The 104,075-nt window shown below is 40.6% G+C and overlaps 2 protein-coding genes across 11 annotated transcripts; one reads left to right on the top strand and one right to left on the bottom strand.

Moving 5' to 3' along the window:
- The first annotated feature begins 29,602 nt into the window (after positions 1–29,602).
- Positions 29,603–70,430, top strand: GNPDA1 (glucosamine-6-phosphate deaminase 1). 5 transcript variants are annotated; one of them, XM_021005154.2, is made up of 8 exons: positions 56,081–56,149; positions 57,416–57,504; positions 58,287–58,416; positions 60,761–60,862; positions 63,635–63,817; positions 65,485–65,669; positions 68,118–68,292; positions 69,253–70,430. In XM_021005154.2, the coding sequence occupies exons 3-8, from the start codon at positions 58,293–58,295 to the stop codon at positions 69,345–69,347; spliced, it is 864 nt and encodes a 287-aa protein (XP_020860813.1). In that variant the 5' UTR covers positions 56,081–56,149; positions 57,416–57,504; positions 58,287–58,292; the 3' UTR covers positions 69,348–70,430. The 5 variants fall into 5 exon arrangements, with proteins under 5 accessions (XP_020860812.1, XP_020860814.1, XP_020860811.1 ...); XM_021005153.2 differs by lacking the exons at positions 56,081–56,149; positions 57,416–57,504 and adding an exon at positions 29,603–29,687; XM_021005155.2 differs by lacking the exons at positions 56,081–56,149; positions 57,416–57,504 and adding an exon at positions 48,043–48,061.
- A 2,493-nt stretch (positions 70,431–72,923) lies between these two features.
- On the bottom strand, positions 72,924–98,433 carry RNF14 (ring finger protein 14). Of its 6 annotated transcripts, none has more exons than XM_021005057.2 (8): positions 98,306–98,433; positions 89,630–89,791; positions 88,459–88,610; positions 84,541–85,068; positions 83,795–84,023; positions 77,924–78,096; positions 76,816–76,946; positions 72,924–75,626 (listed from the first exon to the last, which is right to left on the bottom strand). In XM_021005057.2, the coding sequence occupies exons 2-8, from the start codon at positions 89,781–89,783 to the stop codon at positions 75,569–75,571; spliced, it is 1,425 nt and encodes a 474-aa protein (XP_020860716.1). In that variant the 5' UTR covers positions 89,784–89,791; positions 98,306–98,433; the 3' UTR covers positions 72,924–75,568. The 6 variants fall into 6 exon arrangements, with proteins under 6 accessions (XP_020860716.1, XP_020860714.1, XP_020860715.1 ...); XM_021005055.2 differs by lacking the exon at positions 98,306–98,433 and adding an exon at positions 96,084–96,199; XM_021005056.2 differs by lacking the exon at positions 98,306–98,433 and adding an exon at positions 95,468–95,773.
- Positions 98,434–104,075: the final 5,642 nt, after the last annotated feature.

Below are 104,075 nucleotides of genomic sequence, written 5' to 3'. Positions count from 1 at the left end.
TATGGGCCACCACACCCAATAAGAGAAGGTCTCCGAAGGTCTCTTCAAGGGTACAGCTATCACTAAGTTTTTGACACAGGTTATCATCTTTGTATCCTTAATATATAGGGTAGCAAGGTGTCACAGTGGATAGAGTGCTGGGCCTGGAGTCAGAAAGACTTGAGTTCAAATTCAGCTTCACCTGCTTACTAGCTGTGTGACTCTAAGCAAGTCACTTAACCCTGTTTGCCTCAGTTTACTCATCTGTAAAATGAGCTGGAAAAGGAAATGGCAAACAACTCCAATATCTTTGCCAAGAAAACCCCAAATGACATCAGAAAGAGCTAAACATGACTGAACAACAAAATTCCTAACATGTAGCCCAGTGCCTAGAACGTAGGAGGTGCTTAATAAATGACTATTGACTCATTATCCAACCCTTTTGTATGTTCTGTGACCCAGACCTCAAGGAGCTTGTAGCAATGCCCAGTGTATGAGACTTTCCCAGAGACACACACAACACAGAGTCATCGTGAAAAGCCACACTGCTCTGCCGCAGAATTACGTAGTCCTCTTGTTCTATTTCCTTCTAACATGATCAGTTCTACAGCCACACTATAAAGACAAGTTTAGGAATTCTAATCCTGAATCTTGAGCTATCCTTATTATATATGTTGCCTACAGGCAACCTCAGAGTGGGAGAGATGCTGATGTTTTTGTTAGCACTCCTGACATCATCCGCTTCCATGAACAACTTCCTGCCTCTCTGATTATGGTAATTAACAGGACTGGCTCTTTAAAAAAATTGCCCCACTCCCCTATAGATAGCCCGCTGTCAATATGATTCTCAACTATAATAAACTACCTTATAACAAGCCTTCTGCTCAATTTAACACCAGGTAAAGTAATTTAGCTGTTTAGGGTTATAAGTTTATTTTGGGGGTAGAAGGGTGAGCTGAACAAACATTTCAAATCCCCAAAGTACTAAGTGCTTAAAACACAATGAGTCAGAGTAAAATCCAGTAAAAACCTGCCCCTGCTCCCTTACTTCACAGAAACAAACAAACAAAAATTTGCAAAAACACATTGAATACCTAATATGAGAAGATGCTACAAGGCGGGGGTTCTGCTGGAGCCAGAATAGACCCCACCCCTTCTCCTCGTTCCTAAGGGAAGGCAGCCATGTTCCTATTATGGAGACTAATGAGCCCAAACCAGCTGCTAGCAGGAGCCCTGAAAGCCCGGAGAGCCTTTTTCGGGTGGAAGCCTTCATCTCTTGTCCCTGAGTACAGCTCTTTCCTGTAAATTGGAAACATCATGGCTGCCTCTGCAAGAGGCCAGAGCTGTCATGTGCAGAGTTGATTTCCATGCAGCCTGTGTCCCTTCTGCGTTCGGTAGGGATTCAGACAGTCCAGGTTGTCATGGTAACAGAGAAAGAGCCTGAAATACAAATAGGGCTGCCTGCAGTCTCCCAGCTCTTATCCTTGGCTGGCCGGGGACAACACAGAAATTTTGCTGTTCTATAGGTGAACTTGAATCATCACTAAACTATATCTGAAACACAAATATCTTAAGGTCTCACCCCCTCCCCGCCTCCAGTCTTCATCTTCCTTTTGGGCAAGGGGAGGGAAATAGTTCTCTTATCCCTATACCCCATTTAGAAGAGCAGGTTAAGAGAACAAAGGAGAATGATTCACTGAGGAGAAGCTAGGTAAATAGAAAACCACAGAGGCTACTCTAAAACAGCTTGTAGAAATATCACCTTAGTCTCATAGATTTAGAGGCTGGAAGGGACCCTAGAGGTCATCTAGTCTTATGTCCTCATTGTACAGTTGAAAGGACCTGACCAAGATCACACAATTGGGATAGAGCAGTCAGGATTCAAATCCAGGTCTTCTAACTGCCAATTAAGTATTTCCACTGTACTACAGTATCATAAGAAGAACAAGGAACTGAGAGTCAGGAAACCTCAGTTCTATTTCTGGCTCTGACATTTTACCTTCTTGGGGCTGCATTAGGTAACTTGTAGTGTCACTTTTAGATTTAAAGATTCTGATTCCAGGAAGATCTAGTCTTGTTTATTAGTCGCATGGTAGGGTCATTGGAACCTACAGTTATCTCCATTTTTGGACCCTTCGTAGTCACCCAAAGAAAAAACAACCTGGTTTTTACACAGTGGTATGCAAGGCTTATTTCCCTGAACTATCTCCAGGGTATAATGACAAGCTGGGCCTGGCAAATGACTCCTCATTCTAACCTCTATCCCCAAATACACTGTAGTACAAAGCTCTTCCCTTTCTATATAGTCTTTTTGCCTGCTTCCTCTCATCCTCACTGGACCCCGAGGCTGCAGGGGGGTTGTTAGCTTCGCTCTCTGAAAGGAACAAAGAGTTCATTTTCAAACCCTTCTTTTAGAAACCTTGACTCCTGTCCATATAATGAGGCCGCTTGGATTGGCTGTTACCAAGCCAACCAGCCACCTAATGGAGCCCGAATAATGTCAGCATTGAACTACAGTGCCCTGGTGAATCAGCCCTGACTTGACAGCTGGGGACCAGTCTCTCTGACCTCTGGGTGGTTCTTAAAACTTAATAGTTTCTAATTACAGCCTCCTTTTCTATGACACAGCCTGTCTAAATTCTTATAAGCTGCCTTAAACCACTCCTTATACATCCCTCTGGTTGATTATCCCCTCGGGCTGCCTGGCTCATTATGAACTGTTTAGGAAACACTGACTGAGTGCCCAGAATCATAGAGTGTATATGCAGAGAACTGGTCATACTTCTATGGGACAGAGATCACAGGCTTAGATATCAACCATGACCAGGAGAGGCAGGTCTTCCTGTTGCATAACCAGATAACAGAGGACATAGCAGCCTGATTTCAATAAGACGTAAATTTGCTTAAGTTAATTTTTTTCAATTAACAACAGTCTAGGGGCAGCTAGGTGTTGCAGTGGATAGAGCATTGGCCCTGGATTCAAGAAGACCTGAGTTCAAATCTGGCCTCTGACACATAACACTTACCAGCTGTGTGACCCTGGGTAAGTCACTTAACCCCATTGCCTGGCAAAAAACAAAACAACAAAAATCTTTGTAACAAATATGAATAGCCAAGCAAAACTAATTTCCATACGACCATATCCAGAAAAATATATGTCTCATACTGCACTTTGAATTTTCTCTATTGGGAGGTGGGTAGTATGTTTCACATCATGATGTACATGAAATGCCAGCCGGTCAGAGCACCCGATTCCCAATGATAACCACCACAGGTTATATTTCATTCAATTGCAAGTGAGTTGAAATAATGACTCACGGAACAATGACACTCCAGGGTGTAGGTAGCAGCAGGACACAGCAGATCAGATGAGTCTAGAACCAGGAGGTCAGCTGAAGTCCTGTAAGTATTATGGGTCAGGAAGGCAGAAGAGGTGCACCAGCTTGGTTAAGTTAAGCAGTCATGAAGCTCAGTTTGGGGAGTCAGCTATGGCAGGGAAGGTTGAGTATGTCTCAAAGATCTTGCCTAGTGGAACCCAGATCTGGGAAGTCAGAGAAGCAGAGACTAAGGTATTGGTACTGAAAACAGACTTGAACTCTGATTCTAGGGCAAGCACTATTTGTATTGTTTGGTAGAGGAAATAGCATTGAATTTAGTCAGCAGATCAGTGTTCAAACCCTGGCTGTATTATTCCTTACCTATTTTTCTTGGCCTTAGTGTCATAGGATCACAGATGTTATAAAGTTAAAAGGGACTTTAGAGGTTATCTAGCCCAATCCTCTAATTTTTCAATTAAGGAAACTGAGGCCTAGAGAGTTTGAGTGACTTACTTTAGGTCACACAGGTAGTAAGCGGCAAAGCTAGGATTCAAAGCCAAGTCACAGAACCATAGAATCTTAAGAGTCAGAATTGAAAGCGACCTTAGAGTTCACAGGTGAGGAAACCAAGGCTGAGAGAGATCCTTTGACTCCTAAACCCTGAATTCTTTCCACTACACCACACATCTGTGAAATGAAAGAGCTGAACTAGAGGATTTTGTGTTGCCCTTCATCTCCAAATTCTCTGATCTATGTCCTCTGCCCTCTTTTATATGGATTGTTGAATATAGACTTGTCAGGAGTCACAGATGCGTATTTGTAGATATAAGGGAACTCTGATCTCAAGCGAGAGGCAAAGAGGGAGGTAGGTCTTTTGGGAGGTTCTTATACAATATATTCTCCTAATTTTTCAAGTTCTTCACTTCCTTCCTTAGGGTTAGATTGGTGTTAAATGTTCTGATCCCAACAGAACTCCTCGGACTGACAGGTTGAGGGTGGCACATTTCTCATCTTCCCCGAGGATGACATGATGAAAAAAGATGAAACATACCCATATTGTAAAGAGGCCACTGACTCCAAAAGGTTGAAAAGTGACAGAAGGTCCTGCTAGATAGAACATAGGAAACAACTCTCACCCTTTCATATTTGAAGGCTGGGAAAGTTCAGGCCCATGTTTGTGTATCCTTGGCCTATCCTTTCCAGCTTCAAATTTTAGTAACCAGAAAACACTGAGATTCTGTAACTTGGGACTCAAGCCTATAATTTGCATAAGTAGAGGGAACCAATTCCATCCCTCATATGCTCACAATATTCTCTCTACCAATGAAGAGAGTCCCATTCCATGTAGGGAAAGGCTATATGCTTGGCAAATGCCAATTTTGAGCCTCTGGTTGCAATTGCAAAACAGCTTCCTGGAAGACTTCCCATCTAATATTTAGACCCAAAAGAAGCCAGGTGTTTGGGATACTTTTTCCATGCCAGTTTCTAGCTTCTGTCAATAAACAGGGCCTTCTTTGTTGTCCTGAAACTCTTATCCAGTTTGTTAACCCCAGTCCTGAGGGAAGTTCCAGGATCACAGAATCTCAAGGTTGAAAGGGATCCCAGAGGCCATCCAGTCCAGTCTCTATCAAAAGCAGTCCCAGTTACTTTGAAAATCTTGCCTCAATGATCCCAGAAGGGCCCAAAGGAACAATTGGGGGTAGAATGAGAATTTAGTGTTTTTTCTGAGGCTCTAGATTCCTGAGAAGTTCTGAGGCAGGCATTAGCTGCCTAGGTGTTGGGAGACAGAGGACATCAGACTTTGTGAAATTCATCATGTCCCAAAATGGCAGTAAGGATAGATGTAAAGGGCACCCCAATTCCATGAAATAAGAGATCAGCAGATCTATAACACAAGGGGAAAATAAATCCATAGGAGGCTTCTTGTTTGGCAATCCATTAGAGCTAGATGCAAGGGGACCAACTGTCTCCCACCAAGATAAGGGATCTCTCGAATATTCTGATGATGAGGAGAGTAGAACCTGGGTGAGACACTGTCAGCCAAGGGTTATGTCGGCCATGAAATGAAGAATTCAGAGAGAGTAATGGAAGGGGTGAATTGGGAATGCAGCAATTCTCGCATCAACTGAGTGAGGGGGAGAACAATATGCCAAGCATAGATGGCCAAAGGAAAAATGAAGCAGAATAACAATGACAAACACCCAGAATCCCCTCTGCTGGGTGTGCAAAGCTTGTTTCAGGTAAAGGGGAAATCTATTTACTGTGGAGTCAGACTGAAGGTAGTATAACACCTGCAGGGAGCTCTAGCTGCTCCCTGAGGGCTCACAAAAGGCTTCATGCGGAAGGTGGCACTTGAGCTGAGTCATGAAAACCAAGGATTCTGAAAGTGGAGGTAAGGGAGGAGTGCATTCCAGGGAAGGGACTGGCAAGGGCAAGGGCACAGAGATTGGAAAATGGTACGATTCATTTGAGGAATACTGAAAGTGAATAAGAATTACTACTACTACTAATAACACTTTAAGGTTTGTCAAGTGTTTTACTTATATATTAACCTCTTGATTCTCACATCCACCATGTGTGGTTGTATATTACTATTCCTATTTAATTCATGAGAAAAAGGAAGTTGAGAATTTAAGTGACTTGTCCAAGGTCACAAAGGTAGTGAATCACTAAGGCAAGTTTGAAACTCAGGTCTTCCTTACTCCAAGTCTGGCACTATGAAACCTAGTTGGGGCAGCTAGGTGGTGCAGTGGATAGAGCACCAGCCCTGAAGTCAGGAGGACCTGAATTCAAATCCGGCCTCAGACCAAACACCACTTGACACTTACTAGCTGTGTGACCCTGGTCAAGTCACTTAACCCCAATTGCCTTAAATAAATAAAATAAATAAAATAAAATGAAACCTAGTTGCTTAGATGAAGGGGAGTAACGTGTGATAAGTCTGGATTGGTAGTTTGGGGCCAGGTTCAAAAGGCTTTAAATGCATAACAGCAATTTATATTTGCTTCTAGAGATAAAAGGGAACCACTGGAGATTGTTAATTAGGAAAGTGTTTTAGGAAAGTCATTTTGGCAGCTATTCTAAGGATGGATAGGGCAGAATTACTGGACCTTAGGATTTGTGAAGGGGAATAATGTCCATAAATGATAGGCCTCTGGGGAAGGATTGCCTTCCAGGAGGCATAGTTACATTTCAAGCTCTGTCTTGAGCCCTAATGGTTTTCTTTGACTTGTAAATAAACTTGGTCATTCTTTGAGTCCAGTGAACTGTATGCTTACCAGGGGAGTTTTGACAACATACCAGATAATGTCAGATAACATGGTTCCAAGATTTTCTGGATGAGAACAATAAGGTAGAGAAGTACAAAATCCCCCCAAAGTGAATCTGGCCCTTCACGTGAGTGAGAGACTGCCCTGACTTCTAAGAGTGCATTAGGAGGCCACACGTTGGCATAAACAACCCAAGACAGGGAATCAGGAGGCCCAGGTTCTGTTTCTGGTTCTTCCATATAGGGGCCTTGTGAGCTAGGGGAAAGTCATTTCCCCTTTATGCACCTCGATGTCCTCATGTATAAAATGAGGGAGCTGGGCTGAATGATGCCTCCTTAGAGGCCTTTTATGTTCCCTAAATTTTATGATCACACTATGATGTTTTAATAACTACAAAAAGTAAAACCAGCTCTAGGGGAGAAAATGTTTCCTGAGCTGAGAACCAGCATGAACCTTGGTGTGAAATGTTTGTGTTTTGACAGCTTTCTCAATCCCATCATCAAACAGTTTACACTTGCCGTTTTCATGACTTGGCCTTCGCTCCTCCTTCCTGAACCTGAGGGATCCGCAGTGCTCAGTTGATTGCTTCCCTCTCCCACAGGCAGAGCAGATTTCAATTGAGAGGCACATCACTTAACAGAGGCTTTGGGGTCAAAGGCGGACATGGTCTTGTGGTACTTCCCCCATGGGGTCAACAGGGCCAGCTGAGAATGGGCAAAACCCCAACCACAGGTCACTAAGGGTTTTGGGTCTCATTCTAAACAAACAAATGCTTCCGAATGATTGGGCCAAATTTTTTGTTGTGATTGGTTGCCTCATCTGTTTCTCATCATCCTCATTGAGTCCCTTCCTAATGGTATTGGCTTGACAGGACTTACAAAGGCCCCAAATGCTTTATGGGTCACTTTCTTGTGTTTTATTTCCCTTGGAATAATATGGTTAGGGAGAAAGTTAAGTCTAGATGAGGAGCCTCCTTCCCTGGGGAAGAGGAGATGATGTAATAATCCTAGGACTGAATTATGGAATGGTCAAGGATGAGTATATGGACTTGGAACCAGGTTAGGTCCAAGTAACACCTCCTTGGAGGAGAAATTCACACACACACACACACACACACACACACACACACACACACGCGTTCTTAAGATGTGGGCCTGAATGGTCTAGAGAAAAGAAAGATAAGGAGAAAAGAAACATAAGCCCCTCCTGGAAAGGTTATTTGTTGTTTTTTTTTTTACATGTCCTGAAGGAAAAAATGATACCTTGTCAACTGAAAGCTACCCTGAGCTTTATAGCATTTGCTCATTAAGAAGAGAGGCCATCCACAGGCACACTGAAGTAAACACCCAGTGTTTACACTACCTGTACATAGCCCATAAGAGATGGTATATTTAGAGGTGGAGAATGCTACTATACTGTAATTTGTATTACAGCTTTTAAAACTGCTGATCTGCTTTTTGTGGTCTAGAATGGGGATGAGAGAATTGTTGTAGTTGTAACAGAAGGAAGAAGTGAGGTCCATTAGAGGTAGAATCTGTCTATGCCACAAGCCCTGGAGTCAGGAAGACAAGTCTTCTTGATTGTAAATCTGGCCTCACAAACTTACTGCCTGTGTGACCCTTGGCAAGTCACTTAACTCTATATGTTTCAGTTTCCTCCTCTGTAAAATGAGCTGGAGAAAGAAATGGCAAACCACTCCCATATCTTTGCCAAGAAAACCCAAATAGGGTCACAAAGAGTTGGACATGACGGAAATGATTGAACAATAACATGCCACTCAAATCCAACTAGTTGAAAACAGAAAAGTTCATATGCCCACAGGGCTATAAAACTGCATACTCTTTGATCCAGCAATACCACTACTAGGTCTGTCCCAAAGAGATCATAAAAAAGGGAAAAGGACCTACATGTACAAAAATATTTATAGCAGCTCTTTTTGTGGTGACAAAGAATTAGAAATTGAGGGGAATGGAATGGCTGAACAAGTTGTGGTATATGAATGTAATGGAATGTTATTGTGCTATAGGAAATGATGAGCAGGTGGATTTCAGAAAAACCTGGAAAGACTTCTATGGACTGATGCTGAGTGAAGAGAGCAGAACCAGGAGAACACTGTACACAGTAACAGCAACAGTGTGCGATGATCAACTATGATTGACTTAGCTCTTCCCAACGACACAATGATCCAAGACAGTTCCAAAAGACTCATGATGAAAAATGCTATCCACATCCAGACAAAGAACTATGGAGCCTGAATGCCTATAGAAACATACTATTTTCACTTTTTTTTTGTTAGTTTCTTGTGGCTTTTCTCTTTTGTTCTGTTTCTTCTTTCATAACATGTCTGATGTGGAAATGTGTTTAATATGATTGTAGATGTGTTACGTAACCTATATCAGATTGCTTGCTGTCCTGGAGAAGGGGGACAGGGAGAGAGGGAGAAAAAAAATTTAGAATTCTGGGCAGCTAGGTGGCTCAGCGAATAAAACACTGGCTCTGTAGTCAGGAAGACCTGAGTTCAAATCCGGCCTTAGACATTTAATCTTTACCAGCTGGGCATTCTTACTTACTCTGGGCAAGTCACTTAACCCCAACTGTCTCTTGAAAAAAGAATATTTAGAATTCAAAATCTTATAAAAGTGAATGTTGAAAACTATCTTTTCATGTAATTGGGAAAAAAAAATATAAAATACTATTAAGAGGGGAAAAAAAGAAAAGAGAAAAGTTAAATTGAACCACAGTCTTTTGCGGGAGGAGGGCTTCCCAGATGTCAAAGAAATGTGAGGACTGATTCTCACTTTGTAAATTCCCACAGTATTTTCTTTGTCTATATTTTGTATTTGTTATACTAAGTGGTATTTCTTCCTAATAGAATGTAAACTCCTTGAGGCCAAGGACTGCTTATTTTTTTTCTTTTTATCTCCAGTCTCTTGCACATAATAGGCACTTAATAAATGCATGTGGAATGAATGGATGAATCTGTTATTTTGGTGCTCAGTAGGAATAGCCAGAGAATGATAATAAAAAGCAAGAAAAATAAAAACCACTAAGCTCTGTCAACATACTGGCAGTTACCCCCAAACCCTCTTTGGCTCCATTTTGCCCATATCAATGGTCTCCAAACTTTTGATCATGAACCATCATCACTACAAAATTTTTGAGCTTGTACCTCTCAATATATGTGTATGTTTATTTACTTATTTATGAATTATATAAACATACTACTGTATTAGGAAGATTGATTTAGAGCTGGAAAGGATCTCTGAGGTCAGGTCCAAGCCCTTCATTTTACAGATGAGGAAACCGAGGTCCAGAGAAATTAAGCGGCTTACCCAGGGTCACACACCTATTAGAGTCAAAGGTGGAGTTTGAATCCAGGACTTTCTGACTTCATGTTCCATGCTCTGTCACTATACCATATTGCCTCACTATAATCATGTATATTATAAAACTTAAATAAAATAGAAATCTTAAAGATGTGATAAAGATGAAAAAATAATTTGCCACAGAGTCCCTAGAGAATCTAGAGTCCCATTTATTGTGAATGGAATTGACATGTTCAGATCTATGCTTTAGGAAAATCACTTTAACAGCTAAGTAGGGGATGGGTTCAAAAGGGAATGTTCTTAAGGTGGACGCAATGGATAGAGTACCAGGCTTGGAGCCAAGAGGACTCATCTTCCCAAGTTCAAATCTGGCTTCAGACTAGCTATATGACTCTGGGCAAGTCACTTAACCCAATTTGCCTCAGTTTCCTCATCTGGAAAATGAGCTGGAGAAGGAAATGGGAAGGAAATCCCAAATGGGGTCATGAAGAGTCAGGCACTACTGAATCTTAAGCCTTTAGGCCAATTAGTAGGCTATTATAATGGTCGGTGATTGTCCTTCATTCTCAAAGAGGATCCAAATGACATCATTATGCTAGTGTCAAGTTTTAGTGTGTCTGACTACAGCTGATCAGACCAATACAAGCTCGGACTGTTCTACCACAGGTCGGGCACAAATAGTCTACGTGAACATTTGGGGTGGATTCTCTAAATTTGTGCGTCTTGTGTTTCTTTTGAGCTATTTCAATTCTGCTTTGCTTATACAGCGCAGGCCCTTCTTATTCCAGGAGAGAAATTACAAGGGCCTGAGCTATGTGAGCAAAGAGACAGAGACAGGCGCAGGAAGTGCTGTGGAGTGAAAAATGACAAGATTTAGCAAGTGATTGGGTGAGGGAGAGTGAGGAATTGAAGATGACATCAGGGTGGTGAACCTGGGTAGCTGAATGGATGGTGGTCCCCTTGACAGTAATAGGGAAATGTGGAGGGGAGGAGATAACCTAAAAAAGTCCGTGATTCAGTTCAAGTCATCCACACCTGCTCAGTCTGTGTGACTCACTCTGTGCCACCCTAAAGAAAATGGGGGAGGGCTTGGCCTTTATTCACCAGAACCACAGCCTTCTCTTTGAGGGGCATCTGCTGCAGCCACAAATGACTGGTGTCCAGGCAGTAGACAAATATAGATGTAGGGCTTGGGAAACAGGGTGTTTTTCCCAGTATCACTTGTGCAACAGTTGCAGAAGTAGCTATTAGAAGTACCCTAGGGGCAGCTATGTGCCATGGCAGATAGAGCTCTGGCCTTGAAGTCAGGAGGACCTGAGTTCAAATCCAGCCTCAGACACTTGACACTTACTACCTGTGTGACCCTGGGCAGGTCATTTAACTCTGATTGCCTCACCAAAAAAAAAGGGGGGGGAGGGTGTGGAATGGAATATTAGGGGGATAAGGTCAAGTGCGGTTATGTTGAAGACAAGGCCTACGACTAACTATTGCTGCAAGGGTGAAATGAGACCCATCTTCCCACTCTCTGACTATTTGATCACATAACCCTTTGGGCCAAGCCACAGTGACCTTTCAATCAGGACGTGGGCTCCCAGGGGGCTACAGGCCCCACTTGGGAGACCATTGGCCTAGATAATATAGGTAAAAACAAACTGTTTTATAGCTTTGTAAACATATCCATGGGAAGACAGAGCATCGCTTGTCTTGGGAGCTTTCCAGAAGCTGACACCAAATAATAGATCATGTTAAAAATGGATAAAAATGGGTTAAAATAATTAACTGATTATGAATAATTCACAAGCCACCCCTGTTACCCATAACATTTTGTTCAACATAATTGCTTCCTGGAATTCTGTTCCCAGTGCAGGGAATTGGGACTGTTCATGAAATTGGATATTTCTGCTGTTGACACATGAATTTAAACAAACTTGTAAATTAGTATGAGACTCTCATTGCCTGTCTCTTTCAAGTTGTTAAGATGAATAGTTGTCCCCAACAGAATGGCTAAAGGAACAAGAAGTATCTAGCTCCTTCAACAGAGGAATCATTCTGAGAGCCAAATTATACTGGGTAGCATCCCAGAAATATCTTTGGGAAATGCCTTTGGAAGACTGGGGACTCAGGGGTTAGTGGGACTTCTGGGATTGGATCACAACTCTGTGAGCTAAGTGCTATTATTATCCTCGTATTACAGATAAGGAAACCAAGGCTGAAAGATTTTAAACAACTTATCCAGGGTCATGCAGATAGCAAAAGTTTGAGGCAAGATTCTAACGTGGCTCTTTTGGACTCAAAGACTGTAACTAAATCCACCATGCCACCTAGTTGCTAACATCGGGCAAGTCAACTAACCTTTCTCAGTTTCATTATGCTCTTCTGTAAAATGAAGATAATAATATATGCAACACTTACCTCATAAGATTGTTGTGAGGCTTAATGAGGGAGGAGATGTAAAGTGCTTGGCAAGCCTTAAAAATGTGAAGGTCAGAGTGAGGAATACACCAGTTGTCCCTTGGGTCCTGGTGTCACATCATTAACTTTGACCCAGGACACCTGTTAGAAACAGGAAAGGACTCTCACACTGAGTCAGGTGTGAAGCGTAGTGGACAAGGGGCTGACCTAGAAGTCCAAAAACAAGAGCTGGGATTCAGGCCCTGCTACTTTCTGTCTTTCTACCTGTGGGTATGGTCACAACTTTTCTGGTCCTCATTTTCTTCATCCATAAAATGAAGAGGTTTAACAAATGATCTTGAAGTTTCCAGCTCTAAATCCTATGACCTATGGCCTATGTACAGCTTTCTATAAACTTGAGACACAGACTTATCATGGAATCACCCATTGTAAATTGTACCCAGATTCTAGTGCAACGTAACAAATACAGTCTCAGGCCTAGGAGGCGTGCAGAGGGACATACACATAATTCATTTTTTTGGATGCCTCTTAAATCAACCCACAAAATGACATAAAAATGACTCAGAAGAAGGTAAATACTCAGGAACTCCAGACTACCATAGAGATACCACTCTACTAAGCACTGAAGTCTTATTTGGTTCCATCTCTCATTTATTCCTTGCATGTAATCGTTAAAATACATTGAGTTCTTGATGCAAAGTATAGTGGGCAGAATCAGGAAAACATTGTACACAGTAAAAGCAACATTGTACAATGGTCAGCTATGAATGACTTAGCTATTCTCAGCAATATAATAATCCAAGACAATTCCAAAGGACTTATAATGAAAAATACTATCCATATCCAGAGAAAGAATTGATGGAGTCTGAATGCCCATCGAAGCATATTATGTTCATTGTTTTGTGTGTGTTTTTTTCTTTTGATCTATTTATTCTTTCACAACATGACTAATATGGAAATAGGTTTTACATGATTGTACATGCATAACCTATATCAAATTGCTTACCGTCTTGGGGTCAAGGGAGGGTCACTAAGGAGGGAGAAAATTTGGAACTCAAATTTTTAAAAAAATGAATGTTAAAATTTGTCTTTACGTGTAATTGGGAAAAAAATAAAATAACTATTTAAAGAAAAAGAAAAAACAGTTGGTTTCTATGGGTTTGTATCAATGCTCACAGAATCAACATCATCTCTGTGGATTGCTTGATTAATTCAAGTGTGGTACAAGGTCTGGGACTAATCTTCTAACCCTCATTCACACTGACAAGTTGAGTCCTCAGAAGGAGGCTACTAATCTCCCCTCAGGGTTCTAGGAGTAGCCTTGAGAAGTTGGAGGGTATTTTACTAAGGCTCCTGAGCTCCCACCAGTGTGCTTTTTCTCCTGTTGATTATCAGTCACATCAATTTGTCAGCCAGACAATCAACTTTTAGAAAGAGGTGTTTATTTACAAAGGTAGTATGATAAAAAACAGTTGATATAAAACATCCTCCCCAAAATCTGTCACATACTGTTCCACCAGTACATAGAGTCTTGGGGAAAATGGGCTTAAGCTTAGAGCTTATAGAACAAATAGGTCACTCACAGCTCCTGGGAATTTATTTGCTAGAATCCTCAAGATACTCCCCTTAGGTCTGCTATAGTTCTTCTGCTGGGCTTCCACAGAGCCTTCAATCTATCTTCCCTCCGTGTCCAGTTTATTCTTGACTCCAAAAATAGATAATGCCACCAGCTACTGCTGTCCTGAGGACACTGGCAGGAAGCCCACGAAAATTTTCAAATCCTTCAACTCCGCTCAGAAGTTTATGGGTCCTCCTCTGGCTGAGCAGATTAGGGGAGGGAGAGACCAAGGCCATGGGGCTCTCCTCTCCCTCAAGCTGTTCTTTCTCATGGGCTTGGCCAGAGGCTTCTGTCTCTAAGCTGCTAGATGTAAACTTCCCAATTCCAATGAACTTCCTTATTTCATACAAGTCTCAGAGGACATGACTGAGACTAAAAGATTTCTTGTCCTTCCTATCATACCTAGTTAAAATATCTTGATATATCATGATATTTGATGTCCAGGCCTTGTCTATCCCTCTGACTGAATGATTCAATTGAGATATATTCTTACCCCAGCTTAATAGTTTTGTTTTGTTTTGTTTTGTTTTCTTCAGTTACCCAAGGTGAGAGTATTCCTCACTTTTTCACAGCCCTAAGTGAGGTGGGGGTGATTTCACTGATGGACTCAATCAACCTCCACTGTCACCCCACAAACATTTATTCAGTGCTTCCTATGAGCAAGGCCTCTACTAAAGTTCTACTCTGATGAATCATCTTGGTATGGAGATGACTCCTGAATTCTTGGAGGCTATTTCAGCAAACAATCACTGGAAGGTCCTACCAAGATAAAAAGATGTGGGCAGCTAGATGGCGCAGTGGATAGAGCACTGGCCCTGAAGTCAGGAAGACCTGAGTTCAAATCTGGCCTCAGACCAAACACTTGACACTTACTAGCTGTGTGACCCTGGGCAAGTCACTTAACCCCAATTGCCTAAAAAAACAAAAACCAAACAAAGAAAAAACCAAGATAAAAAGATGTTAGCTTGGAGCAGAAGTGGCAAAGGTGAGTGGTGAGGGTATGTCTGAAATTGTTGTTGTTCAATAATGTCTGACTCTTTGGACCATGCCATCCATGGGGTTTTCTTGGCAAAATATTGGAGTGGTTTGCCATTTCCTTCTCCCATGGATTAAGACAAACAAGGCTAAGTGACTCGCCCAAGTTCACACAGCTAATAAGTGTCTGAGGCCAGATTTGAACTCAGGTCCTCCTGACTCTTGGTCCAGCACGCTACCCAATGAGCTGCTTAGTTGCCTCCATGTTTGAAATTTAGCAGGGAATAAGTGGTAGAAGAAAAAGGGAGAAAGGGATTTAAAGGTGGATGATGGTATATAGCTCAGCTTGATGGTATATAGTTAAACTGGTTAAGTACAGGGGTAAAACTTGGATGGGAGGAGAGCAAAGCCAGAACATGGGTGAGGGACAGAAAGGTTTGGAAAGTCCAGAGATCACAATGAAGGAGAAGAATAGGTTTAAGAGGTGTTTGTCAGATGGGGAGATGAGAGGTTGGGAGAATATGGTCAGAGAAGGGAATTTCAGAGTTCAAAAGCATGGCAGTTGAATGGTTTTAAGAACTTCCCTGGTTCTTTCCAATGCTTTAGGGGCATTAATTTCCCTCTTATGCTTTCCTATGATTCAACTTACTTGATTATAAAACTTGTAGAAGCTTCCTCCTCACATAAAGGGCCCTGACAAACTTTAGGGACCTCTTACTTTTCTGATGTGCATCATGTCCCTGAGGAGGAACTTAGGAACTTCAGAGTCTAATCTTCCCCAAAGGGTAGCCACTGGCTGCCTATATAAGCCTTTAGGCTCACAAAGCTCAAAGCACAGCACAGTCTTATTTTCAAATTAAAGGATACAGAAAGGACTTGAATTCAAGGCCAAGGAGAGAAAACAGACCCTTTTGGAAGTCATTCTCTACCAAAACCTTTATAGTCCCTGTTATTTACATTATGACCCTGGATGAGATGATTGATAAGAGGTGGGGGAGGCCAATTATGTTCCTTCCTGTTGTTACTCTGTGCCTTATTACTCTTCCACTCACAATCCTCACTGTTCCCCATCAGTGGTCCCCAAATAGACTGCCACTGTGCTCTGCTCCCAACAGGTGCTACAGATTCTTTTTCTACTGTTACTGCTCAATAGCTTTCCTATTTCCAGATATTGGGTTCTCCTTCATACAGGTGGTACAGTGGGTAGAGAGTCGGGCTTGGAGTCAGGAAAACCTGAATTCAGATCCAGACTCAGAAACTTCCTAGCTGTGTGATCTTGGGCAAATCACTTAACCTCTGTTTGCCGAGAAGAAAATGGCAAACCACATCTTTGTAAAGAAAACCCCATGGACAGTATGGCCCATGGAGTCACAAAGAGTCCAAAACAACTGAATAACAACAATATGATGGTGCTAATTAGCTCTCCTTCAGAGATTGTGTTGAGCAGCTGGCCTATTTAGTCATTACACCTGACATGTTATAGCTATTTCACCCCTCCAGAGCACTTCTAGCCTCTTTAAAACTGTTGAAACAACTCTTCCACACCAAGGGCATCCTCAGGGGTGTGTGGCTGTGAGGATAACTCCTTTCTCTGATCAGTCTAGACCTTGTAGGTCCTTGGGTGCAGCCTTTTGACTGAGCCCAATTTTTACAGAACAAATCCTTTTATTAAGGAAATTCAATCAAAGGGCTGCACTTGAGGACCTAGAGGGCCACATGTGGCCTCGAGGGCTGCAGGCTCTCCTCCCCTGCTCTAGACTATCTATAGCTATTTACCTAGAAGCTGAGAATCCTTAACTTTTTTTTTTAATGTTATGAATCCTGTTGGCCGTCTGGTGAAGCCTGTGAATGCCTTCTTAGAAAAAAAAGTTTTGTTAAATATGTAAAATGCCTAAGATTACAAAGGAAATGAGTCATATTGAAATGCACTTATTGGGGGTGGGAGGGAAGGTTTAAGAAGCCCCAGTTCAGAATCCTTGCTCTAATCTCAGCCACTTCATGAGCACTTTGCCCCTCACTTACCTCAGCACCTCTTACGGTCTTTTTACGATCTGGACAGGCATTTGCTCCATCCATTTCCCTTGTCTTGTTTTATTCCATCTGGGCTGACTTACACATATTACCCTGGGCTACTTATTTCTCAAATTCCTCAAGAAGAGGGGAGCAAAGTTAGGGTCTCTCAATGCCTGTTCCAAGCCCAGGTGCTTGTGAATCAGAGAGAAAAAGACAACTATTTGCCATTCAGTTGTTTCAGTTGTATCTGATTCTTTGTGATGCCATTTGGGGTTTTCTTGGCAAAGACACTGGAGTGGTTTGCCATTTCTTTCTCCAGCTCATTTTACAGATGAGGAAACTGAGGCAAACAGAGTTAAGTGACTTGTCCCTGGTCACACTGCTAGTAAGTGTCTGAGGTCGAATTTGAACTCAGGTCTTCTTGATTCCAGGCACAATGCTATCCACTATGTTAAATAAAGGCTCCTTCCTCTAAGGCTGGGAAAAGGGGGAATGGTCTGTGATGAGAGTAGAACAGGATGTATCTGTTATTATTTTTATTCAGAATATATCAACTTACCAATTACGCAATTTCCCTAACCACAAACTTTTGTTGTCTGTGCTACGCACCCCCTATCTTGGCATGTACACCTTTACAATTTAGAAGTAGCAATTATTTCCTTCATTAAAATTAGCATTGATTATGATAGAATCTGGGCAGCTAGGTGGCACAATGGATAGAGCACCTGCCCTGGAGTCAGGAAGACTCCTCTTCCAGAGTTCGAATGTGGCCTCAGATACTTCCTAGCTGCATGACTCTGGGCAAGTCACTTACCGTTTGCCTCAGTTTCATCTTCTGTAACAAGGAGCTGGAAAAGGAAATGACAAACCACTCCAGTATCTTTGCCGAGAAAACCCCAAATGGGGTCACAAAGAGTTAGACATGACTGAAATGACTAAGCAACAGAAAACTGATGCCCAAGCAGTAAGAATTTGAAGAACTGCATTTATAAGTCAAAACTGAGGCAAGAGCAACCCAAAAGAGAACAGCCACTGAAACAAAGCAAAACAAAAAAACCTTTTTACAAGTAGAATGTCTAAAAATGGCTCCTTTTGCCAAGATTTTGAAAGCCCATCACAAGCCAATGTCAGTGCCTGAATGCAATGGGGTTTCTGATCGCTTAATTTTTGTTAGCAGGTTTCACCAGCTGCCCAGACTTTCAAATGGCAGCCAGAACTTGGAAGTACAGAGTAACTCAGCAGAAACAGGGGCTTAGGACAGAAAAGAGAAGAGATGGTGAAGGCAGGAGTCAGGGAGGTCCCAACAGCCACCCTGCAGCAACACCTTCCAAAGGTAAAGACCCTAGAGAAAATACCAGGACACAAAATCCTGACTAACCTGGTAGAATTCTTCTGGAAGGATGGCTTTAGCCTAGCCATGAAATCCAGGCAGATATTTCTTTCTATGGAGCAGCTAAATGGCTCAGTGGATAGAGTGCAGGTCCTGGAGTCAGGAAGACCTGAGTTCAAATGTGGCCTAGATGGGGTGCTGTGGTGCCTGTGCCTGGACCCCAATTTCTCCCTAGCCCATGGACACAGCCTAGCAATTACTTGTGAGTGGGCCCCAGCAAGATACTTATCTGTCTCCCAGGTGCAGTTACATAAAGCTGGGTGAGACAGTGATGGGCTGCTCAGGCCCCAGCCCTAAGATCTTGTCTCTGAAAGCCTCCCAGTTTCTTAGTAGGCTCCTGTCCTGTGAGAAAATTTTCTCTTGCTACAGAGCATTCTCTAATCAGGACAGACAGAGGGGTGCCTGGCCCAAGGATTTTTGTCCTTAGCTGACCCAAGGACTCTTCCTCCCACCAGATTCCCAACATTCATGCCTCTGACAACTCCCTCAATATCTGGTATACTCCCTACACTTTCCCATGCATAGCTCTCAAAGATACCTGGACCTTTACATTACCTAATTAGTATCCCTGGCATTCCTTTTCCATGCCCCTTTTCCATATAAGCCCCAGCACCATCCTCAGTCTCTTGAAGGTTCCTTGAGAATTCTGGCCTGCCAAAAAGAGTAACAATAAATCTTTGCCAACTTGACTTAAAGAATGCTTGAGTCCATGAATTCATTCCAGATGACCCCTTCCTGTACTCCGGTCTTTGAGGGGTCACAACCTCTTAGACTGCACCAGCCTCAGACATTTAGTAGCCCTGTGACCCTGGGCAAGTCACTTAAGCTTGTTTGCTTCAGTTTCCTCATCTGCGAAATGAGCTGGAGAAGGCAATGGCAAACTACTCCAGTATCTTTACCAAAAAAACCCCCAGAAAAACCCCAACCCAAATGAGGTCACGAAAAGTCACAAACAACTGAAAGGACTGAACAATAAATGTATTTCTATCTGGGAGTGCCCAGACCTCTAACCCCTCTTCCTTCAAACCCCACCTCCCCCCAGGCTTCAGCTTGCTTTGTGTTGCAAATTAGTCTAGGAGTTAATTGATTCCTCTGTACATCAGTCGAGTCTGGGTGTCATTGCTTATCTAACGTCCATTTACGTTTGAAATTTGTTTCAAGGCAAGACGAGAATTTGAAGAGGTTATGGGCAGGAACTGCATCATGAGCACAGAATGTTTCAGCAGCCGATGAACTGTACAATCCCTTCTTGCTGATGATGTAAGGTGGGAAAGGAGAAAATGATGAGGTTTGGGGGTTTTTTGTTTTGAGTTGGGGGACTAATTTGTGTTACGTTGTTAATATATCACTCCCCCAAGGTAAAATATTAGCACTTTTAAAAGGAGCTTCCTAGAAAAATAAGACTGATACAGATGCTGGGCATTTTAAAGTGTGAGAAGAGACTAATGGGAATATGTTTTTGAGCCCTTTAAGTCATGGCACTTCCGGGCAGCCCACTCCACCAATGAATGGGACCATCTTGCTGTAGGCCATCCTACACTGTATCTGTACCTTTAAGGCTATGGAGAAGCTCTTTGAATTACAGCAAACCCAGACACCCGACAGAGTGTGTAGCCTCATCACCCTCAGCTCCGTTACTCTAATCAATGTGCAATTCTATCTTTTCTAAATGAGTGGTGCAGACTCCTCTTCTAAAAGGGTGAAAAATCTTTGAGTGATTGAATAGTATTCTATTTTACTCTTAGGGGGATTTGAAATCTGGTATTTTTTTTCCTTCAGAGGCTCTTTTTAAATTCCTCAAATATAGTGAAACGGGAAATAACAGCAAGATAAAATGAGCTGAATCATCTAAACCAAGTTGCCACTCTAGATAAAAATAAGGAAGTACAGCTCAGGATGGCTGCCTCGTCTCTAAGGCTCTGTCTTTGCCAAGACCAATCCACTAGTTGATTGAGTTAGCTCCTTGGGGAAATCACTCAGACCAGGCCTGAGGCTTTGTGGCAGCAGAAACAATAGGCTGACTGAATAGATGTCTGACTTCTTGACCAACACTTTTCGAGCCACACAGCCTGCATTAGAGAAGGCTTCTTACTGAAATCAATTCTAGACACATAATTCACAAAGCTACACAGATCAAAGAAAGGGTTGCTTATTACCTTGATGCCAGTACCTATTTGGCACCATCATTGCACAGCAAGAATCGATCGGTGGGGTTTGGTGCAGTATGAGAGAAAAGAGAAAAATGAGACAGAAGAAGGAAGCAGAGAGGGAAGGAGAGAGGCAGCTGGAGAGAGGGAGAGACAGAAGGCAGTTGGGAAAAAGAGAAGAGAAAGAGGGAGGGACACCAAGAGGTGGGGAGAGATGAAGAAAGTAGGGGAGAGAGAGTGAGGAAAAGAGATGAAAGAAAAGAAGAAAAGAGAGAGAGTGGAGAGATGAGATAGGAGGAGAAGAAAGAGGAGAGGAGAAGGAGATGGAGAAGGGAATAGGAGAAAGAACAGGAAGGAGGGAGAGGAGAAGAAAAAGAATTAGAATGGAGCAACACAAGCAGAAGAAAGAGAGAAAAAGAGATTTGGAAATAGAAAAAAGACAAATATTTGAGTGTTTATGTTAGGGTCTGACAAGGAGCTGATCAGGAGAATTCTGATCAATTGGTTTCATCCCAACTCTGTTGATGAAATTACAGAACATAAGGGGCAGATTATATAGATAACAAGGTATTTATGTGTTTTCCCCTCCATTAGAGTGTTAGTTCCTTGACAGCAGTAATTACCTCAATTTTTCTGTTTGTATCCCTGGAACTTAGCACAGTTCTCGGCACATAGAAAACACTTATCCAACACTTTTTTCTATTTATTCATTCTACAGAGTCTTAGGGTCTGAAATGAAGTATAAATAAATGTTTATTATTTTTACCTCTTTGATTAGGTTCAAGAAGTACATCCACCAAATTTGATGGAATGTAGAGGGCAGGTGGACATTGACTGGCCAAAGCGTTGGGCACACTGCAGTGTGCCCAAATAGAAAGCAAAGCCTTTGAAAAGCAAGACGTATTCTTTAGGTGGTCAGTAAAGGAAGAGGGAGGCTCAGAAGAGTGTGATCTCTGACAGTAGACAAGAGAACCACTTATGGAAGAATCCAGAGCTGTTTGCCCATTAGGAAATACCATACCATTTGCAACTATGCCTCCCAAATAGTCAACTGCTCATATTCGTTGATCCAGCTATACTACTACTAAGCCTACGTCCCAAAGATTTCAAAGGGAAAAAGGACCTATACGTACAAAAATATTTATAGCATTTCTTTCTGTGGTAGGCCAAAATTGGAAACTAAGGGGGTATCTTCCTATTAGAGAATGGCTAAACAAATTGTGGTATGTGAATGTAATGGAATATTATTGTGTCATAAGAAATAATGGGACAGACAGTGTCCCAGACCCCTGTGAACTGATATAGAGTGAAGTGAGCAGAACTAAGGGGACAATTGATACAATGATAACTTTACAGAGAAAAACAACTTAAAAGACTTTAGAACTTAGATCAACACAATAATAAACCATGAGTCCAAAAAAATAGAGATGAAGCATGGCATTTACTTCCTGATAAAGAGGCAATGAACTTAAGATGCAGGAAAAAACATATATTTTTGGACATGGCCAGTGTTGTAATTTGTTTTGCTGGACAACGCAGCTATATATCAAGAGGTTTATTTTTCAGATTAAAAAAAATTGCTAAAGAGTGATGGGGGTAGAGGAGATAGTGGAAGGGTCAGGTTAATTTTCAAAAGGATATTTATATTATGATATACCAGTTTAATACCAATATAACTCATTGTTCTGGTGGTGTTGCTTTGAATTAAAAATTTAAGCATTGAATCATATTACCAAACAGGAATGGTGAAAATATACTGCATCATCTTAAAATTAAAACAAAAAGGATTTCAACGTGCTGCATTGATGGAGTAGGACTACTGTTGCTATTATTGTTATTAAGAATGAATTGGGAGTATTAATTGAAAAAATGTGTTAAGGGCGCAGGAATTAAAGTAGATGTTGTTCTTATTTTTAAATCATTTGATTTCTAAGACACATGTGCTATGTAATAAAAAAACTAATACAAACAAACAAACAAAAAAGGAAACACTATTCGCAGGAGTGAATAGGCTAGTGAGTCAAGCCTTGATATAGGAAGAACTTTGTGAGTTACTGCTGGTTGTCACGAGTTGAGTCATGGGGAGGAATAAACCCGTGGAGTCAAGTGGAATAATCTACCCAGCAGAAATACTGTGCTGAGAAGGGGAAGGAAGAATGCAGCATGAAGAAACTGAAAGAGAAAGAACAGAAAAGGTCTGGCAGCGTCAGAAGTGTGAGCTGCTGTGATCACAGGTGGTCACTAAATGTGTGTGTCTCCACTAGTGAACATTATGTGCGAGTCCACTTCCACTGACTCTGCTGGTATTTGTGGGATACTGTGTTCCTGACTTGGGAGGATTGGGGTGGGGCAAAGTATTGTTACTATTTCTGTTACTATTGCTACTGTGCCGTGACAATAAATGCCTATGCTTTGAACTATTTGTATTGACTGGCTGACTATCAAATGTAAATGCACTGGTGGGGGCTTATGAGTTCTAGGAGTGTACCTTGAACATGGGGCAGTTATTTGTCTAAGGCTCAAACTGTGAGGGTGAGTTACGGAGGAGAGGATAACTCATACATATACTAAATATGTACAAAGTATGTTCCAGATGTCTACAGGGAGATTCAAAAGTCCTCTTCTTAAGGTGCTTATAGTCTTCTTCCCTTAGCTCAGGAGAACTTGGCTGGATCATTAAGTAAATGAGTCAGAAGCTAATCTGTGGAACAGAAAAGACTAAGTAAGCCTCATGCTCTTCCTTCTGAAGTTTCCAATCCACTCGTCCCCATGCTGTATGTGGCTGTTCAATTCAGTTGGTTATCACTATACGCAGTGGAGGCCATATCCTCATACTTTTATGTTACCCTGTTCCATGAAGTACTTACAGAGATTCCCAAAGTAGGTGATACTGCCCCCTGGGGGGTGCTGGAACAACCCAGGGGGCAGGTAATAACTTTAGGTGCAATGGTGGGGGGGGCATTGAATAAAAATAAGGGAATGGTGGAAACATAAGAAAAGAGAAAAGAAGAAAATTTTGAAAAATTGTTCCTACATGTTTCATCTGTCATGTACCAAAGTTAAAGTCATAGTGATTACATTATTTTCCAAATAAACACACAAAATTCAAGTTATAAACAGTAAGTGGTCAAATCCACCAACAGATCTTAACAAGCAAGTGCTGGCAGGTGAGCCTGTCATGCATTGTCAAGAAGTCCAGCACATATCAGCCGGAATATGTGCGTGTAAGGAATTGTTTACAATATGATACTATATGGTTACATGATGCAATATAGCATCATCAAAATTTCCATGCAGGAAAAAAAACACAAATTTACAATAAATTATTAAATTTAAGAGGTATCATTTAAAAATACATATTTTATATTTTTTTGGAAATGATGCAAATTTTTAAAAAACCATTAAAGGGTTAAAGAAAGTAGTTTCCAGTGTGGTGCTGAGTAATTTTTTTTTAAAAGGAGTGGTAGGCCAAATAAGTTTGGGAACCTCTGTACTAATATCACCCATCTTGCAAATGCAAGTGGGACTGGCCACAAGCATGCAGATGGTAAGCAGGGGTGGGGAACTGAAACTTCACAGAACAAATCCTTTTATTAAGGGGATTTGTTTTGTGAAGTTTGGATTCAAAGGGCCACACTTGAGGATCTAGAGGGCCACATGTGGCCTCAAGGCCACAGGTTTCCTACCTTTGTAAAGTATAATCAATATAAGAGAAGCATTTTTAGTGGCTGCTTTGTATATACTGATATTGGGCACACAAAGACAAAGGCAAAACAGCCCCTGCCTTCAAGGAACTTCCTTTCTAATGATTCAAATCTATTGCTGTTATGTAAAAAGACTGTTTAAAGTCTATGCCTTACTGATGGTGGGACTGTAGCAATGATTGGGATCAGTAGTGGACAGAAGTGTTTGGAGAGCAAGAGCTCTCCAGATTCTCTTCCAGTCGCTCCTTTTTTTGGGGGGGGGAGATAGGCAATGGGGTTAACTGACTTGCCCAGGGTCACACAGCTAGTAAGTGTCAAGTGTCTGAGGCCGGATTTGAACTCAGGTCCTCCTGACTCCAGGGCCAGTGCTCTATCCATTTGGTCACCTAGCTGCCTCTCTCCCAGTCACTCCTTAACCCTATCGTTACTGGCAGCTATTCTATCCCAGAGAGCGGAGAAAAAACCAAAACACCAACAAATGTGGCTTAAATGTTTTTTACATAAAAGTTTTAACTGTATTAGTAGAGAGTTAAAATAAAAAGGAAAAAGATGAATATGGAGAAAGGGAAGTAATTGTCAAGGAAGAGAGACCCCCTCGTAGAACTGAGGACATTGTCAACATAGTTGCTACCAAGAGATATTGCAAAGCCACTAAAACACTTCAGCTTTCACGCCCTTGAAGGACTCTTAGCTGTCTTTTGTACTTTCTGATTTAATACGCGTGAAGATAGTCGACAAACCTATTCTTTTAATTTTGTTTTGTTATACTCCCAATTTATCTATTTTTTGGCCACATTGCAGCACGTTATTGTCAAATCTTTCCCCGGTAGAAGGTACATTCATACTAGGATATCTGTTAAGCACCAAGATCTCAGGGCTTGAGATGGGTGGGAAAAGAAGTTGTCAAGAACCAAGATTCACACTGGGAAGTCTACATGAGATCAGGAAGGAAACTTCAAGGAATGCTAGAAAGTTGGCTCTTTTTCTCACTTAACTTCTCTCCCCTAAATGATTTGTCCTTTTCTGTACATTACCATTGTTTACCCCAACACACAGCATGGTCAACATGATCGGGGCAGGGGCAATCGGCCCCCTCCCGATGCCCCAACACCCCTCAGAACCTGGGCTCATACACCTTCCACATACAGGCCAGGAAAAAGCACGATAGAACCAAATGATTCTTAATTAGTCTTGACAAAGTTAGCCCCCTGTGTCTGCGTGTTAACATCAGCACCCATACTCAGGCTTTGTTTGTTTACACATTGTCTCCCCCATAAGATTGTAAACTCTTTGAGGGCAGGGACTATTTTTTTTTGCCTATTTTTGTGTCACTTAGCACAGTGCCTGGCACAAAGCAAGTATTTAATAAATGTTTACTAATTGATTGATTGAAACCTATGAATAAACTTGGAAAACCCAGCCCTGGAGGTGGCCTTTAATTACATATTGTTCAATCTAGAGGGAAAGGCTGCATCAGCGATTTTCTGCTTCCCCAGGCAGTCAGCACCTGGTCAAAAGCTGTCCATGTAATAAAAGCAACCAGGAAGCACAGAAATATCAGTTGATTGTTTGCTAGGAAAGCCAAGACTTTTATTTTAAAATTCATTTTGTGAAGTGATTTCCTCATTCAATTTATTGATACATTTTGTTTTGACATAATAGATACTTCTCAGCAAACAAACACTATAAAGTACAAAATGAAGACCTTTGCAAAAAATAAAAAATAAAAATAAGCAGCTTCAGTTTTCCCCCCAAAAAAATTCTACCATATTTTTGTTCCATATGTTCACCTTCCTTCTCTACTTAGTACAGCTACGAGAGCATTGCTCGCTCTCTCTCTCCTCCTACTCCTCTCTCACTCCCTCCTTCTCTCTCTCTCTCTCCCTCTCTTTCCCTCTTTCTTCCTCCCTCTTTGTTCTTTCCTCTCACACTGTTTTATTACTGTCTTCAGGTTTTATACTGTAACAGGGCTATTGGTCTGTGAGGACTCAGTCTGGGGAACTGACTATGGAGGGGTGGGGTGGGGGGGTAGTTGGTGAGCCTGCTTCTGGAGGGCGTGATAATGTGGAGCAGGTCTAATTCTGTTACTGTACCCAACACAAACCTTTTAATTGCCTGCTAAGCCAGAACTAAGTGGGCATACAAAAGTCACTAATACATTATTACATGGAGCTTCCCTGGAGGCAAAAATTGCAGATTCCCAGGTCAGGGAAGGGACTTGGCCCCTTTCTCACTGGGTCATGAGGAAGTTCAGAATGACCTTGAGAGCTTGGAAAGGTTATAAGAGCCACCAGAAGTCCAGTGATGGGTCTGTACCAGAGTTTTCAGGTAGCTGAGCTCAGTGGGAACCTAGCCACCCAAGGAGTGACCTGTGGGATCCATTCCAGCACTGAATTGAGCAAGCAGCTGAGACACTGTGCCCTGCAAACAAAAGTGTTTCATCCATCAGCTACACCACACCTGGAAGTCACTGGGGGAAATGTTTGTAATAATCACTTTAAGTTTGAATCCATTCTTCCCAGGGACCAAGATGGTAGAGGGGAGAGGGGTTGAGAGATGTGTCTATACTTCTGATGCGTATTGCAGTGCACATGTGTATACATATGCATCTATGCATTGTGTATGTGTATAGGTTATACATGTGAGTATTGTACGTGTATTATGTGTGCATATATGTATGTGTGTATTGGTTATGTATGTATGCATGTATATGTATTGTATATGTATATACATATTCACATGTGTTGTGTATATGTATGTGTTTATTACCTTGTGCGTGCATGCATGTGTACGTGTGTGTTTTGTATGTGTGTGCTTATTTATCCATGTGTATGTATGTGCACATGTGTCTGTATGTGTATGCACATATGCATGTCCATGTATACATACATATCCTGTAATATATATATATGAATATATCTTTGGTAAAAACTAATCAATGTTAAGTGATTAATTGATAGTGAGGAGAGAGTAAACGGTCAGCTTGATATTGTGGAGATACTAATTGGCACTGGTGATTGATACTGGGGGAAAAACCCAGAATGGGGGCTTGAGCCCATAGCATTAGAAAAACCCCATTTATCCTCAGAGATACCCTAGAACCCTGAGGAGATGACATAGCCTGTTGAGCTTTGGGGACCCAACCTGTAAACATGCCTGGAGGTTGAGAGTGTAAGTCCTTTGTCTCTGTACAATATCCAGTCATTTCCCAGCATACACACCTCACCATCGACTCTCTCTTGTGAAAAATAGACAGTTAAGCAAAAGCAATCAGCACTGCCACTTCACCTGACAGCGTTTGTAATATTCTACATCCATAGTCCATCACCTCTTCACTGATAGAAGGTAGGTGTATTTCCTCATCTTTTCTAGGAATGTTCTTTCACAAAGAGCTTAACTTAGTTTGTCAGTAGGCTCTCCAGACAAAATCAAAACAAACCTCGCAAGTGCTTGTGATGTCTCTGAGAATGTTGCCCTTGCAGCTCCCACCACAGCAGACATTCAGCAAATGTGGCTAACTGAATTCTTGTCTGTCTGCCAGCTGTCTGATGTATTAATCAGTTAAATGCAACATATTTTTCTGGAGCACCTACTATGTGCCAGTCATTTGGCTAGCTACTGTCCTGGTCTAGGCTGACTGACTAGGTGATTGAGAATGTAGAGCACTTTAAGGTTTACAAAAGAGCTGTCCTCACAACACCTGTGAAATGGAGAACATCTCATCATCCACCCTACCCTTCAGAGAACTAAACTCTGACATAATCTCCAAATGAGGAAAGAAAAAAAAATCCTGGATCTCCCCAACATTTGGTTATTTAATCATCTTTTCTCTCATCACCATGTTACAAGTGAGGAAACTGAGGCTTGCTGAGAGTGACATGCCTATCTGTGCTAAATAGCTAATACAGCATTAGAGCCAGGATTCACAAAATTTAGACTAAGAGTAGCTGTTGTTCAGCTGTGTTGACTCTTTGTGACTCTTCGTGGTTTGCCATTTCCTTCTCCACCTCATTACAGATGAGGAACTGAGGCAAACAGGGTTAAGTGATGTCAACCAGACTGGAGCCAGCCTCTAACCTGTGGGTGGCCAGTGTCACACAGAGCAGGCAAGAGGCAGGAGAGTCAGGACGCAAGCAGAAGTTTAATTTCAAAGTGAGGAAACGCTTGCAAGCAGAAGTCCCCAGAGGAGGAGAGCTTGACATGCTGGGACAGGGCAGTGCTTTATATACATAAAAAACCTCAAGTGGGCTGGACCATGACATAATCATTCTTAGGTCTTGAGTAGCTGTTCCCACAGCAGTCTCATGCATGGACAATGCAGGTGTTCCTGGGTCTTGTGGGAACATTCTCCAAGCTGATTGTCTCACAATGGGGTACAGAACCAGAGTTAGTGTGGCAGGAATAGGAGTGCAGTACCTAGTTTAGTTCACTTAGCTGTTATAAGAAACAGGGATTGGGAGCATATCAAAAGATGTAATGGATGGCTTTCAGATCCCTGGGAAATAGTGGGCAGTGAACACTTGGTGTTGGTCAAAGTAATACATTTTGCCAGAGAGTGAGATCATCCAGAACACAAAGGATTGTTGTTATGCCAAGCTCAGGGCCCAGCCTGCTTGCTGGGCCTTAGCTCTGGGAAACAGGGTATCCCTGACATTTCCAAATATCTTGACATTTCCAAATATCTTGACATTTCCCTCTTTTGCCCAAAGGGAAAGGGAGTCTGAAAGAACCCCTACCCTTATGGGCAGTAAAGGACAGGCAGGTATAAACCAACATGCCACAGGATATTACCCAGGGGTTTAGTTCCTTAAGGGAACCTATGGGGAAAATATGGCCCAGGCATCATTGCTAGCCATTGTTTGCTTGCAAACAGAAAAAGGGTGGGGGAGCAAGAATGTAGAGGGAGAAAATGTCAATATATGCTTGAATCAGGGCCTTGGTCGTTGGGCACAGAACAAAGGGGAAGAGGAAAAAAAGGCATACTCAACCCTCATCTAGAATCTTGGGACAACTGTCTTATCTGAATGTCGACTGTTTCTGGGTCTGTACTAAACAAACCTTGAAGTCCCTGGAATGTTCTGCTTTCCACTCAGGAGCAGGGGCTTTCTTCAGATCATCTGGGAATACACACCCACAAGTTTGGCAGCTGTGGGAATAGTCAGAAGGACCTGGTAAGGACCCTCAGACAAAATGATTGATTGATCAGTATGGGGCCAGTTTTCAGATAAGAAAACTCCTGGCATCTGGTCCTTAAACAACACGTAGAGATGGTCCAGTTTCCCAGTCACAAAGAGCTAGGTTCAAACAATGCAATAAAGTTATTCACACAATTCCCATATAAGATATAATTACATTAAGTCAGGTACAAATCAAACTACTTAGAGGGCTCACAATGGACTAGTTCTGAGAAGGGAGATTTACATGTTGCCAAGGTAACCAAGAGACCTTAAATATAAACATCAAGTTCCATCTAACAGGCACACAGCTAAGCAAACACTCTCTAAGCCTGAGGAGGGCATTGAGGCTGAATAGAGCAGGTAAGAACGCCCTGGACTGCAAAGGCCGTAGCCAAACAGAACAGGCAGGAACAGTTGGTTTGGGGAACAGAGCACGCAGAAAGGATAGTCCCATGTGTTTCATGTAGTTATCTGGTCCCTAGACATCTATTCTTGCACAGTATGCTTTATCGCAGGACAGCTCTAAAAGGGGCTTTGCTTCTCTGGTTCCAAATCTAGAAGTTCCTAGATAATTCTGCTAGTAATATCATTTAAATTTGGTTCTTCAATTTTGAAACTTCAGAGAATTTCAGTTTATATACCATTTGTTTACCTAAATCCTGTAGCTGATATAAGAATCTTTTAAAAATTTATGAGAGTTCAACTGTAAGTTGAACTCTTCTGCCTTTTAAAGTGATCAGACACTTTAAAAAGGAAAATAATTTCACTTTCTTTACTATTATATCACTATCTTTACCATTATACCAATCTGTGTGTAACTTCCTTAATGAATAAACCCTTAATCCAATTTTGAGAACTTATTGCCAAAACTTATTACTAAAACTTAAAACTAAACTGAAAGCCTGAATTTCCATGATAGATAAATTTGAAAGCCAATCCATGTATATAGTTTTTAGAGAAAACAGTCTAATACTGTTGCTTTTTCAAAAGTTACTATTCTGTTTATTTAGAAAACTTTTACATTCCATCTTTATCATATTACTTTATCTAATCATTTTCCCCTTAGGAGGGTATCATCCTTATATTATAATTTGACCACAAATATAGGTTAAAATTGTAATAAGTTCATACTTGAATCCTATTATAGTAGCTCAGAGATGTTCAAGCATTATTTATTTATTTAATCTATTTTTATTTAATAGATTTATTTAATCTATTATATAATAGATTTGGTATTGTACTTACAAAACTTCTTGATTATTGAAATTTATTATAAAAGGAAAAAGAGGGACATAGTTTATAACAATGTCATATATTTGTTAACAGGAGGAAAAACTCCCTTAGCTCTGTTTGATTTTAGGCATGAGTCATATCTGACAGCCAATCATGTAGTCAGAGGGTGTCAAAAGAAAGGCTCAGGATTAACCAGGTGGGAAAATTTCCTTTTTAGAAAGGAAGTAGCACAATGGGGAAATAGAGTCAGCAGAATCCTATTTAGGTTATGTCCAAGGTCACATCCAAAACTTTTCTCAGGCATAGACATCCACTTTTAGGGGCTCCCAGCCTGCCGCATGTGCCATTTTCTTTTTTTTTTTTTTTAATTTATTTTAGTTTATCAACAATCACTTCCATAAGTTTTTGAGTTTTAAATTTTTCTCCCTTTCTCTTCCCCCCTCACTCCCCAAGATGGCACACAATCTGATGTAGGCTATACATATACATTCCTATTAAACATATTTTCACATTAGTCATATGGTAAGGAAGAATTAGAACCAATAGGAGGAACCACAAGAAAGAGGAAACAAAACAAATAGTAGCTTCGGTTTGCATTCAAACTCCATAGTTCTTTCTTTGGATGTGAATCGCATTTTCCATCACGATACCTTTAAGGATGTCTTAGATCCTTGCGTTGCTGAGAAGGGCTAAATCTATCAAAGTCAGTCATCGCACAGCGTAGCTGTTACTATGTACAATGTTCTCCTGGTTCTGCTCTCTTCACTCAGCATCAGTCCATACAAGTCTTTCCAGGTTTTTCTGAAGTTTGCCTGCTCATCATTTCTTATAGTACAATAGTATTCCATTACATTCATATACCATAACTTGTTCAGCCATTCCCCAATTGATGGGCATCCCCTCAGTTTCCAATTCTTTGCCATTATAAAAAGGGCTGCTGTAAATATTTTTGTACATGTGGGTCCTTTTCCATTTTTATGATCTCTTTGGGATACAGCCCTAGAAGTGCTATTGCTGGGTCAAAGAGTATGCACATTTTTATAGCCCTTTGGGCATAGTTCCAAATTGCTCTCCAAAATGGTTGGATCAGGTCACAACTCTACCAACAATGCATCAGTGTTCCAATTTTCCCACATCTTCTCCAACATTTATCATTTTCTTGTTTTGTCATGTTAGCCAATCTGATAGGTGTGATGTGGTACTTCAGAGTTGTTTTGATTTGCATTTCTCTAATCAATAGTGATTTAGAGCGTTTTTTCATATGACTATAGATGGCTTTAATTTCTTCATCTGAGAGCTGCCTGTTCATATCCTTTGACCATTTATCAATTGGGGAATGACTTGTATTCTTCACATGCCATTTTCTACTATTGGCTTCATGACAAGTCAGACAGCTATCCCTGTAATCAAAGCTCAAAACAAATTAAAGTCCCAAGAATTTTTACCTTAAATAGCAAAATTTCACTAACCACAACTTAAGGCTTGAATATCTTTCTTGATGTTTACCTAACAGTTAACATTTCATTAATCCTTTACTTATAAATTAAAACTACCTACATTCTGGGGCTTCAGACACACAGCAAATACCTGATAGTTGACTCATCATTAATATGTTAAGCTACATCTTTAAACCACCATATACACTTTCATAATATCCAAGATTTTCAAATGAAAATTTGCTATTATAGTAAATGTTATTTTTATTATTATTATCTGTTTTATAACAAAATATACCTCATTAAATACTTAACAGTTTTCAAATATCCAATTTTAAAAGCCCAATTCATAATCTAATAGCATCCAGATTAAAAGGGAAATTTTATCTAACAGCATTTCTGGTTTGTAATAGTCTTTCAAATTTCACAATATAGATTTAGAAATACAATACAATTTAGAAATACAATAATAACACAAAAAAATAAACTTCAGATGATATCAATTGCATTTCCAAATCATAACATATAAAAATCATTGATCCTATTACCTTTGACATTTTACAACCACTTTAGGGTTATCAGCATTCTCTTTTCTTAATATGATCTGAGATGAGAAGGGTTAACAGAGAGACATGGGTTGTAATGGTCTTGTTTGCAATCCCCACATGAGATACACTCATGACTCCTGGAGAGGGGTGTGGAGAAATCAAAGGGGTTTACTATGAATACCCCTCCTTGGGTCACCCTTCCCGTTGCCATCCTTCCCCACAGCCACGCCATGCTCAGTGAACAGGATTGTGGGGAGAGTCCTTCAGTATTTTCTGGGTGCTTTCCTTTTTTTTTTTTTCAGCATCTACCCTAGCCTTCATTCTACACTGTGACAAGGTTTCTTACAGTAAAAACAAACTCCTAACTTTTGTCTCCTGTTGATTAAAGGGATCATACTTTCCTTTCCTAATGGTGCAGAAGGGATGTGAAGAGGGACAGGTTTCGGTAGTTGCAAGGAAAATTTTTTTTAGCATCTGTAAGTTAATTTGTCTATAGACAGGCGGGTGAAGATTATTAACAAAATAGGATAAAAACTGAAAAGTCAAGGAAGGATTAACAAGGGGTTGCCATAAGATACAAACTATTTACCTATTTTTTTTTCTTTCTCCACTCTGGAATTGCTACCAACTAGATTTTCTTCATTGCCCTAGAACAATGAAGCTATTAATCTTGCCAATTGCTTTTAAAAAACTTTTTTAAACTTTTACAAGATTTAATCCTTATTTTTCCTTAAGACAAATTCTACAGAGTAGTACCCCAAAACTTAACCTAGATGTTTCAAAGGGAGTGAGTTTCTAAACTTACTCCAAAGTATCAGGAGTTCTCTCCTGCAATCTTAAAATGACTAATTGCTAAACTCCTTAATGATTAATCTCCAAACCTCCAGAGTCTACTAAGATAGCAGTTCTACAGCTTTGATTATTTGGCTTTATTTCTGTAATTCCAATTTGGCCAATGTCAAAATGACAGAAAAAAATGTCTTACAGGTTTCTCTCTTTTCTTATAACCTAATCTCCCACAGAAAACCTAAAGTGGGAGTTAGTCCTATGTGCCCTGAGTCAACCAGGTAAAATCAGACTTGCATGCTTTGTTGTTTGTATTTGTCTTGTCATTTTGTCTGTGTCTGTATCTTTGCAAGATGCAGAATGTCTGTGTTGTGCTTGTTTTGTGAGGCACGCACAGACCAGAGGTTCACAGAGGGGCCAAATTAAAGAGGTGTGCTGTTCAAGGAGCTAACTGAACATTCTCTTAGCCTTCAAGGGGCAAAAGCCTGAACAGAGGCAGGTAAAAGTTTCCTGGCCTGAAAGACCAGAACCAAACAGAGCAGGCAAGAGGCAGGAGAGCCAGAACACAAACAGAAGTTTAATTTCAAAGTGAGGAAACACTTGCAAGCAGAAGTCCTCCAGAGGAGGAGAGCTTAACATGCTGGGACAGGGCAGTGCTTTATATACATAAAAAACCACAAGTGGGCTGGACCATGACATAATCATTCTTAGGTCTTGAGTAGCTGTTCCCACAGCAGTCTCATGCATGGACAATGCAGGTGTTCCTGGGTCTTGTGGGAACATTCTCCAAGCTGATTGTCTCACAATGGGGTACAGAACCAGAGTTAGTGTGGCAGGAATAGGAGTGCAGTACCTAGTTTAGTTCACTTAGCTGTTATAAGAAACAGGGATTGGGAGCATATCAAAAGATGTAATGGATGGCTTTCAGATCCCTGGGAAATAGTGGGCAGTGAACACTTGGTGTTGGTCAAAGTAATACATTTTGCCAGAGAGTGAGATCATCCAGAACACAAAGGATTGTTGTTATGCCAAGCTCAGGGCTCAGCCTGCTTGCTGGGCCTTAGCTCTGGGAAACAGAGTGTTTCCAAATATCTTGACAGTGCCTTGCCCAGGGGTCACACAGCTAGCCCATGTCTGAGGTCACATTTAAATTCTGGTCTGCCTGACTCCAGGCCCAGAACTCTATCCACTGCCCCACTTTGTTGCCCTCTTAGACTAAGAGACAGAAGGGATTTTTCCACTGAGAAGACTGAGTCACTCAAGGCTTAAATGACCTGCCTAGAGTAGCCCCAATAATAACTAGGATAGGCAGGATTCATATTCAGGCCTCTTGACTCAAAGTCCAGCTCCCTTAGCAAGCTGCCTTTGACTGAGTGCCTGCCTGCCCCTAGAGTAGGCCTGAGGAGCTGACCAGCTGACCAACCAGAAGGAGATTTGGAAGCACACATCCTGTAGACATACACACAGCTCACTGAAGGAGCTGAAGATTCTGAGGCTTCATAGATTCATCTTTTTCATTGGGTCCAAGTGATAGATCATAAAAAGATAAAGCGAATTGTTTTCTCTCAGCAGATTCTGTTCATCTACCAGTATCTGAATTTTTTCTTCTCCTTCTTCTGATAAAAAGAGCTTATTTCTCTTCCATTAGGTCAGGGGCTTCTCAAAGTATGGTCTGGGGATTGCTGGGGATCCCCAAGAGCCTTTCAGTGAGTCTGCAAGTCTCAGTCTCATAATAATAAGATATTTTTATTTTGAATATGATAAATATTGATAGATAAAGCCCATATAAATGAAAGCTTATTAGGATACCCAATAATTTTTAAAATTAGAAAGAGGTCCTAAGACCAAAAATAGTTTGAGAATCACTGCATCAAATATTCTGGACCTAAATTTGCAATCATCGGTAATATAAGTTACCCTGAAGTAATGACAATAATCCATTAATAATAATTGACATTTAGATAGCACTTGAAAGTTGCCAATTACTTTTAATTTATTTCATTTGAGTTTCATGACAACCCTGAGATAGGTACTACAAGTATTATTACTTCCATCCTACAGAAGAAGAAACTGAGACTTGGAGAATTTAAATGACTTGCCCACAGTCACAACGTAAGTGACAAAGGAAGGATTTGAACCCATATCTTCCTGATAGCAGATTGAACATTCTGTCTTCTATACTATACTCATTTATATGATGGCTTTAATGTTTACAAAGTGTTTTCCTCATAAATAATGCCTTCCTGAAGGAGGCATTGGAAGTACTTTTACTGTCAATTTATTGTATGCCTTATTATCACTGAAACTGCAATATTAACTTAATCTCTGCTTCATCAACAAACCACTCTCCAACCCAAACAATAATAGCTAACATTCATACAATACTTTAAGGTTTACAAAACACTTTACATGTTATTTCGTCCTTACCACAGCCCTATGGAGGTAGGTGCTATCAGTAACCCCATTTTATGGATGAGACAACTGAGGCTGGGAGAAGTTAAGGATATTGCCCGAGGTCATATAGCTAATAAATATCTAAGCAAGATTTGAACTTAGGTCTTCTTGATTCTAAATTCAGTGTATGTTCTCTGCTGTACATCTAGCTGCCTCTGTAAACATAGTCAAGGCAACAGCATTTATTATCCTCTTATTATGTATTAAGTATTTCAGTAAGTGCTAAAGACATAAGAAAAGGCAAAAACAGTCTTTTAAAGAGTTCACATTTTACTGGAAGAGAATCAATCAATCAGGCGTGCATTAAGCACCTACTACGGGCCAGACACTCTGATAGGCACTGAAAAATGAAAGTCCCCGGCCTCGAAGAGCTTACATCCTACTGGGGGAGACAACTTGTACCTATAGAAGAATATACATGATTTATACAATATAAATAAAAAGAAATGTGGAGGTGTGGGAAACAGGAAAGGCTTCAAATTGGAGGTGACATCTGAGCTGACATCTGAGGGAAACTAGGGATTTTAAGAAGTAAAAGAGGGGGAGCAGTACATTCCAGGTATAGGGTACAGCCTGGACAAAGACAAAGAGGCTGGAGACGGAATATCATGGGCATAGAGTACATGAAGGGGGGTAATTGGAACCGTTTACATCTTAATTGGTAGAGGACCATCACACAGATCCAAAAGGAGATGTGAGATAAATGAACATACATGTCTATGTATTTTTTCTGTTTGTTGGTTAATTTGTTTGATTGGCTAACGTCTGCGATAGAATATTGTTCTTTTTTTCTCCTTATCCGATTAAGATGTAAATAGTTCCAATAAGCCTCCCCCATCCCCTTCATACATTGGGCTGTCAAGCAAGAGCATCTTGTCTCCCTGGAAGAAGTTTATCTACAGGAGAGTTACATGTTTGGGCTGTTAGCTTGAAGTGTTTGTAAAAAGCAGGCTTGGTGGGTGCCCATCAGCTGGGGGAAGGTCAAACAAGTTATGGTATGTAAATGTGATAGAATACCGTTGTACTGTAAGAAACAATGAAGGTAATGCTTTCCGAGAAACCTGGGAAGACTTGTATGAACAGATGCAAAGTGAAGTGAACAGAACCAGAACAATTCATACAATGACAACAGTATTATTAAGATAAACAACTTTGAAAGACTTAGATACTCTCATTAGCATAATGACTGACCACAATTCCAGAGAATTAATGATGAAACATGCTATCTACCTCCTGATAGATAAAGATTCAGAAAACAGAATGAAATGTGTATATGCATGCATGTACATGTATATATCATATATGTATTTATATATGTATTTGACTTTGGTCAATGGGGAATTTGTTTTGCCTGACTATATATGTTTATTACAGGGATTTTGTTTTTCTTTCATCCTCAGTTGAGAGAGATGGGATGAAGTGAAAGCAAAATTTTCCATATTGAAAAAAAGAAATTTAACGTTTAAAAAGAACACTCCTCAGTTCAGTTAGCAGATGGTCACTCTCTGGAAGTCCAGACAAAAGACAGATACTCAAACTACAGGAGACTACCATGCAGGAAAATGGGAGAGCAGTCTGCTTCTGGTGAGGGGACAGGCAGAGAAGAAAGAACAGAGAACAAGAAAGAGGAAAGAGTGGACACCAGGAGCCAGTTTTAGCCATGCCACACTACCACCCTCAGGGAGTCAGAACATATTGGCCTACAGGAACAATCCTTGACCTATTGTGACCAGTGGGTTGCAAACGATGAGTTGAAAACTTCATGCTTTCCTATGACGCTGTATATAACCTCCCTTTTTATGCTAGAGGTCATTCTTTTATATCAAGGTCTGCCCCTCACTCCACCCACCATGCACCCCCTGCTTTCTCTCTATCGGTTTCTTCCTTCCCGCAGCTGACTCTCTTTCCACTCCATTCCTCATCCCTCTGTGTATTCCTGGAATGGCTGATAGCAGCCTTCTGCTTAAGTAGCGAATGACCTTACACTGGTGTGGAAAGTAATGGAGCCAATTCCTTCCTTCCCCGTGGTAAGTGCTCTTGAAAGATGAAAATAGACTCTAATGGGGCTAGAGGATCTTCTTTACATCATTGTCCAGGAGGACACAAATCCTCAAGGGTTAGACCTTATACCTCAGAGACTTGAACCTAATGAAAGCAACATTCATCATACCTTAGGATCTGTTGCCAAATCCCTCAATGCAAGGAAGTAGAGCTGATAAGGCACTTTGGATTGCTATTCAGCTCAGAGAATAGAGGGTGGTGAGAATGGAGAGTTTCCTGGGTAAAGGTGAGGAATTTCTCCAGGAGATATCCTGCCTGAGTTTCATTCTCTCTTTGAGAGGATTTTCATAGAGTTTTTGAGTGAGGCTAGAAGGATGAATGAGAGTGTCACTTGAAGGGTCACAGTGTCCAAAAGAAGGACACTAGTAAATAGCCGACTGTATTCTGCCCTGCTGAGACCATTCCCCTTAAACTATGTTCAGTTCTGGGTACCATATTTTAGGAAGAACGTTGACTGGCAAGCTGGACCACAACTAGAAGAAGGTGACTGGTAACCATTCCATACTCAATTCAATCCAATCCAACCTAATAAGCATTTATTAAGGGCCTACTATGTGTAAAGCAATATACTAGGTGCTAGGGATACAAAGAAAAATAGGAAACAGCTGCTGCCTTCAAGGAGCTTACATGCTAATGGGGGAGGAGGCCCATACAATATGCCCAAAGATAAATATATAAGATAACTTGAGCAGAGACTTCCTAATAGCCAGTGGGACCTGGAAAGGCTTCATGAAAAAGCAGCACCTTAGCTGGGTCTTTAAGGAAGCTAGGAAGGATTCTGTGAAGCAGAGATGAGGAGGGAGTACACTCTAGGCATGCAAGATGGCTAGCATAGACACATGGAGATGTGGGAATATCAAATATAAGGCAAAGTTTTTGATTGGGTTATAGAGTTCATGAAAAAGACTATAATGAACTGTCTAGAAAGGCTGGCTGGACCCAGACTAGACAGGGCTTTAAATGTCAGGTTGATGAGTTTGTATTTTATTCTAGAAGGAATAGGGAGCTACTGAAGATTTTTTAGGAGACTACTGGCATGGTCAGACTTGAGTCTTGGGAATTTTAGTTTGGCAACTGTGCAGAGGATGGATTGTAGAGGCTGGAAGCAAGGCAATTAATTAAAACCTACTGCAAAAATATAGAAGTGAGGCAATGGGGGCCTGGACTAGGGTAGTGGCCATATAAATAGAGAAAAGAGGGAAAGATGCAAGAGATGCTGTGGAGGTAGAATGGAAGGCACTAGGCAACTTGTTGGATGGAGGTGCATTAAGAGAGAAAGAAGAGTTAAGAGTGACTGAATTTGCAAACCGGACTGATAGAAAGTATCATGGTACCTTTGAACATTGTTGCTCCATAGTGTAGTGGAAAGACCATTGGGTTTGTAGTCAAGGGACTCAGGTTCAAGTCCTGACTTTGCTGGTAATTATAAGATCGTTCCAAAGTCACTTGACATCTTTAGAATTTAGATTCTGTCCAATCCCTTCCTGCTCTAAATTTTATGACCAAATCAAGGAACTGGGAATGGTTAGCTAAGAGAAAAAATCATCTGAGGGGAGGGACAGCGTAATAGCTCTCCTCTTGTTTGGAAGAACTGTCATGTGGGAGAGAGATTAGACTTGATTTGCTTGGCTCCAGCGGGCAGAACCAGAACAGGGAATGGAAATTGGAGAGGGAAAGAGTTTTGTTCAATATGAAGCAAAACTTCCCAATAATTAGATCTCCCCAAGAGCAGAATAGGCTGCCTTGAGAGGTAGGGAGATCCTCATCCATGGAAGTCTTCAAGAGAAAGCTGGGTAATCATTTTTTTCCTGGGAAGTGGTAGAAAGGATTGCCATTTAGGTACAAAAGGGACAGGATGAGGCAGGTAGGTGACGTAGTGGACAAAATGATGGGTTCAGACTCCAGAAGACCTGAGTTCAAATCCTGCCTTGGACATTTACTAGCTATGTGACCTTGGAAAAGTTACTTGGCCATTGTCAGACTCAGTTTTCCTCATCTGTAAAATAGCACCTACCTCATAGGGTCATTGTGAAGATCAGATGAGATAACATATGTAAAGTGTCTTGCAAAACCTTAAAGCACTACATAAATGCTAGCTGTTATGATTATTATGACCTCTATTTTCATTTCCAACTTGCAGTAACTTTGGAATGACTTGACATTGTCACTGGTATCTGGAATTCCAGCCCTTCCCAGGGGCACAGGCCTTGCACCTTGAGTCATCTATAGAGGAATTTTCTGGGTGTAGAGAGCTTACCTCAGAAGCATAGTGTAGGCAAAGTTGGTTTTAGTACAGTTTAGAAGCAAGAAAGGTCATTTCCAAAATCATATACTATACTAGATCATTATGAATTCATTACTCCTATCAAACTGTAACTTAGGAGAGTGAGCACAGTGCCTAGGTAGTGAGCTGAAGAGCCAGATCTAGAGAGAGAAGTGAAGGCAGCATGTCATAGGGGATAAAGTATTTGACTTGAAGCCAGGAAGATCTGGGTTCATGTCCTGCCTCTGATACTTACTAGTTGCATGACTTTGGAAAAGTCACTTAACCTCTCAAAGTCTCTTTCTTCATCTGTAAAATGAGTGGGGGTGGACTAGAAAGATGAAACATCTAAGTGCCTACTATAGGCATTGTGCTAAGAGGTAGGGAAACAGATGACACTGTTACTCTCAAGGATCTTACATTTTAGTGGGGGCAGACAGCACATAAAGGGGAGTGAAAAAGGGGTAGAGAATAGCTCGTGGTGGCATAGTATGAGGATATGTAAGAAGTGGTGGGGAGGCCTGTTTCTGGACCAAAGAAGGTAAAAATTCACCTATCAAGGCCCAGCATTGTAGAGATGGCGTCCAAAGTTATGGATGGGGATGATGGCCAAAATTCAGGCAGCATAATGTAGAGACTAGATAATCTCTGAGGTCCCTTCTAGCCTAAATCTATGATCCTATAATTATTTCTCTCTCAGAACCACTGGTGAAAAGCTGCAAGGGCTAAAGCAGCTTCTGAAGACAAGGTATCATTAGGGCTACCCATTGGCCTTTTGCCCAATATCTCATACCCAAAATAGAAGTCATTATATTTTCCCTTAAATCAGCTATCCACTAGGAAACCAAAACCTACCTGGGCATCTTACCGTATATGCATCTCCACCCTGCAACTTGCACTTCTTGCTCTGGGAACAGTAACCAACCCAATGCTATTAAAAAGGACACGACCACGGGCAATCCTATGGTTCCATTCACAATTCCTGGGTCTGCCTAGACCAAAACTCTCTTTCTTGGCCACATGTAGCTTCCCCATGTATGTTACATAACTCCCTCACGTTAGAATGTAAGCTCCTTGAGGAGAGAGACTGTCTTACTTTTATATTTGGATTCCTAGTACGTGAGGGAGGAGTGAGATCTGGAATGAAATCTTTTTTCCCAATTGACTGCCCTCTCTCCATCAGTCCCTCCCTCTGTACTCTAAGCAATCTCTCCCTTTGGAGGTTTTACTTATGTGTCTTTGCTTGTGGTTATCAGGTTGATGGAACAGAAGCCACGTTTTTTATCATGAATTTGCAGGAGTCTAGCATGAGCCATTCCCCAACCCTGCACCCCAATCCCTAACTAACTTGATTCCCACAGAGATAGAACAGCAGTTGAACTCAAGGACTGCAAAGCTGCAAAATTAAATTTGAGTTCTGGTGTTTGGGGGAGAAAACATGGTCTTCACCTGAAACAGGAAAAGGTGGCCACAACAGATTTGTGCTTTACTTTTTCAAGAACTCCTTGAAGGTCACTGTGCTTTCAGAGACTCAAAAAATTTTGGAAGTTGTAGGGGAACCACCACGAGCCCCTTCTACAGTGTCCCTGATGGGAAGTTACCAATCTTCTTCCAAAAGAAGACCACCAATGACCAGAGGCCATGACCTCTTCTGCATCATGTTCCTTCTCCTTTTTGCACAGTCCTAACTGATAGGAGGGCCACTAGGTGGCAAAGTGGATAGGACACCAGGCCTGTAGTCAAGAAGACTCATCTTCCTGAGCTTAAATCTGGCCCCAGATACTTACTAGCTGTGTGACCCTGGGCAAGTCACTTAACCCTGTTTGCCTCAGTTTGATGGAAATATCATACTAAGAAAAGAAGCAATGGAACATTCTCTCCATAAATTGGGGACATAATCTTCCACAATATGTATAAAGCACTGGTGGAAAGAATGGATGTGAATGGGGGCACACACTCAGGGTGGGGCAGCTCATGCCTCTGTCATGAGACTACTAGTGTCTTCTGGTGAACTTGTGACAATGTATAGCTATCACATCTATATTGCTCCCCAATAGGTATTACATCTATGGGGCTCCACCACAGGGGTCTCAGCTGAGGTGCTACCTCTTTCCCATTAGAGAAAGAGTTGCCTCTGTCATTTTTTAAAAGTTTATAGTCTTACTCTAATAAGTTTCAGCTCCTTAGTGAAGAAGGAAGGTCTTTATATACTCAGAGAATGAAATATATGTATATGTGTATATATATATATATATATATATATTACATACATACATATACATATACATACATACATACATATATAGTCTAGAAGAAGCTAAGTTTTACTCTTCAGTGAAGGAAGGTCTTCCTGTATCCAGAGAAGGAAATATATGCACACATACATGTGTATGTGTATATGTGTGTGTAGATACACACTCACACACATTTATAGTGCAAAGGCTAAGTAAGCTCTACTCTTTAGTGAAGGAAGGTCTCATGTACGCAGCTGCTTTCTCTCCATAAGAGTCTTAGCCTCAGGAGCTAAATTCTTTTGAACCATAAATCACTAGAGCAGTTAATTAGAGCCCATACGCAAGTAGTCTGTCTTTTGAATTTACTTCCTTCATATGGTAGGATTGAAGTACAGGTCTCAAGCCTCCATCTGACTTGGGGTGAAGAAGTTCCTTCAGAATTCTAGTCAATTCCTAATTTTTAACCCGCATTCCCATCCTTTCAACCATTTCAGGTGCCACAATCCAATGAACTGCAAAGGTCTGTGTAGATCGGAAGCCTCTGAGATGCTTTTTGGGTCTGTCATACTAGAATTTAAGAGGGATCACAGTTTTAGAGCCACCAGGGACCTTAGAAGCCACTTAGTACAATCCCTTCATTTTACAGATGAGGAAGCTGAGGCAGTTAAGTGACTTGCCCAGGGTCACATAGCTAGTAATTTTCTACATTATGATTTGAACACAGGTCTTCCTGACTCTAAGTCCTGTGCCCTATCAATTAGGCCACGTGACCTCACTATTAGGTAAGAAAAGGCTAGGTGGAGCCACAGTGAAATCTTCCACCTCAAACCCTTCATTTTAAGTTTCTGCCTTTCATAGACAAACAAATCTGTCAGGCTTTGAGCCAGTCTCTTTACGTATCATCCTAAGAGATCTGCCCATTCCAGTGTCTCTTCTCCTTTCTAAGTTCCATTCTTTCCATAGCTGCCAAAAACTTCTGAATGAATGGGCCTAATTAAGTCATTCCCCCTATGTAAAAGCTTTGGGTTCTTCTCTACCACAGCATGAAGGCACCATATTGTTATGGAAAGAAGATTTCTTCCCGGTTTCTAATCCTGGCTGTATTTGTTGTCTTAGAAAACGGGTTTATCCTCTTGGGGAACCCAAGTGTGAAATTTAAGGAATTCAACCATCTGGCTCAACCCCATCATTCTGGCCTTTCTGTGACATTTCTCCTTTTATGCTCTCTACCTTTTCACTAAATTGGACTGTTTGTAGGTTCCCTATCTTATCCTGCCCATGCCTCTATCCCCCTGTCTGATCTAGCACCCATCTCTCCTTCACATTAACCCTAAGGAGGCTGTTGTTGTTTTTCAGTCGTGACCCCATTTGAGGTTTTCTTGGCAGAGATACTGGAGGGGTTTGCCATTTCCTTCTCCAGCTCATTTGACAGATGAGGAAACTGAGGCAAACAGAGTTAAGTGACTTGCCCAGGGTCACACAGCTAAGTAAGTGCCTGAGGCTACATTCAAACTCAGTAAGATGAATCTTCCTGACTCCAGGCCTAGTACTCTATCCTCTCTGTGCCATGTAGCTGCCCAAGTCCTTTGTGGGGGAAATTTGGACTATTTTTTGTTTTGTTTTTCCTCAGGACTGGCTCTTCATTGAGTTGGCTTCACAAACCAGGAGCCTACTCCCACTTCAGTCCCTATGGAGAATGGACTCAAACATAAAGTGGTTGCTACAATCATTCCCCCTATTTAAAAATAAGTTCAAGCACCAGTCAAGATATACTATATATAGTGTGGCTACCAAGTGACTGGGGGGTGAGAAGGACCCAGGGCTCTTCCAGTTAAGACACACTATATGTGTATATACATGTGTACATGTATATATGCATGTATATTTATGTATATTACACACACAAATACACATACATGTATACACGTGTGTGTCTATAAGTATACGCAATACATATACATGTTCATGCACACACATGTGCATTATTGTATCTAAAATTAATGCTGGATCACTATCTGACTTGCACTGTTCCTTCATGAGTGTTCTTTAAGGCTCTACTCTGGGCCCTCTTCTTTCAAAAGGGGTCTTAACCTGGGAACCTTGAACTTGTTTTTAAAATAGTTTGATGATAGGGGCAGCTAGGTGGCACAGTGGATAGAGCACTGGCCCTGAGTCTGGAGGACCTGAGTTCAAATCTGGCCTGAGACATTTACTACCTGTGTGACCCTGGGCAAGTCACTTAACTCCAATTGCCTCGTATTAAAAAGAAATAGCAACTAAAATAGTTTGATGAAGACACCTACTTGGTCTAAGGAAAGCAGTGAAGTAAATTCCAGCTTTGTAAAGTCTTTCAATAGTTATATGATTTCCTCATCTCAGAAAAATCAATGTAATTTGGGAACAGGAATTCCTGTGACACCAGAGAGAAGAGGAACTTTTATGAGGGTCACTCCTTTTGAGCAGTTAAAGAGTAAAGTTCGAAGAGGTCATCTAAGCCAGCCCATTTTTGGACAAGAATTCCTTCTCCAACATTTCCAACAAGTTAGCCTCTAGGATCAGTTGTCTGGACTTTGAAACTCAAGGCAGACCACTTACCTCCTACATACCTACTCCAACAACCCCTGAAGTCTTCTCTATGTTGAAATCATGACAAACTAAAAGTCAGTGATTTCTTCCACCTGAGAACTGAAGAAAAAATAATAATCCAGGCAATAGAAAATAGGGGCCTGGAAATAAAACTAGAGTCTACATCTACCTCCCAGTCTAACCAAGGGGTTCATGTAGATGGTAGCCTGCAAAAGTACTTTTTTCCATTGCAAAATCCCTAGGGTGGAGAGCTTGGAAGTGCTAGAGTGCTGAGGTAGTAGGGACACACAGACATCATACCAGTACAGCCCAGGCCCAGGGACTCTGAGCTTCCTGACAACTGTCTTGAGATACCAGCCAGCCCTGAGGACTCAGCTGTAAACCTCAAAGATCCAAAGAGGGCTGGCTGTGGAAGTCAGTGCAAGAACCCAGAAAATGAAGGATAAGACCCTGCCTGGCCAGTCAACCCACCCATAAGCTTATCAGCAGACATAGCGTGGCCCTAGCACAAGGCCTCAATTCAGAAACTAAACCTGGGAAGATAAATACATTAAAGATGAAAACAGGGGCAGCTAGGTGGCGCAGTGGATTGAGCACCAGCCCTGGATTGAGAAGGACCTGAGTTCAAATCCAGCCTCAGACATATAACACGTACTAGCTGTGTGACCCTGGGCAAGTCACTTAACCCCATTGCCTAACACCCCCCCCAATTTATATATATATATGTGAAAACATCAACCAGTGTCCAATCTAGAGACCCTCTGAAAGAAGAAAGCAACTCCATAATAACTCTAAACATAGATTCAAAGGAAAAATGGATTTTCTGTAAGGACTTCATGAATTCCCAGGAGAAATGGAGGAAGAGGTAAAAACTGAAATGAAAGACGTGGAGGAAAGAATTGGAAGTAGAATAGATAACTTAGAAGAGAAAATGGGAGACCTTATGCAAGAAGTGAAGTCCTTGAAAACAAGAATAGATCAAACAGAAATCAATGACTCCATAAGACAGCAAGAAATATTAGAACAAAATGAAAAGATTGAAAAACTCGAAGAAGAAAATGTAAGATATCTGGTAACAAAAACAACTGACTTGGAAAACTGGTCAAGAAGAGATAATATAAAATTATTGGGCTCTATGAAAACATTAATATAGTAAAAAGCTTGGATACTACATTTCAAGAAATCATAAAAGAGAATTGCCCAGATTTATTAGAATCAGGAGTCAGAATAAATATAGAAAGAATCCATAGGTTACCTCCTCTAATAAATCCCCAAATAAAAACTTCCAGGTATGTCATGGTCAAAATTCAGAACCCCCATGTCGAAGAGAAAATATTACAGGACTCCAGAATGAAGCAGTTCAAGTACCAAGGAATTACAGTCAGGATCACACAAAACTTGGCAGCTTCAACGATAAATGAGAGGAAATCTTGGAATTCAATATTTAGAAAGGCAAAAGAGAAAAACGAAAGCAAAAATAAGCTGCCCTGCAAAACTTGGTATAATCCTATATGGAAAAAAATGGATATTTAACACAATAGGAGATTAAGAAGAATTTTTGATGGAAAGATCTGAACTGAGTCGGAAGCTTGGAATACAAACACGTGAGTTCAGAGAAATCTAGAAAGAAAATGATGAGAGGTGATTTCATGGAATCCTAGGTAGTATGACATGATGTAAAGTGAAATAAGCGGAATCAGAAAAATGTGAAGTGGTACAACAACAGTGCCAGGACAAACAACTTTGAAACTTGAACAACCAAGTGTCCAGAAAGACCTGAAAATACTCTAGAAATGTTACCGTCCTTCAGACATAAGGGATACACACAAGATGGAAAAAGAAGTATGTATTTTTAGACTTGGCCACTTTGTGGATTTGATTGTTACAACTCTCTACACTATTCTCTCCACTCCCCAACCCTGCCCCCTCCGTTTTGTGTTTTTAATTGGGAGAAAGAGCAGTTAATGAAAGGTAGAGTTAGTAATAATGTAATAGTAATAGTAAAAATGTCTTAAAGAGCCATTGTAATATTTTGTGTAAATTCACACAAAGGAAGTTCAACTACTAACATGACAAGCAGAACTGTTTTGAAATGAAAATATAGAATTATATACTTAAAACAAATGGTATGAAGTAGAATTCGTAGTTTCATATACAGATCTATAATTTTTGCATGTTTTTATTTATGAATGGAAATTCTCTTTATGGCATTTAAACTTAGTAATAAATAAAAAGTTATAATTTTAAAAAATAGAAGTTTGATGACTATAGTTTAATATAATTTATTTCCTTTGTAATCCTGTGTATTTTAAAAAACATGATTCTGAGAAGGGGTTCATAGATTGCCAGAGGAGTCCATGACACAAAAATGGTTAAAAACCCTTGCTCATACACTTGCTGTCTTTGGTGATATCACATGCTGCCATTGATTCAATGATCATAACAATTCGAATGATTCTCACATTCTCAAATACTCAGTCCTGACCTCCTTTGTGAACCCTAGCATTCTCTTGCCAACAGCCTACTGAATATCTCCACTTTGATGACCCATCAACATCAATATGCCCCAAATAGAACTCATTGCCTCCCCCAAATCCACCCTTTGTCCAAACTTTCTTATGTTTGTTGAGAGCACTACCATCCGTCCAGTGAGTTACCTTGGTTCTCCGTCTGAGAGATCTCTCCCCTGGTACATCTAATTAGTTGCCGACTCTGACCCATCCTCTCTCCACATCTGTCCCCTCTGCCCCCTTCTCTTCTCTCTTCACTCTTGCCACTTCTAAACTGTTGAAGCAGCCTCTTAACCACAGTGCTCATGAGATCCTTACAAGGATCTACCACAGTAGATCCTTAATAAATGCTTTTTGATGATTGGGCTTCCTGCTTCCAGCCTTCCTTCGCTCCAAACCATCCTCCATACTAATATGAGAGGCACTGTGGGATATAACTGTCCTCAGAGTCAGGAAGACCTGGGTTCCAGTTCTGGTCCTGACATATACTGGCTGAGTAACCTCCTGGTTGCCCCAGGCAACTTCATTATCATCATAATAGCTAGCATTTGTAAGGTGTTTAACTATTTAGCAAAGTGCCTTACAAATGTTATTTCAGTTTATTCTCACCACTGCACCAGGAGGTAGGTACTATTTTTATTATCTTCATTTTACAGATAAGAAAACTGGGGCAAACAGAGGTCAAGTGATTTACTGCTAATAAGTGCCTGAGACTGAATTTTAAATCTGATCCTCATGATTCTGAATCCAGCTCTCTATCTACTGTGCCACCTTAGTTGTTATCCAGTTGTGTCTGACTCTCCATAACCCCATTTGGGGTTTTCTTGGCAAAGATACTTGAGTGGTTCGCCATGTCCTTCTTGAGCTCATTTTTAAAATTTTCTTTTTCTTATTGTTTTATTTTACTTTAATTTATGGAATAAAATAAGCATTTCCATAATATAGTATGACAAAAAAGTGATTGTACATGAAACCACAAATCTACCAGGCACAACTTGCTATTCACTTCAAACATGCAACAAAATTATCATGTAAATTTCTTTTTTTTCCTTCCTTCAGTGCCCCCGCCATGGTTACCATTAGACACAAATAGAATTTATATATGTAAAATTATTCTATACATCTATTTAACAGTTCTTTCTCTAGATGCAGACAGTGTCTTTCTTCGCATATCCTTTATAGTTAATTTGGGTATTTATAATAGACAAAATAAACTAAAGTTGTTCTTAAAACAATCTTGCTGTTACTGTATATAATATTCTCTTGGTTCTGCTCATTTTGCGCATCTTTTGTGCAAGTCTTTCTATGTTTTTTGTGCAAGTCTTTCTACGTTTTTCTAAAATCATTGAGCTCATCATTTCTTACACCACATCACGATCATAAACCACAACTCGTAACTCATTTTACAGATGAGGAACTGAGGCAAACAGTGACTTGCCGAGGGTTAAACAGCTAGTATGTATCTGAGGCCAGATTTGAACTTAGATCCTCAGCCCTCCAGAGCTGGCACTCTATCACTACACCACCCAGCTGCCCCTCCATATTTACTTTCAAAAAGTCTTTTCTTGTTCCAGAGTCTCCTGTTACAACCTGTGTCACAGGACTTTAAAGGCTTTCTGTGTTAGATGAGAGAAATGTCATTCACAAGTACTATCTAATTAGGACAGAATAGACATTGCTCAATACCCTCTCCGGCTGCCTTCCCACCCTGGCATTGCCTCCCCATTGTTGAGTCCTACTCAGTCAAGGCCCTAGCCTGGACCACCATTTATTTCATGAGGAGCCCCATCTATGCTTACTCTCACTCTCTGAACTTGTCTACCTCCTTGCCAAGTAACCTAGTTTCCAGTATCTTTACAACTCCTCCCTCCCCCGCCCTGCCCCTTCCATCTTTCCTATTGTTCCCGCCATTAGAATGTATGCTTTTTGAGTGTAGGGACTGTCTTGTTTACTTTTATATGTGTGTGTGTGTGTGTTAGGCAATTGGGGTTAAGTGACTTGCCTAGAGTCACACAGTTAGTGTTATGTGTCTGAAGCCGGATTTGAACTCAGGTCCTCCTGACTCTAGGGCTGGTGCTCTATCCACTGTGCCACCAAACTGGCCCTGTTTACTTTTATTTGTATCACTAGTACTTACCATGGTATCAGGCACAAAGTAAGCACTTCAATCTTCTCTCTGTTTCTGTGTGTGTGTGTGTGTGTGTGTGTGTATACACACACACATATATACACATATATACATATTTTATATATACACATGTATCTTCATCATCGTCCTCTTCTCTGATAGTGACCCACAGTGTAACCAAGCACTTCAATCTTCTCTCTCTCTTTCTCTCTCTCTCTCTCTCTCTCTCTCTCTCTCTCTCTCTCTCACACTCTCGGCCCCCCCATATGTGTGTGTATGTCTCTCCCTCTCTCTCTCTCTCTCTCTCTCTCTCTCTCTCTCTATATATATATATATATATATATATATATATATATATATATATATATATATATATATATATATATACACACACACACACATATATACATTTTATATATATATATATATATATATATATATATATATATATATATGTGTGTACATACACATACATGTATCTTCATCATCATCCTCTTCTCTGATAGTGACCCACAGCGTAACCAAGTTTGCAAAGCTGTGCTTCATAGAAGGGTTACTGCCCTGCCCTTTATGGAATCATAGATTTCTCGCTGGGAGGGAAGTTAGAGGTCACCTAGTCCAACCTCCCCATTATATAGGTAAGAAAACTGAGGCCTGGGGAGGTTGTGATTTGCCCAAGGTCACACAAGTAGTAAGATGTGAACCCAGCTTCTTTGACTCCAGAGTCAATGTGCTTTTTGTGCTGGGCTTTTCATCAATCAATCAATAAACATTTATTAAGCATTTACCACGTGCCAGTCACAGAGCTTAAGGGTCCAGGATACAAAAAGAGGCAAAAGATAGTCCCTGTCTTTGAGAAGCTTACAGTCCAATGGGGGAGATAATACACAAATGAAAATATATCCTGTGACACAGGATTAATAGGAAATAACAGAGGGAAGGCACTAGAATGAAGAGTTGATGAAGGCTTCCAGTAAAAGTGGGATTTTATTTGGGACTTCAAGGAAGTCAGGGAGTCAGGAGTCAGAGCAGGGTAGGAAGAGAATGTTCCAGGCATGGGGGACAGTCAGAGAAAATGCCTGGCCCTGAGAGATGGAGCGTCTTGTTTGTGAAACAGCTAAGAGTACAGATGAGAGAGTCAGGTGTAAGAAGATCGCAAAGCAGCTAGGTTATGAAGATCTCTGAACGCTAAACAGAGCACTTTGTATTTGCTCAGCCGTCTTAGTCCCAAGTAGAGAGGACTCATAAAATTCTGAGAATTCATCGTATTTCCCTTAATTCCACAAGGGGTCATTTGAGAGATGCCTGCCTTCACTCTCCCTGCACACAATCCCCCAGCCTCTATTATATTCTTTAAGAAGTCTGCCTTCTTTTTTGGTGAGGGTTATAATACTTCACTCCTCCAAATGGAACAAAGACTTGTCTGAAACAAGCAAGAAATAGGACTGTGGGGATGATGAAAATCTTACTGTGTAATCTGCTACTGCTCTGCAGGTGACAGTCTCTGCTTAATGATTTAGAAGAGCCAAATCAGAGAATAGCTCCCAAATGCGGCTAAGTGGTGGCCCATGTCACAGAGCTGTCTGGCACCACAGCACAAGTGACGAAACGCCTCAGCAAATTACAGCTGCGCTCTCCCCCACCTCACCAATTAAATCCTCTCAATCCATTCTCTCTGCCTAGAAACCAATTGGATCTTCTTGCTAGAGAAAGAGCTGCAAGGTTAGATTTTTAAGATTCCCCATCTCCAAGACTATTTTTATTTTGGATGACATACCAGTGGGTTTTCAGATGTGCTAGACACAGTTCGGGGGACCTACAGCCTCCGGATGGCTTACCAGGAAAACAGGGCCCTAATCTAGCTCCTCTGGACATGGGGAGCATTTGTAATTATCGGTACATGAGGCCATCTTCTGGCTGGTAGCTGTGAACCAAGTGAAGAGTGAAGCAGAATAATTCAGTTTTCTAGCTCAAAGCAGACCACTCCCTTCTAATTTCCCTGAATTGCAAAGAATGAGGGGGCTCATTAAAGATAGCACCGTGTTTTATTCCCAGCTCAGGTGTTAAAGAAAGGTCTATTTAACTGAACTGGGACTTTGTTTAGGCTTTGATTACAGAATGCAGGAAGCTCCCCAGATCAGTGTGAAGTGGTTTCAGGTTGGGTCCATCTTCTTGAGAGGGGAATGGGGCATATAGATGACAGCTAATTTTTTTGGACAAAGAGACCCAGAAAATTCTGTAAGGCTACTTACTTGTCCCCAGGTCCAGGTCCTCAGACACAAATTCCAATGAGTGCTTTTAACAAAGCAGTACTTTGTACAGAGGATAGGTAGTACCGTTGGCTAGGCAATGACAAAAGCCCTCGAGGAGCTAGGAGTTTACATTCTTTCCTCTTATCTGCAAAGTAAGATTACCCTGATGGGGTAGGGGGCCGAGAGAGACTCAGTATAGATAGCAGTTGCAAAGGAGAAAAGACAAAAAGCCCAGTAAGGTACCTGTAGGCCCAGTAGTTTAAAAAAAAAAAAAAGAAAGGAACTCACCAAACAAGAAAAACCAAGGACACTAATTCTGGCCACTGAGACCCTTCTGACCCAAGGGGAACAGGTCCTTCAGGGAATCCGATCCCTGCCTATTCCTTAGGCCAAACAAGTCCTTGGGGATCTCTAAAGTCCTTTCGGGAACCTGTTTGGAAAAACAATTTTTGAATAAAGGCATCAGAACCAAATGAGAGGTGCAGAATGACTCATACACACACACACACACACACACACACACACATTTAGTCAGACTAGACCAATTGTGGTATTTTCTTCTATTTAAATATACTTCTTTGACAAAGGGGAGTCTTGGGTCATTGGGAAGGAACCTCAGTGCTTAAAAAAGCATCAATAAAACATTTTTTGTGTGGAGACGACTTTCCTCTGAAAGAGTGGTCAAAACCTTCCTACATTGCTTGTGCAGAACAATCTATCAAATATGAATTTATTAAGCACTGTGCACTGGGCCAGACAATTTATGTGCCAGTGATACAAAGACAAAAATAAAATGAGTCCCTGCCCTCAGTGAGGTTACATTCTACTACTAGAGGAGACAACACGTACTTTTGTTGTTATTCAGTTGGGTCCAACTCTTTGTGACCCCATTTGGAGTTTTCTTGGCAAAGATACTAGAGTAGTTTGCCATTTCTTTTCCTAGCTCACTTTACAGACAAGGAAACTGAGGCAAACAGAGTTAAGTGACTACTTGCCCCCGGGGTCACACGGCTAGGAAGTATCTGAGGTCATATTTGAACTCAAGTCTTCCTGACTCCAAGCCCAATGCTTTATCCACTTCACCACCTAGCTTGCCCTACACAAAATGAATACGAAGTAATTTTTAGGCTGAAAAGCACCAGCTGCTGGGAGATCACTTAGGGCCTCAGAAACAGGGGTTCTAAAGGATCTACAAACCTGCTGATCTCTCATTATGTTTTGTTTCTCTCCTCACTCCCGCCTTCTCCCAACAAAAACAAAACCAACAGCTATGTCCATGCTGTGGGCATGGTCCAGTAAAGTAGAAGGATAAGCATGGATGTGCGGCCTTCTCCCCACCTTTCATCCCTCACTAAAGTTGCTGGGCTTAGCACAAACTTTGGATGGATCTCGGTTTTACTTATCCCTCCCATTTTTGGATGTTCATATCCTGCACTTAACCCGTGGGAGGCTTTTTTGGATGTTACTTACAACCCTCCGGCCTCAATTTCCTCCTCTATAAAGTAGAGCCCAACATAACTTGACAATCCATGGGCACTGTCTTGACCGAGCATGACGGAGAGAAGAATGTGTGGGAAACTATCAGCTTAGGTAGATGTGTGTGTTACTTAGTTTTTCTGAATTGCTTCTCCCCCCACCCTTTATATATATATATACATATATATATATATATGTATATATATATGTATATATATATATATATACATATATATATGTATATATATATATATGTATATATATATATATGCTTGACGATTCACAGATTTTGGCTCAAGATAAAGAAAAAGTGGAGTGTGAGGTTGGAGGTTTTTATTTTATTTTATTTTATTTTAATCTTATCTTTATTTTTTTAATTTTTAATATAAATTTATTTTTAGTTTTCAACATTCCCTTCCACAAGTTTTTGAGTCCCCCCTCCCCCCACCCCAAGATGTCATGCATTCTGAATATCCCTTCCCCTGTCCTCTCTTCTATCTCTCTCCCCTTCTCTTATCCCCTTCCCCTTGAGGTTGGAGGTTTTTACGGGCAGGTCAGGGACATTATGGAGGAGATTCTGGTGTGCGTCAGCAGGTAGATCCTATGAAACATCTGCCCATTACTGAGATGTGGAGTGGAGGAAGGAGATGCTGTCCTTCCCAAAAGGTTTTCCCAACAGCAGCCCCAACCCTAAACAAATCAAAAGGATCCAGGCTTAAAACACTGAGGGATATTTCAGGGGAAGGGGTGGCTTCCTCCATCAGAGGCTTCACTAGGGCTCTTACTAACACAGAGGTCAAGAAGGACCCTAATGGCTAGGAATTTCATTGAAGGAGCAAATAGTCTTGGGAGTATTCTGCGTGTCCCCTCCATAGAGTGTTTATGGGTCAGCCAACCCTTTGTTCACACATAGGGCCCATTGGAGGGCAGCCCCGTCAAGTTCCCACTGGGACATGTTAAGGTCTGCTTCCTAAGAACCATGTGAATGGCACTATACTCAGGCTGAAGGTCTGCCTCCTCCACAAAAAATATATATATATACATACCCTGGAAATATATATACATATATGTATTTTGTATATATATATGTATATATATATATATATGTATTTTGGTGGGGCTATTAGGGTTGAGTGACCTGCCCAGAATCACACAGCTAGTAAGTGTTATGTGTCTGAGGAGAGATTTGAACTCAGGTCCTCCTGTCTCCAGGGCCAGTACTCTATCCATTGTACCACCTAGCTGACCCTGTCCCCACCCTTTTTAAATCTTTTGTTGTAAGGGATGGTCCTCTGGCAACGGGAGAGAGCAGGGATACATTGAGAAATGAAGGTGATATAAAAACAAAAGATGCAAATAAATCAAGTGCTTGGCATATTTGTTGTCCCCTCGTGTCCGGCGGTTTGTGATTGGCTCTTTTGTGACCTAGATGACCACAATGTCCATGGGGTTTTCTTGGCAAAGATACTAGAGTGGTTTGCCATTTCATTCTCCAGTGGATTAAGGCAAACAGAGGTTAAGTGATTTGCCTAGGGTCACACAGCACAATTAAGAATCTGAATCCAAAGGGGCAGCTAGCTGGCAATGGATAGAGCACTGGCCCTGGATTCAGGAGGACCTGAGTTCAAATCTGGCCTCAGACACATAACACTTACTAGCTGTGTGACCCTGGGCAAGTCACTTAACCCCATTGCCTAAAATAACAAAAAAAAAAGTGAAAAAAAAAAGAATCTGAATCCAAATTTGAACTCAAGTCTTCCTCACTCCAGGCTCAGTGTTGTATCTCACATTAATAAGTGTTTGCTCCCTCTCCTCTCTCAGACACTGCTGTCAAATATTGGATATAGGATTGGAACTCAGGCCTTCTTGACTTCCTGTGCAGACACCCACTATGCCATGTAGGTGCCTCATTTAAAGTTGAAAGGGTCCTCATCCATCATCTAGTCCATCGTCATTTTACAGAGAAGGAAATTTTGTCTCAGAGAGGCTAGGTAACTTGCTCTGGGTCAACACGACCTGCAGCGGGGATTGTGAGGAAAGCATCTGGTAGACAGAAGCACTAGGGAAATTTAAGTTATTAGGCATGTGGTGGGGCATGAAGAAGGGAGCCGGGCGCTACCACTGGAGCAGGGAAGAAATTGGGGGTGCTGTGTGAAGTACACCACAGTGGGGGCAGCCTGATAGAATACAAAGACAGGGTTAGAAATCACAAAAGGGCAGCTAGGTGGCGCAGTGGATAGAGCACCGGCCCTGAAGTCAGGAGGACCTGAGTTCAAATGCGGCCTCAGACCAAACACTTAACACTTACTAGCTGTATGACCCTGGGCAAGTCACTTAACCCCAATTGCCTAAAAAAAAAAATGAAATCACAAGGCCTTGGAGTGTGTGACCTTGAGCAAGCTAGGGCACTCCCCTCTCAGGCTTCTCAAGTATAAGATGAGGGGCTCGGACTAACACAGTTCTGAACTTTAGGTCCATTGAGTTTATTTTTTTGAATGTTGTCAATTATGCCAATATAAACGGTTTCCTTTGCAACCTTGTGTGTTTTATTCTGTGCATTTAGAAAGGGTATTCAGAAAAGGTTGACTGGGTCCAAAAGGTTAAAAATCCTCCTGGACCGGAGGATCCCTGAAGGAGGCAGCTGCCCCCAAGGCTTTTTGAATCGGATGCCCGGTCCTCAGACCAGGGCTGGGAGCTTGGGCGTGGCCGGGGCAGGGGACCAGGGTCGGGTGGGAGGGGAGGATGCTGAGTCAGCATCCATCGCAACGTGACCTGGCAGTCATATGACTTTAGCCCTAAAGGAGGAGTTGCACTTGCGGTCTCCGGCGTTGCAGGAGCCCGGGAGCTAGGGACGAGTAAGTGCGGCGAATGGGATGCGGGGGAGGCGGGGGCGTGCGCGCGGCCGTGAGCCCTGGGCGCTGCTGCTGCCGCTGCCTCTGCTGCCGCTGCGGGGCCGCGCGGGTGTGCAGCCCCAGCGGGGGGTGTGCAGCCCCCCACCGGGAGCGCTGGGAAGCTGCCGGCTGGAGCCGGCTGCCGCGGGGGTGGAGCTGCTGTCCTCCTTCAGCCCCCGGGGACGGGAGCTCCCCAGGAGCTGACTCGGGCCCCGGGAAGCCGAGACCCAAGGAGAACAGGGTGCTAGGCTTTTGCTTTCTGTCTCCAGAGTGAAAGAGAAACCGGAGGGGCGATGGGGACCCGAGAAGGAAGCATCCCTTTTCTCCTTTTTATGTACCTTCAGCAGCCTTTTCAGAGTCAAGTCTGCATGCACTTATTAAGCGCCTACTGTGTGCCTGGTGAGGCAGTTAGGTGGGATAGTGGGTAGTGTCAGGCCTGGAGTCAGGAAGACCTGAGTTCAAATGCAGGCCTCAGATGCTTACCTAGCCTTGTGACCTTAAGCAAGGCACATAAGTCCATTTGCCTCAGTTTTCCTCTTCTGTAAAATGAGCTGGAGAAGAAAATGGCAAATTACTCTAATATCTTTGCCAAGAAAGCCCCCAGTTGGGTCACGGACAGTCGGACACCACTGAACAGCAACAAATGGGCCAGCCACTGATCGTGGGAGATAGAGAAAAAAGGCCTTGCCCATTGTAATAACATTTTCCATTTGTTTAACCTATTTAGTTGAATTTAATTCCTGTTCTCACGGGAATTGCTTCATATGACTGCATACCTGTGAAGTTAGAAAGGACAAATGTTATAACCTTCTAGGCCTTGAGTCACATAATCAAAGATTTAAGCTGTCAAAGACCTGGGTTTGAATGTTAGGGGTCATAACGGGTGAGGCCCAGAGAGAACATTTACATGAGGTCACAAAGGTTGCAAAGAGTAATGTTTGTTGTTCGGTCATGTTCAACTCTCTGTGACCCCATTTGGGGGTTTCTCAGCAGACACTGGAGTGGTTTGCCATTTCCTTTTCCAGCTCATTTTACAAATGAAGAAACTGAGGCAAACAGGGTTAAGTGACTTCCCCAGGGTCACACAGCTAGGAAGTGTCTGAGGCCACATTTGAACTCAGGAAGATGAGTCTTCCTGACTCCAAGCCTGTCACTATCTGTTGCTTACCTCCTAGCTATCTGTAAAGAGCAGAGCCAGGATTTTAAAGTGCTTTGTTCTTCTAACTCCAGATTCCACAAAAACTCCATACTGTCGCCTCCTGTAAAGTTAGAACTTGGTACTGCCAGCCCAGTTCCTTCGGAAATCACCTATAAGTGAGGTTAGAATGGGGCGCTGGATTTAGAATCAGGAGTGGAGGATGTTAGAATACTACATACTACAGGAAATGTGAAATGATCCCTTTTTCCTAGACCGGGACATTTGAGAGTTACAGAATCTTGGAACTTGTAAAAGGTTCCAGATGCATGCATGTCTTTCCTAACAGACTGGGCAAGGGGTCATCAATAGATAAGGTCCTTGAGGCAGGGGCTACTTCATTTTTGTCTTTGTACCCGCAACGCCTGAGTACAGCGTCTGGCTTAATAATGCTTGTTGGGTAATTGATCTAGCCTCTGCTTAGATATCTTACGTCTGGGAGCTCACTCCTTACAGGGACAGCTTGTTTCATTGTAGGACAACTGTTAATTGTTGGGAAGGTCTTCCAGTTCAACCCCAATCTGTCTCCCATGTAAGCATATGATGCCTCATTCGTTCAAAGGCTCTGATTTTCTCTGGTCCTTAGATCAAATGAAATGAGACGTGGGAATGCTATTTACATGCAAGCCATTATTTTATAGGCTGTCCCACCTTCTGCCAATTGTCTCCAGGATCCTTTGTCCCCAACACTGGGTGGCAGGTGATGGGGACAGCCAGGAGGGGCCTGTTAGATGTGTGGGTGAACATTTTGGGGGGTGGGGGTGGAAACTCTCCTGGCAGCAGGGTGAGAAGGTTGTAGTTGATTATATATGGACAGCTCAGAACTCCCTGGGGCTTATATGCTGGCTGTCCTAAAGGGAAGCATTTGCTTCAGCTCTCTCTTTTTCCTTGTAAATCCCCATATAGGACACAATGAAACTCATCATCTTAGAAGATGCCCTTCAGGCCAGTGAATGGGCTGCCAAGTACATCAGAAACCGAATCGTCCAGTTTCAACCAGGCCCCACCAGATACTTCACCCTGGGGCTTCCTACAGGTAGGTCCTTTTGAGGGGCGTGGCTGAGGTGGTAGAAGTGGGGAGGATGAGGTATCTGGAAGTGAGAAGCACAGGCAGCTTTGTTCGGGCAGCACAAGGAAGGCTTGGGCTTCCTTGTGTAGCATTTCTTACCCTGCAAAGGTTCTCAAAGCACTAATGGTTATGGGGAGGAAGGACTGCAAGGAACTTCAGAGCTCATCAATCCACCTGTGCCTCCAGACATGACACCCTTTAAATCATTCCAGAAAAACAACTGTCTACATTTGTTGCTCTTTGGTTTGGCATAGGTTTCTGGGGTTAGGAGTTACTTGTGATTGAGCTTACATAGCTAAACTAAACTAACTTATAACCAAAAAGTTGTAAGAAATGGGGTAGCTTTCTTTAGGAATATAAGAGCCCATATTCAACACAGATCCCTCTCTCCTCCCAGCCATGTGGTGCTCCTTTGCTCCTCACACACTTTTGCTCAAATTATTGATTTTGATTAAAATAGCTGAGATGCTAAAGTTACTGGCAAAGCTATAAAACCATCATATTGGGCCTCCCCAGACCTCGTCTTTGCTGTGCTCTTTTGGGGTCATGGAGTTTGGTAGAAGAAACTTGGAATTTACATAAGCATTAAGCTCTTTATTTAAAAATACAAAAAACTAAGCATTTGACTTTTGGCAGCCACTTTCTCAAGCACTAGAGGGAAACAGGACAGGTCCTTGAAATGGCAATTCAGTTGGATTCATTGGATATAAACAGGAAGGGAGGCGGTGAGCCATCCCCCAGTAGGCCACAGATGGGTTGATCAGCAGGGACCAGGTGGGAGTAGTCAGGAGATAACTGGAGGCACTTTGAGCAGACACTACCATTACCAGGACAAAGAGTAGTTTATTTATTGGAACTCAGAATGGTCTGGTGCAGGACTGAGGTTTTATAGCTGCAGCATCTCATAATTTTTAATTAATTCTTTCTCCCTTCTAACCTAGAATACTTCTCCACTTTTAGTCCATTCTCTCCTACCCTGTTTTCTGTGCAAATGGGGAGCAGTTGTTTACTGCTTTGTCTGGGATCCTGCTAAATAGAAAAGCAAGCATGACCCACTCAGGCTAGTCAAGAGGCTAAGAGTATTGTTTTTGTCTTGGTGTAGTAGATCGAGTTCTAGACTCAGAGTCAGGAAGACCTGGGTTCTAATCCTACTTTAGATATGTGCTAGCTGAGTGACTCTGGATAAGTCACTTAATCTCTGAGCCTCACTTTTCTCATCTGAAAAATGGACATAATAGCTATTTCAAGGGTTGTCGTGAGGATGAAACAAGGTGGGCAAAGTGCTTGGCAAACCTTAAAGCACTATATAAATGTGAACTGTAATTATTTCTCGAAAGAGGATTCTGTAAAATTACTTACTTATCAGACAACAAGGCTTGTGCACCAAATTATTTTTCTTACAGTGAGGATGGATTTTATATTGAGCCATTTCTCCTCTCGTACCTGGTTTCTCTTGTATTTGTGGGACAGAAGCTGTCCACGGCGGCATCCAGTCCTTGATCTCATTGGCTTCCCAGTAGCTTGGTGTTCTAACCATGGAGGGACACAGCTACAGGCTTGTTCATCATATCATCACATGGCAGTCATCAGATGTCTTCTGTGGGTACCAGCTGTGTAGGACGTGGCTGCTCAAAGGCCTAGTTCTTTTTTTTTCAGTCTTCTAGGGTGATGAGTGTTAACTTCTTTCTCAGAAGTCTCAGAGTCGTTAGAGCTGATGGCCAAGGTCTGTAGAATTTGGGCAGTGACTCTCTTAAGGAACAAAGGCAGTGGGGATGGTCTGAGTCTCACTGGGGTTCCCCGGAGCCCAAAAAAACTATGCAAAGCAATCCCTCCTTATGCCTGGTATGTGGCCGTGCAGCCCTGTGCTGTGGAGAATACATGAGTAACAAGACACTACCTACCTACAGAGGGCTTATAGTCTAGGGGGGAAAGAGCCTTGTGTGTGGGGGTGTGCTATATAAGAATGTGTTAAATTGTGACACACAGTCACACAATAAATATATATGAAATAAACTCAAGGAGTTAGAGAAAGAAGGGTCCAGGTGGGCTAGGGTTGGGTGAATTCCAACTTCAATTAGAGATTGCCTAGTAGTGAAGACAAAGCGGGTGAGAATCCCCATAATCAGACTTTTTGGAAAGATAAAGCGGTAGTTAGTTGGAAAGAGGAGAGTAGGGTTTCTGATCTGACCTGGGATCGATAGGCCTGGTCCTAAGAAAAAGGTGTCTTCAGGTCACTGTTTGGGCTTCTGGGCAATGCTAACAAACTCCTAGACCTCTCAAAGGGACACTCACTGACTTCCCTTTCTTCTAGGAAGCACTCCTCTTCCTTTCTACAAGAAGCTGATTGAGTATTATAAGAATGGGGACCTCTCCTTCAAGTACGTGAAGACATTTAACATGGATGAGTATGTGGGTGAGTGCTTTCTTAAGGGCCTATGGTGGGAAGATGTTATCGGAGGCAGTGGCAGCTTTCTGACCCTGGCTTGGGGCTCCCAGGAGGAATAGGGCCTTTGAGTCATGTGAATGATTAGCAGGGCAGGGGTGATAATGGGGGCTCAAGGCCTGGGCCTGCCAAGTAGCTTAGAGCATGGTGTCTGCCACTGACCTTTGCGCCTTCTGTGGAAAGAATGATTGCAGAGAAATTCGTGGCAGGATATGTCACCTGGAATCAGTATTTAGACCATCCCTTTTCTTAGTCTCTCCTTCTCCTCTTAACACTTCTTCCAGTCTGCTGGGGATATTAAACAGGAGACTGGGAGAAGTCTGGGACCTGTTTTGTTCACTCTGCCGTGTAAAATATTCTGCCCAACCCCCTTTCTGTTTTTGATGGGTTTACTTTGAAATTTCTTTGGTTCTTTGAATATTTGTTGTGTCTTTGCTGACCAAAGAAATCCCATCTTGGAAGCCTGATTGCTGTTTTTAGCCAATAAAGGTGTAATGAGTTGTGGGGTGCATAGGTCGAGTGAGGTAGGACACACAGGAAGGACAAAGATTTAGCTTCACACTAGAAATATTCCCAATTCAATCTGCAATTTTGCCAGCGAGTCTCTTGTGGAATAATTCAAAATCATTTTTAAAGCTGTTAGAAGGTAGTGATATCTTTTGTTTTCCTTCATGTCCTTCCTTCTCCCACAGCACACCGAGCCCCGTGGGGAAGATGGAGAGGAGGGAAGGAGATACAGGAAAACTTGGAAGAGAGGAAGACAGACAGAGAGGGGAGACAGGAGCAAAGAGAAAAAGGAGGGGGGAGACACACACACACACACACACACACACACACACACACACAGAGATTACATGGAATTTGCAGGTGGGAACCACCATACAACCTATCTCCTGCGGCTGGGGGATAACTTTCCCTTATGTTTGGTTAATTTTTCCAGGTTGGCCATAGGGTGTCAGGTAAACAAGTGGTGACTAAAACTTTCTGCTTCAGGCTGTTATCCCCCAGGAATATGTAGCACAGGGATCTTTAACCTTGGGTCCCTGAACTTGATTTTTAAAAATATTACAAAAACTGTATTTCAATATAATTGGTTTATTTTGTAATCCTATGTATTTAGCATAGGTATTTAAAAACAATATTCTGAAAAAGAGTCCATGAGCTTCACCAAACTTCCAGGGGGTCCATGACACAAAAATGGTTAAGAACCTTTGGTGTCAAGACTGGATGTGGCCTGACTGGGGCAGAGGCTAGGGAGATTATCACCTCCCTAATCTTGGACATGATGCTTATCTTAAGTAGCCTAAGATTTTATTAGCTGTTTTGGCTGCCATTGATCTAGCAGGTCACTAGAACCCTCAGATCTTTTTCGAGAAACAAAAAACCCAACATTGTTTGAGCATACTTTCCCCATCACTTCTGGAGTATAGTGTTTAATTCTGGATCCCATATTTTAGGAATGCTTTGATTCCCGTGATCTTCACCTTTACCCTATCTCAGCTCTAGACTTCACTCATCATCACCCTCAAGTGTTCTGCCTCCACAATCCCAAACTCTGAAGTTCCTTTATCTAATCATAACCTCTTGTCTTTCCATTCTTCCCTGTACCTTACCCCTCTCCTAAATCTATTTTCTATTCTCTTTACAGGTATAGTCATTTCAGCGCTTTTTCTAGGCTTGACTTTACTCTCAATCTTGACCCTTTAGTTAACTGGTCACCTTTGCAAAGTCTTCCATCCTTGAATCCCTTGCATCATTCATTGTCCAGCACTCTACCAATCTGGCATTCCATTTCCTTCGAGAGCTGGCATGGGGAGCAGCTAGGTGGTGCAGTGGGTAGAGCACCAGCCCTGGAGTCAGGAGGACCTGAATTCACATGTGGCCTCAGACACTTGACATTTACTAGCTGTGTGACCCTTATAAAATGCTTCATTGATCAATGGACATTGATGAACTGGAAGGTAAACGGGAGGGTGAAAATACATGAGTTATGCCACGTGAGGACGGGTTGAAGGAATTTGGTTTAGTCTGTAGAAGAGAAGGCTTGGGGAGGCACATGATACCTGTCTTCAGATATCTGAAAGTTGTAATGTGACAAGGGGATTAAATTTCATCTTCTTGGCCCCAGAGGGCAGAACCAGAAACAATGGGTAGAAGCTGAAAAGAGGCAGAGTTAGGCTCAACAAGAAACATTGGTAACCATGGAGAGCTTTCCAAAAATGGAATGGGCTGCCACAAGAAGTGCTGGGCTTCTCTTCCCTGGAGCTTTTCCTGCACAAGCCGGACAACCACTTGTCAGGGAAGCTGTAGAAGGGATTCTTTGTCAGCTATAGGTAGAGTCAGGTGAGGTGCCTTCCAACTCTCAGGTGCTACTGCCTTCCTCACCGTACATTCACCTTGTACTTATTTTGTGTGGTGTTTCAGAATATAGGCTGCTTCTTTTTTTTTTTTTTTTGGCTAGGCAGTCGTGTTAAGTAACTTGCCCAGGGTCACATAGTTAGTAAATGTTATGTGTCTGCGGCCAGATTTGAGCTCAGGTCCTCCTGAATCCAGGGCTGGTGCTCTATCCACCGCAACACCTAGCTGCCCCCAGAATATAGGGTTCTTAAGGGTAGCTCTATACCTAACCCCCAGTAAGGCCTGAATAAGTACCTGCTGATTGATTGATTTGTTTCTCTGAGGTGTCCTGTCAACTACTTTTGGGGGAGGACAGAAAGGTAACAGTGATGCTGTGTTCCTTAGGCATCCCACGTGACCACCCTGAGAGCTTCCACACCTACATGTGGAACAACTTCTTCAAACACATTGACATTTCCCCTACAAACGCCTATATCCTGGATGGGAATGCATCTGATCTGCAGACAGAATGTGATACTTTCGAAAAGAAGATCAGGGAAGCTGGAGGGATTGAGCTTTGTGTTGGAGGTGAGGTCAAACTTGACGGGCTGGTCTGTCAGTAAGTATTCAAGAGGAGGAGAAAGCATAGGTCTGTCCTACAGTCTGGTTAGAAAAAAGGCTGTTTAGCTTACTATTTCCTGGGCTGGGCCCTAAATCATTTCTTCCTCTCTCACTCCACCCTGCTGACATTAAAATTTGCCCATCCTTTTATTGTCTTGCTTCCTACTAGAAACAATGAACAGTACATTATGGTGGAAGGCACATGGCATGGAAACTCTGCCTTGTAATACTGGGCAAATCACTTCTCTATAGGCCCGAGTTTCCCCATCCATAAATTAAGGGAGCTAGATTCGGTGATCTTGAGGTCTCTCTTACATGAAATATTTATTGAATTAATCCAGTGAAATCATTAGCTACATTATTTTATGTTCAGATTGTTCTCTCTTTGAGGGCAAAATGATCCAGTATAAAAAGCAATGGATTTGGAGTCAGAAGATGTGGGTTCAAATCCTGACAGTGCCTCCATTATTGCTACATTGGGCAAGTCACTTGCCCTCTGGGCTTCAGTTTCCTTATCTATAAAATGAGGAATTTGGATTAGATTACCTCAGATAAAACCCCATGTAGCTCTAAATTTATATAAATTCCATGAGTTTATTCCCAGCTATTTACAGTAAGAGCAGAAAGTATTAGTTTATTTGTTGAATCAGGAGAGGTCTGAGGGTAATGATGTCAAGAAGGACAAGGGTACTCCACCTCAATTCTTGGACCCTCCATTCCCACCAGACAGACTCCTGAGCTTAATTAGTGTGGCAGTTCTGGTGTGCTTAAAGGTATCAGAATAATTTCTCCACCAGATGGGTTTGGGGGCAGGGGAAGAGACTAATTTTTCAACTCCTAAGTTATGAAGGGATTAGGGAGGAAGTGTTTGCCTTTTGGAAAGAACTGTAAGCCTGTTGAGGGTAGGCATGATTTGTCTCCCGGATGCTTTATAATTACCTGACAACGAACACATCACACAAATGGTCACAACATGTTCATTAGCTAGGAGCAAAGGGTGGCTCAGCTGAATTATTTTGTAACACAATAGTCAACCTCATGTGTGCGTGCATGTGTCATCATGTTTTATGTACTTTTAATAACCAGCACACGTTTTTTCCTCCAGTGTTGTGCACTCTGAGACTCACTTGATAAACTTTATGACCTACTGAAAGAAAGTAAGCTTTTTAATATAATCCACAGTGGGACAGCCCTGAGCTCATTATGTCTGAAAGTTTGCTGTGTTAGGCTGAGCTGTCAGTTACGTATCCAGGATATATTGTCTTGAGTAATAAACTGAAAGGGTCACCTATTTGTATGATTTTAACTTTTTTCAAAAGTGCTTAATCTATATGATCTCATCTGTATCTTCAAACTAGGTCTGTGAGGTGGCCAGAAAAGGTATTCTTTCCACTTTAATAGATGAAGAAACTGAAGCAGAGAGAGACTATAGCTTTTCTGAGGTCACCCATAATATAGTTAATTAGCAGCAGAACTTGGAACTTGTTTTCCATTGTACCATGTTCTTTTGGTGGTTCTTTGGTCAATGTGTCCTGGTGTCTGTGATCTTGACAGTTCACGGCAATCTCCGCTATTGATGAGGGAGTATTGACTTCCATGTCTGGTCTTCCTGGTACCACCTATTTCCTGTGCAGGTATTGGCACTGAAGGACACATCGCCTTCAATGAGCCTGGTTCCAGTCTGGCGTCTAGGACCCGAGTGAAGACTCTGGCCGTGGATACCATCCTATACAATTCTCGATACTTCGATGGAGAACTCTCAAAAGTCCCCACGATGGTTCTCACTGTGGGTGTGGGTACAGTCATGGATGCCAGAGAGGTGAGATGATGATAGAAGGGCCCTTCATCTTCCTTGATGTTTCCTCTGGGAGGCTTGTCCATCCGACAAGGCTTCTCTTAAGACAGGAGTGTGATTCCCTCTCCTTCCTGATCCAGAACAGTATAGGGCATATCTCTGGGAAGAGTGGCAGACTCATGGGACGCTACCTTCAGTGTAAGTAGTGTTCTGATGTTTCTTTCTCAGAGTCAAGGGTATGTAGTTAAACCACATGGGATTTAATGTTGGCATGTGAGATAGAACGTGCCCAGGGCCCATGACACTTGTTTTCCTTTTTACTGCATTTCAAGTCTGTATTGGGGGAAGTTTATTTCCTTCCTACAGACACCTGTGTCCTGTAGTCCAGTGACTGGAGTGGTAAATGTGGGCAGGGCTAATTGGTTGCAGTTGACCTTCCAAACAGGTATGTTCAGTTTGTTTCAAGATGAAATTCTTGTCAATGGAATCCAGTATTTGCACTGACTGACTTTAAAATTTCAGAGATGCTTTATTGTAATTCCTGATAGATCTTCAACAGGAGGTGGCTTTAAACATTTTGATCTTCCAGTTCAATTGCTCACTTAAATGCAGAAGTAATCATCTCATCCTTTTGCAAGGTGGAGAACTCTTCCCTTCTTTCCCTCCCCATTCTCTTTTTAAACTTTAGGTGGGTTCATTTGTTCCCCTGAACTAGTAGATGCTTTTGGCACTGTATTTTTAAACCCCTCCTGGAGTTTGTAAAATGTTGGTGCCTTAAAGGCCTAACTTAAAAAAGAAAAGTCATAATTATGACTCAAAGGAGAGAAGCCTCATCAGGTAACTGGAAAACCCGGCTTCTATCCCAAGTTTACCCTACTTGCTGGGCAGCACAAAGTCACTTCAGCTACTGCTGTCTTGGGTTTTCTTATTTTAAGACAGGCATAAGAACCTCTACTTAGAGCCATTTGTAAGAGTAAATCAAGATGAAAGGTTTTGGGGATGGAGGAGTCCCAAGTTTTAGGGGCTCTGAACTTAGATTCAGAGTTGTAGAATTTTTTTTTCTTAGCTAGAAATGGTCTTTGGATATCATTTATTCACTCTAATCACTTTATCTAAAACAATAAAAAAAAACTTTAATGAAGGAAAAGCAGTCCCCAAGGCCCAGTCTTCAGGTTGCTTCACTTGAGTTGGATGGCGAGTGCTGACTAGTTGACTAGTATGTCTTCCTGGAACTAGAGAATTCAGAGCTCTGAAGCAAGCACAGGTTGCTCGCTTGTCCAGTTTTCTCCCTGAGCCCTCATATACATTTGAATCTCAGAGAAGGAAAGCAAAAGAGAAGAACCAGTGTGTCATCCCCTTCTCTGTAGTTCGCCCTTAAAGGGTTTAACTTTCAGCTCTGGTATTTGGGTCATGAGGTGTGGTTATAAAATTAAAAATAGGGATTTTTATATTTAAGAAAAGCTAGTTGGCTAATGGTTTTTTGGTGGACATTAACTAAAGCATCTAATTCCCTACTGGTGACTAGGTTAGGTAATAATAACCTTTTGGATTTTACAGTTACTCCCTGGGACCCTTTTATAGATAGATGACTTTTTTTGTCCAGGTAGGTAAAAAGTAAGAGTACCCATTTTACAGTTTGGAAAATAGAGGCCTAGAGGATATCGGAAGCAAATTTCAGTGTCAGAACTGATTGACGAGATGTTTGTGGCTCGGAAGTGCCTATTTGCTTCTTCAAAAGGATATGTTATAGCAATAGTCGACAGTTTTATGGCGCTTTAAAGTTTGCAAAGCGATTTATATGCATTGACTCATTTGGGCCTCATTACCATGTGAGATAACTATTAAAGGTATCATTTACCCCCATTTTACAGATGAAGAAACTAAGGCAGAGAACTTAAACTACTTACAAATGGTCACACAGTGACCAAAGGTGGGATTTGAATCCAGGTCTTCCTTACTGCAAGTTCACAGAACCACATAGTTGCTAAAGCTAGAAGAAACCTTTACCTCCATTTAGTACAAGCTGTACCTATATAACTACATACATATGTATATATAAATATACGTATGTGTATATACATACATACACACACATACATACATATGTATACATTGATCATCCGCCATTCCCAAGCCAGACTTGCAAGTGAGGCAGATAGTATCCTATCCAGTCTCCAGAAGCAGCCACTTCCCACACGCCGTCCCGCATCTGTCTCTAGCCTTCTTTGAAGCTCTCCAGTGCCACCTCCTCTGTGAGAACCTTTCCTAATCCCAGCATTCCAGCTGCTGTAATGTATGGTATGAGTGGCAAAAATATCAGGTAGTTTATTTGCTATTAACGTTCTAGAATTTTATGAACTGAGAGCCTAGCAAATGGGCCCAAGAGATGGTTTAGTGACAGGGCCACAGCAAGCTCTTGGGGGCCTCGATTCCCTCCCTGTCCAGTGAACTCTCTTGTTTTCCAATCTCTAGGTCATGATCTTAATTACAGGCGCCCAAAAGGCACTTGCACTGCACAAAGCCATTGAGGAGGGGATAAGTCACATGTGGACTGTGTCTGCCTTGCAGCAGCACCCCCGTGTAGTATTTGTGTGTGATGAAGATGCCACACTGGAGCTTAAAGTGAAAACTGTTAAGTATTTCAAAGGTGAGGGTTGATATGGAATTACAGAGGGGGGAGGAGTGAATTCACTTTCCTACTTTGAATCTCTGGGTGATATATAAATAAGCAAAACCACAACCTTCTTGTAAAAATGGCCTCCTTTTTCCACACCTTGGGAGCTAATTGTTTAAGAGAGTAGGGATTTTTTTTTAAAGAATAGAGAATTATGAAGTTGAAAATATCCCAAATATTATGAATAATAAAAGACTACCATCTAACTCCCATGCTGTGGTAAGGATCCTCAGTTTTTACACTGTTACAGATTGAGTGCCTCACATTGTTAGATAACTACACAGGGTAAGGCATCGATTAGACTAAGTGCCCTGGGACTTTTAAGTAAACTGATTATGGGAAAATCCAGATTTATATACACCTTCACCAGAATCCTAGACAAATGTTTCATGATGATGTGTATCTAACCCTGGGTTCTTTGAAGGCTGGGCCAGTAGAGAGCTGGAGGTAATAGTAGACTCCAAGCTTAACAACCAATGCAATCTTAGGCTGCATAAAGAGACTAAATCCAGAATAAGGCAGTTGATCATTCCATTATGTTGTCCACTTCTTCTGAGCAGAGAAGTCTTTGAGATAGATGGGGACTTCTGTTCAGATATGGCCCTTCCAGTGCTGAGACTTTGTGATTGAGTTAAGCTGAAAAGGCTTCATTAATATACCTGGTGTGTTTAACATCCTAGTGTGTTTAAAATTACTTCCATAATTTGATAAATTATAAATAAGAAAATTCATGGGATATAACTGTTGCATCGAAGTTATAGACAGAATTGAAGTGCATTAGACAGAATACATGCAATTCCTACCAGAAAAGTGTTTATGATCTAGAAGACATTGGAAAAAAAGTTAAACAATCTCTGGGGATGGCCTCTGAAAACTACTCTGTGATGTACCTGAACCTGACCTAACCTGATTTTTGTTTTGTTCTTTTGGTAGGGTTGATGATTGTTCATAACAAACTAGTGGAACCACTGTACAGTATGAAAGAAGCAAAGGAAAACCAACCTTCAAAGAGACCATATAGTGACTAACGTTACCCTTGAAGCCAGCTGTCCAATCCCCCAAAGAGATACAGACTTTGAGGGAACAGGTCTTTAGGGGGAAAAAAAGTTTCATTGATTAAACGTTTTATATGCCCACTCCAATGTTTTGTCTGCCTTTGATGAAAGTGAACATAGGTGGGTATTTTGTACTCAGCAGTAAGGGTTGAAGCTTACAGAAATGGGTGTTTTGTGCTGTGATTTGATTTTTTCTCTGAAGTATGTCATTTTTTTTCTAATGCCATGTTCTACCTGCTAAATAAGGGGAAATGGAAATAGAAATGCCCAACGTGAACATTTAAAAAGTGCCCCTAAGGCACAGGGAACACACTTTGTTTAGAAGGGGTCTCTTTGGTAGCATATGGAAGAGCAGACCTGGGGAAAGTAAACATTTTGGACCTGAATAGGATGTAGGTGTAGGTGGGGAAGAATATCTATTTTACTTTTTTATGATTGTCTTCTCTCTCACAGCAGACCCCTCACTTCTTAGGATTGGGTTTAACAGAAAAACATCAATGTTTCACTCTTGAGATTTGTGAGTGCAAGGCTATACATATTGAAAAGTCTTCCTAGTGAAGTTTGCCCATCCCTATTTAAAATGCCTGTGCACTTTGCTGTCCTGTAATATTCATTCAGTAAACTTTTATCATCACCCACTATGGACAAAGTACTAGGCACTGAGGGAGATACTAAGCTAGATCAGGTATACTATCCCTGCTCTCTGGGACCTTTTTCAATTAGGGATATTTTGCTGAAGGTAGGACATTTCATGCTATCCCTCTTCTAGATGATGGGAACTTCCATTGTTTGGGATGGCCATACTCATTCCACTCACTGTGTAGCCTTCTTACTATCTAATCTTTTATGTGCCTATGACAAGCTACTGCTGGTTCCACTTTTCGGGGAAGTTGGGTCTGATTCAGGTGCCTCTGACAGAACTTTTGAATACTGTGTTTTCTACTTGTATTTAAATTTTAGCTTTTATGTTATTAGTAAAATTGTTTTGAACTGATGGATAAATGGACTTGTTTACAATGTGATATTTTCTATTAAATTTGATATTTTCAAATGGAACGTGGTGAAGAGTAATGAACTTCCTTTTTAATCCTCCCCTACAAAGACCACTGGTATGTTTACTTCATAAGTAAAATGTTTTGCAATGACTCACTTCTTCACATAAGCCTAGAGATTCAAAATTATACTTGTCATCTAGAACTCCAGATCCTTCCTCCTTAATTAGATGGCCTCTAGTAAGGAAACCAACTAATTACTTAACTCCCGTAATTTATGTAGATTAAAAAAAATAAAGCACAAAGAGGCTGTAACTTGTCTGGGGTTGCAAAAGTAGTGACAGAGGTAAGATTTGGGGCCCGGTCCTCTGATTTCAAATAACACTTAGAATGTGATAGGAATAGTACAGTATGAGTGGTATAGAGCCACTTTCGTTAAATATTTCCCAATTATATTTTAATCTAGTTGGCCCACATATGTTTGACACTTCTGGTGTATAAGAAAGGGCAGTTAGATGGTGTAGTGGATGGAGCACCAGCCCTGGAGTCGGGAGGACCCGAGGTAAAATCCAGCCTCAGACACAAAACATTCACTGGCTGTGTGACTATGGGCAAGTCACTTAACCCTAACTGCCTCATATATTAAAAAATAAAGAAAGAAAAAAAAGCCACTAAGATTGTGTATCAGAAGACCTGGGGTAACTACATAGCCTTGGGCAATTAATTCATTTAGCTACTGGGCCTCTTCAGTTCTCAACCCTATGATCCTACTTTCATAAGCCGTTTAAAATTTATTTTGGAAAGTGTTGGAATAACTTTTTTTTTTACTTAAAAGTTGCAATAACACCAGTGAAACTGATCCTCTATTTTTGTTCCTGTATTTAATTTTATCTTATGTCTGTATAACTACCTATCATCACCTTCTGTCATTGCATAGTCAGAGAAAAACTAAGTTAGCAATTCTGTCTTAATCTTCACGTTGTGGATGCTTAAAGTTCATAATCATCATTTAGATTAAAAACCACCCTAGGGAAGCTAGTTTTTTTTTTTGCCCAAGGTCACACAGCTAGTATGTGTCAAGTGTTTGGTCTAAGGCTGCATTTGAACTCAGGTCCTCCTGACTTCAGGGCTGGTGCACTGCGCCACCTAGCCGCCCCTGGGAAGCTAGTTTTCTGACCACAGAGATCTAGTAAACTTGGATTCAAGAAAGACTGTCTGGCTATTGATAAGTCTGACAGGACAAGATAGTGTTATGATTCTCTTGCTCCTAATTTATTGAAGGCTTTACCTGTAACTTAATCTTTACTTGATTCTCTATTAATGCCTGCAGAATTTTGGAGTTCACTGCTTTGCTTACATGGCAAATAAGCTGTCAATGTTTGTGTAGTCTAGACTGTCCTTAATGTTTTGGCATTATCACATTCTTCCTGCCTTTGTAACATAGTCAGCTGACATTCTGTGTATCTTGTGTGTAGGGTGGGGCACAGTGGGAAGCGCTGGCCCTAAAACCTGACTCTGAGTGCTTCTGTACACCTAGCGGCATCTCTCTCAGACTGAATTGCAGAGGAAGTTTCCAATGAAATCACAAGTTCAGTTCCTACTCCATGTACATGTACACACACGAGGGGAAATGGAGAGAAAAGACAGGGAGAAAATCAAATGGACTGTCAGCTGATCGCATTACTAGTCCATTTAATCAATTATGCTCTACCCTGCTGTAGTTTGACCACAACACAAAGACTTGTGCCATCTACTGGTGACACTTGTTAATAAGCACCCAAAACGTCTGTATCTTTTGTCATTGTTATCGTGTGAGTTTAAAATGTATTCAGTAAGCTCATTAGTCTCAGAATGTGGCTCAGTGACCAGAAATCCTTTCCTACCACTCAATATTTCAGGGTCTAAATCTGTTTGTAAGGCACACTGTACTCTGTGATCTCACTGGAAGCTTTGTTCTCATGAACTCTAAATGATTTGTCTCTGTCTTGATAATACTATGGATATATGATAATCCCAGAAAACCAGATGAAGCCTTGGAAAATACTGTGATCAGCAGGCAGGGGACTAAAAAACTCTAAATAGCCCATTTGCTTTTCAAGATTTTTGAGTTGGTTTTTTTGGGGTCAAAACATGATTTATGTTAGATACCCCTGCATTATAACAAACTTGGTATAAAACAAGGCCAGAAAATAGCGACGACTACCATGTTCAGCTCCTTTCCATGGGATAAAGAGTAAATATGGGCCTCAAAACCTGAAGTGGGCTTTCTTTACTTCACTGAACCTGGACACTCAAGGCCACATGTGGCTCTCTAGGTCCTCAAGTACAGCCCTTTGATGGAATCCAAAATTCACAGAACAAATCCCCTTAATGAAAGGATCTGTTCTGTAAAACTTAGACTCAAGTCAAAAGGCCACACCCAAGGACCTAGACCATGTGTGGCCTTGAGGCCAAAGAGCCCCCCCCCCCATGAATTATACCATGCCAATGAACACATACATACCATACCATAAGCAGCCAATGGAAATCTCCCGAGAAAGTGGAGGGAGCCTTCTAATTAGCTTTTTTAAAATAAAGTATTTATTCATTTGTAGATTACACTCTCATTTTTAATAGAACTAGACTCAAACCCTATTTTACAAAATTAAGAGGGATGTGGTTTCTTCTAATCACTGTTAGGCTTAACAAACAGCAGTAAATCTGAAGAGGATATCATTCTGTCACAAATATTCACAAGTTTTCACTGGGATTCAGTTAAGCTATGGTAAAGCATCTTGCTCAGTAACCAAGGCCTTCATGAAACCAAACTACAAACATAAATCTCTTTTCTCTATTGTGTACTTTCTAGATGAAGAATCCCTTTCCAAAGCATTTCTCACACATAAAAATCAGTATCTTATTTTTTCCAGTCACTCAGAAATAAAATAATTAGAAGCTAAAACTTGAAGCCATATTAAAATTAAGTTTATAAATCATGCTGAAAAATAAGGATCCTCCCCTTCCGATGTCTATAGTTAAGGGTAAAGGCTTTAAATCTAAAAACATTTTTTTACATATGGAAGTACTCTTATTCTTCCCATGTAAAGATGGCTTCCTTCTACTCACTAACAGTTAACAGTACATTTTATGCAGTGGCCTCAACTAATACAATAATTTGCATAAAGCAGACAACTTAACAGATTTAAGCACCCAATTTGATGAGACCAATTGTTGCTTAAAAACCAGAACTTGATTCTCTTTTCACTCAGCAGCCATTTACACTGATATATACAGATAATTAGTTTTCTGAATTCACATTTATTGTGTTCAATTTATTTTTAAAAATGAAGTAAAAAAAGTGTCTGTAAAAGGTACCGCCCTTGAAAACAATCAGTTTCGTCAAAACACAGGTCCTAGAACTCTAACTCCAATTAGAGGTCCAGGGGGAAAAAAAAGTTCATTCTATGATTTTACTTTGCCGTCTTCTTAAGTATCCAATTATTTTACCCATTTATCTTGATTGGACAATTGCTTTAGGACTGAATTGGTAACAAACTAGCTCACGACAGCTAGTAAGATGACCAAATTATGCTCTCAACATGGGGTGCACAAACAAATCACACAAAGAAAGGACAGCTAGTAATTGTTGCCAATCAAAAGCTATGTGGTCCAAAATGTAACCTTAGAATCACAGTAAAACAAAAAAAAATACTAATTTTATTTTTAATAACTTGAGCTAACAATTCTGTTGCCAATAAAAAGCTATGTGGTCCAAAATGTAACCCCAGAATCACAGTAAAACAAAAAAGTGCTAATTTTATTTTCAATAACTTGCATGCAGATGCATGGAAAAGGACTGGTTTCACAAACAGCAAATGAAGATACTATCTATAGGCCTTCTTCAGTCAGAAAAATTTACTTGAAGCTTTATATTAACTATGCTATCAAGTCACTCCTACCAAGAATAGTTTGCTTTCTAAAAGCTTGCAAAAACTAAATAGCAAGGCTTCCATACTTCCAACTAAAAACTCTAAATCACTGTAGAAAGTATGGTTTTTAAAAGCAGAATTCAAAGTCAGGGTTGATATCACATTGATTACCTGCTACCAGGGGAGTAGCATTCTAAATAGTCACAAGCAGCAGATAACTCAAATATAATTTTTATTCACCTTGGAAACATTTCAATTTTCCCCATAGCTGGTTTTTTCCCCCTCCCCTTAGGTTTAAGTAAAAGAAACCTTACCCTCTGTCTCACTGATTTCATTCACAATATGTTTTACTCAGGATAATATTAAAATCAGTTCACGTTAATCGCCAACCCAACTTAAAAGGTATGTGTGAGAGATGGGCTAGGAGAAGTAGGTGACTGAGGAAAGTCACTATTGAATTTTACTTCATATAAAAATGGATTAGAATTGAATATAAATCATAATTTTAAAGTGAAGGGATCCACTCATGTTCTTCTGATTCCGTAACAATTCACTGAACTCTACATTTGGCCCAAATGTGTTGTTAAATAAATAAGAAAATAGCTATGAAATGATCCACAAATATTTGTGATACTGGATAAAAATAAGTGATTTCTGATAAACTGGAAAAATGTCCGTATGCTCTTTTCACTGTAAAAGCCAGAAGTGCGAGAGGCCATTGGAAGATCTGATCAACTGAAAATTTACAACTTTATCACTATTCTGGGACCGATATGGCAGGTATGTGACCTGGAATTGGTGGGAAGGGCACATCTCAGGCTATGATTCGGCAGTTTCCCCTAGAGTGTAAAGAGCGGTACTGAATGGCTCCAGTGGGAAATGACCCCAAGGAATGTGCTTTTGATTTGATACCCTGAAGAGCAAGATGCCTTAGAGATATGAAAAAGGTCTTTGAAAGATTATCATTTTGACCCCTCTCCCTCTGAGCCTGGGTAACAAAGAAAACATTTATAGTTCAGAATCTGGGGCACATTGTGATATTGAATACTTTTTCTAGTTTTTGCTAATGTTTTCTAAAACCTTTGGCTTATAATTGTTCACATTACACAACAGTGGAAAATTATACACGTGCCTTAATCAGCAGAAAATGAAAATAAAACCATGTTCTCCCACATTTCCTACATGGGAAGAATGAATGGTTCTCTAAACCTCCTGCAGGGTCACACACTGTACTCAACAAAAGAATAGGGCAAACCATTCCACTTCTATAGCTTTGAGGAGTAAAGTAGTTAAACTAATCTTCAATCTCATCTTCCCAAATGTCACCATCAATATCCACAGCTTGAAATAACCTGGAAGAACCATAAAATAAAATGCATTTTTATGCACTGGGAAGAAATGAAATATCACTCTTTTTTTTCCTTCAAAAGCATCTTTGGCTCCTCTTCCTTGATAACTCCATTACAGAACTTTTTAAGCATTCTACTACAGAAGAGTGAACTCAGTTCCAAGTATCAGCTATGCAGCTGGTCCTGAGTTTGCTGAAGCACCCTTAAAGTGGCAGCACAATGTAGGTTACTGTAAGGCCTTCATCATAGGGTCTGCAGACCTAGGTTCAAGTCTAGTCTCTGATATTAAGTTGTGTGATCTTGGGCAAGTACATTAATTTATATAATCTTTGATTTCTTCATCTAAAAAATGGGGCAAAATACTTGCTCTATCTTCTTCCTTAGCATAGTTGTGAGGAAATTGCTTTATAAACCTAAAAAGCTGTTACAGAAATTTGAACAGGTACTCTGCTCCAGGATCCAAATTTAACAATCCAAGCCTAAGGATGAAATACTCTTAACTATGTGCACCTTCACAAATATGTTCAGTTTTAAGGGCATGCATGTTATATGGAGTGATTCCTTGGCTATATTAGGCAGTTTAACGAGGAGGTGTTATCAACTCTTGAAAGCCACTAAGCCCTATTTAATGCTAACCATTCCTTAATTCTCTTCTTTTAGTTCTCACTTCCTACATTATTATGTACTTGCCAATTGATTTCTGCTCAAATTATTTTTTAAAAAAAGGAATGTTTTATTTCTTTCACTATTGAGTAGTTCCAGGTCAGGAACTGTTTGTTCTTCTCTACACGTCCTCTGAAGGCACACAGCAGATATTCTTAACTTGACTAGTGTATTGAAGTACAGTAGAAGTAAGAACCTCACTATAATAGAATTTGTTATTATATGGGTTTAGACAGATACCACAAGTCAAATATCTGCTCTGAAACATAATTACATAAAAAGCCTTATAGAGAGCACAACCTATAAAGATAGGGACTAGTTCTGTCCCCAGATACCAGCATTAAAAAGTTCTAATGTAGCAAATTAAAAAAAAGAAAATGAAACCCTATGGATTCCAAAAGAATCCATATTCAAGGAACTGCTTCCTAATGAAACAGATATATGGTCCGGTTTACTGTATTTATTTAAGCTATTCTAAGAAGTACTGGAAAATATTGCTTGCCTTAGGCCATTCCTGTGTAATACATACCGGTTAAAGCACGGGGAAGATGGATCATTGAAATGTCTATAAGGGTTTGCTCTAGACAGACAACCCATGCAAATCCAGCAGAAATACTGCATACAGCCAGTACATGTCATCTTGTTACATCCATCTAATTTCTACTGAGAGAGAAAGAAAAAGTAGAATAACAATGCTATAAAATCAAAAAGGAACATAACACACATAGGTTCTGCATGACATCTAACCAATTTAACTAGCATGCCTACTCCTCACGCTGGGGTTACACATGACAATTTATTAATTTTACTTCACTTTCATGCCAATAAAAGCAAAGGAAATTTTCAACAAGTGTTCAAATACTTCTTATAGCAAAAACTTTTGGTTGATAGCCAATCCAAACCAACGAACATCTGGCCTTTAGAACTGAAAAACATAGGAATAAGACAATACATACTTCAAGAAGAATTTGAATCTTATTAAATAACGATTAAAAACCCTCCAACTCCAATACACAGCTCTTTGGATGTCAGTGTCAATTGGCTCTCAATGGCATTTTTTCATAGAGACTGTGATACAGGCAATCAGCATCATTAGCTAGAGATCACTCTGTTCGAGCTAACTGGGGTGGGAGGGGGAGAGGTGGAAGGGGAATTCACAGCACAGGTAACAAAGAAACCATTTATTTTTGGCTGCATTTTAAGCATATACTTAAAATGTACCAGGATGATGTATTCCGGGAGAAATGTGAGTGGCAGAAGGCCAGCTTACGATTAAAAAAAAAAAAAGGCCTAGAATAATACATAGGCCTATCAAAGACCACAGCTACAGCGTGATCGCTTCTGAAGCCAGTTCGCCCTTACGTAGTGGATACGATAGAATGGTATCAAATGAGGTCTAATGTGAAGAAAGTACTTTGAAAAATGTGAAGTGCCATATAAACATAAGACATGATAATTGTAATATTCAATAGTGAAAACATTTGTATCTTCCAGGTAATGGGATTTAATAAACACCAAAGGGTTTTATAAACTTGACTGATTGTTAAGTTTGTACACTTGAACAAGTCTGAGACAGACAGACCAGTTAAATGAGGACCTGCCTGCATGATTCTCTCCATTTGTCCCCACAGACTCACCTCTATATGGGTGCCACAGCTAGGGCAGCTCTTTGAGTTCTTTTCTAGCCACTCTTTACTTTCCATTTCTTCTAGTGCTTTCTGAATCACCCTTTTGCCATACCTCTGTTCCAAAAATCGTTTATTGGTCTCATCTGCTTCAAGATACTCATTTCTCAAATCAATTAGCTTTTCTATAAAGTGAAAAGGAAAGTAACGTTTTATATAAAGGCAAATGGTCAAGGATGCATGTTCATCAATTTCTCCGGTCAGCCACCCAATGAGATTATGACCAGATGTATATATAAAAACAACTTTTGCTCCAAGACATGTTATCAGTTAAACTCTACCCATCCTGGGGCCTAAACTAAAGGAAATAAAACCTATCATGGAATCACTTTTCACACTGCAGTCTAATCTTTCACATCCAAGTTGAACCAGGCTATCCATAGAAAGCCTACCTCTACTTTCCACTAACCTACTTTCGGACTTTCTCATATGATCACTAAATCAGCAAGGACTTACTAAGCACCTACTATATAACAAGCCATATGCTTTATACTATATACTGGAGAAGGAAATAGCAAACCACTCCACTATCTTTGCCAAGAAAACCCCAAATGGGGCCCAAAGAGTTAGCACAACTGAAAAACAACAACAAACATACCAGGCACTGTGCGAAGAGCTGGGGATAGAAAATTGATAAACGGACCCCGCTCTCAAGAAACTCACACCTACTAATGGGGTAGACGACTACAAACAAGATATATACAGGATAAACTGGAGATCACCAAAAAAAGACACTAATTAAAAGGGGCAAGGAAAAGCTTCTTGTAGAAGGCAGGAAAATGTTATGTGGGAACAACAAAAAGGCCAGTGTCACTGGACTACTATGTACAAGGAAGGGGTAGAAGGGGGTGTGTGTGTGTGTGCGTGTGTGTGTGTGTGTGTGTGTGTGTGTGTCCCTCCTGGTCAGGTTTCAGGACGATCCATTTGGGGTGGTGGCAGTGCCAAAGGAGAAAGAGGAGAGAATTGGGGAGAGAACTGGACATATATGATAGCTGTTGTGACAGATGAATCGATAGGCGTTGGCAACTGATTAGATGAGTGTTGAGAGTGAGGAATGAATCAAGGATGACACCTAAGTTGTGAGTCTGGGTGACTGGGAGGATAGTAGTGACAGCAATAGCAGAGTGAGGAAGAAAGAAGGGCTTAAGGAGAAAGATGAGTAGTTGTGGATATTTTGAGTTTAAGATGTCTACAGGACATCTAATTTGAGATGTCAAAAAGGCAGCTGGAGACATGAAATTGGAAGTCAGATAAGAGATGGATAAACAGATCTGAGATTCATCTGCATGAAGATAATTAAAATACACAGGAGCCGATAAGATCACTAAGTGAAATAGTAATGGAGGGAAAAGAGAAGAAGGCTCAGGAGAGAACCTTGAAGGACAATGGAGATTAGTGAGTGGGACCTGAAGATCTAGGAAAGGAAACTGAGTGGTAAGACAGGTACGAGAGGAACCAGGGGAAAGTAGTGTCATGAAAACCTAGAGAGAAGAGAATAACAAGAAGAGGAGGACTGACAGTGTCAAAGGCTGTAGAAAAATCAAGTAGGATGAGGTTTGAGAAAAAGCCATTCATTAAATGTAGCGATCTAAGAAATCATTGGTTGGGGCAGCTAGATGGCACAGCGGATACAGCACAGGTCCTGGAGTCAGGAGGACCCCAGTTCCAATCTGACCTCAGACACTTAATAGCTATGTGACCCTGATGGCCTCCCCCCTCAAAAGAGAAATCATTGGTTAACTATGGAAAGGGCAGTTTCAGTCCAATGATGTAAACTACAAAGAGCTAAGAAGAGTGTGACAGGAAAGGAAGCAGACGTAGTAATTACAGAATACCTCAAGTTTAGCCACAAAAGGTAGGAGAAGCATAGGACAAGAGCTAGTGGGGATGGAGATAAAGCGAGGGCTTTTTGAAAATGGAGATATGGTTATATGAGGACTAGGGAAATAGCCAGTAGCCAGGGAGAGACTGAAGATCAATAAGAGAACAGAGATGATAGAAGAAGCAATCTGTTGAAGACAGGATGGAATAGGATTACTGGTACATGTAGGGGTTTGTCTTGACAAGGACAAATGCCACATCTGTGCATTAAACTGGGGTAAAGGAGAAGATATGAAGATGAGGGAAGAAGAAAGTGGCCTCAATTTTCTCAGTCTGGAAAAGCTACATGAGTAGGTTAGGTGATTAGCAATGAGGATCCAGTTGAGATTGTGTAACATGACTTATAGTAGACTCAAATCAGCAGTTTCATGAGTTTTCTCCAGCTCTATTCAGCAGTACATGAGTAAAAGAGAGGGCAGCAGATGGTGGGAGTAATCCAAGGTTGAGGCTGGCAGAGGGCGATCAGCAATATTTTTCTCCCCAAAACTTTCCCTCTACCCCTCAGTCAACTTCCATATTACTGTCAAGGGCACCACCATCCTCCCAGTCTCCTACAGAGTCATCTTCAACTTTTCACTATCTTTCAACTCCCATATCCAATACGTTAAGACCTGTTGAATTCATCTCTGCAACATCTCTCAAATACGCCCCCTACTCTCTAACAGTCACCACTCTAGTGCAGGCCCTCATAACCTCATGCCTAGACTACTGAAATAGCTTGCTGGTAGATCTGCCAGCCTCACTGTCTCAGTTGTCTCTGCCCCCTCCATTCAGTCACCAAAACAATTTTCCTAAAGTGCAGATCCAGCCATATCACTTTACTACTCAAACTCCAGTGACTTACTTTCACCTTTCCAGGATAAAATGCAAAATTCCTTCATGACTTTTATCCTACCCTTCCCATCTCCCCTCACCCCTCCCTGCCCAGAATTCTCATACCCTGACAGATAATTCTTTGATCCGGTGACATGGCCTCTTGGCTGTTCCATGAACAATACATTCCATCTCTCGGCTCCAGGCATTCTCTGGGTGTTCCTCAAGCTCTCCTTCCTCATCTCCCCATCCTGTTTTCCTTCCAAGTCCCAAATAAAATCCTGTCTTTGGGTCATGACCACATATGGGGTCATGTAACTGAATGTGAGACTCGAGAAAATTTGGCAACAGTAAAGGTTTTCTGAATGCTCAATGACCAAAAATTAATTTAAAATCAAACGGGTAATGAATCTGAGGTGTTTCTGGTAGCACTTGCCCATGTTACATGGTGAAACTTCACTGCAGCCTTGGTTCTGAGCACACATGTGCACTCTGCACTGTGTATGCCATCTGTCACAGAACGCCAATGAATGCTGCCAGAACTTGGCTCAGATTCGAGACTACTGTATGTTATGAACTGCAGTGTTTTTACTGTACATACAAAATTGTTCAATTAATTTTGGCTTGAGATTATTACAGAATTTCCAAAAATTTCTGAAATGGCCCAGAACATACTTCCGCCATTTTGTACTATGTATTTATGCAAAGCAGCATTTTCAGCATCGACCATTATAAAATCAAAATAGCACTCAATTATGAAAAACCCTGAAGGTGTTCTATGTCCTGTAGTATCAAATATTCCACCAAGATTTAATTCTTTATGTAAAAATAAACAAGCACATGTATCTCATTAGTATGCAACTTTGCTTTCGTCTTTAATAAATGGTAAAATTATATGTGTATCAAACAATTTTAAAATAAATTTCTTTATTATTTATTATCAGTAAATGTTCGATTTGTATACCTATTTTATATACCTATATACCTGGGGGGTCATGTAAAAATTTCTCCGGCGAAAATGGGTCATGAGTGGAAAGATTTTAATACGCCCTGATCTCAAATACATGAAGCCTCTCCCCACCCCTCCTGATTCTAGTACCTTCTCTCTTTGAATTATTTCCTACTTATCGTGCACATAGCTTGTCTGTACATATTTGTTTGCTTGCTGTCTCAATCATTAGATTGTGTGCTCCTTGAGGGCAGATATTGCCTTTTTTGTATTGCCAGCACTTTGTTTACTGCCTAGCACACAGCAGGTGCTAAATAAATGCTTATTGACTGACTGACTGAATAGGATAAGGGGGCAGGGGAATTAAGAGAAGATAGTATATGGAGTTAAACTTTCACCATGGGGTCAAGAAGGGGGACCCTGGGCAAGTCACTTAATCCGTTTGCCTAAGAGGCAGCTAGGTGGCTCAGTGGATACAGCACTGGGCCTCGAGTCAGGAAGATCTGAGTTCAAATGCAGGTTCAGACTCTTACCAGCTGTGTGACTCTGGGCAAGTCACTTAACCTCTATTAACCTCAACCTCTGTTGCCTTAATCTACTGGAGAAGGAAATGGCAAACCACTCCAGTATTTTTGCCAAGAAAACTCCATGGACAGTATGGTCTATGGTGTCACTAAGACTCAGACACTACTGAACAACTCAACAAGAATAACAAGATGGGGAATGCAGGAGAATATTGTCAGTACAGGGGTAATACCCTGGGAAAGAACTGAGGGGTTGAAGGACTGGAGGTTGCAGTGAGAACAAAGTACATAAATATATATATACATATAGCACTAATATAAGATTAATAAAAACAAAAATATATGAAGCAGTTAAATACATAGTAGTTTTTGTAGGGTTAGTGGGTGGAGGAAATCAGGAAAGGCTTTATGCAAAAGATGATGACAGGGAAGACTATTAATTAAGGTACTCTGGGATCAGAGCCTATTTCCACTATACCACCCTGCCTCCCCAGTTTTGATTCCCCATCTCACTCAACCAGGACTCACAAGGAACTCAAATGACCTTAAATTTAAAAACACAACCTTATTCAACAATCCTGCTTATTTAATCTTTCAATATCTTCAGTCTTCTGTAATCTGCTTGCTTGACAATATTGCCTTAATTCTTTCTTCAATTTTTCAAGCAACTATTTAGAGTATCCTCTTCTTAACACAATGAGTTTTGTTTAACCACATTTTGCATTTTCATTCATTGCAATGCTAGTGGAATTACTTATCTAACATTTTTACCATGTGAGCTCCCTGCCTCTAATAATTAGAAACATCTTCCTTTTTTCTTGACATCTCTATATTAGCATGATTATGTCAATAGGATACACCTGTAATCTCAAAATAAAAGTAATCAACAAATTAATATTAGCATTGGATTTTTAGGCTTCTTCTCAATTTTATTGATATCTTAGGCCTCTCTGTATCCAGTTTCCATCTCTACCTCAGTACAGCAAATTCAAAGAATTAAAGCGAGCTTTAGCTTCCACCTCTAGAGGAAAACAATGAGACACACATAAGTAAAAGACAACATAGGTACTTGAGTTAATTTTGTAACTTTGTTGATTTTGCAGGGACAATAGAGATAAAAAATCCAACTTACCTGATTTTAAGCTTAAGAGCACAGAACACAAAATCTATTTAATACAATCTAAAAAAACCCTTTCCGTTCTGTTATCATGTCCAATTTGGCCCTACAGTGATGATGTAACTGCCTCTGCTTTTCCCTTCCCAGATGACATCGCCAAAATGTTGCTCTGGTAATCTGTAGTAGTGTTCTTCTCAATGTCTTTGGAGAATCATAGTGAAAATAACTGTGACAGGACTAATTACGACACTGGGAGGCTCCTATGACCACAAGAACTTCCCTTCAGATTTGAACATATTGTATTTGTTAATCTAACTGTTGAAGAGTAAGGATATGTGACTGTCAATTTTAGAAAACTTGCCATGGTCTAGATGAAATGAAGTTTAAATTCTCCATCCTTGCTTTAGACTATGCTGTATTAATAAACAGAACACATTTTTCTAGAAGCCACCTTAAATTAATAGTTCTCTTCTTTTATACCCCTCCCCTCAAAGCTGTAAGAATTCTTTTCAATTCCATTTCCAAATCATTACAATTACCTGCAGTTACTTTACATGGAGAAACTCCATGATAAGTCATTTTGCAAAGCGTACAGAAGGCATAATTGCAACTGGAACAGATGCCCATGGTACATCCTGGTTCTTGCATGACAGGAGTCTGACAGCATGGCCTGGGACAATACACTACATCTGCCATCAAGTCCAAAGTAGACTGCAGAAGAAGGCGGTCATAACGTGCAAACAACTCTTCTTCCACCAGTTCTTTGACCTAAAAAAAGAAAGAAGAAACATCTGGTTGGTGCTTCATGATAATTTGGACACTGACCCTGGATCATCAGGAAATCCTTAGGATTCTGGTCCAAAATTCATGAGTCTGCTGCTCAGAGATGGGTTAAACCCTCTTGTCTCCTTCAGATAGAGTCACTAATTCATGTCCAGAAAGTCAAAGAGACAAAGCACTGTTTCTTTGGGTTTCTTAAACGCATTACGCTCAGTTCAGAGACAAAGTTAGAAGACCATCAAAGGAAAATATAATCCCAGGACCAGACTTGGAGTTACTAACATTTACACAGTAACTCATTTCACTGCCAAGCTGATTACGAGTCCATCCTAGGCAGCCTTTGGGTTCATTTTAACTAAAATGATAGTACATTATTTAAAATAAATGAAGTGGATAAATTTATGGGCTTTAAGTAATACATGATCCTGATGATTATAAGGGAGTCTCTTGCTATACTTGCTCCCCAATCAGAGAAAGAGAGGCTCCCCAAAAGACAATCAGTTACCTGGCCAGGAGTGGCAACAGAGGAGCACTTTGGTTCTGGACAGTTGAGACAGTGCACCTGGCCATCCCTGATCTGGATTTCAAAGTAGTCCTTCAAACAGGCTTTGCAGTAGACATGCCTGCACTCCAGGAAGTACATACACTCGCTGCCCAGCTTCTCACAAAAGCAGATATTGCACAGGTACATCTTACTGTTAAAGCACTTTTTCTGCTGAGCTTGATCAAAGTCTAAGATTTCCCGTATCAGGCTGGACAAAGACTCCACATCCTGCACAGCTCTCTCATCCACAAATTCTTCCTGGTCTACCGTAGTGCCAGTTGCCCCCCCAAAATCTAGTTCTGTGTTAGGAGGTGCCAGAGATGTCCTGCTCTGTACATTCCCCTGGGGGCCCATTTTGAGCTCGTAGGGAGAAGCAATGTTCAGGTATGCTAGGGTTTCTTCTTTGAGAAACTGCATCCAGGCAAACAGGACCACACAGCCACGATGTTCTTCCCACAGGTTGTCTAAGTGCTTGCACAGAGCAGTTAGCTACGACAAAAAGGTAACATCATTGAGTATCGGAAATAAAAAATGCTATTTAAAAAAACCTAACTCTTGACTCAGAATGATTTCATTTTTACGCTTCTACTTTAGGCCTTTAAACTCTATCATCATTTTCCTTAGCTGTGACATGTTGCAAAATGACCTGGAAGTCTCATCATCAGTTCATCTTCTACAGAGTAAGCCCTTTGTGTCTAAATATACCACAAAGTTAAAAGCTTAGAGATTCAAGCAACCCAGAACAAAGAAATCAGTGAATATGCCAAAAGTATACTATACTTTACTGTAACAGAAATCATCTAACATGCTACATGTTCTAAAAAGAATAGGATTTCGTTCTAAAGTGCTTCAGATCCTTTATTGTCCTAGCTCTTTTATGTGTCCTGGGATAGTTTAAAAATTGACAAATTTTCCTTGCACGATGTAAAATTTCATCTGCATTACGATTAGTAATGAAAGACGTTAAAAATGACCAATTTTTAAAATTAAATTATTATAATTATATAATAAAGTGTAACATATAGAAATCACTAAAGGAAAATCCTTGTTTTGTCAAGTGCATTTTTTTGATTTACAACTTCATTTCACTAACCCATACCTGTTTAAAACAAAACTAAGTTAGTAAAAGGAATTAGATTAATGTTGCAGGTACAAAAATGGGTTGGTACAGCTTGAATGTTACATCAAACGTCTATATTTTCTAAGTTAAGGAAGCAAGGTAAAATAATTTGATTTTTTTCTCCTTAAAAAATAGGGCCTGTTTAGACTGAAAGGCAAATACAAGCATCTCCTCCCATTCTACCCCACAAAGACCTCTAAAATATGCATTAAAAAGTTACATTAATAAGTAGCTTTTAACATAAACCATTTTTTAAAAAAACAGGCAAACAAATCTTGGTTAATTCAAATGAATACCAATTGAAAAGGGACAGTATAATTCCACGTTACCTTTCTTACAGTGTCTGATACTGAACACAGATGGGCCCTTAATATTTGCTCGTGATAAACTCAGTGTTAAACAAAGAAATCTTTCATTTAGATATGACTTTTCTCATAAGAAAAACCTAGGTTGTTGCTGGTGCTTAATTCTATATAACAGAAATGCCATAATTACTAATAACCAAAAGGTTAACTACTCTTTGAGCCATAAAATTAGATGACTACCTCTTTAACTATGTTGTTGTTGTTCAGTGATTTCAGTGGTCTTTGTGACCTCATTTGAGGTTTTCTTGGCGAAGATACTGGAGTGGTTTGCCATTTCCTTCTCCAGCTCATTTTATAAATAAGGAACTAAGGCAAACAGGGTTAAGTGACTTGCCCAGGGTCACACAGCTGGAAGTATCTTAGGCAGGATTTGAATTCAAGTCTTCCAGACTTCAGGCCCAGCACTTCATCTGCCATACCACCTAAGTGACCCATCTCCTCATCTAACCCTTTTCTAACTCCCTTCTTTCTTCCTTCTTTTTTCCCTCAACACTTCTGAAAAGGTAGTTGATTTGTTCATAGATTTGGGGAGAAAAGAGGCAACCCATTCTAATTCCCTTTCACTGCCCCCTCAGACTAAAGAAACAGGCCCAACTGTTAACTCTATCTTGTATACATAGTGCTAAGAGGTCAAAGCATCACACATAGAACTATAAGACTATAAATGAACATTTAGTAATAGGTATTTTGGATATCTAAACAATGAAAGTTGTAAACAAAGTCAAAGGAGCTGAAATAAGAAATGTGGATTTTTTCACCTGAAAAAATGCCATTGTTCTAATTACCTTAGATATAGAACATTATAACAGGATCAAGTGCATTATTCTTTGCAGCTTAAGTTATATAAAACCATAAACCCTAATTTTCTTGTCTGCCTCTCTATCTCTCTTTTTTCTATTTCCTATATCCCTACTAATTTTTAACATTGTAGTGATGAAAAATAATTATTTTAAACTATTTATACAATTAAAAAATATTGTGAAGCATACACTGAGCTTTTTGTAGAAACAGCACCAAAAAAAACTACTAAATTAATTCTACTCCAATTATCTACACGCCAAGCTGCCAGGCAGTTTAGACTCAAGTAGGCCACCACTATTTTCTATTCTCTATTCTACTCTCTATTACTGAAGCTCTCTGCCACTAGCTCAGATATTAAAATTTAAAGTACTATTTTTAATTTTAAAAGTATAATAACCTTTTTACAAATTCTGAGGTGGCCTATTTTAATCCTGAAGCATGTTTCCTCGTTCTCTATAAGCATTGTTATAACTTAATGATATTCTAAAAAGCAGAGTTGGAGGAGGTGAAAACTACATGGCCAACAATGAAAAATGGGCAGGCTACTTATTCTTTGCACTCAGCAAATGACAGCTTATCTCTTAACACTCTTCAGCCTATCAATCTTCAAAAGGATTTTGACAAGTCTTGCTGCTATTGAACCAAAATCTGTGCCTGCATGTTTTGTATTATGCCTAAAGCCTTTTTTCTTTCACAAAATATAATGTAGAAAAATAACAAATTTCAGAGAAAATGTAGGCACTTAATATGAGGTGTTTGGCCTTAGAGATACATGTGAGATATCTAAATATCTTCTAGAACCTAATATTACTGCTTTTATGAATTCAAATACAGAGTCCAACTAATTAGGAAATGTTTATTTCTACAAAGAGTAAAAAATGAAACAAAGCCACTTTTTATATTTACTTAAGAAATTTGCTTCTTACAACGTGAAATTTTTAATCCTTTGCAACTAAATGAGATTTCCTTTGAAAAGAAAAAAAAGCCATTTAGCTGGGAAGCAAATACAAAGAAAGAAGTAGCACTAACTCCTAAGGAAAAAAAGACAGGGTTATTAACTTTGGAGAAAGCATAGTTTTTCCAATTTTAATATGGATAAAATTAGAAAACTGCAAGATGATAAAAGAGAAACAATATACTTGATTTTAAATTATTTCTCCTGCAATCTATGATGGGTCCACATTACACTAAAAGAATTAAAACATTTCAACTACCTCCTAAAAAACAAAAGTATTTTCAATTATAGAGTAACAGAATATCTGAGTTAGAAAGAAACCTTAGAGATCACAGGATCATCATTTAGTCCAAACCTCATTTTACAGATGAGGAAACTGAGGCCCAGAGAGTTTAGTGACTTGCCTAAGATCATACTACTACAATTAGAAGAGCTATGATTAGAACCTAGGTTTTCTGATTCCTAGTCTAGTATATCAATCAACTTCTCATTAAGCAGGATTTTATAAAGGTAAAAAAAATTTAAAAGCTACTCCTTATTGTATTGAATTTTTTTAATGCCATCAAGGTGAACAGCAGTTAAGGAAAAGTATTCAAGTTCCTGAAAATGGATAATAAAAAGTGAGTTTCAAACCTAACCTGAGTTGGTGAAAGCCATTTGCCACTCAGAGTGAATGCTGGTGGGGAGGTTGATGGATAATCTGGTGGAAGTTCAAAATTCAGCACAAGTGGAGGCAGAAAGCAAATTGTATATTCAAAGCCACCATTCTGGAGACACTCCGTTGGATTGCCTGAACCAAAAACAGGGAATTCAAGGATCAGTCAATATTTGAGTGCCCCACTGGGTGCAAAACAATGCACTGGTGGGGTGAGAGGAAAAGGAAGGGGAGGTCAGTGATGGTGGTATAAGAAAGAAAATGGAATTTTTTTCCCCAAAAAAGAGAAATCTCTTGGTCCCCCTATGTCTAAGTCTCTATCCCTCCTTCTTTAATTTTTAGTTTTCCTTTGAAGGGGAAAAAAAAACAGCCTTTAAAAATCAAGCAAAGCAACAATGACTTGTTTAATAAAAATATAATTTACTCTAGGATACAATGTTTGGTGAGATTCCCAACTTTAATGAGTCACCAAATTATACACACTACTTTAACAGCAGAAAATTAAAGAAAATTTTCAGAGAAAAGGGAAATATTTATCCTTACCGAACAGTCTTGTATGAAGCACTGAGATTAACTGAGGCCAGGTGTCATGGTCCATTTAGATTAACATGTGCCAATACACTGATCTTCCATCCGGAGGGTATCTTGCTCATGCAGGCCAGCATTTCCACAACCAAAGTTTCACTTGTATTACCTTACTTCCTTTTCTCCAGTCCTCCTCTATACTGTAATAACTTTTGGGGGAAAGTACCCTGAGATCCTTCTGTGATGTTTGTGACATCCTACTGCTACTTTAGGTTTTGTTTTTAAGCAAAAGTTACTGAGTATGGCAGCAAACATAAATGGTAGTTAGGAAGAATTTTGGAAGCCATTTTGTGAGAAGCATAAACTATCTGGAAATCCTATTTGGTATTCAAGAAAATAGCAACTAAAAATCTACTCACCCCTTTTATGTAGGTTATCAAAGAGACATGCAGAAGTTATTTAGGTTATCAAAGAGACATGCAGAGAGTGGTTAGCCACTCTCCAAATAATGCCCAACACCTCAAGCTATAACAATGGTATAACAATAACAATGGCATCTCTGCCAGGAAAACCAGAAAATGCTGCATTTAGGAAAATCTCTTTAAAACTGAATAAGAATCACGACTCACCGCTCACAAATATTTTGAAATTCTGAGGCAAATCCAAACATATTCTGGTTTCTCCACCTTGAACAGACTCTGCTTTTTTAAATTCGTCTTCATCATAAATACTTGCCAAGGCCAGCAATTCATCCTCCTGGGCTTCTCGGTCTTCTGACGACATTTAATTTGCTGTGGAGTTAAGGATATTCACTTAAATTAGTAAGACTAAAGAGAGTGCAAAACAAACAAACAATCCCATAACATCAAAAACAAAACAACACTAAAACCTACACAATTGCTAGGCAACAGTGTCAGTCTTGTGTAAGTCTGAAAACAAGGTAGGTATAATACGACAATATTTCCTTATCTCTTCAATTAAAACAGCCATATTAGAAATTGCTGGGGCAGCTAGATGGCACAGGGGACAGAGCACCGGCCCTGGAGTCAGGAGGACCTGAGTTCAAATCCGGCCTCAGACACATGATACTCACTAGCTGTGTGACTCTGGGCAAGTCACTTAACCCCAGTTGCCTGACCAAAAATAAATAAATAAAAACAAACAAAAAGAAATTGTTGCTTATTGCCAGCTTTGGTTGATTTGGTCTTTTGTGAGGACTAATTTTAGAATAATCAGCAACTATAAGATTGTTCTTATGCTTTTATAGTAGGGAGTATGTCTTCTACAACTCTGTATCACAGTATATAGAACAGTGTCTATCATTAGGATTCAATAAATCATTGATTTTTACCTAAAGATAAATGGACAAAAACTCATTTTTAAAAAGTCACCAAGGAATTTAAAAGTAGAAAAGAGACACAGTATTGCTAATACCAAATTGACAATGATTTAAAAAACAAAAACAGGTTCTAATAAACCTATTATAGGAAGTCTATGATTTAAATACATCCCCAGTAAATACACTGCCACCTAGGAATAGCTGCCCCACCACTGTAATCACAAGAATTCCCTTTCCCTCCCAGCTGCCTGGGACATCCCCATCTCTTTCTCCAGATTACAACAAAAGGAAGGAGATTAAAGGTACAATCCCAAATTCTTATCCCCCAGAAAGCCTGTCCTTTGTGGTTTTTTTAATTGTGAACTTACTTATCAAACAGGTACATTTCAGTACAAAGGTCAAAAAAGATGAAGATGGTTGACTGCATATGAAACAGTAAACTTGATCTGTATATAGTTTTTAAAAGTGTATATTTAACACGGTAGTAAGAAAGCTGCTGTTTGTGTCCCCTTGTGAATGTTTTCTTCTGGGCACTTTAAAAATTTTTATCTAATGGACAGAGCCCTGGCCCTGGAGTCAGGAGGACCTTAGTTCACATAGGGCCTCAGACACATAGCACTCACAAGCTGTGTGACTCAGGGCAAGTCACTTAATCCCAATTGCTTCATATTAAAAAAAAAGAAAAGAACATTTTTTTATTGATATATTAGACTTATGGAATATTACTGGTTAAATGGATTGGGGGAGAGCAGCAGGGATTACTTGGCAACCTAGTTATAATTTACAACTTTATAACATGGTTTTTGTGGGGAAAATGAATGTTTCAAATATCTGACTATAAATTTTTAGAACACACAAATTAGAAATTTCCTACAGCTGTATATACAGCCAGTTGGTGCAAGGGATAGAACACTAGGCCTGGAATCAGGAAGACCTGAGTTCAAATCCAGCCTCAAACATTTACTAGCTTCAATCCTGGCCAAGTCATTTAACCCTATTTGCCTCACTTTCCTCATCTGTAAAATGAGCTGGAAAAGGAAATAACAAGCCACTCCAATATCTTTGCCAAGAAAACTCCAAATGGAGTCATGGAGAATTGGACACAACAGAAACAACAAAATATGCAATGAAAACTTAGGAATACTATTGTAATTACTGGTACTTCTCACTTTAAGAAAATCCTGATATACAAAAATGTAGCTTCATAAAAGGGAAAAATTCAGAAGTGATCATTCATACAACAAGAAGTTTTACCTCAGGGTTCCCTTAAATAAACAATCAGAGACAGTTTGAGCTAGCCTTCAGGGATTATTTTGTCTACTCCGATCATTTTACAAACAAGGAAACAAAGGCCCAGGAAGGGTGATTTACACAAGGTTATACAGATAATTAGTGACAGAGCTGGCAATGGAACCCAATTCTTCTAATTAAACTGCCCAGTGGACTCTATCTCACCACATTGTCTCTCAATAGGTCATATGATTAAGAAGTCATTCTCCATACAGCTTTTTAGAATACCTATTGTGTAAAGCACAAATATGTGTATGTGCCTGTGCGTCTAGTCTAGTCTAACATTTTTTAATACTGTTTACAAAATAACAAAGTAGCAAAAATGATCTGTGTGACAATATTTCATTCCTTACTGAAATGTTACCATTCTCAAACTGCATCTCTACCTAGTATTAAGTGGCAGGTTTCAAAATATTTGCTTTAAATAACACGTCTAAGAAAATGATACCTAATATTGTAATTGGCATTCTCAGTCCAATTAGCCTGGGAGTACCACTAATTTCTTTTATTTTCCTGCAAGAATTACCTAAAAGGAGTTGCTAAAATTGGAAACTAAAGTTGGTATTGTAATCATTTGCAGAAAACAAGTAATTATAGTAGCGGGTATTAGGGTTCTCTCAAAATGTATATTCTGAATTTTCACTATCTTTCCTTTAAATGAAACACTACACATAAGCCTAAATCGAACTACCAAACTTCCAACTTGGTGGTTAACTTGCTCAGGCTATGTAGATAGTAAATACCTCAAAGTGAAACTTTGAAGCATCTCAGCTTGCCCTTCACTATCACAAACCTCAGATACACTTTAATTTATCCTCTCTCCTTTTTCCCTTACCCTTTTACTCTTCCTTTTCTTTTCCTTTCTTATTCTCCCCTGCATAGGCAAGTGATATCTATGGGCATTCCTTGAAAATGATTGTAATCAAAACTACAAAGTACGTACATATACATCACTTCTCATATTCCAAAGGTCCCTGTAATTCTTAATTTCATAACACTGCCTGTGTCCAGAATATAAACTACGTTAAGAATCTGCCACATAGTTAACTGTCTTAGTTATTCGAAAGGAACTTTATGGAACTTAGGTTTTGGCTGGGAATTCCGGCAAGTTCCCTATTTAGTGTAAAAAAAAAAAGTATAGCAAAAATCATACTAGTTAATCTCTGATAATTCAGCTGCTTGACATGTTGCATTCTGTATGAAGAAAAATTCTGCTAAACCAATTAGGGAAGAAAACAGGATAATTGTTTTTCAAGATATGCTAATTATGAACAATTCATCTATTAAAAACAAGTTTTATTAGTTCTCTATTTAAAAGCACTTTGTTAGGAATTATTTTAAGGTATAATGTATGTATATATCAAACACACAGAGTGAACTCTGTGCCTATCAGCAAAACGTGTTCACATACATACATACACATAAGTATAACTCTTTAAGCAAATCTAACATGAAAGCTTGGATTTACAAAAAAAGGTAACCATGTGTGATTATTTACATACATAAATATTCACCAGAGGTCTTCTAAACAGCAAAATCATTCAATTTATAAAAATTATTAAAAAGTACATATCAGAAAAAAAACTACTGCATTAAATAATTTACATTTGTTAACAGTAAAATAAAAAAATTCTCCACTTATTTTCAAATACCCTACAATTCACACAAGTGTCCACAATTTCCAATTGGCCCATGTTTTCCTAGTTAAGATCATAGGGTATTTCTTCTATGTGAATTTCATCATTTTCCCAAGACCCTCTTTAAATCACATACTCTCTATAAAGGTTTCTCTATTCAACTCAGCCAGTATAATCTCTCAACTCCTCTGAACAAAAGTTTTACATTATCAAAACTCTGACAGTTTCTCTATGCCATTCATTAACCTGGCACTTAAATGCTGCCTAATACTGGAGATTTTTCCCCCCTCTATGTTATTTTCCTAATTAGACTGTGAGTACCTAGAAGACAGAGAACCTAATTTCATGGACTTTGTAACCCTACATGTCATGCACAATAAATACTTAATACTACTGATGGTGAGACAATTTCATTCCTTACTGCTACTACTAATGAAACTCTTTGATAATTTACCTTTGTCTACATTTCTGGAGATAATATCTGACATTTTAAGAATGTAATATGAACCAATGAAAGGAAATTGTTGAAGTGCTTTGAGCTCCTATAAGAAAAGTATGTTTTAATTTATAATTTTCCAAGTAGTATGCTACACTAATACCTTTAATGTAAAGCACTACAAGGAAATCTAAGATGAAACAGATTTTAAAAATCAGGTATTCATAATCAATTTTGGATTTAGGTTATCTCTCCTTGACAGGCTGTGTAGATTTGTAAATATAGCACTGGGAAGTGTGAAGTACTGAATTTTTTTGGAATTGCCAGATTCAGTTTGGCTGTTACTTGAGTCTTTCTAAGCTTCAATTTCTTCTTCTGCAATACCCTTCTTTGCCTTTAGGCCAATGTTAGAATTAATTTGTACTTAGAATATGTTCCGAATTCCTTACAGAAAGATCAACAAAACACCCAAAAAATGTTTTGTTTAGATTCCTAGTCCATTTTCCTTACAAATTCAATTGTTATGTGAGAAATGAAACACTCTGTTAGCAATGAATGTTAAGGCCATCATCTACCATCTTAAAATTTTAATCCAACATACTACTTAAAATAAGCTAAGCAGTCAGTGGGCAGGCATATTTAAAATAACTACCACCTCAGGATGTCATATAATTAAGGTCTGATGTTATGATGAAAGAATTATTCTTGGTCCTTATCTCATTAAGTATTTACAAAGTAATGCCACACTAAAATCATTACCTAAGCTGCCTGTCCTCCTTTGAAGCAAGTTGGTACGAGAACAAAATATAAGAATTTATAATCTGAGTTGCCAAATACACCACACAGAGCAAATAATACCACCCTCCTAACTTTCTGCTGCTTTCAATGAAGTTGAGCAATACCAAGTTCCACACTTGGCCACATCATTTCTTGCAATTAACAAGAACTACAAGCTTGGTGCTTGTAAATGGGCTTAAAGAATTCAGTAGGCACCCTCAACCTCCTCACCCAGACAAATAACCTGTCAACAGGATAAAAATCTGTCAACCCTATTTAAGGTTTTGCTGTAATGGACTAAATTTTAAGGCAAAGAATATAGGCCTTCAAAAAACATTTCAATTACAGTATCCACATCTGTTGAAGGAAGCCCATTCTAAATCACCAGATTTATCTTAATACAACAAAAGTAATAAAATGACACCAAATGGGACCAGGATGGACATAGGTCATAGGATGAGGGAACTGGATGGCAGTCAAGAGCAATTAGATTCAGATCTGGGATCTGCTGTGAGACTTGGGTCCAGTCACTTCACTTCTCTGTTTCCTCTCATATAAAATAAGGGAAGGTGGACCAAATGATCTCTAAGGTGTCTTCCAGCTCTTATAATCCTAGGAAATGTTAGGTACCAATCAAAAGCATTCAAAGCCTAAAGTGAAGGATTAAGAGTTTCATTCCTAACACTTTGTATTTAAGCTGTTTTCCTCACAAAGCAGAGGCAGGAAAAAGTGTTTTGTAAACTCTGGGCCCTATAAAAAGGCGAATTATTCTCCTGACAGCCAGCCACCCAATGAGGAAAATAATTTATCACTAATTTTCTCTACCTCCATCCTTTAAAAACGGTAATAAGAGCTAGCGCCTTAACATTTGCAAGTATTCCCTCATTTTATCCTCATAACTCCGAGCGGGAGATGTTATCATCTCCCATTTTACAGATGAGGAAACCGAGGAAGGCAAAGGTCAAGTGACTTGCCCAAGGTCACACACCTGCTAAACGTCTGAGCTCGAGCCTTCCTGAGTTCCAGTCCAGCGTTGCATCCCCTGCACCACCCAACTTTACCGCAGTAGGGGTTCCCCTCCTTCTAGAAAAACAGGCCATTCCGCACAGGGAGAACGGGGCAGGGGCGGGGGCCTGTCAGCCCTGCCCTTTCCCACGGGGGAGCCTCGGTTCCGTCGTCTGCCGACGGTCTGGGGCCGGATTCGGGCAGCTTTAAGATGTCTCCGGGGAGAACCCGCACTAAGAGCCCTCCCCCGCGCCCTCAGAGGGCAGCCCCGCAACCGCCCGGCCCCGCCTCATCTCTGCCTCCCCACCTCTCCCGACCTGGCGCCTGGAGGCCGGCGCCCTCACCTTCCGGTGGCACCCCGAGCTCGGCCCCAAAGGTTCCGCCCCGCTCTCCCCTCCCCCCTCCCCCCGGCTGGTCCAGCGCGCGGCCAGCGCCTCGAGACCCGCGGAGCGAAGGCCGGCCGCCGCGAGGGTAGCTCCGGCCTGGTGGGCCGTCTCCGCCGCCGCCGCCCCCGCAGCCTCTCAGCTCGGCCCCCACCCCCCAGAGGGAGGTCGGCGTTGAGGTCGGCGGCGACTTCCGCTCCCTGCCGTCCACCTCACCTGGCCCGGCAGGCAGCTTCCTCTAACCACAGAGCAACCGAACCGAACGGGATGGGAAGGGATGGGATGGGATGGGATGGGGAGGGGCGGCCAAGGGTGGGGTGCGGAGGGCGGGGCCGAAGGCCAGAGGGAAGGCGCCGCGCAGCCGCCGAGGCTCCTGGAGCTGCGCCCCCTGCAGGGTGGAGGTGGTCAGCGCCGGAGCGGCCGGAAGAGGGGAAGCCGGGGTGGAGGAGGGGGGAGGAGGAAGAGGGCAGCCTAGAGATGGAATCGGGGGCGTCTCAGATGCTGACTAACGGCCCTGCTGGGCTTTAGAACTGGGTGGGTGAGTGAGCAGGCCCTAAGAGGTTATCAAGGCACACAACCCCTTCCTCTTTTATCGAGTAGGGAGCTGAGGCTCAGTGGCTTGCCCAAAGGCACACAGGACAATAGAGCCTTCATTCATTCATTCATTCATTCATTCGCATCGTTCTAGGGATCTTTCTGCTAAGCTACTTGTAGGTGTGCCCCCAGGAGATGCCCTAGTTCTCTACAGTTTGTTTGCTTCCCCCTCATTCGCTCTGAGATCATGGAGAACCTCAGAGATCATCCGACATTGGCAAATTAGGAAATGGAAGTCAAGTGAAGTTTCTGCTATCTTTGCCTCTCTAGTTCGTCTCTGCTGTCACTAATTAGCTGTGTTAATAACCCTGGCCAAGTCACTTTACCTTTGCCCAATTCAGGGAGTCGGACCTCACAAGACTGTTAGTATCAAAGGTCATCAACACTTCTTAACATGAACATTTAAAAACGGACTCTTCCCTTCATCCTGTTTCTCCCTTCTTTTTAGCTCTTGGCGAAAGTCCTGCAAGCTAGATTGAGCAACTGTGAACTTCACTGAGGTCAGGACAAAGGACTAAAGCAATTCCTGGTACAATGTTTTGATATTAAAAACATAGAACATAGTTCAGGTTGAGAAACCATGTTGAAGGTGAATAAGCTCCCCTGCAACTGTAAAATTCTATGATTTTATGGTAGGAGCTCAACAAAATGGTTGTTAAATTGAACTGAGACCACCGAGGTACCCCACCTAATGGAGTTAGCCATACCCAGAGCTCAGATCTCTTTTCTTTCCAGGATTTCCATATCTCTGTACTTGGGGGAAATGAAAGTTCACCAGACATTTTTCTCCTTGAAGTGAATAGTGGGGTAGCAAGGAATTCCCATTTATTTTTTTACAATTTTTTTTTCTGCACCGGGTAGGCATAATAACAATAGCTGGTATTTGTATAGAGCTTTAAGCAAAGCAGCTGTTAGTTACTTCATAACAATTCTGTCAAGTAAATAACTATAGGAAGCTGAGGTTCAGAGGGATTAAGAAACTGATCCCATAGTCACACATTATTAAGTATCAGAAAGAGTATTCAAGCTCAAAGATTCCTAACTCCAAGTTCAAAACTATCTGTCGCATTAAAACCCGGGTCAAGCCTAGTACTATCCACCGTAGTACCCACTTGCCCTAAAATAGGAATTAATTTAAGACTCTCAAGATTCACAAGCTAGCAGCCATAGTAAAGCAATATCCTAAGCAACACAACTTTATATGCATGCCCTTAGAGTCTCTCTTCAGTTCTAATTGTAAAATACAGGGGGAGGCAAAGAGAGAGAGTTGGAACCTCAGAATTCTTATTCCAAGCAGCTAGTATTATACCCGTGAAATAATGAGTGGCTAAGACAGTATACATTATAGATTATATTATAGATTGATATAAAAGTGCCGCATTGTACAGTACATAAAATAAGAACAAAAGGAGTTAAAGAGAAAGAATAATGTAGGGTTGGAGGGGAGGGAGGACTGGAAGAGGGTTCAAGATTGGTCTGACTAAAGCAGAGGTTTCTGAGCATCTGAGCATCAGCCTTTTTACAAAGCAAACAATTACCCCTCCTCCCCTATTTGCGTTTTATAAATCTGAATTTTCATAGGTCAAGTTTGAGTAAAGCCTTGCCTGTAATTGAAATATGGCTCTATGATGGAAACAAAAACCTAGGAAAATCAGTCCAGAAGAATGAAATTCATTTGACCAAATCCATTGTCACTTTCACTAACAATCAGTGTAGACAAAAAGAGAGAAAAATCCTTGCCTCCTCCCTACCTCAGAATAGAAACCAAATGAAATGCTCAGTCACATTGTATTAGTAAGTAATTCAGCCTAAAGGAAAGTGTCTGGGCATGAAAGAACTCCCACCTTCTCCATCACAGGCCAGTAGAGCTTTACTATTATACAGCAATCCTTGTGTCATTGGTATGCTTCCTTGTACCCTTCATTACCAAATGCATGTATGTGAGATTACATGATCCAGTATGAGTCTACTGGATAACCCATAAGGATTTATCTAAGACAGGCATAGTCATAGGTTTAATTGTGACTTCATGTGATGTCACAGACAGTGAATGGAGATAATTGAAGAGGGTGGCCCCTGAGTGGGAATTTTGTTGTCAAGGTGGTTGGTTAGTTAGTATTCATAAGCATCGAAAGTGGCCATGTTCCTGTTTAGATTTTAAATTGTTTCTGAGAATACAGTTAGAGAAGTTTCTATGGTTCAGAGCTGAATTCAAAACAGAATTTAGAAAACTGTTTGAGTCAGCCCAGAATCTGATTACATTAAGAATAACAGAGATTTCAGGTGTTCTGATTCCTAGTGTATCATGCTGCCCTTTCATGACCTGTTCCTGGACCCAGATGGTGAGAGCAGCACATCTAAGATGCAGGTTTCCAACTTGAATTCTACCTTTTGGCTTGTTAGTTTAGTAGCATTCAAATGTGTGGCTCTTGAGGCTGATCAAGTCACTTAAACACTCAGAGTATCAGTTTCCTCCACTATGAAATGGGAATAATGCTTTGTGTGACCTACTTCACAGTAGTGTTGAGTGGATGGGACTTTTTTAAACCTCAAAGTACTAAATGAATGTGAACAATCATTGCCGTTTCCTGTGGCACTGATGAATGAGAGGATATTAAACTAAGTCTGCCAAGGTAGCAAAAAAAAAAAAAGAAGAATGAGATTGGTTTTGCAATTGGTAAACACTTTTATATCTTTGGTTTTAGGATGGCTTAACTCAGCCAGATAGGTCATCTTGTCAGTTACAACTTTAGATCAAGCTTCGTCCCTGCCTTCAAGAAGCTTGCATTCTAGTAGCAACATAGATAACCATAGTATAATCATATTTATGCATTAGACAGCTACAAAACTCAGATCTTTTTCTTATTCCAAGTTCAGTACTCCTCCCACTACATTATTCTGCTTCTCAGTATTGCTGGTACCTCATGGGTAGTGTGTAAACTTGGTCCTCTCCGAGAGTGAGTTTGATTAATTGATTAGAGAAATATTATAAGACTAAGATCAAGGTTTTAGATAAGGGACTTTGACAGAGATCACTGAGGAGCTGTGCAGGCCTTTTCCATTCTCATTTTGAGTCTAGACAGTAATAGTAAGTGAGGTGAGCAGACAAACTTGGAGACTCTCTAGATTATGAGATAGAGTGAGTTTAGGTTATGGTCTCACGGGCCATTCCCAGATAGATCATGAGCTGTCTTGCCACCTACCTTGTCATTTGTTACAGCCTCCAAAGGTGAAGTCCTAGAGGAGCTCAGCTACTCAGGCTTTGGAACTCTGGGTCTTGTAGCTATGCTGTCCCGATTAGTGAGAGCCAGCCCCAGATTAGAGCATGCCATTTGACCAGGCCATCTTCTTGCCATCAGTCACTCTGGAGCAGCATGGACCCATCAAATACTCTGGTTATAGGTGTTGCCTTTCTCCATTACAGTGTAAGCTCTTCGAGGGGCAGGGACATGTTTTTTTCATGCATACCTTTTACAGCTAATGGATGTATGCAGATGTAAATTGGGCTGTGATATATCTATGTAGGTATGTATGTATACATATGTGTGTGTGCATGTGTGTATACATACTTGTAAGTCTTCTTTGAACTCTGGAAGCAGAGTACATTGAGAAATGAAGTCTCAGAAAATAAGGCATAGGAATTCTTCCTTCACGTTGGACTCCAAAACCAGAGGCCCAATTTTGGGGTGATACCTGGGTACAGAGAATAACTCTAGGTTATGTCATTTCAGGAGAAGATTCCCAGATGCAGCTGCTGGAGAGAAACTTCAGAGGATCATTATGTCTAAAAGACTCTCTTAGTATCATTATGAGTCCCATTTGAAGCATTGGATCTAGGGAAAAAAAATTGTTGAGGGTATTGAAAAAAGCATACAGAGACCTTGATAATAATGGAAATTAAAGGGATTGTCTATATTTGTCTATAGCCCCAAGGATGAATTGTTGGTCCTAAAGCTGTATATATGGAACTAGTAATAGCAACTATGTCTTTTTTCTCTTGATTTTAATTATTCCTAATTATTCCATTATTAATGAGTATTTCCCACCTCATCTGCAAATGACCTTTAGATTCATAAGAGACTGGACAGACAGAGGGAATGTTAGAAGCTTTTCTGCTAAGAATTTTTTGCAGTAATGTTCATTTTGCTTTCTAGATACTTGGATATTAACTGTCTCCAACTCGGTCCCAGCCTGAATGCTAGGTCTCAGTTAAAACAGGACACAAAACAGACTTGGTCCTTAAAAGCAGGCAACACTGAAGGCCTGCTTGGTTTGGAGCAAAGAAGCCTTCATGGCCTCAGAGAGAAAGATTTAGAGGAAGTCTTGCAAAAATGAATCAGGAAGTAAGCCAGTGATGTGTAGCGCAAGAGACCTTTATTAGAGCGCATCCTACCTCACACAAGAGAAGGGCAGAGGTCTAAAATGAGATACCTCAGGGAGGGGAACGTGGAGGACAGGGACACAAGGAAAGGATACAACCAGGGAAGGTGTCAGACCTTGGGTGTGACGTTCCTCCTCCAGAGCAAGAAGAAGAGATTGGGAAGCAATAGTGGACAAAATTGTTCTTTGAACTAGCTTTATCAAATATGTCTCTTCTTTCACTTGTAGTCAGTGTGGGAAATAGCTGAGGCCATTTCCTCCAACTATACAGAATCACTCAAAAACAACTCTCCATTAGGGCAACTTGACAGTAAAGGCCAGGGATATTGGGGGGAGGGGAGGGGAAGGAAGGGAGCAGAACTCATCTGATTGGCCTCCCACCTCTGATGACATAAGGAGGGAGATGCCAGGGATTAGCCTGGAGAAAGTACCTACTGTATAGATATAAGGCATTGATGTTTCCAGAAAAAGGCAAGAAACTTAGGCATGCCCTGAAGAGGGAGGAAGCATGTCTAGAGTAGAGGAAACCTCTTCAAGAGACCCTAGACTTTCAATCCAAGAGATTATTTTGATGTATCAAAGTCATATCAAGATCAGTCCAACTGGGCCTAAGAGAGGTGGTTCTGTGCTGTTTTTAGGAATGTTGCAATCACTTATTAATGTAACCTGGACAAAGATAAGAGCATGTTGGAATATAGTCTAAACTTCAGGTACATATATATGTATAGGTATGTATATATACATACATACATACATATGTGTGTGTGTGTGTGTGTATATATATATATACATATATATATATATACACACATATATATATTTAAAGATCTGTGATGTCATCAGAGTAGGTACTCAACACAGAGGGTAACCTTTCTACTAGACCATGGTAGATGGTCTTCATTAGTTGGAGTAGCCAACCTGGTGATGAGTCTCTGAATTTAGCTAGGCTAGTCCATGAATAATAGACAATAGTCTCTTGCTGCACCCATAATAGAAACCTTTCCAGCTTGATGGGACCCTATATCGCTGATACAGCATTTAAGAACCCAAGGTTATCTCTATACTATGACAAAGCATCAGAGAGGTAGGATTTCAGTAATGGAGGATATAATAATGATAACAACTTAAATTTTTATAGTACTTTGATGTTTGTAAAGTGCTTCCATAAAATCATGCAATTATAACTTTTTATCTATGTAATTTGATTAAAAAGTCAAAGGAATGTTGCAATATAATAAAAGCCTCTAAGGATTATGCTGAGCTATATATACAATTGATACCAAGTGAAACATTCTAGGACATTTTGGCACATTCTAGAATGTAATTGCAATCAGGGTGGAGACAAGTGTGATATGAAGGCACAAGTGTGATACAAGGAACCCTCCCTGTGATGAAGTGGAAATTTTTTTTGAATACCCTGAGATAGTCTCTCTCCACTCTGCTGCCCCAAGTGCGGGATTAAAGTATTTCTCAATATTATTCCCCTTCTGAGGGTCCAAGTTACTCTTTGTCCCAAAGGTCATGCATGGCTAGGACAAAGCTTGATGAGAGTTAAACTCAGCTCTTCCTTTCGTAAGAAAAATTGAACCAGTAGGCAGGAAAGAAGATGCTGAACAGGAAAGAATAAGTAAAATAAAACAAAACAAAAAGCCCAAACCCCTAAAACACACTAATGTGATGGAGGAATTTCATGGATGGCTCTTTCAATTTAAAAACAATGCAATGATAAAGGCACCTGAAGATGATGAATATATAACAAGGTTAATCAACAGAGTCAACTCTTGAATATTCATGCATGTTTTATCTTTGTGTTTCCTGATATGTTTTTCAAATTTACTTTGTAAAAAAATTTACTTTGCAATAACACCTTAAAATAAACTTGTAAGAGGAACCTATTTTGAGAATATAGAAATATAAAAATTAAAGATCTAATTATCCAGCCCTAACCTCTCTCCTGACCTCCAGGCTTGTATCTCCAACTGTCTAATAGACATCTTAAACTGAATTCCAACAGATATCTTAAAGTTGTCTAAAACTGAACTCATCCCCCCTTCCCCAAGACTTCCCCCTCCTATTGTTGAGTATACCACCATCCTTTCAGTCTCCCAGGCTCACAACCCAGGTGTCATCCTAGGCTTCTCACCCTTACCCCCTATAAGCACTTTGTTAGTAAAGCCAGTCACTTCTACCTTTATACTCCCTTGTATACTCCCCCTTCTCTTCTCTTGACACTGATACCACTTTGGTGCAGGCTCTCGTCACCACACACAGAAGGACTATTGCAGTAGCCTGCTGGATAGTTTCCCTCTGCAGTCCAGTCCATCCTGTAACTCAGCTGTCAGTTTGATCTCCCTAAAGCACAGGGCTGACTATGTCACATGCTTATTCAGTAAGCTCACTATAGCTTCCTTTCACCTCAAAGATTAAATATAAAATCCTCCGTTTGGAATTTAAAGCCTTTCACAACTCGGCCCCTCCCTCCCTTCCTAGTCTCCCCTCTACAAACTCATTAATCCAATGACACCGGTCTCTCTGCTATTGCTTGCATATGACACCCCATCTCCTGACTCCAGGCATTTTCACTGGCTATTCTTCATGCCTGGAATTCTCTCTCCTCATCTCTGTCTCCTGGTTTTCTTCAAGTCTCAGCTAAAATCCCATGTTTGACAATCGATCACCCTCAATGTTAGTGCCTTCGTTTGGTTGATTTTCTCCCGATTATCCTGTATATAAGTTGTTTGTACATACAGTCAATCCTTGGTTTAACTTTCCTGACTTCAAGTATTCCTGTAATTTTTTTCAGTAACCTCATTTTCACTCTTCCGTTGGCAACTGCACACATTGACAGCTATGCTTCCATACTCTGAGATCCTTAAGGATCTCAAGTAGAGCATGAAACAGATGTAGCTGACATTATTTCAAGCTGCTGAAGGACATAATTTCAGAGGTGATGTCTAGACCTCACCAGTCTCAGCCTCTTGCCACAGCAGTAACTAAAGTCCTAGCAACCTCTCCCTTGGTTTTCAGAGAGTGGTCAAAGCATAGAGGTTTACAGCAGTGTAGTACAGCATAATGTCCTCACACTTCCATCTGACACAGTGGAAGACAAGATTCAGGTTAAAAAATGCTTTAGTTATATGAATTTTGTTTGTTGTATAGTATTTCTGGTGAAGGTAGCTAGGTGGTGAAGGAGATAGAGCGCCAGGCCTGGAGTCAGGAAGATTCATCTTCCTG

The sequence above is a fragment of the Phascolarctos cinereus genome, unplaced genomic scaffold (assembly GCF_003287225.1).
Source record: "Phascolarctos cinereus isolate Bilbo 61053 unplaced genomic scaffold, phaCin_HiC Scaffold_2;HRSCAF=192, whole genome shotgun sequence".
NCBI lineage: Eukaryota > Metazoa > Chordata > Mammalia > Diprotodontia > Phascolarctidae > Phascolarctos > Phascolarctos cinereus.
The sequence above is the reverse complement of the archived record's forward strand: the minus strand, read 5'-3'. Positions and strand labels throughout refer to the sequence as shown.

Coding starts and splice junctions, on each gene's coding strand:
- GNPDA1 (XM_021005153.2), top strand. CDS start 58,293: ATGAAACTCATCATCTTAGAAGATGCCCTTCAGGCCAGTGAATGGGCT. Junction 60,863..63,634: donor TAACATGGATGAGTATGTGG/GTGAGTGCTTTC, acceptor TGTGTTCCTTAG/GCATCCCACGTGACCACCCT. Junction 65,670..68,117: donor CAGTCATGGATGCCAGAGAG/GTGAGATGATGA, acceptor TCCAATCTCTAG/GTCATGATCTTAATTACAGG.
- RNF14 (XM_021005057.2), bottom strand. CDS start 89,783: ATGTCGTCAGAAGACCGAGAAGCCCAGGAGGATGAATTGCTGGCCTTG. Junction 76,947..77,923: donor GCTGTGGCACCCATATAGAG/GTGAGTCTGTGG, acceptor CTCTCTCAGTAG/AAATTAGATGGATGTAACAA. Junction 75,627..76,815: donor TCTTCCCCGTGCTTTAACCG/GTATGTATTACA, acceptor TGGTTCTTCCAG/GTTATTTCAAGCTGTGGATA.